Raw genomic sequence first — 144,179 nt, forward strand, 5'->3', positions numbered from 1 at the left:
GGCTTTGCCAAACCAACACAGCTCTAATTGCATCTTTCCACCCCCTTCTCTCCCTGCCTCTCCCTTCTTCCCAATCGTCCTTTGTGTGTACTGAAAAAAAAAAAAGGTTTTATAATACATACTGCATGTACAATGAGTTTCAGAGCATTTAGTAGCCAAAAAAATGTAGATTTTTTTATTAGTAGTAGCTCTCCAGTGGAGATAATATTTATAGAATGGGCCTGCATGTTTGTATTTTCAAAGATAAATAAAATGAATAATATCCAAACATGATAATCAATATGTCAGTTTTCAAGTACATTGGCATTTAGCATGAATGCTTGCTACATACTTATTCTGTAAAGAGTAAAGGATAGGCGTTAGTACCAACTTCCTGGGGAATGGTATTTTCAGCATTATTTCAATATGAACAATCTTCTTTTGTTATAGCAGGTATAATATAACCATAGGAGGAAAACGAAAAATTACAAATGTATGCAAAGTTTTCATCAAGCCCTTTTAGCATGAAAATAGCTTTATACGTTTTGCTGCTGTTATTTCATTCTCTAAGTAATAGAATGTATTTGAAGATGAGTTCTTCAGTGTGTTAGGCTGTTCTTGAATTTCTATAAAAAAATACCTGAGACTGGATAATTTAAAAGAAAAGAGGTTTAATTGGCTCATGGTCCTGCAGGCTGTACAGGAAACATACTGTCAGCATCTGCTTCTGGGGAGGCCTCAAGAAGCTTTTACTCAAAGAGGGAGCAGGCACTTCACGTGACAAAAGCAGGAGCAAGAGAGAGTGGGGAGGTAGTGCCACATACTTTCAAACAACCAGATCTCATGAGAACTGACTCACTGTTGTGAAAACAGCACCAAGCAATGAGGGGTCCATTCCCATGATCCAGTCACCTCCCACCAGGCCCCACTTCCAACATTATGGATTACAATTTGATGTGAGATTTAGGCGGGGACAAATATTCAAATTATATCATTCAGCATTTCCATTGCATTCTCTGGGAGCTTTTTCTATGTGTTTGTTACATCATCTGTTTTGTTTTTTCGTGAGAAGGACACATGATGTCTGCCCCCTCTTGATTTTTTAGGTGCATCTATATGTGTTTGTCTAGATTATCTGAGATAAAATGAGAATTTTAGTTGCTAATTTTCTAAGTTTGGGACTTTGATTAGAGACAACAACCCTGAAGTTCTGTGTGGCATGGTGGAAAAGAGTTCATTATCAAGAAGTCTGCTCTGGTTGAGGATTCAGGCATTGCTACCTTTTAGCCAGATACCCTTCAATATATTAGTATATTATAAATCTTTATATACTTCAATTAATGCATTTGCAAAATGGGATTACTCCTCCTTTTTGGTGAGGTTTGACAGAGCTGACATGAGTGGAGTACAGTTCACAAAGCAAGCTCTCTAGACCCCTCTATTCATCCACCTTTCGTATACATTTGCTGGGAGAAAGCTCAGGTGACCTATTGATGACGCCAGTGTTATTATCAAAGGCAATGCTGAAGGTTTTTTGGTATTTTGTCTCAGGTAAGTCATTGTACAAAGCATATATGCCATGATGCGTTGGTAAGTCTTTAATAAATGGCTTTGTGGAAGAGAGTTGGTGGGGGTTCTGCTTTGGAATGTTTGCTGATATCTGTGGTGTAAATACACCCACCATGGTCTATTTCAAACTATTAATGTGACAACACTGAAGGTCCAGCTGGTAAGAAATGCATCATGATACAGTATTTCTAGTATACAGATAAAAATATGTAAATAGCTTCAAGGGCATGGATAATAGTGGAATGTAGTAAAATTATTAGGAAGTGATGAGTTGTATTTAATATGCTCATTTTTAATATAACATATTTAACTGCATATTTATATAATTTAATTGCTAATAATGATGGTGTTTAAAAAGTGGCTCACCAAATTCCTAAAAATTTAAGTTTCTGCTCTTGCAAGTCAGCACCAGCAGCCTCCTTCATACCTCTGCATATTTATCAGCAAGTCCCTGGTCCTTTGAAGTTAGCAATGTGAAATAGAATTAAAGCCAAACAGCCCTCTAAGGACAGAGTGCACTGACACAAAGGATAAGTAAGTCATTAACAACATGTGCAAACAGTCAAGTAAATGTAAGTGGCATGGTGCTAAGTAGTGAGAGTTTGTGTGTAAATACAATGAGACCTGAGGGAAATCACTACTTCTCAACTAATTAGTGTAGGACAGATCCCAGTGGTCAGAGTGCATCCCCAGAGAACTGGCCTTCTTGCTAAGACCCTTATGGAATATTCTGACCACTCTGCTCTGGAGGAGTTCAGGGCAGCATACATAGCCCATTTATTTAAATTGCTGTGTCCCCCAAGGGGGTGCGTTTCAGGGTAGTGGCTTTTTAAGATGGTGTTTTAATTTGCTGCTTTAATGCATTTAATTTGTCATGTTCTTTGTGGCTCCTAAAATTGTTTTGCTTGTTTGTTTGTTTTGCCTTGATCTCGTGTTTGCATGTATATTTGTCAAAAATAATACACCTGTTTATATAGCAATAAATACAACCCAAATAAGCAAATTATTATTATTATTAGTTTAAATTTTGGGAAAAAATTACATATCAACATAAATAAATATTGTTTGGGTGTCCAAGAAATAATTCCAGGTTCGGGGCATTTAAACAATCCCATTTCTCAGAGAATGGAATGTTGATTTTCACCTTTAATCCTTTGGAGACATTTTCCTAGGGTGTGTATGATAGACGCTCAAGCCACCTGTCTTCCATGATGATGGCGCTTAATCCCACAGAAAGGTAATTTATCTTTTTCTGGGTGTACGTTTCACCTCCCAGGGTTTCAAACTATAGCCAGGCCAAGATAATTGATGACTTTATTACCACTATTTGAGCTCTGCTGGTGGCATGCTGAGACCCATTTCCTTGAGGCAGAAACCTAATGACCCACCCCTTCTATCCTGAACTCCAGTGGAGATTTCACTCTCTTTGTAAATCATAATGAAAAAGAAATAGTTACAAAATGATTTTTGACCAAAAAAAATACATTTTCATATGCCCATTTGCTTGACTGGTAAACTGTGGCAGAGACCACTTGAATAGAATTCCAAAGCTTTATTTTTATACTCTGCTCCAAATATTTATGAAACAGTGCTTTTTTGGTCTGTTTAAAAGAGAACGTGTTCCCCAGTTCTCACATTTCTAAGCTTGATTTGGCTCAATAGCAAGAAAGAATACTTTTCAGTTATATTCTTTGTCTCACTGTGAGACAAAAACAAACTACATTTTCTTTTTACATATTCTGAATTTATTTAAAGTGTGCAGAGCTTCTTTCAATTGAACTTAAAGAACACCTACACCAAATTCCAATTATTTTACTGAATCATTCTGGTCACAACTACGATGATATTTTTACTAAATATATCTACCAGGTTAGAGATTCAGGCTATTTTATATATAGAAGACAGCTTGTTTTTTTCATCTCAAGAAATCTTTGAGATTATCTAGTTTCTTGTTCTCAATGTGTGCAGGGTCCACAAATATTAATTGGTTGATATATTTCATCCTTATTCCATTCATTCAAATTGCTTTTTACCACTGCCTTCCTTTACATTTTTCAAGCCTTCAAATGCGTTCCCTTCATCAGACCTTCACAGGCTTGTTTCTTCTGACTGGAATTCTCCCTCCAAATTCCTTTTCACACTCATATCTTATCTGCAGGACCCTGCTCCATTATTCTACATTGTGTGATTGGTATTTTTCCTTCATAATGCTCCTTGTCATTTTCAGTTCCTTTTCTTTTGTATTTGCTTGCTTAGCTTTTCGCTGTCTCACCACGCCCACTCTAAGTTTCCTGTCAGTTAAGCCAATGCCTGGCTAGTTCATATCCTTATGTCCAAAATCGTGCACAGTACAATAAATGTTGCTGCACAATATGGTGACTATAGTTAATAGCAATGTATTGTATTCTTGAAAATTGTTGAGAGTATATTTTAAGTAGTCTCACTCCAGAAATGCTAAGTATATGAGTTAATGCATACGTTAATTAGCTCAATTTAGACATTCTACAACTTACACATCATTCAAATCATGTGATACATAATATGTACAATGTTTGTCAATTAAAAACTAAATTTAAAAAATAATTGCTAAAACGAAGGACTGAATAAATGAATGAGTAAATAAACAAATATCAACTTTGCCATCAAATTACTGGATAAGAATTAATCGAATATACTCCAATAGAAATAGAAGATGCCTAAGGAAGAGTTTGTTAAATGATTATTTTCAACCTTTCTGACATCAGTCATGTAACTGACTACATTAAAGATGGTAATACCTGGCAAAGGGGTTGCCTCTTTTCTCTTTACACACCAAGGGCAAACATTCCTAAGCTATTCATAAGCGATTTTGTTACTAAACTTAGATTTCAACTAGAGCCCCTGTCAAAGCAGAACACTAGGCAGTCACTTTCAATGAGTCTGAGAAACCTACTTGCCACATTTGTTCTATTGGTTATTACTTCATATTTAGGCTTTAAAAAATTTAGTATGATGCTCAACTGTAATGTAGACATGAGATCTTTTCACCTGAATGTTTTTGATAATAGTACAAATGAAGTATATTTAGATATTTATTTATTTATTTTAATTTAATTTTTTTTTTTTTTTTTTTTTTTTGAGACAGAGTTTTGCTGTTGTCGCCTAGGCTGGAGTGCAGTGGCACGATGTCGGCTTACTACAGCCTCCATTTCCTGAGTTCAAGCAATTCTCCTGCCTCAGCCTCCCGAATAGCTGGGATTACAGGCACGTGCCACCACACCTGGCTAATTTTTGTATTTTTAGTAGAGACGGGGTTTCACCACGTGGGCCAGACTGGTCTCAAACTCCTGACCTCAGGTGATCTGCCCTCCTTGACCTTCCAAAGTACTGGGATTACAGGTGTGAGCTACTGCACCCGGCATCAGATATTTATTGAATGAGTAACAGTGAGTTTCAGAAACACGTAAATTCTTAGCTATTTATTTATTCTATTCATGTGTACTTTCTGTTTTGGGGTGGAAGGACAGTAAACTAATGCAGGCAATTTTAAACTAATTTTAGAATGTTAAAAATTATAGTAACCTGAATCTGCTTATGAAACACATATGGAAATATGCAATCAGACTGAATTATAAATCTACGGTACTTCACTCTAAGACCACTAATTTTTGAATAAGCAAAAATATTGAGGAGATATTTTCCTTTAGGGCCTTTACTTTCCCTTTATAAACAACCAAATATAGTAAGATCTGTGCTTCCTCCTCTTTCCAGATTTCTAGTAGAATCTGAGGGAAGAACTTTCTAGACTCCAGCTTTCTAAGAGTAGTACTGCATTTGTCATGCCATGTTTCCCATTAAAACATTTTCTTCTGGAGTACTGCACTCTTTTCCTGACAGTTTATTGCTTCTTTAAATAATGCTCTTTGGCAGTGTGATCCAATCCTAGTAGATTATTTAATCGGTTTTTAAAGTTTTCTATTTCTACATATTATTTTGTTTCTCGCTGTTAAATATAGCCTATGTACAAAAGATTGTATATAACATTACCCTGCAGTATTTAATATTAATAATATACAATAAGAAATAAATTAGTTCTCACATATTCTGTTCTCAGATTCATAAACACAAAATTACTAAATGTTTGAAAACCCCTATGGGTTCTTGCCTCAGTTCCAGTTACCACTATTCAGTATTTATGCTCATTGATGCTCTGCCTCCTTTATAATTTTACTACATTTGGTTTCGTAAAACAACATAATCCTTAATCAACTTAATCAAGGTACAATTTACAAATAAGAAAAGGATATCAGTTCAATTTTATACTTTGTTGAGTTTTTATTAATACATTAAGTATATTGCTATGTAACTATCAGGAAAATGCAGATGTAGAATTTATCCATAACCAGTTCCTTGGAGTCACATCTGGACTACCATATGCATGGACTAATTTGGTATAGTATCTTCCATGTCTGGCTCCTTTCGCTTTACAAGACACTTCTGAGATTCATCCATGTTGAGTTTGTCAGTAGCTTGTTTTTTTTCTTTTCTCTTTCTTTCTTTTTTTTTTTTTTTTTTGTGACGGAGTCTCGCTCTGTCACCCAGGCTGGAGTGCAGTGGTGCTATCTTGGCTCACTGCCAGCTCCACCTCCCTAATTCACACCATTCTCCTGCCTCAGCCTCCCGAGTAGCTGGGACTACAGGCGCCTGCCACCACACCTGGCTAATTTTTTGTATTTTAGTAGAGACAGGGTTTCACCATGTTGGCCAGGATGGTCTCAATCTCCTGACCTCGTGATCCGCCCGCCTCAGCCTCCCAAAGTGCTGGGATTACAGGTGTGAGCCAACGCGCCCAGTCGGGTAGCTCATTTTTTAAATTGCTCACTAGAATTCCATTGTATGGATATACTACAATTCATTTTTCCATTTTTCCATTGATAAGTTGATAGATACTTTATTTGTTTCAAGTGTTTAGCTAGTACAAATAAAGATGCTATAAACATTTGCATACTTTTTTTGTGTGGACATATATTTTTCTCCCTCTTGGGCAAATACCTGGATTTGCTGAATAATTTGGTAAATATATGATTAAATTCATTGAGAATGGCAAAATTGTTTTCCAAAGTGACTGTATCATTGGCATTCTCACTGTATGTTTCAGTTTCTCCAAATTCTTGCCAACACTTAGTACAGGCTGAGGAGGTAGCTTTGTTTGTTTGTTTTTTTACAATTCTAGTGAGTTTGTGTTGTTTTGTGGTGGTATCTAATTGAGGTTTTAATTTATGTTTTACCAACTGGTAACGCTGTTGAGAATTTTTAATAATAATATTTAGGTAGAATTCATATTTTTTTTAAAATTTCAAATCTTTTGCACATTTTATTGTTAGTTATGTTGTTTGCTTTTTTATTACTGATTTTTAAGAGGTCTTTATATACTCTAGAAACAAGTTTTTATCAGCTATGTGTTCTGTAAATATTTCCCCTTAGTCTTTTTGTATTTAAAATAATACCTTACAGAAAGCAGAAGTTTTTACTTTCAAGAAAGTCTTATTACCTTTTAAAATCTTTTATGGTTAGCGTAGTTTAGCAATATTTGCTTTATTCAAAGTAAAAAGTCCAAAGTCCGAAGATATTAGTTTTATCTTTTTAGAATTCATTGGTATACCCTTCTTAGCCTGGTGAGATTTTGGTTGTTGTTGTTTGTGTGTGTTTGTAGGTGTGTGTGTTGTAGAAAGGTTTATAACAAGAAGTTCATCTCATTAATGGATTTCATATATTATCAAATTGAATGTACAATTTTGTAATACTATTTTCTTAATAATTTTAGAATTTTTGCTGAAGTTGTAGTGATGTCTCCTCTTTCATTCCTGATAGTTTGTTGTCTCTTTTTTTTCCTCTGTCAGTCTGGCTAGAGGTTTATCAATTTCACTGAATCTCCAACATATTCAGCCTTTCGTTTCATTGACTTTTTTGTTCTGTTTTCTGTTTTCAGTTGTGTCAATTTCTGTACTTCATTATTCCCTTTCTTCTGCTTACTTTGGTTTTAATATGCTCTAGTTTGATATTTTCCTAGTTTCTTACAGTGGAAGCCTCCATCGTTGCTTTTAGACAGCTCTCCTTTTTAAATAAAAGAATCATGTTTTGTGCTGAATTGTGTCTCCCTCCTCCCAAAATTCATAGGTTAAAGTCCTAACCCCCAGTATTTCAGAATGTGACTGTATTTGGAGATAGAGCTTTTTAATTGGAAATTAAGGGAAAATGAGGTAATACAGATGATCCCTAATCTCCTGTGACTGGTGTACTAATAAGAAGAGGAAATTAGGACATAGACATGCACAGAGGGAAAATCACGTGAAAATGAAGATGGCCACGTACAAGCAAAGGCAAGAGACCTGAGAACAAACCAGCTCCACTGAAAACCTTAATCTCAGATTTTTAGCCTCCAGAACTGTAAGAAAACATCTGTGATTTAAGCCACCCAATATGTTGTAGTCGTTACAGCAGCCCTAGCAAAGTAATACACATAGTTTTAACTGCCTTTGCCACATTTTCTTCGACTTTTAAGTTTATTTTAAGTTCAGGGGTACATGTGCAGGATATGCAGGTTTGTTACATAAGTAAACTTGTGCCATGGTGGTATGCTGCACAGACCATCCCATCACCCAGGTATGAAGCCCAGCATCCACTAGCCATTCTTCCTGATCCTCTCCCTCCTCCCACCCACACCCCTCCAACAGGCCTCAGTATGTGTTGTTTCCTGCAATGCGTCCATGTGTCCTCGTCATTTAGCTCCCACTTACAGGTACTTAGAGAACATGTGGTATTTGGTTTTCTGTTCCTGCATTACTTTGCTAAGGATAATGGCCTCTAGCTCCATCCATGGCTCTGCAAAGGACATTATCCCTTCTCCTTTTAATGGCTGCATAGTATTCCATGGTGTATATGTACCACATTTTCTTTATCCAGTCTATCATTGCTGGGCATTTAGGTTGATTGCATGTCTTTACTATTGTGAATAGTGCTGCAATGAACATATGTGCACATGTGTCTTTATAATAGAACAGTTTATATTCCTTTGGGTATATACCCATTAATGGTACTTCTGGGTCAACTGGTATAATATCTCTGTTTCCAGGTCTTTGGGGAATTGCCACACTGTCTTCTACAATGGTTGAATTAATTTATATTCCCACCAACAGTGTAAAAGCATTCATTTTTCTCCACAACCTCTCCAGTATGTTATTTTTTGACTTTGTAATAATAGCCATTCTGACTGGTGTGAGATGGTATCTCATTGTGGTTTTGATGTCCATTTCTCTAATGATCAGTAAGGATGAGCTTTTCTTCATAGGTTTGTTGGCTACATGATGTCTTCTTTTGAGAAGTGTCTGTTCATGTCCTTTGCCCACTTTTTATTTTTAGATGGAGTCTTGCTCTGCTGCCCACGCTGGAGTGCAGTGGCATGATCTTGGCTCACTTCAACCTCTGCCTCCCGAGTTCAAGCGAATCTCCTGCCTCAGCCTCCCTAGCAGCTGGGACTACAGGCACACGCCACCACGACCAGTTAGTTTTTGTATTTTGGTAGAGATGGAGTTTCAGCTCTACTTGGCCAGGCTGCTCTTGAACTCCTGACCTGGTGATTCACCCACCTCGGCCTCCCAAAGTGCTGGGATTACAGGTGTGAGCCACCGAGCCTGACTTTTTTTTTTTTTTTCTTGAGACGGAGTCTTGCTCTGTTGCCCAGCCTGGAGTCAATGGCACCATCTCAGCTCACTGCAACCTCCGCCTCCTGGGTTTCAGCAATTCTCCCACCTCAACCTCCCAAGTAGCTGGGACTACAGATGTGCACCACCATGCCTGGCTAATTTTTGTATTTTTAGTAGAGACAGGTTTCACCATATTGGCCCGGCTGGTCTCAAACTCCTGACCTCGTGATCCGCCCTCCTTGGCCTCCCAAAGTGCTTGGATTATAGGCCTGAGCCACCGCATCTGGCCCCTTTACTCACTTTTTAATGGGGTTTTTTTCTTTTTGTAAATTTAAGTTTCTTATAGATACTGGATATTAGACCTTTGTCAGATGCACAGATTACAAACTTTTTCTCCCATTCTGTAGGTTGTCTGTTTACTCTGTTGATAGTTTCTTTTGCTGTGCAGAAGCTCTTTATTTTAATTAGATCCCATTTGTTAATTTTTGCTTTCTCTGCAACATTTTGATATAGTGTGTTTTATTTAAGGTTTTTTCTCTTGTAATTAATTATATTATACATGGTTTCTCGGATTGTTTAATTTTTATAGATTATCATATCTTTCTTCCATTTAAACTTTTCAGTTTTTTGCTTTGTTTTAATTTTAGTTTTTTGTTTGTTTACTTTTGGTGTGATTAAGAAAGACATTTTGGCCGGGCGCCGTGGCTCATGCCTGTAATCCCAGCACTTTGGGAGGCCAAGGTGGGCAGATCACCTGAGGTCAGGAGTTAGAGACCAGCCCAGCCAACATGGTGAAACCCCATCTCTACTAAAAATACAAAAGTTAGCCAGGCATGGTGACCTGCGCCTATAATCCCAACTGCTCAGGAGGCTGAGGCAGGAGAATTGCTTGAACCTGGGAGGCGGAGGTTGCAGTGAGCGGAGATCACACCACTGCACTCCAGCTTCAGCCACAAGAGTGAAATTTGTCTTTAAAAAAAAAAAAAAAAAAAAAAAAGACATCTTATGCCTTGCCTTTTAGTTCAAAATATGATTTATCTTTGTCAATATTTAATGTTTACTTGATATGCTATGTATTCTGCTATTGATAGGTCTGGTGTTCTAAACTGTCAATTAGGTCAAATTGACTAATATTTTATGCAAGTTTTTTCTATCATTATTTAATTTGTGACTATATGTTCTACCATCACTGGGAAAAAAGAATTGAAATCTCAGAGTGTAATTGTTAGTGTATTTCTCTTATTAGTTATTTCAATTTGTTTCATGTTTTTTATTCTGATACTAGGTGCATACACCTGTGAGACAGTTATAACTTTTTGATGAATTGACCTCATTGTCATTTTAATAAGTCCTGCTTTACTTTTGTTAATTTTTATTTTTGCTTGAATCTCACTTCTCTGATATTATTATAGCATTTCCAGCTTTCTTTTGATTTCTTGTTTTATAGTGTATCTTTTCCAGGCTTTCACTTTTAATAAATATTGCCTTTATATTTAAAGCATGTCTTTGTATAAACTTTTATATAGTTTAGTCTTACTTTTTCATCCAATGTAAAACTTGCTGTCTTTTATTTGGAATATCTAGATCTTTTGCACTTAATGAAATTCTTGATATGGTTGTCTTAAAATCTACCATTGTGTTATTTCTTTTCTATTTGTATAATTTTTCTTTCTACCTTTTCCCTCTTTTTCTTCTTTCTTTTGTATCATGTTTTTATCGTTACACTTTATCTCCATTATTCCTTCATTAACTGCACTTCCTTTTATAATTTTAGTCATTGCTTTAGGTTTAACAAGATAAAGTTGTTGCTTATAGTTTATCTCAACCATCATCATATTCCTTCACATAAAATGTAAGCGCTTTCAACAATCTACTTGCATCTGTCATATTCTTTGTGCTTTTTTGTTATATAATTTACTTCTACATGTTATAAAACCCAAAATACATCATTGGCATTTTTTAAACAGTTAAATATATTTCATAGAGATTAAAAGATTTGTGTGTCGTGTGTGTGTGTGTGTGTGTGTGTGTGTGTGTTACAAAATGTGTTTCCAACCTATTTATCATTAGTGGTCCACTTCATTTATTTCTGTGGATTCAAATTTTAATCTGGTATTATTTTCTTTTGTCTGAAGAATTTCCTGTAACATTTCTTGTGGTTTAATTATCTGGTGATGAATTCTCAATTTATAATTTCTGAAAAAGACTTCGTTATGTTGTTACTTTTGAAAGATAGTTTGCAAAGATGGAATTCTAGTCTGACAGTTGTCAACTTCCATCCTTCCCAGAATATTAAAAGATGTTACTCCCTTATCTTTAAGCAAACATGGTTTCTGGCAACAAGTTTTTCTGTTTATCTGTTTGATTGTTTTGTTTTGTTTTCATATGTGTCTCTTTCTTTGGATGGTCTTAAGATTTTTCTCTTTATCATTGGTATGTAGGAATTTGATTTTGATATGCCTTTAGATGATTTTATTTTTTCTTATTCTGTTAGAATTTTTATGAGATTCTTGGATCTGTGGTTTTATAATTTTTATCAAATGTGGAGTAATTTTGGTTGTAATTTCTTCAAATATTTTGCTGTCTCTCATTCCTCCTCGTGGGACTCCAGTTATATATTCACAGACACACACACACACACACACACACACACACACACACACACACACACTTTAGTTTTGTCCCCATGGTGTTCAGAATAATGCCTCCCCATCCCAAGAACACATCTTAGTGCCCAGAACCTGCGACTGACTATGGTATCTTACATGGCATGAGGGACTTTGCAAATATAATTGTAAGGTATGACATCAACTCACTGTTGTTGGCTTAAAAATAGAAGAAAGAAGCCATATGCCAAGGAGAGGGGATAGCCTTTAGAAACTGGAAAAGGCAGGGATTGTACCCTGGAGCCTTCAGAAGGAATGTAGCCTGCCTGAACATTGACCATAGCCCATTGAGTTCTGTGTAGACCTTCTAACCACAGAACTGCAAAATAATAAATTTGTGTTGGTTAATTCACATTTCTGGTAATTTTTACAGTGGCAATAGAAAACTAATACAGTCCCATAGATTACTGATACTCTATTATTTTATAGTGTTTACTTTTCTCTTTGCTTCATTTTGAACACTTTCTATTCCTATGGTAATTTCAAATTTGCTTTTTTTCCTCCTGCCGTATCTAATCACCTGTTAATCCTATTGAATATATTTTCCATGTTGTATATTTATTTTTATCTCTACAAGTTCCAGTGGAGTGTTTTGTACCTTCATTCTCTGTCTTCATTACATCCATGTGGTCCTTTTTATCCTATTCTAAACTTCATGAAAGTTGTTTTAAGATTTTTGTCTTCTAATCCTATCGTCTCCCTAATCTCTATAGCTATTTCTATTAATTATTTTTTCCTACTGATTTGTATGTCTGGGATATTTTTTGCATGCCAGGCATTCTGAAATTTATGTTGCTGAGTGCTGAATTTTGTAATAGTCTCTTAAAGAATGTTAGGCTAGGCCAGGCATGGTGGCTCACACCTGTAATCCCAGCACTTTGGGAGGCCGAGGTGGGCAGATCACAAGGTCAGCAGATCGAGACCATCCTGGATAACACTGTGAAACCCTGTCTGTACTTAAAAAAATACAAAAAATTAGCTGGGCGTGGTGGCGGGCACCTGTAGTCCCAGCTACTTGGGAGGCTGAGGCAGAAGAATGACGTGAACCCGGGAGGCGGAGCTTGCAGAGAGCTGAGATCACACCACTGCACTCCAGCCTGGTCAACAGAGCGAGACTCCATCTCAAAAAAAAAAAAAGAAAAAGAAAAAAAAGAAAAGAATGTTAGGCTATTCTGGCATGCAGGTAAGTAAGTAGGTAGACCAATTTGAATTTTTTGAGGCTTATTTTTGAAATTTGTTAGGGAAAGAGCAATGTAGCATTTATTCTGATGCTAATTTAGCCACTAATAGAAATCCCTTCTGAGAATTCTGACCAAAGTTTTTATTATTACTATTTCAGAGACAAAGTCTTGCTCTATCACCCAGGCTGTAGTGGTGCAATCATAGCTCACTGTAACCTCAGTAACCTCAAATCCTGGGCTCAAGTGATCCTTCTGCCTCAGCCTCTTGAGTAGCTGGGACTACAAACACATGCCACCATTCATGGATAATTTTTTTAATTTTTATTTTTTGTAGAGATGGGATCTTGTTGCATTGCCCAAGCTGGTCCCGAACTCCTGGCTTCAGGCGTTTCTCCCACCTTGGCCTCCCAATGTGCTGGAAGTAGATACACGAGCCACTTTGCCTGGACTGATTATTTATTTATTTATGTTATGAGGTTGCTCTGGTAGCGATAACTTCAACTACTCCTAGCCTTTCATTGATGCTAGGAATCATTATTTCTACCCTCTTCCTGTGGAGTTTGTCTATGAATGACTCCATCAGTGACATGGCCAAAGGCACTCAGTGGGACTCTTCTGAAGATCTTGGGAGTTTTCTTCTCTTTGGTACCATCATTTTCAATATTCTTCTCTACAACTGTCTCAGCTTTCCTGAACTCCTACAAGTTTTCTCACCTCAGTGTAACCTCCAGGCTCTTGTTTTATTTTTTTCTCCCTGGCATGTGGCCTGGAAACTGAATCCTGGTAGTAAACTGGCCAACTGTATGGCTCATCTTGTTTGCTTTCTTTCTCATAGGAATCACAGTTCTGTGCAGCATGTTGTCAAATATCTGTAAACAGTTCCATCTATTTTATGCTGTTTTTACTGTTATTTTTATGATGGAATGGAAATTTCTATTGCAGATAATAATTCATGGACAGAAGTAGAAATCTATTTATATTGTGTCTTTTATTTTGAACTTTAAGTAAATAGAATCATATGTGTTCTGTTATTTCTTTTTGCTCAATATTATATTTAGAGATTCACACATGTTCCTGTATATAACTATTCTTCATTTACTTCCCTACTCTACAGTATTCAACTGTATGAATATATCAACAGTTATTCATTATTCTATTGGTGGGATTTTACCCCCCATATTTTGCTGTTTCAAAAATGCTGCTGTGGACATTCTGAAACATTTCTCCTAGCACTCTAAGCAAGAGTTTCTATATGCATTGTATTAATTCATTCTCACATTATTACAAAGACACACCCGAGACTAGGTAATTTATAAAGAAAAGGATGTTTAGCTCTTAGTTCTGCAAGCTGTATAGGAAGCATGATGCTGGCATCTGCTTAGAGGAGGCCTCAGGAAACTTACAATCATGGCACAAGGCAAAATGGGAGCACCCATGTCATACAGACAGAGTAGGAGCAAGAGAGCAAGGGGGGAGCTGCTACACACTTTTAAATGACCAGATCTCAGAGAGCTCATTCACTCTCAAAGGGGCAGTACCAAGAGGGATGGTGCTAAACCATTCATGAGAACCTGTCCCTATGATCCAATCACCTCCTACCAGGCCCCAGCTCCAACGTTATATGTGTGTGTCTCTATACATGTATGCCAACAGCCAGTAGGAGGGAGGCCAAGTTCAAGAAAGAGAAACTCCTTTCTTTCACATCACTGCTCAAATGCTACACAGACACTTCTGATTATATCTTATTATATATATAAAAAAAAAAACTTGGTTAAGTGTGGCTGGGAAATATTATTTTAATACAGAAAGCCACATGACAACTAAAAATTATACATTCTATTACTAAAGAAGGAAGGGAAAATAGTAGAAAGCCAACAGTTTCTGCCCCTTTATTATTTATTTAATTAAATTACTTAAATGTTGGAGAACTATTACACTTTAGAAATAGCAACAGGCCAGTAACTGCTGGAAACAGGTCTGTAAATGCAAGCTTCCCTTGCTCCATGTCTAGGTAACTGGGCAGCCAGTGAAATCTGCACCAACCCCCAGAGCTCCTCAGCAAAATTAAACAACTTTCTTGATAACACATACCTGAGTGACTGCCTTCTCTTCCCTGTATCGCTTTTTTCCTCTCCTACCTGGGTTTCCTGGGACCATCTCACAAATAAACTGTTCTCTGTCTCTTTATAGGAGAGGAAAAAAGCGATTAAAGGAAATATATGTAATCATTAAAAATATGATATATATGATATATATAATATAAAAAATATATAAATATATATTATGTGTTTGCGTGTGTGTGTGTGTGTGTGTGTGTAGGTACATATGCATCAGCTATTTAGAATATATATATTCAGAGAGACAGAGAATGGCATATAGATTTATATTTACACATATAATTTCTGTAACAGATACATATAAATTAAATATATATTATAAAAATCATATATATGATTTTTATGGAAAAATAATCTTTAAAACTTAATTTTATAAAAATGAAGAGCAAACTTTCAGGATCACTAATAAGTATTCTATATCATATAGCAGACTTAAAGAAATCCTCTTTCTGTACTCTCAGTTCATATCTTTTCAGACAGATTCATTATTATTTTTACATAGGTCAGCTATAGACCCATCTCAGTGGATTCCTAGTGGATATTTAATTTCTTAGTAAAGTACTCAAAACAAAAGGACATTGACATCCAGAGAGTATTTCAGTAATCATGGCCAGAGTGATGCTGGTGTTTTATAGCAAAGAACATTCTGCTTATTAATGTACTTATAGCAAAAAACAACCGTCTCATAACATGGGCATGTTTCGTGGCTCACTGGCTTCTCCTGTGGCTTTGTTAAACACAGGAATCTTAAATGGGCTTATCGACTTTTTCCAATCCACATCAGCATATCTCTCTTCTAAATAGCTGGTAGTAGAGGCTGCTGTATTCCATTGTTAGCAACACTTACTAAAATCAGTAATAGAACAGTGGGAGTAAAATCACAGAGGGGTATAAAAGCTAGCACACTAAAATATTAAAGTCCAACTGTGAAAGCTTTCCATGATATTTTTTCCATATCAAAATGTGTTTTAAACACTTTTTGAGTATTATTATAATTAACTATAGCAGCTTTGTAAGCAGTTCCTTTTGTAAGAGAAAAACCTACCATCACTTAGAGGTTACTAGTTTTTGACATTGAGCTCTTAAGTGGGTAATTATATTTATTGAGAGGTGATGCTCACTTGACCACTTGGTGTTTTGTTTTGGGCCAAGGGGAAACAAGGCAGGTGAAGTGTTTTTATTTACAATGTAACAGATATTGCTATTGTGACTCCATTTCTCAGGCATAGTTGGTTAACTAAATGTTTTTTTTTTTTTCCAGAAACTGAAATGTTCCTCTCTTCCCTGTTCTTGGGAAATTAAAAGCTTCTACCTTAGAGAAATGAGTGATACATTATCCACTCGCTCTAAATTGAACCCATTTGGAGCTATTTGCATCTTGTAGAAACCTACAGCTGAGTGCTCTGCTTAGAGGTGTAATGAGTGGTTGTCACAACACACTGGAGGTGGCCCCATAACAAAATGATCCCCTGTCAATCCCCTCACAGGAAATGCTTTGGCAACCTGTAATTCCGCCTCAGTATTAACATCCTGCCTGGGTTTTGTTAAATGGCACTTTCTAGGAAGTAGATCTGGGGAACTTATGTTTAATAATGTTTTAAGAGGAATATGTGATGGAAGTTTTAGAAAGCATCACATGGGGTTAACAGTGATTTGTCATTTGTTTCTAATTAAAGGACCTAATCTCTTATCATTGAAACAGTCTCTTTTTTTATACTAAAGGCACAGATGTGAATGGAAACATATTAATGAGATGTCATACTACATAGTCATTTAGTGTTTTGTTTAACTTAAACATAGCAGAAAATGTGTGTCTAAGTAGACACATGTAATGACATCCTGATAGAATTATAATTTCCTGCATTTGCATAATCTTCAGTAAAATTCACACTAGGTTCACCTTGCATTGCTAATTTCATTTCCCAAATCTGCATTTTTAGAAAATTAAAGAGAAGTCAGACCCAAAGTATTATGGGAAGAGAAAGGATTTATTGTTAGTTCCTTCACATTAAACCTGGAATCGTAATTTAAATATTTGAGTGCCAGGTGTTCTAAAAAGTGACAGGTGTTCTAAAAAGTGACAGGAAGTGTTCAAACCGACAGAAAGTTTTGCATTTTCTGAAGCTATTTAAAATACTCCAGGCTAAATCATCTTAAGAGCTTGGCAGATCTTTGGTCCTAGACAGAGCAGAACTGTGAGTTGTGGGCCTGAAAAATCATATTTGATCAGGTGCCCTGGTGTGCCAAGTTCTAGGATTCCATGAGATATGACTTGCAAGAGTCAGTCAGGTAATTGGGCAATGAGAGAAGCAGCAGGAGCAGCCCTATTTAACTGCCCCCTGACGTGTGCCACGTGACTCTCCATTAGCCCAGCAAGAGGGCTCTGGATGCAGGTTAAAACCACGTGATCTCCAAATAGTTGGGGGATGTGGAAAGACAAGAAATTAAACGTCTACCTCAGATTATTGGTGTGGTTGCCAGTAGGAAAGCCTAATTATTCCAAGGACTTTTTAAAAGATATTTCAAAAAATATTTTCCAAGCTCTGTCTATGGAATACTGTGTTTCCAAGATCTCATTCATTTAATTAAAAAAAAATTTTTTTTGAACATTACAATGAGCTAGACATTGCTAGGGAGAAACTGATGAGTGTTCCTGCTCTCACACGTGACAAAAACACATTTTTTTTTTTACATGGATAAGTTATTCTGTACTAATACAAATGTTCACAAATCCTATTGTTCCTTGAATTGCCCTTAAGCTCACACCTAAGGTCTAAACATCACAGCAGCTTTAATGGTCTCACCTGGCTACACGCTGGCACTTACCATGCCCAGTTAGACACAAAATAAACTGCTAGATTAAAGGGGGATGGATTTCACAATTTTACAATGCAAGCTATAAAGAAAGTGTTGATTATAGTTGGTTGATTTCATAAACTGTGATAGCCAACAAAGATAATTCAAGTATTCAAATAAACAGTTCTCAAGTTTCTTTATATAGCAATAATACATATTAATAGAACATTTATGTCAATGTATAAACCTTTGGGCCACATCATAAGAGATCCCAATTCAAAAGTTTTGAATCCTGGCTGGAATTCAGCATTTTTCAGTCACCAAAGAGTATTAGGAGTTAGCATGAGATCAACCTTGAAATACTCTGGTTTGGTTGTCAACTTTTGTATTAAGATTCTTTGATGTGGACTCACTGTAAAGTGTATTAATAATTATCAACAAAGATGGCTTATTTATATATACAAGATTTTGAGCTAGAATATTATTTTTTATGTATGTAATAATTCATTAAGGATCACATTTATATCTGTAATTTCCAGAAGGCAAACAACTTTTTGGTGATTTTCTTAGGCATTTGACCATTTTATTTCCTAGTAAGCAAGCCTAGCACACATGCTATTGATATGGGAGTGGGGAAAGGGGAGTGCTTGGAGGAGAAGGGCGGGTCCCTAGCTAGCACTCCACCCCCGGGCCTGTGCCCACGGACCTAGGTGAGGACTCGAACGTTGCATTTTCCAAGACTGCCACGCCCCCATCCTGTGCCTATAAAAACCCAGGGACCCTAGCAGGCGGAAACGCAGGTCGCTGGATGTCAAGAGGAACACAGCAGCGAAAGAACACACAAGCGTCTGGATGTTGAGAGGCACACACCGTGGAAGGACACACGGGCAGACACCAGCAGACGCCACCAGGCCATCGACCGGTGGTACAACATGGAGTTCCACCGAGGGTGGACCAAGGAGACCCCAGCTGCTGAGCGGCCTGACTCCATGTAAAACCACCTTCCCACTCTATCCGTCTTCTGGCTTGGCCCATCCATCTGCTGAGCGTTGCTTCCACTCAAAACCTTGCACTCATTCTCCAAGCCCACGTGTGATCTGATTTTTCTGGTACAGTAAGGCAGGAACCCAGGATACAGGAAAGCCCTCTGTCCTCGCAATAAGTCAGAGGGTCTAATTGGGCTGGTTAACACAAGCCGCCAGTGGAGGGGTAAACTGAAAGCGCACACTGTAACACACGCCCACTGGGGCGTCAGCTGTAAACATTCACCCCTAGATGCTGCTGTGGGGTTGGAGCCCCACGGCCTGCCTCTCCGCATGCGCCCCCTAGAGGTCTGAGCAGCAGGGACACTGAAGCACACCACTTCCCCATGGCAGCCCCGCAAGGGGAATAAGGGAACTTTGCCCGTTTCACTATCTTTATGGGACAAAGGTGCTTTTCAGAAAAGAATTAACTTGAAAAGCAAAAGCAATGTTTTGTGGCTGACAAATGTAGATTTTCTTGATCCCTATGAATTTATTTATTTAGTCTTTAAATTTTTAATAAAAGCCAATGATATCTTAGGTACCCTTGTGGGAACATTATATTTTTAAATTTATTTTTATTATAATTTTTTATTTAAAACTGTTATTGAGATAATTCACAGACAGTGGTACAAAATTACACAGAGAGTTTCTGAATATACTGTATCCAATTTCCCCCAGTGGTAACATCTTACGAAATCATATTAATACAGGGCAACCAGGATGTTTGTGTTGGTATAACCCACTGGTTTTATTCAGATTTCCCCAGTTTCACCTGTATTCATTCTTTTGTGTGTGTCATCGTGTTTTTTATTAGCATCCTATTGTTTTTGTTTTGTTTTTTGCTTTTGATCTTCTCCTACTTTTCTCCCTTCTTTATTAAAATTAGAGAAGAGTATATAAACTAACTTAGCAGAACACATGAGTACCCACTACACAGATCTAATAACAAGGTGAAATTCCCTTCCCCTCAGAAGTATGTAGCATTTAATATTCAACATTTTTAATACTTCACTACATATACAGTTAGAAATAAGAAATATTTGTTAAGATTTTACTGGTATCAAATTCTAAATAAATGGTCTCATAAAGTATATTCACTTTGCACTTTCCTTTTCACTTAACTTTATGTTTGATATTTATCAATTTCAATATCTATAACTTTAAATCATACTTTGTAGCCGCTCTCTAATATTCTGTAGGTAAAAGCATAACTTACTGTATTTGCCTTGGGTTGAACATGGAGGTTATTTCCATGATTACAACTGAGTCTTCAATGGATATTCTTAATGTGAGAAAGTTGCTTTGGGATGTATAACTAGATGTGTACTTGTCAGATAATAAGATAGGCACATCTACAACTTCCCTAAATATTGGCAAATAGTTCTCTATATGGTGTGCATTTACACTCGATAGAAATGTGCTAGAGTTACTATTTGTCCTCATTATTTGCATTGTCTGATTTTTAAATCCTTTGCCAACCTGGTGGGCTCAGTACTTATGTATTAGAAAATGACAATTCCCATATTTATAAAATGAAGAGAATAATAATACCGAACTCACAAGTTGTGGTTAGATTTAAATGTGATAATCCATATGAAAGCACTTAGCATACTATCTGGCACTCAGTAGAAATTCAAGTGTTTCACCACAAAATGTGAAACGTGCAGTGTCCTGATTTTAAATGGGATTGATCAAGATGTCTTCTTAGGTGAAATCATTGATGGTGCTTGATTACAACTCCTGTCATTTGGGGTAGATGGTTTAGCATGACAGCAGGCTCATGAAATATGACACTGACTGTGTTCTCTGATCCTAAGAAAACAGTATTCCTCCTAGCCCCAGTAAATACTATGACGGAGTCCTGTGACCTAGCCCTACCTTGGAAGGCATAAGACATTCAGGATAATGAAAGTGCAAAGACCCTGGGAGCAACTGGAAGGGAGGTGGTGCTCTAATAGGATACAGTAGGCAGATGGTCGGAAAGACCAGTTAAGATGTTATCATGAGATTCCAGAATTTTCCTATTTCCTATGAACAGGCCTAGGACTCAATTTCTGAGGGTACATTAGATTTTACCTACAGCCACATATATAGCTATACAGAATTGGCTTTATCATCCTTAGGAGAGTGGATGTCCATTGAAGAGAGAAACTAACTTTTAGCAGAATGACTGACTGCGAACATGAGGTTGGTGAACAGGGTGTGACTATTTAATTGTGGCTCAAACTATCCAAATGATTAGGAGTCTAGTGTATGTTTTGCTAAAAAAATTAGATGACTTTCTCAGCAAAGGTTTACCTGGAAGTAATGAGCAAAAATGTATGTAGGTGGGTCTGATACCATTGCTGTTAAGAGAAAGCCTTTTAGAATCAGAAGGGCTTGCCATCTGCAACTATGTGATCTTGGAAAAGTTATGTAATCTCCTTTTTCAGTATTTTCACCCCTAAAAGTATAACATGAGTTCATTATAAGGACTAAGTAAAACATCTTATCAAAGCAAAAAAGTTTACCAAACAAATTTTGACATATCTGCTAAAAAATTATCTCCAAAGAGAATGTTTACACTGTACCAGAATTTGGATGAAAAAGTGGTAAATCTATGTTGACATGAAAATGACAAAAACCAGGAGAGAAACCAATTAAACCATAAAAGTTCAGACAAATTTGATTGCATTTGAGAGGCAAAGTATGGCAGAATCGATGAAGTGGAATTTTACGAATTCAGAATTGAAAGACCTCAGAAAAGAATGAGATAGAGGCAGTGTCCTGCCAACTCTCTGCATATCCCCAGGTACACACATCAAGAGGTGATCAGCTGTGTTTCTGGAAGGAAACCAAAAGCACACACCTCTGGGATTCTAAATACACTTTACAGAAGGAGATATTTGTGGAGGTGTGGGTACAGTTGAAGGAATCCACAAGAGGGAACATAAACTGAGGGAGTACTGAAAGACAGAAACCATTACCATTACTAGGTTGGAAACGGCGAAGGAGGGACTAGAGTTTTAAGAGCTTGGGGAGAGCTAAAGCATTGGCCAGGAAAGTCCGACAGGAGCTGTAGCTGCTGTTCCTCCAAATTTCATGTGTATGAAAATCACATTGGGGTATTGTTAAATGGAAGATTCTGATTCTGTTGCTTTGTGGCGGGACCCACATTCTGCAGTTCTAACAAGCCCTCAGGTAATTCCAAAGCTATCTCTCTTTGGACCATCCTGTTAGAAGGAAGGTCATAAAGACACTCAATCACGACCAGGTCCAGGACATCCAAGCAGAGACGCTTCTAGGGAAGAAATACCCGATAGTTTCCTTGTAAATTGCATTCAGAATAGGTGAAATTCAAAGTCCCTTTCCGTTATATACTACTATATCTTAAGACTTATTCAATCAAAACTAAACTTATATTTAGGGAAATAAACAGAACAGAAACCAAAACATGATTTCAAACATGGTCTTAAGAAACATTGCTGATACACAAGTCTCCTGTCTTCAAGTCTCAGTACAATTAGGCTTAGAGCACTTTGGGCGGCCAAGGCGGGCAGATCACCAGGTCAGGAGATCAAGACCATCCTGGCTAACACGGTGAAACCTCGTCTCTACTAAAAATACAAAAAATTAGCTGGGCATGGTGGTGGGCACCTGTAGTCCCAGCTACTCGGGAGTCTGAGGCAGGAGAGTGGCGTGAACCCGGGAGGCCGAACTTGCAGTGAGCCGAGATCATGCCACTGCACTCCAGCCTGGGTGACAGGGTCCGTCTCAAAAAAAAAAAAAAAAAAAAAAAGAAAGAAAAGAATGGAAAATGTGCTCACCAAAATACTGTTGTACCTATTTCTGGATGATAGAACACATGTGATTTTTATTTACTTCTTGTTTATATCTATTTCTTTCATTGTTTTTATAATCAATGTGTAATATAACAAAAACAATAAAAATGTAAAAATGGACAAATACAAAGTACTTGATCATATTTAAATTCCAATGTAGCATTCTGTGTATAGTTCTGTAAATCAATAGATATCTCTAATATTTCAAGAAAATATTTAAAAACATAAATCATTATACCACCCACATGAGAAAAGCCTTCAGTGTGTCATAGTAAAATAAACTTTTGTATCATAAATAAATCATCAAGTTTGAGATTGAAAGCTTCTATATTGCTTCCTAGAGCTGTTGATGAAACAATGCAAAAAAAAAAAAAAAAAAAAAAATGGGTACTTTGGAGACAATGAGCCGCTGGAGAAACAAACAAAATATGTCACTAATTACAGGTGATTCTTTACCTTGTCAGGCAAACGTGGCTATTATATTCATAGGAGGGAGGAGAAAAAATATCATCAACTGTTAAAACAGGCACAAAGAAATAGCCCTTGTCTCCCCAGCTGTGGAATTGTCGTGAGATTCCTCATTTCACTCTCTACTCTTTCCATTCTTTCACTCAAATAAGTCAGCACTTTTTATTGCTTACAGCTGATTTCCAGAACTTCAGCTTCTGCTTTAGCATCACTTCTAAGTTGCCTTACACTTACAAGAACGTTGATACGGTTCTCTTGTTATGCCTACTGTTGAAAAGTAAAGCAGGGAGGGGCAAGGATAATTTTTCATTTCCTCAAAGAATGGTGCAAATATGCCTATTGATTTCCCAGATTTTATATGGGGAAATAAGCATGAGATGAAATCTGAATAATAAGCAAAGATCAGAATGGCATCAGCCTTCTCAATGGAAATCCTTCCCAAGTCCAGAGGGAAAAAAGGTTTTAAACATAGGATCTTATATACAGTCAAACTAGCATTAAATGACAGGGCAAGAAAGAGACATTTCCAGAAATGCAATGGTTTAGAAAACTTCCCTATGCATGCCGTACCAGAAATAAATTCTAAAGGTGATATTCCAGCAATTTAATTCAAAAAAGAAGATATAGAGAAAAAGAGAAAAATTAAGAAAAAACAATAGTAAATACATAGCTATAATTTTTTTGATACACAATGATAAAGTAATACTTTTTTAAAAGTAAAATGCTTTTGAATTAAATATAAGTGATAGTAAATGGGAGAAGACAAATGAAAATATCCTAATGAGATTAAATTTGGGGAAGAAGAGAAATGAAGAAAAGATAGTGAATAATCTAAAGGTTACTCAGTCCTTTGTTACTTCTCTTGAACACTAGATTGGAAGTTCAATTTATGACAATATTAAGAAGAAAAATTAGGACAAGAAAAAGGCAAAGAAAAATGGCACCATCATATTTCTAGGTGATATGATGATTTTCCTAGATAATCTGAGGTAATTAACAGAAAAACAACTAGAAGAAATAAGTCCAAGATACCTGATATGAGATAATATAAAAATTGATAGCTTTCTTATACATCAGGAATGTACACATAGAAAATGTTTAAGAAAAACATGAGTCCATATACAAAGAAATAACAAACCCCAATAGCTAAATATATAAAATATGCAAATTATGTATCAAAATAACTATAAAATACCTTTAAAAATGTAAAAGAAGACTAGAATAAATGAGGAAAATATATTATGTTCCTAGATAAGAAAATTGAGTAGTTTTGTATGTTAATTCTCACTAATATTATTAATCTAAAAAGTGTATATAATACTCCAATTGAAAGTCACAGAATTTTTTGTAGTCTAAAATTTTGACTGAAGTTTCTATAGAAAATACAAAACAATAATAATGACAAAACTATAAATGTGTTTACTAAACACATATGTGGTATGTATTATGTGCCTGGTCTTATTCCAAGTAATTTATGTATGCCAACCCTGTTAATCCTAGTAATAGAATTATGAAGTAAGAATTATTTCCCACTGTATTAGGCATTATAGACACATGGAGGCACATATATGTGAAAACTTTATGACATATTGTAAGAAAAACAATCAAATTCCAATAACATATCTATTTTTAAAAAATAACACCTCCCTATTTATATATGCCCAATATTTGAAAACATAAGCTACATTTGCAAGTTAACAAACACATATATGCATATTATCTTATATCCACTACATATGTAATACAAATACAAACACTGAAGACACACACCTGTATACACACTTTTTTTTGAGACGGAGTTTCGCTTTTGTTGCCCAGGCTGGAGTGCAATGTTGCGTGATTTCGACTCACCTCAACCTCTGCCTCCTGGGTTCAAGCGATTCTCCTGTCTCCTGAGTAGGTGGGATTACAGGCATGTGCCACCATGCCTGGCTAATTTTGTATTTTTAGTAGAGACGCAGTTTCTCCATGTTGATCAGGCTGGTCACGAACTCCTGACCTCAGGTGACCCGCCCGCCTCAGCCTCCCAAAGTGCTGGGAATACAGGTGTGGGCCACCACTCCCGACCCACACTTCTTTTTATGTAAGGTCTGTGCAAAAGTAATTGCGGGTTTTGCCATTCATTACTTGTGCACCAACCTAATATAGGAATGACAGAAAGAGGGAAATTTTGATAGCAAAACTTAAAAATATAAAAATACTATGTCTTCCATTGGACAAAATATTTTGTTTAAATTAAAAATTAGTTTACATCTCCAGATTGGGAAGATTGAGAGTCAATGAATGTACATCCCTTAAGAAAGAATTGAAGGTATATATACCTTCCCAGAGTCTTAAACTACAAACATCATAGGTTTTCAATGAAAACTAAAACCAAAATATGTTTCTATCCTCAGTTTAAATAATCCTAAAATCAAATGTATTTTTCTGTCACTTTTTTGTTTCTATCTTATTGAGATCATAGAAAAACAAATGCTGCTTGTTTCAAGTAATACTTGTCCAGGAGATAGTAATGTGAACCAACTAAACAGCTTGCTTTTCAACATCAACAGTTTGCTCATCAAAACCCATCTCTTAGTGCCTACAATCCAAAGCCCTTAGGTCCATCCTACACAAGCCCTGTCTTCAAGACCTACCTTAATTCATCCAGACTAGGAACTACAACCGTTTAAATACACGTCGTCTGTGTCAAGGTAGTATTCTTTCCTACTGCTCTAGATCTACTAAACTTTGTTCGATCAGCAGGTGTTTCTGGTGGTCTTTGGCAAGTTGATGGTAGGCTCCTAGTCATTGCATCTCCAGGAGGCCTTTGATAGGAGTTAATGCCTACTTGGATTTTATTAGTTATAGAACAGAGCTAACCCATCATTATTGTTTCAATAACAACTGATCTTTTCCCAAATGGAGACATTTTATATGTCTCTACCTCACTTGTCTATTCACTATAATACATTAATAAATAGCATGGTGACACTGCAATTGGTGTTTCTGAAACCAAATTTATCAGTTGACAATGAATTTAGTTTCTCTTATTGAGTTCTATATTTTTTTGCATTTTATCCCCAAATCTCCAGGATCTCAGATGTTTGATGATTGGTTTCTAATTTGTGCTATTTCTAATAACTTCTTCAGAGGAAGGCAGCATTTCTATTGATTATTAGTCAAGAAGAAATTGCAGGCTATGACAACATGGTGTCATAAAAATAGGCTTATTTTTCTTTTCTTTTAAAAAGAAAAAGCTTAGCATTTGTACCTATGGGTATTCCAACTTGAAGTAATAACAGAATGAGAGTTGGAGCCAACCATTGTGTTTCTCTGCCTTTCTCCCCTCCATCCAGTATATAGGAACTCTAGAAGTTCTAATTACCTCTAAATTAATTGGTTGACTTTCCACAGGGAACGTGTATGTACATGCTCTAGGAATTAGCTTTTTCTGCTAGCATGTGGAATGTAATATTTTTGTCTTTTTTCCTCTTTGGACTCATTGTGATATTGCCCCACTAATTGTCAATAACTAAAGAGATTTCACCAGTCCCTACAATGGTTTCTACCTAGGCCTGAAGAAGCCAAATGAAGGTTGCTATTACCTAAGGCCAGAATTGTGCCAATGGTACACGTTTTCTCTAGCCCAAGCCCTGGAGAGATCATTGCAATCACAAGCATGGCTGCAGCAGGCAATGATACTATTGCCCTCACCTCTGTCTCAGTCATTTGCCATTGCCAAACTTGCTTTAGCCTCTGTCACTTCCACCCGTGCTGAGATACTGATTAAGTGTTCTCAGTGTCTATGAAAATTATAGAGTAAAAAGTTTCATTCATTTATTGTACCCTCTCCCTCAAGAACCAGGCCTGAGTTCACAAGAGATCGGCCAGCAGAGATACGTGTGACCCACATCATTGTTGTGCTCTGAATCACTCTTCACTGACAGAGCCATTGTTTTTGAGCTAGCCCTATTCTCTTTCCCTTAAGATGTCCTCTCTCTCCACGCTCACATCTCAGCTTATCCAAATTCACTTTTAATGAGCACGTTTGACCTGGGCTTCAGATAAATGTAGATATCCTTGAATTCTAAAATCATGTTACAGTCAAGCTGAGTTCTCCACTGAAAACAGGGAGAAAAAGAAATTATCAAAATGACTTGTGTTCTGTCTTATATTTCAGAAACTTACCTCAAAATAAGTCCTAACAAAAAAAGAAACACATATACACATACCAGTATCATGCTGCAAGTTTTTTTAAAAAAATGATAATTGTACATACTCCAAGCTTATAGCAAAATTTACAAAATGGCAAGAAGAAAGGAACAAGGCTTTCTGACAGCAGCTGCACAGTGCCGATGTCTGCAGCGCCAGTGGCTCTGTGTAGCAGATACTTGGGAAAGAGAATAGTGGGGTCTAATGTTAGCAGCGGTTGGAGCAGCCCCCTGGGGAAGGCCTATAAGGATAACACAATAATAACTGCAGGGTGTACACCAGAGGTTACGTAGCTGTTAGCTGCATTTGAAAAATCAATTAGATAGGCCACAGTGAAGTTTAAACTGGAAAAAGAGTTGTTTGATATTTTAGTAGATAAACTCACTAGGAAACATGAAGTTGAGGACTTGAAGGAAAATTGCTAGTAAGGATTCTGTGGAGGAACCGAGGCAAATGTTGAGAGAAAGGTATTTATTGTTTATGTAAGAAGGGCTTTAAAAGGAATACTGCTTTAAAAATAGTAAAAATTACGGACTAGGGATTAGATGAAGACACGGAAAGAAACAATTTTCTTTCTCTGAGGGCATTCTCTGGTTTTCAGATGCCCAGTTCTAGAATGATAATTTCTCTCATGTGGGTCTTGAGGGAGGTTGAAGATGTGCTTTTGAGGATAGTTGCCAAACCGTAGCCTTCCTTCTGAGAAGCATGCCCATCGATGGCACTGGAGTCAGGAAATGGGGAATTGACTTATAGCTCTTGTTACTTTGAGTTTCTATTTCTTCCTCTGTAATGAAACGATCATGTAACTTTCAGGTTTGTTTGAGACTAAACAAGACACCTAAAACTACATGAATCGCCTAGCACTGATTTTTATTTGAAAGCAAGCATGCACTAAACACATAATGGATTTTTAATTTTTAATAATTTTATTTTCCCAAGTTATTATTCAAGAAAAATGAAACCCTCAAGGAAGTTGAAAGAATGGTACAACAGATATATGTAAACTCTTCAGCAAGTTCATTTAATTGTTACCATGTTGCCATATCAATGTCCCCTTCAGTCTCTTGCTTCATCCTAAAATACCTGAGCGTGTATTGCCTAAGAACAAGAATATTCGTCTATATAACCACATACACTAAAATATTCAGGAAATTTAACATTGATCCAATTCTGCTATCTCATGTGCATTCCACTCTCAGTTTCCCCCCATTACTGTAATAATGTCCTCTGTAACTTGTTTTGTTGTTTCTTTGTGTTTTCATTTTGCTTTTTTTCAGGATGCAACCAAGGGTCTCATGTGGCATGTATTGGTTCTCCAGTATTTTAAAATTAATAAACTGCCATTGTAAGGCCCCAAGATCTCTCGATTTGGATTCATTAGATTATTTCCTCATGTTTACAGTCTGGTTAAACATTTTTGGCTGAACTACTAGTGAGATGATGTGTTCTCAGTCCATCAATGAAGGGAATCAATGTCAGTTGGTCCCACTATTGGGGAGGTTGAATGACCATTTAATTAAGATGGTATCTGCCTAATTTCCCAATTACAAAGATACCTTTTTCCTTTTGTGAATAATAAGCAATCCATGGTGGTGCTAACATGCTGTTTTATAAAAGATTATCACAGAATTCTTTAAAAGACCATTTTAAAGGCTTGGGATCTCAGATATCTATGTGCAGTTTTTTTTTTTTTTTCTTAACTCTGTAGATGTAGGGTTCTTAAAATACTCCAAACAAGAAGCATGCCAGTTTAAATATAATATCTTTTATGTTCATTGCCATTCCCCTAATGCAATAAACTCAACCCTCTAAACCCAAACTGTGTGCTTTGGTTTCGTTTTGTTTTGTTTCTCTTGACGTGTGTAGGGAACACTCCAGAAATGCCAAAGAAGCCTCTTGCATGGAGGTATTAAAAACTGGAATGAAAGTATCTTCTGCATATTGGGTAAAATTTTCAAGATTTCTCTTTCTAAAAAAATGCATTTGTGGAGTTCTTGAATATTTATTTTCAATGATGATTCAAAGTGCTTGTGGTGGAGATGAAGGAAGCTGGCAGCTGCAGTCCTATGTCAAGTTCCTCTGTGACAGGTAATGCTGTGTTTATGACAGAAACACAACTTTCCCAGCTTCACCTTCTTCAATTACAGGAAACTGGAGCCTGTTTTATATCTCTGTGACTGTGACTGACCAAAGGTTCTACTAATGACAACACTATATCCTCTCAGACACACACACACACACACACACACACACACACACACACACATAATTATTCAAAAATAATAAAGCAATCACATCCTTCCTACATTCTGGTAAACATTTTTTTTTCTTTCTGGTCAATGTCAGCAACCTGCAACTCTGCCTCAATCCTTGTTCAAAAACTCATCTGCAACAAATGCTGCCTGTCGTTAGTGATTTGCCAAATGCTTCCATCTCTCTTTCCTTCTTGTCACTACTCTATCAAGCAAACTAACAGTGACTCAAAAGCACATCCAAAAGAAAATTTTCTGTTAATTTTATATTTGAAATGACAGAATATTTGTTATTCATCAGTGGATTAATGAATAGATAAGTGTTTGCTTTAGAAAATATCTCTCAAATTGATCCAATTCTCTGCAGCTCCAAGGCCAACACTTTTTTTCAAGCTTCCGTAATATCTCACTTGAACTATAGCAGTCTGCTTCTACAGTCTGTTCTCCAATACATTCCCCATAATGCACAAGACTATCTTTTTGAAATCATATCTAAGTGTCTAAAATCCATTTCCCTTTACCCACCTTAAAGCACTTTAATGGAATTCCATTTCTTTTGTGATAAAAATAGAAATGAAACTCTTCAATATGGCCTGAAATTCCCAGCATGCTAGAATCCTGTCTACCCTCCCTAGCCTTATCTCATACTACCTGTCCCATGTACCTGCCCTTCTGTCAGTTTCTTCAGTAGGTCTTGCTGTCTCTACTATGGGGGTTTTACACATGTTGTTTCTTCTTCTGGAATGCATCTCATTCCCTCCTGCCTCCCACTGTTGTCTGAGCAAATGATCTCTAAAGTAGTTTATTTTTTAATCACTACATATCCAAGATTTTAACTAATTAATCAATGAGATAATTAGTAAGATTTATAACTGATTAAAAAGAAATTTCAAAGAAGGCATTAAATATATACAAAGATATATACATACAAATACAATACAAAGGATTCAAAGAATGCATTATATGCATATATACATGTGTGTATTACATGTGGAGAGAGAGAGGACGAATAAGTATCAATGAGGAATGCTGAAATAAATTTACAAATAGATTTGAAACTGATCAATATCCACAGGGTATTGATCAGGTATCTACAGGGCAACAATCAATTGCATTCCACTAGACAAAATGTTTGCATTTTTATGTACAAGAATCATTTGTATTGTTATTTGTTTTCTACAATTCACTAAATTGTAAAATGATTCAGACACAATGGAAGGTCAGGTGGTCTAGAGTGGTGCATTCATCCTGACGTCCAGTGATCTTTTGTGCCTATTTCAAAGTCTTTCACAATTTTCACTGACAAGCTCCCCCTTCATGATCATAAAAATCTCAAAGATTAACCCATGAGGTAATAAACTTAAGATACTGAAATTACTACAGCTATAAATTCTCTCTGGAAGTTTTCAAAATGGCTCTCAGATTAGACTTTTAAAAGCATTCATTCTCCCAACACAAAGAAATGAAGCCCAGGAAACTGCAGGATCTGACCAGCCATAGCTGTAAATGCTGTTTAGGATCCTTAAGTTTTAAGAATTTTGGTCCAGAGACCAAAAAAAATGACAACCATGTCTTTAGGACAAGACTACTCTTTTTACTTGGATAAACAAATAAACAAAAACCCAGCACACACCTATTAAGACTTCCCAGCTCCTGTTTTTCCCAGGAAGGACAACCCCCCCCATCCAAAATCCCCTGGAGGCACGTTCTGGGAGGGGCCGCAGGGACCCTGGGGCGCCCTCCAAATGAGACTCCTGAAATTTCCCAATCCATTTCCACAAGGTGTACTTTCCTTTAAAATAACTCTAAAAAATGTTGATATATTAATTACATAAATAAATAACACACACCATATTACATATCCCGTATGTCAATATTTACACATGCATTATGTAAATAGATTTTTGTCGTATATTTATATAGACGTAAGCATGTATATGTGATGAAAATGTACACATGACATAATGTAAATATTTGATTCCTCATGTTGTTTGGAAGAATTGCCTGTTACTAAAAATGGGACCATAACCGGATCCAAAAAAGTATTTTAACACTTGGAGCTCTTTAGATATAAGAATTACGTTGCTATTTAAATTTCAAACGCGTTTTTTGTTGTGGGGAATGTAACCCGGCAATTAGTAAATACTTCCAAGCATTGAGTACTCAACTCCATGGAGAAACGGGGTGCAGTGAACTGTGAATTGGAGTAGGAAGGACGCTGTGGTTTTCCCGCTGTACTTTTAAGTGTGGATGCTGAGAAGGGAGTGGCTGTGGTCTCGGGTGGATGGTGAGAAGGGAGTGGCTGTGGTCTCGGGTGGATGGTGAGAAGGGAGTGGCTGTGGTCTCGGCGTTACTGGAGACACTGAGGACGGGGCAGTTTCTAAAATATCAATGTTTATAATACATGCAGAATTACATTTCTGCGACCATGTCCTTACATTTTAAATGAAAATACTTGATGTGAACAAGTCAGGAGATAAGAGTGAGGGGGTGGAGAGTTCATGGGAATGGCTTAAAGCCCACCAACATGGAGGTGGTGGGGGCGCCTCCAAGCACAGGTGGCAAATCCTGCAAGACAGGAGCAGCAGTTAAGGGGGTCGCGGGTGAAGTTGGGGGGCGGCTGATTGCGGGGGAGCTTGTGGTGGGTGGGATCCCGCCCTAGCCCAGACCCAGGGTCTCGGGAGGATGAAGGACAGCAGATGTAGGGGGTGGGCCGGTCCCGCAGGTCTGGACAGATTCAGGCTACCAGGGCTGAGTCAGCCAAGGCTATGGGGCCCCCTGTGTTACTGAAACCAAAGACGATTCTACCTCCCCAAGGAAGTTTCCTTTTCTTAGTCACTATTGCTGTTAGGATACTTCAGCCACTTATAATTATTTTTAGTTAAAGGAACCAGCTTCAATTCCTTTTTTTTTGAGATGGAGTTTCACTCTTGTTGCCCAGGCTGGCATGCAATGGCATGATCTTGGCTCACCACCACCTCTGCCTCCTGGGTTCCAGCGATTCTCCTGCCTCAGCCTCCCGAGTAGGTGGGATTACAGGCATGTGCCACCACGCCCAGCTAATTTTGTATTTTTAGTAGAGATAGGGTTTCTCCATGTTGGTGAGGCTGGCCTCGATCTCCCAACCTCAGGTGATTCGCTTGCCTTGACCTCCCAAAGTGCTGGGATTATAGACGTGAGCCACCGTGCCCAGCACTAACTTCGATTTCACAGAGTAATTAGGGCTTGGACACTCAAGAACTGCCTAGTAACTATAGCATGTGAGCAGCCTAGCAGAACTCATGGGTACACACATCATGCCTTTCTGCAGCTGCACACATCTGGCGCTCACCTTCTTAATGTGTCAAATATGAGCAGTTTTATTATCATGACCAAAAACTATGGCCTCTTTATAGCATATAAAATACAAAGCAAAAAAGCATATACACTTAAAATATGCTTAGAGATCAATGTTTCCTTACTCTATCTTACTTGGAAATTATTTGAGTATTTAGGTAATTTAGTTAAAAAAAATAGACTCAGTAAATCTATTTAACTTGATATATATGAACAGAAGTATTTGCAATGCACTGAAAGCAAAGCAATGAAATTATCTGTGTTTATTATGTGTGCAAATGCCATAAACTGAGTCAGAATATCTGATGCAACTTTAAAGCTAATGTCATTGGTTAGATCTTGCTCAAGTTTGACTTCTAGAGAAGAATTGCTTAGGATCATATTCTTGTTTTACCACTTAGCTTAGAGGAAATGCTACCTAGGTTTTCTAATCTATAGTTGGCATTATTAAACTAGTTAATTTTATAAAATTACGTAGAATAATATTTGACCCATAGTAAACGACAGAGTGTGGCTGACTTGGTTGGCTAAGGTAAATTTGGAAAGAATATTTTCAAGGTAGCTTTTTCTAAAAAATAAAAATTCTATATAACGCACATTATCACTGAAAAATATTTGTAAAATGCAATAGTTATATAAAGAAGAAAGTAAGGATAATCTTATCTATAATCTAAGAGTGGCATAACAGCTCTTAATATTCCAGTATTTCTTTTCTTCTAGTCTATGTTATTATTATTGATATAGGCAGGGAAATACCGGGTAGAAGAGGGCGAGGTCCCTGTGAGGGCTCCACCCTCAAGCCTGGACCCATGGCCCAAAGTGAGTACAATCCCTTTTCTCACTCAAATCTTACCTTTTGGCCAACCCCACCCCTATCCTGTGCCCGTAAGAACCCCGAACCCCAGACTCAGTAGACACACACACACGGAAGAGAAAAGCGTGAGAACATCAAGAGGAGAAGCAGCAGCTGGACATTGGGGACTATGATCAGAGAGGTCAGTCGGGCAGCCAGACTCCAGGAGAAGATCATCCCACCACTTTACTCCCTTTCCTGCTCCCATTACTACTGAGAGCCACTTCCACTGCTCAATAAAGTCCTCTACGTTCACCCACTCTTCATTCATTTAACCTGATTCTTCCTAGATGCTAGACAAGAACTCGGATTCCAAGAGGGAAGGGTGTAAAAGGCTGTCATCCTGACCCTCCGCTGAGCTGGTTAACACCTAACTGTCCATAGGTGGCAAATGCTAAAAAGAGCACTGATTATAGCACATGCCCTTTGGGGGTCCAAGAGTCTCAGGCAACTCCTAGATGCTGCCACAGAGCCACGCAGAGTTCTAATCCTGCCCGCGCCCAGGAGCACTTGTTCCGGCCTCTGCAACCGCTCACCTGCATGCTTCCCCTTCTGCAAGGGGTTTGAGAGCTGCTGGCTGAATAAGCGAACCACCCCTTCCTGAGACCCACAGAGGGGTCAAGGGAACTATTCCGTCTCATTATTATTATTATTTTGTTTTTTTATGAAACCATTGTTAGAGAATTCTATTTAATAAAGCAGAGAGTTGGGTATAAGTACTTAGTTATCAGTTAATACTTAATTCTCAGTATTTTCATTAGAGTTTCCAATATTTCCATTGTGAAAAGCTAACTTTGCCTCTTTAGCATTCTTTAGGACTTAAATGCAAACAATCTGTCCTTTAATTTTTGATTTGTTACTTCACTGTTAATAATTACCTTAGCTGTATAGGGTACATACCTCTTTACACTGAACCATACGCCCAACATACATACACACATTTTACTTGCTTCCTTATGTATTTTAGAATTGTTTTGTCAATATCTACAAAATAGGCCTATTAAGATTTTATTTTTTGTGATACTGAACTTATAAATCTCAAGAAGAATTGTGATTTTTTTTTACACATTTAATTTTTTAAGGTTTAGGAAAATCTGGATTCTATGTTCTATGGTATCTACTAAAATATACCTAGTATTTTAGAGAAATTTTAAAAAAATACATTGGCCCTTTACAAACATTTTTAGAGTTATTCTTAGAATAAGTTTGTTTATTCGAAAAGAATTTCTATGGTGGCCACAATTTTTTCCTGCTATTACTACTTCAGTAGTTATTGTTGATGTGGAGAAACATTTTTGAAAAAAATACATTTTGATCATTCTTTGCAGCATTTTTACTTCTTATTTACATCGCATGATGTTTTCCTGTGACCAGAATTCATAAAGCAATGTTTAGAAACTGTACTGATATAATAAACCCATTTAATTTTGCTTTTTGAGTTTCACCAATAAATATGGTATTGACTGTGGATTTCAGACAAAAACAAATTAACCTAGTATTTCATAGTGTTGTTCTTTTTTTAACAAGAATGAGTGTTGAAGTTTATCATATTTTAAGCGTATATTACTGTATTTTCTTTTCCGTGTCTGTTTATGTAGCATGTAATCAGTGATCAATTACTTATTGAAATCCTGTTGTTCTTAGTCTACACTCAGCTTGGTTGTGATGGATGATGAGAAATAAACGCTAGAAAGGAGGAATCCTTGATTGAGAGTTTCATGAGTTAACACTGTTTTTGGGGAGGAGGAAAGCATATCTATTTAATCTGATTGCACAGAAGTAGGATTCTATGCTGGGAGTCTTATTTTCTAACGGCCAGATTCTCTGACTCTTGGGACATAGCCAAATGTGGAAGCCTAATTGCCATAACCACAAAACCCACGAAAATAGATTTTTGGCCAGATAGTGAGGGCTTCGGTGTATGAAGTCAAAGAAAAACATTTATCACTACTTTTTTCATAGAATGCTCTGGAAGCCAAAAATATCAGTACTTGTGACTCGGGAGCAACAAATACATAATTAGTTACATGAAAAGTTTAAAATGCATTTTAAGCTCTTGTTTTTTCTTTATTTCTCTATATGTAATTTTGCAGAAAGGTAGGCTATCAAAATGAAGGATTTAAAAAATAAATGAAGATAATTCATATCAATCTTTCATTTGCCTTTTTAGTCATACCTATATTTATCTATTTGATCTAATGCACTTTAATTCATATTATTTCTCAATCACTGGCAACACCAGAAACAGATTATGTAGCAACTCAGGCAGAATTACAATGAGGGTATTCTAATTAGATTTGGTGGAGAGCAGAATGTTCTAATCTTAATAAATATAGTTTGGGTTATGAAAGTCCTATTACTTTTTTCTTTTGTTCCCCTACTTTGTTCTCCCCAAGGCAAGAACAATATTCCCTACTTTATGCCTAAAAATATGTTTAAAACATACTTTTATAATAACCTACTTCTGTGTTTTAATAAGAGTAATATTTTAAATTTTATAGCAGGAATTGTTTCTGCAGCTTAAAGCATGTAGTATTTTTATATCTACAAGTGGGTTTTCAAAAGACATGCATATGTCTATTTAAGCAGTTTTATAATTTAAGAAATATATTTGATGAATTTAGAGCTAAAAAGTATTATAGATTTCATTCTGCCCAAATTTATCTGTGTTCCCACAGCAGACACACAATCAAAAGTGAGGTTTCCTGCTCTGTGTTTAGGCCTTGTAACCATCTCATTGATCTGTTTTCTGCCAAGTTCTGATGTAGTCCCACTGACAATGAGTAAGGTGATATTATAGACTTGAATTCATTTGATAGTTTCTGAGGCACTATGTAAAGCTGCATGATCACTGGTGATGACCTTTATCATCTAACAATTTTCATGCCTGTCTCTTCTAGGTATTTGAGGAAATGCTCTCCTCTACTTCATCAGTACTAAGATGTACCATTTGATTTGGGAATTGGCATGTAATGTAGGAAGAGTGGATACACTGCCACATTGTGGCATCAACTCGATGATGTGTTTTAATTTCTCAAAACTTTGAGTGTGGTAAAAAAGCAGTATGTTGGAGCTTTTCTACTGTTTGGAGGATACCTTCGGACTTAATCAACTCATGACCTACATTATACTAGTTTCAACCTTCTTATCTAGATGTGTATCTTGCAATTAACCCCATTTTTAAAAAGTTGTGAGGATTATATGACCTAATATATATAAAATGCTAGCTCAAAGAAGGCATTCAATAAAACATAGTTTTTTTCATTGTCCTTTCTAGTTTTATTATTATTTTCACATGAAGTACTAAGTTTTTGATAATATTTCCTCCTTTTTCACCTGAAGAAGGAACAAGAAAAGCTTCCAGGTTTTCCTTTCATATAAAATTTAAAAAGCAAGGTAGATCTTGCTATTTCACCCAATTATTCAAGGGGTTAGGGCATCTCTTAATTGTCATGTTTGAAATGTTTGGTTAATAAGAACCTTTCCGAAGACATAGGGAAGTGAATGTAATATCAGATCTTCAAATATCATAATAGATATGTTTTCATTATTTGGTAAGCTTAATAAAGTATGCCACTGAGAAAGAAACAGTCCCTTTGGCTGAGTTCAACCTGCCAGTTCTTCACAATTCATTATGCCTCTAACTTTAGAACCTTAATTTAAAAAGGCTTCTTTTCCGCCCTTCTCCCACTGTGCTTTATAACATTCAAAGTGAAGATGAGCATGTTTGTATCTATGGTTTACTGCAGGTGTAGAACTAGTCCAATTGTATTGTAAACAATTGCTAAGATTTCATAAAAGTATTCAAACTTTCTGGAATAAACTATGTTTGAATCTTCCAGACAGCTGCAAATTATATTAATTTTTCTCTGATTGTTATATAGTATGAAGTCATATTTTAGTTTAAAATTTAGCTATGTTTTTATTCATGATTAGAGAAAGGAAAGAAGGAAAGAGCTTGAAATATTATGATTACTGTTCTCCCTTTTCCATCTGAAACACATGGTGTTAGTTGACTCAGAATTATTTTTCCAAGTAGAGGTGGTCTATGATTAAAAAGATGTGCATTTCAATTTTTTAAATCAATAAGCATTATTTATACAAGATTTTTCAAATTTCTCATCACTTCTCTCTTTCTCTTAAAATTAAAAAATTACTAGTAACTGGAAATCAGGCAGAGATATCCAGGAAATGTAGTTTGGCAATAAATGCTGTTTTGAAATACACTGCATGGTTTGTGGATAAATATTTCTTTAATGTGTGTAATTACTGGATCAGCAGAATAAATGTGGTCATGTCCTTGTAATTAATACATTGTCAAAAGTTCATTTAAGTATAATAATTTTACTGGGAAAATGCTGTCTATGTGTTTCCCACAATAATTTGTTAAATTAAGTGCAATAAATATAAAATTACCCTCAGGAATATATTTATTTTTTTTCAAGTTCTTTTTCACGAGGTGTCAAATAATGCTTTTAAGAAACCCCTGCACATATCGCCTTTACCCTACCTAGCCCTTACCTCTTCAATTAAAACTCCTCAAGAAAGTATATGGATAGAGACTAAATACAACAATAGACTTTTAATTTTAGTTTTAGATAACTATTACCTAGCATATATTACAGCTTAAGTTGACAAATATTTAGCCAGGAATTATGCAAACTGCCAAGTGTTCTTGCCCTTAATATCAGATAATAGTAAAGCATGGCTCTTTTCTCTGCACTCAGCTGAACATTTATCTGTGGAGGATGGAGTCCTAACAGCACAGAATTCTAGGCTGGAAGGGATCTTAGATATCACCCCATTCAACCCTTTGATTTAGTTTTGTCAAATTGCTCCAAGCTCTCCACAGAAGGATGCTGGGCTCTCCTAAGTGAAACAGCTGTGGGCACTCAAGGAGGACAAGATAAATTAAAGGTGCTTTCTTTATAATGTTATGGCCAAAGGGCTGCAGGGAAATATGGTTTACATTGCCTGACATTTTACCTGTGTTGGGAATGTAGCTAGATGGTCTATAAATAAAGGGCAGCAAGGAAACAACAGTTTCTCAACAGTGTTGGGAATAAAATGCAGTGTGTGGTAGACATGGCTCGAAGTGGTATGAGCTAGGAAAGACCTTTTTCTCCCAGCTTTGCCCAAGTAATTGACTGATAAGGGATAAAATACAAAAATAAATCAGTGTGCTAGAAGGTAAAGCAGGTGAAAGGATGGACAGACGTAAGTCAGCAAGCATGGATTGCTAACTGTTGTCCATTTTGGTAGTATCTGCATGTTCTTTTCACTTTCAGTTCCCTTTTTATAAAAAAAAGATATTCAAAACCAATGGCTCCAGATCAGCATTTCATATATTATACAGCCTCAATCGTTTTTCCCATGCATTTCTATGGTCCCTTGGACCAAATTACCGACCAAAATCTAGCCTGTTTTAAGGAAGGTAGCTACATTGCAACTAAATCCAGATCTTCCTATTTTACTGCTCCATCTTGCCACATAATAGACTGCCCATCCTCTAATCCTTCCAAAGTACTACTAGATCAAATTTGTTGTGTGCAATAGATGTTGACTGAAGACCACTGAACTAGAAAAGAATTATCAGAACTTACTAGTGTGAAACAGATCCTTAAAATTCAATATTAGGCACTGCCATACTTAGAAGTGAATAAGATCTGCTATCCAACACCTTGGAAAAACATATAACTGACCATATTTTTCTGCAGAACTCTGGCCTCTTTCTGTGAAACTTGGGCTCTCCCTTCTCATTCAGACCTTTAAGACATCTTCTGCTTCCTCCCCTCTTACACTGTGTCCTGGGCTGCTTGTAGAAACATTCTTTTCCTATGATTACACAGAATTATTTGTCCTTCTATTTATATTGCCTTCTTCCCTAACATCATATGCAGATGGGCTTATTTTAAACATCTAAAGAGACACTCAGGAAGTTTCCTAAACAAAAAAGTCATATTACCTCATGTAAATTATACTACTGTCTAATTATTCAAAAAGAACACCAATACATTATTGTACTAAATATTTTTGTTCCCTTCCTGCCACTTAGGTCCTATTTGGATAACTCCAAGAAGCATATCAGGAGGGGGCAAAGCCTTCACAATGCATTGGAGGGATTTCAAACCTAGTTGTGAAAAAAATACAGTATATACATAGATGTACATGTGGATACCTAGCTGGGAATCAAAAAATCACCAAGTTTTTAATTACAATCAAATAAGCATGAGCTAATGTAATACAGTCTTATTATATGAATGATCAGAGAGGAAATAATTTAGAATTCAGAAGTTGTGCTGATAGAACTTTAGGGGAAGTTTGGGGGCATGGTCAGTATTTTGACATAGGCCAATATGCTGTGGTCTTTTATAGATCCAGTGAAGTAGGCAGACTAACTTCAAGGCTGATCAGGCTAAGCTTCAGGGTTCTTCAATTGCATGGGTCCCTGGTACTGGTAGTGGCCCTGGCAATGTGTTTGTGTAGTCCCTATTTTTGCATACATGGTCATAAAGTTGCAAAAGTGAAATATTTTAACTATAATTGACTGAAACTCCTGCCTATTTTTCCTTTGATTTCCTCTGCATTGCCCTTATCTGGTCAAGCAGTGTTAGAGTATCCAGATCCCATTTGGGGATTTTGCTCTGAGGAAATTTATTTGGTGATACCTTAAATTCAGTTTAGTGGCTTATATTAAATACTTACATGTTTCACAGATGCTTCTGTATGGTTGACAGATAAAATTCAGGACATCGGTTAAATTTGAATTTTGGATGAAAAATGGATAATTTTTAAGTGTAAGTGTATCCAGAAAATACTGTTTGTTGTTCATCTGAAATTCAAATTTAACTGGGTATCCTGTATTTTTATTTGCCAAATCTTACTACCACATACTCCTGTGTTTGATTTCTGCTAGTCGACCTAATGAAGGATGGCCACCAGGTGTGCTTCGTCACCCTCCGTACCTACTCTACATGCAGCCAGACCCACTCAAAGGTGTTTTCTCAGAGATCACGCTGCAAAATGATCATGGGCTATGGTGCCCTGGCACTGGAAGAATACAGGTAGTAGAAAAGGAACAAGGTTCAGAATTTTCTAAATCAAAAGCTGGTCTGAAGGAAGTTTTCCTCAAATTTACACCATATATATATATGCACACACACAAATATATGTAACAAATATACGCAACATATATGTTTATGTATGTATATATGTATATATGTGTGTGCATGTATATATATGTGTGTGTATTTGTATATACGTGCATGTGTGCTATTTTTTTAAAAAAAGGACTTTGAAAGAAGTTTCCTCACGTTTAACAACAATCCTAAAAGTTCTCATGCTCTTACCAACAGCGAACTGTGAGCCTGACAGTAACTTTCCTAAAGTATCTATTTAAAAAAAAACTAAATATACTAGAGGAAAATTCTAATTACTTCTTCATTGTATAGAAAATGAGAATTATGTAAAAATTATATGGAGAGATGAACAAAGTGTAAAGAAATAAAAAAAAAAGTAAGAAAAAAAAGATACAGTCTAGTGCCCCATAATGACGTTACAATCAGTGATGGACCACACATAGGATCCTGGTCCCATATGATTATAATGGAGCTGATAAATTTCTACCACTTAGTGACATTGTACCATAGTACTGTAGCAGTGCAACACATTACCTTTTCTATGTTTAGATAAGCTTAGATACACAAATGCTATTGTGTTACAATTGCCTACAGTATTCAGTACAGTAACATGCTGTACAGGATTGTAGCCTAGATACAATAGGTTGTACCATATAGCCTAAGTGTGTGGTAGGCTACACAATCTAGGTTTGTCTAAGTACACTCTATGATGGTCCCACAGTGACCAATTTACCTAAAGAAGCATGTCTCAGAACATATCCCCATCATTAAGTGACACATGACTCTATTATTTTTCAAGATTTTGTGTTGGCTACCATCTTCAACTGCTTTTTATGAAAATGGCATTTGGATGTACTTTTTCCACTCTAAATATATATTTACATATTCACAATTTTGTGTTCTTTCTTTAAAGATGAATGTCAAAATTGTAAAAGCAAAACCGTGGGGTGATGGCATGAGAGCCATCCTTAGACTCACAGGGCTATGTTTGTACTGTGTTTGGTTTGTGTTCTAGGTCTTGATTCTTTTCAGTTTGAAGAAAAAAAGCAGCTGTGATTTTGAGTCAATTATCAACTACTGTGGCATGATGGTTAGAATTATCTGTGGTGTCTGATTGCCTGTGTTCAATGCGGGCCCCATTCTCTTTTCACCACTATAACCTGAGACAAATTGCTCAGCTGCCTCAGTGAAGTGAATAAGATGATTGTTAGGACTAAGTGAGATAATAATGTAACAAACTTCGCAGAATACTTGACACAGTGAAAAGGCTCCCTGTTATTATCAGTGTTATCATTAGTCCAACAATTCACCTAATATAATTCAATTAAAACGAATGGTATAAATAAAAGTGTGTTACATTCACAATCTCATGAATCAATTAAAAGTTATTTTGTGAAAATGTCTATGTAAAGATAGTTAGGTTTTAATAATGTAGCTCAAAGAAAAATGTGTGACTTCCTGTCTCTTTCTCTGCAGCATCAAATGAGAACCATCTAGTATTTGGTCTGTCTTCTGAATCTTGGGTTCTTTTTAATTTTAGAAAAAAGAGTTGCTGTGATCTTGAGTCTGTTACCAACTACTTGAGGTCAGCAGACAGAAATTCTGTAAAGGAGTTTTTTTTTTTTTTTTTTTTTTTTTTTTCAATTTAAAGGAGAAAAATAAATCATAGCTTATGATTCCCTCCTTTAGAATGTCAAAACAATTCAAAAACATCATACCATTTACAGACACATTTGCTTAGATTCCACTAAACAGTACCTCTACAGTTGAGCCAGAATCAAATTGCTACTCATCACCACAGGAAAACAATTTGGATGGCTATCAGTTTGGATGATCTTGGGGCAGGTGTGCCTGACTCAATGGGAAATAAAATGTTAACTAAACCTAAAAACTGCTTGCAAACTTCTCTGACATCCATTAATTCAACATAAATATATGGTGATAAGCATTCAACATAGTTTCACATGCATACTTAAAGTGTGGAAAAAGTAATCATTTTGTGTATAATGAAATCATCATTGAAAAAAATGTGATAGGTTTGTCTGAGATAAGGTATGTGTTATGGACTGAATGTTTTGTCCATCCCAAACTGCTATGTTGAAGCCCTAGTTCTCAATATGATGGTATCTTGAGGTAAGGCCTATGGGAGACCATTAGGTGTAGATGAGGTTATGAGAGCCAGGTCCCCATAATGAGATTAGTGTTCTTACAGAAACAGGAGGAGAGACCAAAGTCAATCTGTCTCAGCCATGTGACAACACAGTGAGAAAGCACCATTTGTAAGCCACGAAGCAGCCCCTCAATGGCAAACTAATTGGTCAGCATCTTGATCTTGGTCTTTCCAACCCTCAGAACTATGATAAATACATGTCTGTTGTTTAATTCATCCAGACTATTGTGTTTTGTTGTGTCAGCCAAGCTAACTAAGTTAGTATGCATTGGAATTTATCCTTCAATTATTTTAGGAGAACTTATAGTTGGCTCCATTATACTATTTAATATGACATAATGTCATTCTTTGTGATTGTGACCTATGCTCGGTTTCCCTTTAATGTGCTCACTCCCATCATGTTTCTCCCAACATGCTATTTTCCATAGAATAGCATTTATAAAAGTCACCTGCAATTATGGATTCTGTTTCCCACTGAGTTCTAAGCTCTTCTACAACTCCCTTTCTCTGAACCCCTACTTCCTGCTACTGTGTCTTATACAAAGTCACACTTTAAATAATGTTTAAGGGAAACAATGAAAAGGAGATACATATGTTGTATTTTTTAAAAAATGTCAATAAGCCACTTTCATATCTACTGACTACCAATAATAATTATATAATAATTACAGGAATAATTACATTAGACCCTTCCACCGTATCTAAAACTTTCAGTCCCATTTTGAATAAAACCCCATGCTATGGGTTTTACAGAATTCATATCTAATACATAAGTATGTTCAATAAAAGCCACAATACATATGAGACACAACTAAGAAGCAAACATAGAAGAGAACGATAAAACATTGATCTTCACGTCTCCGAATATAATTCCAAAGCTCCCAGTAGACTTGTGGAGAGTGGAAAGTCACCACAAGAACATATTTCCTCCCAGAGTCTGTGTTTCCTTTTTCCAAGTGTTTAATGCCCTGTTCTACCACTGTTCTCAAATATTAAAGAAGCACGGAGTTCTTTACGGACTTCAAAACATCATCAGCACAAGCACAAATGCTTAGCTAAGGCTCACATATATCATTCTCGTTGGTATATATGGTAATTTTCTCTGAATTGGCTGGTTTTCTAAGGCAACTGTATCATCCTGAGATACTAAGTTTTTAAATTGGCTCTTCCCACCTCTTTTAAAGTTAGATGGCTGATTGCCATCACATAATTTAGTGATCTTGTCCAATCTATACAATGACTGTGTAACATGGGCAAGATAATTGTAGAGGAATTGCGTGCCATTAATCAGTTGGCTTTTTGTTCTTACGTGTTCCATTGCTTATCATTCAAGGAAGAAAATTGTCTTTTGACAGGGGTCCCCTTGCAGCCTTTCTACTGTCCAATAACATCAAGGCTGAGATTTCACAAGATAAATGAGAATGGTATATATATAGGGTGACACTTAGTTAAAAGGCCTATTTTCGTATGAACCGTTTTTGAAAAAAATTAGAAATGTGTCTGTATTGTTGGGGAATGGGTTGCAGAAGATGTGTATTTTAAAACATGGAAGTAGTTTAAGTAAAATAGATGGTCTCATTAGAGATTCACCAATTTATGCAAAAGACTACTACTCTTCATGGTAAAAAGGATAACACCAAAATTCTAGCTCTTGATGAGCATCATCACTTCTTCCACCTTCAGTAAACAATGACTGCATTGACAAAGGAATTTTTTTCTCAAGGGATAGCCTAGGTACTCTACTCATGGCCATTATTCTTCATTCCCTCACAGGTGGGAAGCATGCCTTTTTAATCTTTGTATTTTCATAGTTTAACTCAGTATTTAACATTTATTAGATGCTCAATTAATGTTTCTTAAACCAAACCATTCTTGATCTGGTAAGGCTAACTCTGCAAATGAGTTATTACTAGGGAAATACATTAATGTATGACTTCTGGAGGAAGAGACAACACAGTGAAGAAAATGGTGACCTTTCCAATTGCATGGGAGGAGTGATTAGTAGTTTGAATGTAATGTCTTAACATGCATGGTGGAGTTTTTTGTTTTATTTTATTATATTTAAGTTTTAAGGATAACAACAAAATTGAGATTGAAAAATGCTCTTTTAGCAAACATTATATTTATGTAATTATATTTACATACACACATACATACACCCATAAGTGTAAGTATTCATGCTTTATTTTTTCATCTGTTAACTTTATCTTAAGCTTCATGGGTTAGATTTCTGACTGAACCACTTCTATTAAAAGTAATGCCCAAAAGTGCAATTACTTTTACACTGACCTAACAGTAAATTATTTCTTGAATGTATCTCAGTGCAGGGACAAAAAAAAGGAGATGGACTTTCCTTATATCATAGACAGATCTTCTTGATACTATACCAGATGTTCTTGAATTTATTCTTAGTTCCTCCCTCTCTCTCTCTCTTTTAATGTTTCCACTTGTATCCTCTGGGGTAAAAATGTTTCTATGGGAACGATAGTCAGCAAAGTTTGTTTCTGATAAAGGCAAACTTACTGTTGTGAATAGGGTGATGGGTGCATTTAATAATTGTGGAAGCAAAGTTAAAAATCTAGAGGAAAACATGATTAGGAGGTTATTTCAGCATTAAAATTAAGTAGTATTTCTCTTCAACAGAAAATATTTGAATGAACAGTATCTTACAAACAGCATTTGTTCTTTTAAAGTACAATAGTTTTAGGTAGAAATAACAACAAAAAAGATAAAACGATTTCTCTCAGTCTCTGCTAGCTGCATCTTCACCTATGCAAGTCTGTGCCTATTCATAACTTCTATTGCTTTCTCTCAAAACTTTCATTCTAGTAGAAGCTATAAGATGGCGCCCCTTGATGAAAAGCAGATGTTTTTGTTGTTTTCTTTTTCCTTTTAACCCTGTTTGGATTTTTAAAGTATAATGCATAATGTTAACTCTCTTTAATAAGCAAGAACATAGCCATGGCACTTCAGTGAAAACAGGGCAGAGAGGCTGGCACAGTCATATAAGGAGAGGTTCATCAAACACCAGGACATACGAATGTGTAAGAATGAATGATCAGATATGGGCTTTAAATCAATTTTATCTTCACTGTTTTAACATCAAGAAGAGTTGTTAGTTGTAAACCAATTGTTATGCAACTTAATGAACTAATTAGGAAAATCAGTTGCAATAATAGTATTGGTACAAACTGATCTGAATATAAAAAGTAGAATTAGAATTCTAATAACAAACTTTTCCAACTAGAAAGACTGCATAATAATGCTATTATAAGATCTGTGCTTTGTAGAAATTAATCATAGATTGTTCTTCATTACTGCATTTGATTTCTACAATCCATTCTTTTGTAATTGTGCTACACCACAGTGTTTTACTTGTGATATTTCTGTTGCGTGCATATACGTTTTGAGGTCTGCCAGGATGAGCTAGATAATTTCTCAAATAGTATTGCATGAACTGGCTCTAGCATCGTTTTTTCCCATTCTTTTGCTTTGTTCAATGAATGAATGTCTGTCATCCAGAGATATAAAATAGGAAGACCTCTGCTCGAAGACCACACTTGGGCTAGCAAGAGTACTACAACTGCCTGGTTGAGTCACAGACAGAGCTGGGATATACTAGAACTAATTCACAAATAATAAGAGAAAAGCTGAGTATTGCTTAGACCATTTTTCATGTGGAATTCTCCAAAGATGGAAACACAAACTCCAGAAGATACATGTCAGTTGTCACTCCTATCTTTTGTTCCCTAAGTTGTGCATTTTTAATATGAATGAAATATTTTCCTCAGCGGTGACTGGGTAATTGTTTTGATAGTTACATAATTTTATATCCTAGTGATGAAATATTTATGCATGCAATTCAAGTTATCTGTTATAAAGGGAAACTATTTAACCATAGTGAACTAACAGTACATAGGAAAAAAGGGTGTCAAAATGAAATTTATTATATCTTCCAAGTACTGCTTTCTGTGATAAAATAACTTGTATGATTGTGAAGTAGCATTGTTTATTTTTCCAGTCAAAAAGTCACTGTCAAAAGTATGTCTGGGGAGGGAAAAATAGCCTTAAAACAAATGTATCACAGAGACTATCTAGGTTGTTAAAAAAAAACCTAGGGCAGCATGTTAAAAATGAACATTTCCAATACAATTTGTCACCCATGCATAAATCTTGCTGACATTTTCAGTCACTTTAATAGCCTGCCCATTTTATAAATCAGTATGAACTTGCACAGTTGCAAAAAGTGTGTATTTTGATCATCTCATTTGCATACTTTACCAAAAGCCAATGAGGCAGTGGGAACAGCACTGGTGATCATAATACGTGTTTGGGGAAAGGCAGAGAGATCACTAATGGCTTTGCCTTTAGGGATTTCTGTACTCCATAGGGGACGAAAATGAGAAATATTTTTCAAACAGCAGGGGTAAAGGTTTTAAAACTAGAAACACATGGAGTGATAAAGATGTTAGTGCCACAGGGTGCATAGCAGGAAAAATTTACAATGTAAAAACTGTAATTTCAGCATTAGGAAGTAATAATCGTGTTTCATCATTGTTATTAAAGCATGACCCTTAAAGTCACATAAATTAGATATAAGTTTCAAAAGAAGTTTATTAATCTTTAGCAGGAAAATATTAGGAAAGTTTATTATCAGATAAGATTTTCAGGGAGAGACACATTCTTTTGATTGCACAGATATGTGTGTATGGGTGTGTGTGTGTGTGTGTGTGTGTATGTGTTCCTAAGGAAGTCTGTCATTTCAAAGGGTAAATAAAAACTTTACTCACTATTAGACACTGGGTATAAATAGTGCCTGCAGATACTTCTTATTCTTTTAAATTAGCAATTTGAAGACAGAATGTGGTACACAGAGAACAGGGCTGACCCGTATGTCTTGAATAGTATATTTTTTCCAAGTAGAATAGCAGATAGAAACTAAAGTTAAGCTTTGTTACAGAATTTTGCTCAGATGACAGTCATGGCAAACCAGTGTTGCTAAAATAACCATTAAATTAGTAACAGGTTTGGGGCTTCTTGGATTATTACAAGATATATAACTAAAAGATAAGGTTTTATTACCAATATTAGTAGCTCTGTAGTAAAATCAGTGAAAAATTATAGCTTAGAGAAAGGCACGAGCAAGTAATTATCAGTGAGCATTAATGATAAAGAATAATTTACATAAAGAAGGTAATCTTTTTGGTGGTGAATATGTTGACTTAAAGTCAAACATCGAGTTTATGGGAGAAATATTATTTCTATCAATAATTCTCTCAAAAGTCTGGCTTTAGAATTTGTGAAATCATCCTATATTGTTGCATAATTATTTAGGTAGAACTCAATCTTGGCAAGTTTAGGTAGGAAATCTTTGTTTCTAGAGTAATGGCTCAATTTTATTCTAATAATTTATTTTAACATTTAAGAATGGAATGACTGGTATAAAAAATTATAAAAAATAATTTTATGAGAGCAAACACTCCACAAATACATTATAAACTGAGACAATACAAATTTATATTAGTTCAAAGTCAGAGATATACATTTTCGTATGCAAGTAAAAGCTGTTTGTCATAGAAAAATATAAGAAAATAAGCATAAAAATAACTTTAGTTTCTGTAACAGCAACATAGCCATTTTTAATATTGTTATATTCATTATTCTTCCCAGGAATATATGTATATCTATACACACAAAAAGCATCTTATAATTTTTATTCTAGTCATACTATTATAGAAACATACTTTCAAAAAATGTATGGCAATATTATTATGTTGTGGCACATACAACCAATGAGCTGTAGATCACCAAAGCGTGGCCAAGTAGAAAACATACAGAATCTGATAGAATGAAAAAAATTCAGGATCATTTAAAATTAGATTAATTAAATGCAAAGGACTTCCAATAAGATATTAAGCTTGTGTAATAGACCTCATTTTAATAACGTTTGCTACTGATTTATGTAATAACTCTCATTCATAGATATTGCTTATATCGTTCTGAGTAATTATTTTAAACATTTTGTGATGTACTCAAAATCCTTTCAGATAGACTAAAGTGATATTTATCCTCTTTAAAAAAGCAATAGTCATCCATAGCAGTAAGCTTATTGACAGTCATGTTCCATTGCAGAATTATGAAATAAATAGTTTTCATTGCATTTGTTAATTTGCTGCAAGGAAAACAAAAAGACCCAGTGACAGAAAATTCATAAGAGACAAAATGGAGAAACTATGAAGACTGAGAAAAGAAGCATTCTTAGTGTGCTCAAATCCTTTTTAACTAGAAATAATAAAGACATAGAAACTAAATTGTAGGGAAAAGAAATAGAGTGAGAAAAAGGTGTTAGGTGTTGGCAGAAGAAAAGGTCTTAGTTAAGTCTGTATTATACATACGTAGAATGAGAAAGAGAAGAATCATGAGGGAGTGAGAAAGTCACTGAATTGATACAACTATAATGCTTCAATGCCAAGTCATTGGAAAAATAAATCATAATTAAATCTTCATATATGAAGAACACTGAGAAGGTGTAAATAGCAAGGATAGAGTAAGTTCAGACTTTTCCCTATCTTTAAGGCACATAGAACTGGAAAATAAACATAAATAATTGAAAATGCATTCTATGCTTCAAAAAAGAGTGGAAAGAATTGCTTTTTGTTGAAAAGAAAAAACTTTCATTTTATTGTTCTTTCATTGGCTATAGCCTTTAATGCATATCATAATTAAGCTGTTTCAATGAAATGCTCATTCTGTTTAACAAAGAATGATATCTTAAGACTTGCTTTTTTATGTCCATGGAGAAATTTACACTGCAGAATTTAATATGAAGAAAGCCCCCCTTTAGAATGAGACCTGTTCTAATGTGTTAGTCAGCTTTTGCTAGATTGTGCTGCAGTAACAAATAAGCATTAAATTGAAACATTTATTTCTCACCATATTACATGTTGTGCATTTTCTGTGGCTGTAGCTTAAATTCATCTTGGTTTGGGGCTGAAAAATCACAAAGAAACAATATCGTGGCTCTTAAAGCATTCTGTCAAATCTTCTCACTTTCATTAGCCAGAGAAAGTCTCAGGAAAAGTTTGATCTCTATGTGACAAAGAAGAACCCTCTTTCCACAAGCAGCCTCTGCAAATCACTGCAAAATGCTTTGCAGGGTATAATCTTTTTATAGGAAATAGAGATAACAACACAATTTTGTATGTATGTATATATAGTAATAGAATTTGCCACATTGCTAAGCTTTCAAATACTAGTATCTAATTGCAAGGGTGTGTGTTTGTTTGTTGTTTCTGTTTTTAATTAGATTTTTCTCAACAATTGTAGTCTAATCATGAGGTGGGAGTGGGTGGGAGACACAGTAGAGGCAGGGAGATCAGAGCAGTGTTGATAATGTCATTAACAAAACTATTGGAAAGGGGAAATCAAAAAACATCATCAATAGGGGAGGGAGGTTTTTCAGGCTCTTTGTTCTCTAATGGGAATCTTTGCCATAAAGACAGGAGATATTCAAAAAGCTCATCCACCACAATCAAGTAGGCTTCATTCCCAGGATGCAAGGTTGGTTTAACATATGCAAATCAATAAATGTGATTCATCACATAGACAGAACTAAAGACAAAAACTGCATGAATATCTCAATAGATGCAGAAAAGGCTTTTGATACAATCCAACATCCATTCATGTTAAAAACTCTCAATAAACTAGATTCTGAAGGAATATACCTCACCTATGACAAACCCACAGCCAACATCATACTAAATGCAGAAAAGCTGAAAGCATTCTCTTTGAAAACCTGCATAAGACAAAGATGTCTGCTCTCACCACTCCTATTCAACATAGTATTGGAAATGCTGGCCAGAACAACAAGGTAAGAGAAAAAAAAATAAAGGACATACAAATAGGAAGAGAGGAAGTTAAACTATTCCTGTTTGCAGACAACGTAATTTTACATCTGGAAAATCCTGTAGTCTCAGCCCAAAAGCTCCTTCAGCTGATAAACAATTTCAGCAAAGTTTCAGGATGCAAAATTGATGTACAAAAATTACTATTATAGCATTCCTAAACACAAACAATAGCCAAGGTGAGAGCCAAAATAGGAACACAATTCTATTAACAATTGCCACAAAAAGAATAAAATACCTCACCATAGAGCTAGCCAAGAATGTGAAAGATCCTACAATGAGAATTATAAAATAATGCTCAAATAAATCAGAAGTGACGCAAACAAATGAAGAAACATTCCATGCTAATGGATAGGAAGAATCAGTATTATTAAAATGGCCATACTGCTCAAAGCAATTTACATATTCAACACTATTCCTATGTAACTACAAATGACATTCTTCACAGAATTAGAAAATATTATTTTAAAATTCATATAGAACCAAAAAAAGAGCCCAAATAGCCAAGGAAATCTAAGCAAAAAGAACAAAGCTGGAGGCAATATACTACCTGACTTCAAACTACACTACAGGGATACAGTAACCAAAACAGCATGGTAACTGGTACAAAAACAGACACATAGACTAATAGAACAGAATAGAGAGCCCAAAAATGAGGCCTCACGACTACAACCATCTGACCTTCCACAAAGCTGATAAAAACAAGCAATGAGGAAAGGACTTTCTATTCAATAAATGGTGCCGAGAGAACTGGCTAGCCATATATAGAAGATTGAAACTGGACCTCTTCCTTACACTATATACAAAGATCAACTCAAGATGGATTAAAGACTATATGAAACCTAAAACTATAAAAACACTGAAAGATAACCTAGAAAATACTATTCTGGACATAGGAATGAGCAAAGATTTTTGACAAATATGCCAAAAGCAATTGCAACGAAAGCAAAAATTGACAAATGGGATCTAATTAAACTTCAGAGATCCTGAACAGCCAAATAAACTATCAACAGAGTAAACAGACAACCTACAGAATGGGAGAAAATTTTTACAAACTATGCATCTGACAAAAGTCTAATATTCAGCATCTATAAGGAACTTAAATTTACAAGAAAAAAACAAACAACCCCATTAAAAAATGGACAAAGACATGAACAGACACTTTTCAAAAGAAGACATACACAAGTCCTACAAGCATATGCAAAAAACTCAATATCAGTTATCATTAGAGAAATGCAAGTCAAAAGCATAATAAGATACTATCTCACACCAGTGACAATGGCTATTATTAGAAAGTCAGAAAATAAGAGATGCTGGCAAGGTTGCAGAGAAAACGGAACACTTATACACTGTTTGTGGGAGTGTAAGCTAGTTTGACCATTATGAAAAGCAGTGTGACAATGCCTCAAAGAGCTAACAACAGAATTACCACTACACCCAAAAATCCCATTTCTGAGTATACGCCAAGAAGAATATAAATCATTCTAGCATAAAAACATATACACACAAATATTCATTATAGCACTATTCATAAGAGTGGAATCTTATGATTTCACTCATCTATTACAGAAGAGATAAAGCAAATGTGGTACATATACACCATGGAATACTATGCAGCTATGAAAAAGAATGATATTGTGTCTTTTGCAAGAAAATGGATAGAGCTGGAGGCCATTATCCTTAGCAAACTAATACAGGAACAGAAAACCAAATACTGTATGTTCTCACTTATAAGTAGGAGCTAAATGATGAGAACTCAGGGACACAAAAAGGGGAATAACAGACACTGGGACCTACTTGGGGGTGAAGGGTGGGATGAGGAGAAAGAGCAGAAAAAGTAACTATTGGGTACTAGGCTTAGTACCTGGATGATGAAATAATCTGTACAATATACCCCCATGACACAAGTTTACCTATATAACAAGTCTGCACATGTATCCTTGAAATAAAAGTTCAAAAAAAGATAGAGGAGACATTAGAATCTGTGATGCAGCCTGCTAGTTGTCCAGGATAATCTGTGATCTTTTTCTACCATGACAATTGAGTTGTATCTGAGATGTAAGTGCCCAGCCAGACAGCTCAATTTCCAGCCTCCTCTTCAGTCTGGCTACATGACTAAGCTCTCTCTTCAGTGGAGTGTGTGTGGATGTGATATTTGCCACATTCCTATTTCCATAAAAATTCCCATGTGTATTCCTTCTTGCTTGTCCCCTGCCCCAAACCCTTCCCTTGAGGTAGAAAGTGATGATTATTCTGCCACTGGAAGCCAAATATTGATGACAGAAGAGCTGCTATCAGCCTGTGTCTCTGAATGTGGTAGAGCCACCCCCACTTCCCAGTTTTCTCAGGAACACCTGCCCTGCACTGTAACATGAAAAGGAGAGAAAATTCCACAGTGTTTGAGGCAGTCTATTATAGAACATGTTATTAAAGAGCCTTACTGATTCTAACACTCTTCTTCCAATAAATTTTCTTTTAGTCATCAGAGAGAGATTTTCTGCAAAACATGCCTTTTCCAGCTCAAATAAGATTTAAACTATTTAGTGCACCTTTTAAAGCCCATATCGAATATTCTACATTCCTGCCTCTTCCCTGCTACATGCTCTATAAAGAACAAATATTTGCTTCTTTTCTCTAATACTATGCATTTTTCAGCTTCTATGACTTTGATTTTTCCATTGTTCCTTCCAATAAATCACCTTTTTTTGAAAACTATTGATTCTTGAACTCTGCCACATGCTGCATATTTTGTTCTCACAATCCAAACAGAATTATTTGCAGCAACAATAGAATTTTTTAAGAAACACTAAGGATGTATGCGAACAAATGTACATATAAATTTTTCTGCACTAGGCCACCACTCTCCAAAAAGAGAGACTGTTTTTTCTTCAACTGAGTGTTCTCAGCCGAGTATCTGGCTTTCAACAAGTAATTGTAACTTTATTTGTTTGTAAAGACTGTCTTGAAAGTTGACCAGGAAGTTGATAAAAATTGATAGGTGCATTTTAGATAATCTATCAGTGATACTTTGGCCTTAGATATTCAGTTAAAGCTCCAAGTCATATAATTAGACAGAATTAATTCATGTTATTTATAAACTTTGGTAAGTAAAGATGGCCATTTTACATCGTATGATGAATTAGAGTACCATCTTGAATTTTTAAAGACTATGCTTTGCTGGAATGAGGTATTGGAGGCATTGCTTTTGGACAATTACACGTCTTTTGTTGTCAAGAATTTCCTTCAGTTTTCAAGCTACCCTGTTTGGAGGCAAAAGGGAGTATGTCAATACTGAGACTGGAGGATTACATAAATTAAAGGCAGAACATATGTGTTAAATATTGGTCTCAGCCGGGGGCGGTGGCTCACGCCTGTAATCCCAGCACTTTGGGAGGCTGAGCCAAATGGATCGAGAGGTCAAGAGATCAAGACCATCCTAGCCAACATGATGAAATCCCATCTCTACTAAAAATACAAAAATTAGTTGGGTGTGGTTGCGTGCACCTGTAGTCCCAGCTACTCAGGAGGCTGAGGCAGGAGAATTGCTTGAACCTGGGAGGTGGAGTTTGCAGTGAACTGAGTGCGTGCCACCGCACTTCAGCCTAGTGACAGAGCGAGACTCCATCTCAAAAAAAAAAAAAAAAATTGGTCTCTATGCTGCCATATAAATTTCACTTTTCTCAGCTCAGGTCAAATATCTCAATGCTCAATGACTGTCAGTTCATCTGTGGTCATGAAAGATTTGGACCAAAGAATTTATCTAGGATTTTTTTCAAAGTGATCCAAACCATCTTATAATTAGTTAAGAATGTTAAATTTCTTTGTAAAATAATTCAAGAAATTATTTTATAATCTCTTTGGGCTTTTAGTATCTCACTTTCACTTGCAGATATTTTTAAGTATTCAAAATTTTACATTTAATGAAGGATAAAGGAGACAATGAAATATTTTAGAAGTGATGGCATCATTGATTTTTTTCTATGTACGTTTGTGTCTCATGGTTATAGAGAGCTCTGACAAAAGAATGAGATGAAATTCAACCAGACACCACTGCCACAAGTCCACCAAGGCGGATGGTGTTAAACCATGAAAAATCACCTCCGTAATCCAATCACCCCGCACCAGGCCCCACCTCCAACACTGAGGATTACAGTCGACATGAGGTGGGTAGGGACACAGATCCAAACCATATCAGGCCTGAATTTTGTTGATCATCTAAGAATTCATAAGTGATCCTCTTGAGGTCAAGTACATTCATTGGCTATCTACAGGTGATTATTTTTAGGAGGAAAAGCTATATTGTGGATTCATGATTAGCACATACCCTATACTGGTTTTTATGGAAACATTATATAATTCAATTCTGGATTAATTGATTGATTAATGAAATCACAGAGACAAGAGCAATACAGTGTTATCAATATCAAGATGTCAATAGGTGTCCCAGCCTATGGCCCTGCTTTTCCTTTGTTCCTCTAAAGTTGCAGGAACAGGAGCCCCAATTTATCTTTGAATTGGTTTAGAATTGCCCTATGCCCAGGTAAAAATTATGAGACAGTGTCACAGGAACATCAGCATAAGTGATGTATTTATTTATTATTATTATAATATTATTATTATTATTATTGAGACAGAGTTTTGCTATTGTTGCCCAGGCTGGAGTGCAGTGGCATGATCTCAGTTCACTGCAACCTCCACCTCCGGGATTCAAGTGATTCTTCTTCCTCAATCTCCCAAGTAGCTGGGATAACAGTTGCGCGCCACCAAACCCAGCTAATTTTGTATTTTTAGTAGTGATGGGGTTTCACCATGTTGGCCAGGCTGGTCTGGAACTCCTGACCTCAGATAATCCACCCACCTCGGCCTCCCAAAGTGCTGGGATTACAGGCATGAACCACCGTGCCTGGCCTGTAGGTATTTATTTAAAGATGTGTGTTACCATGAAATGCTACGCAGCCATAAAAAAGAACAAAATTATGCTCTTTGCAGCAACATGCATGCAGCCAGAGGCCATTATCCAAAGTGAATTAATGAAGAAACAAAAAACCAAATACTGCATGTTCTCACTTATAAGTGGTAACTGAACGTTAGGTACATACGGACATAAAGATGGAACAACAGACACTGAGAACTATAAGAATGGGAAGGGGGTATGGGGTAAGGTTTGAAAAACTACCTATTTGGTACTGTGCTCACTACCGGGGTGATGGGTTCAATCACACCCCACACCTCAGTATTATCTAATATACCCTTAAATCTACACATGTACCCCCTGAATCTAAAATAAAACTTGCAAATAAAAAATAAAAAATAAGATATTGGTTGCAACAGCAAGTCAGACTTCTTGGTCTCATTCCTTCTCTTTCTATAGTGTTTATTCAGAAACAGTTTTTTCCTTTGTCATATGAGGAGAATTGGTTGAGGCCACATTTTAACTTTGGGATCTTTAGAGTACTGTTATTTTTATTATGATTTTTGTTTTTGAAGATCCGGGTAGTGTGAACACTATCTCTATTGGTCATACTCCTGCTTCCAATCTCCTAAATCTGGAATTGCCATAAAAATACAAACTTTGTCAGATGGCAAAGTTTAAAATGATCAGAAAGTACTTGGAAAAGATGAAGCCTGATTTTTCCTCTCAGCCCTGCTTATGTGAAAATATTCTATAAAACTCCAGTGTCAGCATCCAGCATCCAAACATTATAAAGGATGCCATCGTGCATTCATAAAACCCCTTACATTATACTATGGGATCATTTTCAATTGTTGCCACTGTGCTACAAAGGACAGCTTAATAACTCTGGTCTAAACTCCATGATTACATACACTTGGATGCTAATTTGATATAATTAGGTGTGCTCTTTTGTTGGATTCTACATTCAATTTATGTTCAGAACTGTGAAGACTATATTTAGTAGTGGTTATCAAGGGTAGAATAAGCCCCACAGGTGCTCCCAACAGAATCATGCATCTAAGTCACCTTTTCCATTAGCTGCTAACATTGTTAATGGCTCAGGCAGCTGGTGCAGGAATGAGAATTCTGCAGTTCCTTTACTAGAAACAAGATTCGTTTAATCCAGATCTAAATGTCCTTCTATTTCTATGAAACATCTGTCAGGTGGCACAATGTATGCCCTTTTTAACATCTAAAACACTTTCGTTTTTGTAAGATTATCTGTAAAAAGGTCTCTGATCAATGCTTAGACTACTATATGTATTATTTAATTTCCAAATCCTCACAGATAAGAGTCAGATATAATTTGTCACCAAATCTGGACAGTTTGGGTTTTGAATTTTATGCTAATTATGGATGCTTATATATTTTTTCTTTGTCTTGAGAGTTACACCAGCTCAACTACACATTTGTCTGCAATTTTGCTATCCTAACATGAAGTAGCAATAAAACTGAAGATATTATAAGTACTATAATTATGCATAAGACCCTGAACTTAAGTCTAATGTCATGATCGATTGAGACTTTTTGAGGTGTCTTATTTGGGGAAAGACGTGTTTATTATGTGTACAGGTAGAAAGCAAAGGTACTTAAGTGACCAAGAGGGTAAGATATGATAAATTTGTATTATTGTTTTTAGTCATTCACTTCCATTCAGTAGTTGAATCATACGTATCTTCTGTATTAGTCAGAGTTCTCCATGGAAACAGAATATATATATTTAAAAATAGATTTATTATGAGAATTGTCTTGCATGATTACAGAGGCCAGAGAAATTCCCCTCTCTGCTGTTGGCAAGCTGAAGAATGAGGAAAGCTGAATAATTCAACTGTGATGTAACTAAGGTGTAGGAAGGGGCAGAACCGTAGAAATTCAGTCAGAGTCTAAAGGCCTAAGAACTGGGAAGCCACTGGTATATATCCCAGAGTTCAAAGTCCCCAGATCCAGGAGCTGTGATGTCCCAAACCAGGAGAAGATGGGTATCCCGGCTCAAGAAGAAAGAGAGATAATGTGTCCTTCCTTCACTTTTTGTTCCATTCAGGCCCTCAGTGGATTGTATCATGCCTGCCCACCTTGATGAAGGTGACCTTCCCTACTCAATCTACCAATTCAAAGGCTAATTTCTTCTAAAACACCCTTACAAGCACACCCGGAAATAATGTTTTACCAGGTATCTGGGCATCCCTTAGCCCAGCCAAGTTGATGCATTAAATTAATCATCACACCTTCCTATTGCTGGGTGAGTGAAGGTGACTCCCTCTGGGTGGCATTAACTTATGCACCCCATTTCTATGAGGCATACCCATGAAATCTAGTATGTCCTAAAAAGGAGCTGCTCCTTCAGCCTGGATCCTGTAATGAAGAAGACATGAGAAACAAAGAAAAGCAACACCTGACACACCAGAAGTAAGGAGTAAACTTTGGTTACTAAAAGATACTGAGCTTTGAAAGGAGCATCTAGGAAAAAACTATTACAGGAATATTTAATCTAAACTCTTTTTTCCTTTTTTTTTTTTTTTTTTTTTTTCCTTTCCTTAGTAAGGATATAAAAGGACAGCAAATACATTTCCCAGTGAAATGTAAGGCCAAACAGGCATTACCTACGGTAGTTTAGATGCACAACAGACCAACTAATGAAAAAAAGAGAAGTCAAAATAAAGATTTGGCCCATGGTTTCTTAATTTCAAGTGTTAGACACATGAGAGGTTGTGTATGTGAAGCTCTAAAATGAAAGTTTCATTCTTTCAGCTGCTCCATCACTCACTGCCATCAGCATTGATGAAAATACCTATTAGTATATTGGATTGCAACCATTTTTCTAAATAATGTGAGATATTACTTCACTTTTCATCTGCTTTCTTCAAAACAGCCTTAGCTCATGTTAAAATTCCCTTGTTTTATGAGTTGTCCACCAAGTTTATCTGTGGCATTTCAATAGCTCATGCATTTTGCAAGGCGGCCTTCTAACTATTCCCACCTTTTGATAGTGTGGTTTGTAATGAGGTTAGTTCATCCTCCATACCACTCTTGACCCAAAGAAAACTGGGATAAAATATGGGTCTTCAAAACTAAAGATCCAAGTTGTGCTATTGCAACATTACCCAAGAATGTACATTAGGGAAAACTGTCAGAGGCTTTTAAGGTGTCAGAAAGGGCAGGATCTGCATGGATAAATTATGAGAATTTCCCTTTTCTTTTTCTTCTGTTATGCCCCAAAACATAACCACTAGTCTGCATTCTGTATTGTTGAGCCTGAGGCTTTGAAATAAGAAATCCTAAAACTTTCTGAATATTTATCTATTTATATTGGTTTTACTTTTATACTTCCTTCATTTTTGATTCTCAGTTTGTCTTAATTTATTCAAGTTTCCATCTCAGGTATCAATGTGTTATCACGCCAGATGTGTGCTTGACTAATTATTCTTCATGTACGTTTATAACATTTTAATTGAAATTTAATTTCAATATAAATAGTATGTCTTTGCAGTGAGATTTGTTAAGAGAAACACTGAAAATTGTGATAACATTATTCAGAAGCAATAGTTATCAGTAGTTAGTAGTTTTAGTGTTTATAGGAAAATAATTTTCAAAATATATTACCAAAATTTGGGGACAGGGGTCATATGAAGGAGTAATAATTAAGATGTCAGTGTTAATACATGATTTATTATTTCTACCTGAAATAGTAATATCAAGTATTTTTTGGAACCTGTACTATACGCCAGGTATAATTCTAAGCTTTTTATATATGATAATCATTTAACCTTAGAAAGATCCCAAGAAGTTGCTACTATTAATATACTATTAATATGTCTAATTTAAAAATGAGCAAACTTAGGCCCAGATATATTAAGAAACTTGCCCATGCACATACAGCTAATAAGTGGTGCATTTGTCAAACCCAGATAATCTGATCCAAAGTCCCTTTTAAAACAGAAGATTCGAAAATATCAGTGTTAGAATTTTGATTACTTACTATGCAGATATTCTCAGTCTTCTACTAATGCACCGGAAACCACAAAGCTTTAGAGTCTTTATAGGGAAAAGATTGATAGTTGGATTTAGTATCTAATCTAAACTCTATCACTTTTGGTAGAGATGTCCAGAAAAATTCATGTTTACTTTCCATACAATACAGTTGTATTTGCTGTCATAAGTTATTTTAAGTTACTGGGTATCTTTTTTTATGGATCTTACTCCCTAAGTGAGGAAACTCTAAAAGGCAGGGAGGGTGATTCATTTATCCTGCTGACTCTACATCATCAGTGCCTTCTTTGCAGCTTCTTGTAAGTAAAAGACACTGACACATTACTTATGTAGGCTCGTTTTTCTCTAATTTCTGAGTCAGCCTTAGCATCTGGCATAATGGGATGGGTTTTTGTGTGTGTATCTGTGTGTCTTTCCATAAATGGGCCAATCATACAGAATCACAATGCAATCATCGAGCATCTCAGGGGAATCCCTTCTGAAACATTCAAACTGTCTTACCATTCAAACAAGATATATACAGGAATTACTACTTCGTCAGACCCAGTCTCGGTTATCCAGTTCCTCTCTTTTATTCTGGAAAGAAACTTCTCCTTAGACTTGTGAAAAACACAAGGCACTATATATTCTATTTTCCTGCATCACCCCTACAACTATTTTGTTTATTGTCCACTCAGTGTCTTCCTTACCCATGCCCTACATTTAAGATTTCTTTTGCCTAAGTACTGATGGAATCTGCAGAGGTCTCAGAATGCTTCACACATAGAATGCTGTACACACGTATTAATGCAGGCATGCAAAAAGCATTCAAAACATGTTTGTAGAATTGAGTTGAGATGTCCAAACAAGATTATCCTATGAAGGAATGCACTTATCTAAACTCATCTGAAAGGGGTAGGGTTAGATTAATTGTAGAATTAGCCAAGCACGGGGGCTCACACCTGTAATCCCAGCACTTTAGGAGGCCGAGGCAGGCAGATCATCTGAGGTCAGGAGTTCGAGACCAACCTGGCCAACATGGAGAAAACCCATTTCTACTAAAAATACAAAAATTAGGCAAGGGTGGTGATGCATGACTGTAATCCCAGCTACTCGGGAGGCTGAGGCATGAGAACCGCTTGAACCCAAGAGGCAGAGGTTGCAGTGAGCCAAGATCGTGCCACTGCACTCCGGTCCGGGGGATACAGCGAGACTCTGTCTCAAAAAAAAAAAAAAAAGAGAAAGAAAAGCATTAATTGGATTAATTTTAGAATGATATGAGTTAAATAACATTGTTTAGCAAGTTTAGCAAGAGAATAATGTTCAATCTTTTATTATCAATGCGTTAAAGAATTTGAGTGATGTGTTTTAAATATTCATGGTGTAAAAATATATTTCATTACAAAATAACTTGACCAAATTATCTTGAAATAGAAACAAACATTTTTAAATAGGGTGTTTATATTTTCTTTAACTGCAAGAAATGAACACTTGTAGTAGACTGAAAGATTGAGATTCATGTAAATAAATTATTTTAAAATACAACATCATGTGGTTAATTTTATTGATGATTGTACTAGTCAGTGTTCTCTAGAGAGAAAGGACTAATAGGATAGATGTATATATGAAAGGGAGTTTCTTAAGGAATACTGACTCACACTATCACTAGGTGAAGGTCCACAATAGGCCATCTGCAAAATGAGGAGCAAGGAAGCCAGTCTGAGTCTTAAAAACTCAAAAGTAGGGAAGCTGACAGTGCAGATTTCAGTCTGTGACTGAAGACCTGAAAGCCCCTGGCAAACCACTGGTGTAGGTCCAAGAGTCCAAAAGCTGAAAACTTAGAGTCCAGTGTTTGGGAGTAAGAAATATCCAACAGGGGAGAATGATGGAGGCCAGAAGACTTAGGCAGTCTACTACTATCACGTTCTTCTGTCTGCTTTTATTCTAGCCACATTGGCAGCTGATTAGATTGTGCCCACCCAGATTGCCAGTGGGTCTACCTTTCCCAGTCCACTGACTCAAATGTTAATCTCCTTTGGCAACACCCTTCCAGACACACCTAGGAACAATACTTTGTATCTTTCAATCCAATCAAGTTGACACTCAATAGTAACCATCACAATGATCAAAGAAGTATCAATTTTCATGTAAGTTCTTGAATTCCAAACCAGTGCCAACAATAAATAGACTTTTGTTGCAGTGATTAATGCATGTAAAATAATTAGCAAGGATGTGATTTACAACCAATTCTCGGCAATTTAAGAAAATAGAATTAAAAAACACAAAAACACAGAAGAGAGAGGTACAAAGTAGATTGTCATTGTTTAGCCCATGGAATAGATGTCTAAGCTAGTTACAGAAGGATGGGCATGAGAAGGAACTCATAGGGCCAGAGCCTGGAGTTCTTCTTTTCCAGATTTTATATACAGATAGTGTGAGAAAGTCTATGGTGTAGGCAGTGTTTGGAAATATATGACTATATTCTAGGATTGCTGTTAATTTCAGGAATAATGATAACTTTAGTTCCTGATAGACAAGAAAAGTAAGGCAAAGGGAAATCGTAAGAAAGGTAGTACTTGAAGTTCAGGCTTGCTTTCTGGGCTCTCTGCAAAGTAATGAGGCTCTAATTTAGCATTATGATTCAAGTGCAGGAATTCAGTCTCTAAAAGGGAAACATACATGGAAATAACTGAGGTATGTACCTAGCAGGTCATGAACAATTATTCTTAATATTGCGGCCTATTAGAATCACCTGGCAGGACTTAAAAATATCTAGATGTCAGTACCTACCCCCAGACCAATTATATGGGACTGGAACATTATAAATATTTTTGCTGTTTTTTGTTGTTTGTTTTATGCTTTAAGTTTCTAGTAATTCTAGTGGACAATCAGGATTTACAGCCCCTGTTCTACAGCAGTTGCAGGGCACCTAGGGATTTTATGGAAATGCATACAGTAGGCCCCCTGTGCATCTGTGCGTTCTACATCTATGGATTCAACCAATTCATGATCAAAAATATTTGGAAAAAAAATTGCATCTATACTGATGACGTACAAGCTTTTTTTCTTTTTTGTAATTTCCTAAACAAGACAGTATAACAACTATTTACATAGCATTCACATTGTATTAGATATTATAAGTAATCTGGAGATGATATAAAATATTCAGGAGGATGTGTGTAGGTTACATGCAAATACGGTAATCCTTAAACTACATGAGTTTGAACTCTGCAGGTCCAATTACATGTGGATTTTCTTCTGCCTCTGCCACCATTGAGACAGCAAGACCAACCCCTCCTTTTTCCTCTTCTCCTCAACCTACTTAAGTTGAAGACAATAAAGATGAATACCTTTATGATGATCCATTTTCACTTAACTAATATTAAATATATTTTCTCTTTTTATGATTTTCTTAATAACATTTTCTTTTCTCTAGCTTACTTTTTTAAAAGAATACAGTAGATAACACATATAACATACAAAATATATTTGAATGGACTGTTTGCATTATCAGTAAGGCTTTTGGTCAATGGTAGGCTATTAGTAGTTAAGTTTTGAGGGAGTCAAAACTTATAGGTAAATTTTTTACTATATAGGAGGCTGGTTTCCCTAACCTCTTCTTAGAAAATCAGCTCTACTATACCATTTCATATAAAGGACATGAACACCTGTGGATTTCAGTATTCATTAGAGGTCCTGGAAACAATGCCCCTTGGATACCTAGGAACTGCTGTATTTTGATTCAGTAGGGTGAAGGCAGGGCACAAGATTCTTTATTTCTACTCAGCTTCCAAGTACTGTAGGTTCACATACCATACTGCGGGTCATAAAGTTCTACCTTACTTATTTAGGCACAGGGTAAGAAAGACCCCCTTATTAGAACCAGATAAGTCATTTTGATAAGCTCACTTTTCAGAATTAAGATAACAAAGAGGAAGGTTATATGGCTTCCTCTTAGATTATCAGTCTGCTCTGTCCTAGAGAAAATTGTAATGTCCAGCTTCAAATTAGTGTTTGTCATTCTTTTAAAAAATTCTGATCTTCATGCAGTATGCCATTTTCTCACTCCTGCATAGTCTCAACATACAGGAATATTTTGTCAAGCTTTATTCTCTGAAGTGTGTATTATGAGTTTATAATTTCTTTAAAAACTATATTTTCTTGGAAATGCTAATATTCTACCTCTTGCCTCATATCCTGCCCCTTATGCTTTGTACTATTAGAATATAATTTGTTTCCCATCTTTTTAAAAAATACTTGAAGATTTTCTGACTATATTTTACCACACTTGATGTTGGAATTGTGAATTAAGTGATTTTATCATTGACAGCTACTAGATCTATTTTGAAAGAATCACACTATCCATCTAACTTTCTTATTTTTAGAAATCACATTAAGGAAGAATTAATCATCACAAAAATATAATACAGCTGATGACTTCTAGAGAAACTTCATAATAAAAATTAGAGAGCAAGATGTCAAAAAAGTAGTTTGCTTTTTGCACATTGCTGCAATAGTTCTAGGGAATCCTTTAGGGGCATAAGATGTCAATTAAATGTGTAATACAATCACTATTTTCACAGACACTTTTAAAAATATACTACAGTAAGCAATGACCTTCTTCTAACTTATGATATTTTAATGAACATTCATTTTAATATGTAAATTAAGTGCTGGTAAGCATGCTGGAAAGCTATATCAATAATCTCAGTCCACCTAGTTACCTGTTAGGGATAATTGCGCAAAATAATTCTTTATTAAATGTTCTATGTGTGTCAAATCTATTTTCATGAATTTCTATCATGTATTTTATATATACACTATTGGGATTTGAGAATATATGAGTGTATTTTAAAATAGATTTGATCTCATGCAAGGTTGTTGCCAGGGTTCCTTTGCTTGAAGTTGTAGGATGGAAGCTCTCAGCTCCAAGGAGCTGCACACTATTCTCTGTTTTGTGACTGTCTCTGAAACATGGATATTTTCTTCTTCAAAGCCAAGAAGAGAGCATCTCTGCTGCTTGGAATCTCTCTGACTTCTTTTGAGTGTGACCATTTGTCTTAGTCCAATTGGGCTGCTGTATCAAAAGACCCTAAGATGAGTGATTTCTATAAACGTTGGAAATGTATTTATCATAGTTCTGAGGGCTTGGAAGTCCAAGATCAAGGTCCAAGCAGATTTGGTACCTGGTGAGGGCACACTTCTTGATCTATAGATGACTGTCTTCTCACTCTAACTTCACATGGCAGAAGGAGCCAGTGGGCTCTCCAGAGTCTCTTTCACAAGAGCACTAATCCCAATCATAAGGGCTCCACCCTCATGACCTAATCACTTCCCAAAAGCCCCACCTCCTAATACCATCACCTTGGGGGGTAGAATTTCAACATGTGAATTTAAGGCAAGTATAAATAGTCAGACCGTAGCACCACTACACCTTATTTTAAAGGGCTGTTCTGATTAGATCAGGCCCAGACATCATAATCTCACTTTTTATGAACTTAAACTGGAGATCTTAATTATGTCTAAAAAGTTCCCTCACTTTTGCCATATAACATAATCTAATCTAATCACAGAAATGATATCCCATCAGAGTCACAAAACCACAGAGGGCCGCTGTTTAGGGCTCTGGGGGCCAAGCTGCCACCCCAGTGAGTCTGGAAGGTGGAGAACCTAACCATAGAGGATTATTCTCAAGCCTTAAGATCTCATGAAGTTTGTCTTACTGGGTTTTGCACTTGCTTGCAACCTGTTACTTCTTTCTTTCTTATTTCTCCTGGTTGAAATGGGAATGTCTATCCTATGCTTGTTCCACCACTGTATTTTGCAACATATAACTTGTCTGGTTTCAGAGGTTCATAGCTGAAGAGAAATTTTGTCTCACGATAAGTCATAACTGAAGTCTCATTCATATCTGATTTAGGTCATATTTAGATAAGACTTTCAACTTCGTACATTAGAGTTTATGCTGGAATTAGAATTTTGGGGCCTGTTGGAATGGAATACATGTATTTTTCACGTGAGAAGGACATGTATTTTAGAAGGCCACAAGTGGAATGTTATGAACCGAATATTGGTGTCACCCCCAAATTCATATGCTGAAGCTCTAAATTCCAGGGTGGCTATAGTTGGCTATTTGGAGTTGGGACTTCTAAGGATGTAATTAAGGTTAAATGAGGTCATAAAGGTAGGACCCTGATCTGCTAGAATTAGTGTCCTTATAAGAAAAAAAAATAACAGAGGTTGTTCTCTTTGTTAAAGTGCATGCTCCCAGGAAAGGTCAAGTGAACACAGAGCCAAGAAGACATCCATCTGCAACTCAATGGGAGAACCCTCATTGCAGATCACCCTGCTGGAACTGTGATCTTGAACTTTGAGTCTTCAGAACTGTGAGAAGATATGTTTCTGTTGTCAGGCCACTGAATCGTTATTTTGTGAGGGGAGACCAAGACAACCTAATGTCGTAGTTCATACAGTGTATATGGCTAGCTGAAATAGATAATGTCAAACTGTTAACACAAATTCTATGAATAAATGTTTCTACCAGTGGTTAATCAGAATTTTCACATGGCCTACATCCTTGCCAACACTTTGTGTTTTCTGACTGTTTAATTTTAGTCATGCCAGCAGGTAGGTAGTGGTCCATTACTATGGTTTTATTTTGCATTTCCATGATAGCTAATGAAATTGAACATGTTTTCTTACTTTTACTGGCTATGTGGATATTTCTTCTTAAGTGTTCAAAGTGTCCAAGTCTGTAGAAAATTTTTTAAATGGGCTGTTTTATTATTTTTGGCTACTAATAGTTTATATATTCTGCATTTAATTTAATCATCTATTGTCAGAAGAAGGTTTTGCAAATATATTCTCTAAATCTATGTGTCAGGCCTCTGAGCCCAAGCTAAGCCATCATATCCCCTGTGAGTTGCACATACACATCCAGATGCCTGGTTCCTGCCTTAACTGATGACATTCCACCACAAAAGAAGTGAAAATGGCCTGTTCCTGCCTTAACTGATGACATTGCCTTGTGAAATTCCTTCTCCTGGCTCATCTTGGCTCAAAAGCTCCCCTACTGAGCACCTTGTGACCCCCACTCTGCCCGCCAGAGAACAACCCCCCTTTGACTGTAATTTTCCTTTACCTACCCAAATCCTATAAAACACCCCCACCCCTATCTCCCTTCTCTGACTATCTTTTCGGACTCAGCCCACCTGCACCCAGGTGATTAAAAGCTTTATTGCTCACACAAAGCCTGTTTGGTGGTCTCTTTGAGAGGTGACAGTATGCTGGCAGTCCTTACAGCCCTCGCTTGCTCTCGGTGCCTCCTCTACCTGGGCTCCCACTTAGGTGGTAATTGAGGAGCCCTTCAGCCCACCGCTGCACTGTGGGAGCCCCCTTCTGGGCTGACCAAGGCAGGAGCTGTCTCCCTCAGCTTGCAGGGAGGTGTGGAGGGAGAGGCGCGAGCAGGAATCAGGGCTGCATGAGGCACTTGTGGGCCAGCTGGAGTTCCGGGTGGGCATGGGCTTGGTGGGCCCCCCACTCGGAGCAGCCGGCTGGCCCTGCTGGCCCCGGGCAATGAGGGACTTAGCACCCGGGCCAGCAGCTGCGGAGGGTGTACTGGGTCCCCCAGCAGTGCTGACCCACCGGCACTGTGCTCGATTTCTCACTGGATCTTAGCTGCCTTCCTGTGGGGCAGGGCTCAGGACCTGCAGCCCGCCATGCCTGAGCCTCCCACCCCCTCCATGGGCTCCTGTGCGGCCCCAGCCTCCCCAACGAGTGCCACCCCCTGCTCCACCGCGCCCAGTCCCATCGACCACCCAAGGGCTGAGGAGTGTGAGTGCACGGCGCGGGACTGGCAGGCAGCTCCACCTGCAGCCCTGGTGCAGGATCCACTAGGTGAAGGCAGCTGGGCTCCTGAGTCTGGTGGAGATGTGGAGAACCTTTATGTCTAGCTGAGGGATTGTAAATACACCAATCAGCACCCTGTGTCTAGCTCAAGGTTTGTGAATACACCAATCCGCACTCTGTATCTAGCTCAAGGTTTGTAAACACACCAATCAGCACCCTGTGTCTAGCTCGAGGTTTGTGGATGCACCAATCCACACTCTGTATCAGGCTGCTCTGGTGGGGCCTTGGAGAACCTTTATGTCTATACTCTGTATCTAACTGATCTGATGGCGATGTGGAGAACCTTTATGTCTAGCTCAGGGATGGTAAACGCACCAATCAGCACCCTGTCAAAACAGACCACTTGGCTCTACCAATCAGCAGGACGTGGGTGGGGCCAGATAAGAGAATAAAAGCAGGCTGCCCGCGCCACCAGTGGCAACCCGCTCGGGTCCTCTTCCACACTGTGGAAGCTTTGTTCTTTTGCTCTTTGCAATAAATCTTGCTACTGCTCACCCTTTGGGTCCACACTGCTTTTATGAGCTGTAACACTCACCACGAAGGTCTGCAGCTTCACTCCTGAAGCCAGCGAGACCACGAGCCCACTGGGAGGAACGAACAACTCCAGACTCGCCTCCTTAACAGCTGTAACACTCACCGTGAAGGTCTGCAGCTTCACTCCTGAGCCAGTGAGACCATGAACCCACCAGAAGGAAGAAACTCCGAACACATCCGAACATCAGAAGGAACAAACTCCAGACACTCCACCTTAAGAGCTGTAACACTCACTGCGAGGGTCCGCGACTTCATTCTTGAAGTTAGTGAGACCAAGAACCCACCAATTCCGGACACATCTTCACATGGACGCTCATGAAATTTGGTGCCGTGACTCAGATCGGGGGACCTCCCTTGGGAGATCAATCCCCTGTCCTCCTGCTCTTTGCTCCAGGAGAAAGATCCACCTATGACCTCAGGTCCTCAGACCGACCAGCCCAAGAAACATCTCAACAATTTCAAATCCAGTAAGTGGCCTCTTTTTACTCTCTTCTCCAACTTCCCTCATATTCCTCAACCTCTTTCTCCTTTCAATCTTGGCCCCACACTTCAATCTCTCCCTTCTCTTAATTTCAATTCCCTTCATTTTCTGGTAGAGACAAAGGAGACACGTTTTATCCATGGACCCAAAACTCCAGCGCCAGTCACAGACTGGGATGGCAGCCTTCCCTTCATGTTTAATCATTGCAGGGATGCCTCTCTGATTATTCACCCACGTTTCAGAGGTGTCAGACCACGCAGGGACACTTGCCTTGGTCCTTCACCCTTAGCAGCAAGTCCCGCTTTCCTGGGACAGGGTCAAGTACCCCAACCCCTTCTTTCCATGTCTCTACCCCTTCTCTGCTTTCCTGGGGCAGGGGAAAGTACCCCTCAACCCCTTCTCCTTCACCCTGAAAGTCCTGCTTTTCTAGGGGGCAAGAACACCCAATCGCTTATTTCTGAACACCGACCTCTTATCTCTGCACTCCGATCTCTTATTTCCGTGCCCCAACCTCATAACTCTGTGCCCCAATCCCTTATTTCCGTGCCCCAACCCCTTTCCCGCTTTCCTGGAAGGTAAGAACCTCTGAACCCCTTCCCTCCGTGTCTCTACGCTCTCTTCTGTCTAGGTTTGCCTCCTTCACTATGGGCAACCTTCCACCCTCCATTCCTCCTTCTTCTCCCTTAGCCTGTGTTTTCAAGAACTTAAAACCTCTTCAACTCATGCCTGACCTAAAACTAAACACCTTATTTTCTTCTGCAACACTGCTTGGCCCCAATACAAACTTGACAATAGCTCTAAATGGCCAGAAAACGGCACTTTCGATTTCTCCATCCTACAAGACCTAAATAATTTTTGTTGAAAAATGGGCAAATGGTCCGAGGTGCCTTACGTCCAGGCATTTTTCACACTTCGTTCCTAGTCTCTGTTCCCAATGGGATTCCTCCCAGATACTCCTCCTTTCCCTCCCGCCTGTCCCCTCAGTCCCAAACCTAAGCGTCGCTGAGTCTTTTCAGTCTTCCTTTTCTACAGACCCCCTGACCTCTCCCCTCCTCCCCAGGCTGCTCCTCGCCAGGCCGAGCTAAGTCCCAGTTCTTCCTCAGCCTCCACTCCTCCACCCTATAATCCTTCTATCACCTCCCCTCCTCACACCTGGTCCCGCTTACGGTTTAGCTCCATGACTAGCCCTCCCCCACCTGCCCAGCAATTTCCTCTTAAAAAGGTGGCTAGAGCTAAAGGCATAGTCAAGATTAATGCTCCTTTTTCTTTATCCCAACTCAGATAGCGTTTAGGCTCTTTTTCATCAAACATAAAAAACCCAGCCCAGTTCATGGCTCGTTCAGCAGCAACCCTGAGACGCTTTACAGCCCTAGACCCTAAAAGGTCAAAAGGCCGTCTTATTCTCAATATACATTTTATTACCCAATCTGCTCCCGACATTAAATAAACTCCAAAAATTAAATTCTCAAACCCCACAACAGGATTTGATTAACCTCGCCTTCAAGGTGTACAATAATAGAAAAAAGTTGCAATTCCTTGCCTCCACTGTGAGACAAACCCCAGCCACATCTCCAGCACACAAGAACTTCCAAACGCCTGAACCGCAGCAGCCAGGGGTTCCTCCAGAACCTCCTCCCCCAGGAGCTTGCTACACATGCTGGAAACCTGGCCACTGGGCCAAGGAATGCCCGCAGCCCAGGATTCCTCCTAAGCCGCGTCCCATCTGTGTGGGACCCCACTGAAAATTGGACTGTTCAACTCACCTGGTAGCCACTTCCAGAGCCCCTGGAACTCTCTGACTCCTTCCCAGATTTTCTCGGCTTAGCGGCTGAAGACTGACGCTGCCCAATCGCCTTGGAAGCTTCCTAGACCATCACAGATGCCGAGAGCTTCGGGTAACTCACAGTGGAGGGTAAGTCCGTCCCCTTCTTAATCAACACGGAAGCTACCCACTCCACATTACCTTCGTTTCAAGGGTCTGTTTCCCTTGCCTCCGTAATTGCTGTGGGTATTAATGGCCAGGCTTCTAAACCTCTTAAAACTCCCCAACTCTGGTGCCAACTTAGACAATACTTTTTTTTTTTTGAGATGGAGTCTCACTCTATCACTCAGGCTGGAGTGCAGTGGCGCGATCTCGGCTCACTGCAAGCTCTGCCTCCTGGGTTCACGCCATTCTCCTGCCTCAGTCTTTCCAAGTAGCTGGGACTACAGGCGCCCGCCACCACGCCCGGCTAATTTTTTGTATTTTTAGTAGAGACGGGGTTTCACCGTGGTCTCAATCTCCTGATCTCATGATCCGCCCGCCTCGGCCTCCCAAAGTGCTGGGATTACAAGCGTGAGCCACCGCCTTCGGCCTGACAATACTCTTTTAAGCACTCCTTTTTAGTTATCCCCACCTGCCTGGTTCCCTTATTAGGCTGAGACACTTTAACTAAATTATCTGCTTCCCTGACTATTCCTGGACTACAGCTGCATCTCATTGCTGCCCTTCTTCCCAATCCAAAGCCTCCTTTGCATCCTCCTCTTGTATTCCCCCACCTTAACCCACAACTATAAGATACCTCTACTCCCTCCTTGGTGACCGATCATGCACCCCTTACCATCTCATTAAAACCTAATCACCCTTACCCCGCTCAATGTCAATATCCCATCCCACAGCACGCTTTAGAAGGATTAAAACCTGTTATCACTCGCCTGCTACAGCATAGGCTTCTAAAACCTATAACTCTGCTTACAATTCCCCCATTTTACCTGTCCAAAAACTGGACAAGTCTTACAGATTAGTTCAGGATCTGTGCCTTATCAACCAAATTGTTTTGCCTATCCATCCTGTAGTGCCCAACCCGTACACTCTTCTGTCTTCAATACCTTCCTCCACAACTCATTATTCCTTTCTCAATCTTAAAGATGCTTTTTTCACTATTCCCCTGCACCCCTAGTCCCAGCCTCTTTTTGCTTTCACTTAGACTGACCCTGAACCCCATTAGGCTCAGCAAATTACCTGGGCTGTACTGCTGCAAGGCTTCACAGACAGCTCCCATTACTTCAGTCAGGCCCAAATTTCATCCTCATCTGTTACCTATCTCGGCATAATTCTCATAAAAACACAGGTGCTCTCTCTGCTGATCATGTCCAATTAAGCTCCCAAACCTCAATCCCTTACAAAACAACAACTCCTTTCCTTCCTAGGCATGGTTAGTGCAGTCAGAATTCTCACACAAGAGCCAGGACGGCACCCTGTAGCCTTTCTGTCCAAACAACTTGACCTTACTGTTTTAGCCTAGCCCTCATGTCTGTATACGGCGACTGCCGCTGCTTTAATACTTTTACAGGCCCTAAAAATCACAAACTATGCTCAACTCACTCTCTACAGCTCTCAGAATTTCCAAAATCTATTTTCTTCCTCATACCTGACACATACTTTCTGCTTCCTGGCTCCTTCAGCTGTACTCACTCTTCGTTAAGTCCCACAATTACCATTGTTCCTGCCCCGGACTTCAATCCGGCCTCCCATATTATTCCTGATACCACACCTGACCCCCATGATTGTAGCTCTCTGATCCACCTGACATTCACCGCATTTCCCCACATTTCCTTCTTTCCTGTTCCTTACCCTGATCATGCTTGATTTATTGATGGCAGTTCCACCAGGCCTAATCGCCACCCACCAGCAGAGGCAGGCTATGCTATGGTACAAGCCACTAGCCCGCCTCTTAGGACCTCTCATTTCCTTTCCATCATGGAAAGCTATCCTCAAGGAAATAACTTTTCATTGTTCCATCTGCTATTCTACTACTCCTCAGGGATTATTCAGGCCCCCTTCCTTCCCTACACATCAGGCTTGAAGATTTGCCCCCACCCAGGACTGGCAAATTAGCTTTACTCAACATGCCCCAAGTCAGATAACTAAAATACCTCTTAGTCTAAGTAGACACTTTCACTAGATAAGTACAGGCCTTTCCTACGGGGTCTGAGAAGGCCACTGCAGTCATCTCTTCCCTTCTGTCAGACATAATTCCTCAGTTTAGCCTTCCCACCTCTATACAGTCTGATAACACACCAGCCTTTATTAGTCAAATCAGCCAAGCAGTTTTTCAGGCTCTTAGTATTCAGTGAAACCTTTATATCCCTTACGGTCCTCTGTCTTCAGGAAAAGTAGAACGGACTAAAGGTCTTTTAAAAACACACCTCACCAAGCTCAGCCACCAACTTAAAGAGGACTGGACAATACTTTTACCACTTTCGCTTCTCAGAATTGAGGCCTGTCCTCAGAATGCTACAAGGTACAGCCCATTTGAGCTCCTTTTTTATTAGGCCCAAGTCTCGTTGCAGACACTGGACAAACTTAGACTATGCCCCCAAAAAACTTCTCATCCCTACTATTTTCTGTCTAGTCATACTCCTATTCACCATTCTCATACATGCCCTGCTCTTGTTTACACTGCCGGTTTACACCGTTTCTCTAAGCCAGCACAGCTGATATCTCCTGGTGCTATCCCCAAACTGCCACTCTTAACTCTTGAAGTAAATAAATAATCTTTGCTGGCAGGACTATGCTGAGTCTCCTTAGGCACTCTCTAATCAGATGTCCTGGGTCCTCCCAATTCTTAGACCTTTTATACCTGTTTTTCTCCTTCTCTTATTCCATTTAGTTTTTCAATTCATACAAAACTGTATCCAGGCCACCACCAATAATTCCAAATGACAAATGTTTCTTCTAACAACCCCACAATATCACCCCTTACCACAAAATCTTCCTTCAGCTTAATCTCTCCCACTCTCCTGCCCCTAATCCCGCTCGAAGCAGCCCTGAGAAACATCGCCCATTCTCTCTCCATACCACCCGCAAAAATTTTCACTGTCCCAACACTTTACCACTATTTCATTGTACTTTTCTTATTAATATAAGAAGACAGGAATGTCAGGCCTCTGAGCCCAAGCTAAGCCATCATATCCCCTGTGACCTGCACGTACACATCCAGATGGCCGGTTCCTGCCTTAACTGATGACACTATCTTGTGAAATTCCTTCTCCTGGCTCCTCATCCTATCTCAAAAGCTCCCCTACTGAGCACCTTGTGACCCCCACTCTGCCTGCCAGAGAACAACCCCCCTTTGACTGTAATTTTCCTTTATCTACCCAAATCCTATAAAACGGCCCCACCCCTATCTCCCTTTTCTGACTCTCTTTTCGGACTCAGCCCACCTGCACCCAGGTGATTAAAAGCTTTATTGCTCACACAAAGCCCGTTTGGTGGTCTCTTCACACGGACGCGAATGAAACTATGTAGTATCTTTTACCCACTAATATTTTTATTAAGAAAATTATTAATTATTTTCCAACTATTTAGTATATGGTTAGCACTTTTGAGTCCTGCTAAAAATTCTGTTTGCTACAAAGTTATGATGGTGTTCTATATTTTCTTAAAACATAATTGCTTTACATTCACATTAAGATTAGCAATCTATATATACTATCTTTGTATGTTTGCTGTATGGAAGGGTTTTAAATTTATTTTTTTCCAGCTGGTTGTGGTGGTGGGTGCCTGTAGTCCCAGCTACTGAGGAGGCTGAGGCAGGAGAAGGGCATGAACCCGGGAGGCGGAGCTTGCAGTGAGCTGAGACTGCGCCACTGCACTCCAGCCTGGGTGACAGAGCGAGACTCCGTCTCAAACAAAACAAGACAAAAAACCATTTTTTTCCTATATGATAACTAATTGTCTCAGCTCCGTTTACCGAAAACATTATGCTTGCTCCACTAAGCTGCATGTCATCATTGTTATAAATCGTATGATGAGACAGGTACTCCTCTGTTACTCAGCTTCTCATTCTGTTCCATTGGCCAGTTTTTTGTTTTTGTGCCAAACTGTTTTTTAATTAGTATTAGTTACTACAGCTTTATTTATTTATTTATTTATTTTATTTTATTTTTTTTTGAGACGGAGTCTCGCTCTGTTGCCCAGGCTGGAGTGCAGTGGCGCAATCTCGGCTCACTGCAAGCTCCGGCTCACTGCAAGCTCCGCCTCCTGGGTTCACGCCATTCTCCCGCCTCAGCCTCTTCGAGTAGCTGGGGCTACAGACACCCGCCACCATGCCCGGCTAATTTTTTTTTATATTTTTAGTAGAGACTGGGTTTCACCGTGGTCTCGATCTCCTGACCTCGTGATCCGCCCACCTCGGCCTCCCAAAGTGCTGGGATTACAAGCGTGAGCCACCGCTCCCGGCCACTACAGCTTTATATTAAGACTTGATAGCTGGTGAGTGTTATTCATCTTCTGTATCATTGCCTTTCTAACTTGGCCTTTTTAATTTTCATATAAATTTTATAATCACCTTGTGAATTTACACAAAAATACTCAATTATATTTTAATTGGAATTGGGTTGAAACCATAGATTAATTTGACCAAAAGAAAGACATTTTAACATACTGAATCTTCCATTCCAGTCTATATTCATAATATAGTGCTCCGTTTAACTCAAATTCTTTTAAAAATTCTCTAAATAATATTTTGTAGCTTTAAGTGTGGAGAAATGGAACACAATTTTAGTAGGATGTGATGATTTTGATGCTAATGTAATTGCTATCTTTTCACAGAATTTCATTTTCCATTTGCTTCTTGGTACATGAAAATGCAATTTATTTTATTTATTGGTCTTGTGTCCATAAACCTTATGAAATTCACACACTTATTCTAAAGAGTTTTCTGTAAATTCTTTTAAATTCTGAGGTATAAAACCATTTTATCCCGGTGTTATGAGTTTTTATTTCTTCCTTTCCAATTATTATGTTCTCTTTTCTTCTTTTTCTTTCTTTTTCTCTCTCTCTCTGTCTCTCTCTCTCTGTGTGTGCATGTGTGCCATTTTTCACTAGCTAAGACATGCAGTAAAATATTTATTAGAAGGGGTGATAACAGATATGCTTTTTGTAGTTACCCCGTGGAAGCAGATGGACACTTTATCCAATATTTGGTTTGGATGTTGAGACTAATGGTACCACATGCATACTCAGTAGGTATGAAAAGGTTTATTATTGGCTTTCTAGAGAAAGAAGGGCAGGCTTCAAAGTAGGGCTGAACATGGCTTGAGAGAAAGCTGGGAGAGGTGACTAGTTTAAGATTTTATATTGGTTTGGGGGTGGTACTAGGGTGAGCCTCCTCTCATGCAGGCTGATTCTGGGGTCATTTGAATACCCCATCAGAAAGAGAGAGAAAGAGAGAACCAGGATTTCTTATCAGCTTGACCAAATATGATGCAGAAGGTGAAGGAGGAGCAAGCAGTGGGGTTTGAAATCTTTCAGCAGTCAAACATCGCATATCAAAAATGGAAATTAGATTCTTTATTACTTTGTTTTATTCCCAAGCTTTGAGGTAAAATTTCAGATATTTTGCCAGTGAATTTAAGATTTATTTCCTTAGATTAACTAAATTTTATATCCAAATCTGGTATATTACTTTTCACAATATTTGAAAATTTCTTTATCTGAAAGTGGAGGGTTAAACTCTCTCATTATTGTAGATTTGTCTGTTTCTCATTTTCCTTCTGTAAATTTTCACTTTATATGTTTTAACTGTTTTTGAGTGCATACAAATTTAGGATCACTAAATAGTGAATTAACTCTTTTATAATGAAATAACCATGTTTTATTTCTAGTAATACCTTCAGCCTAAGGGCTATTTGTCTAATATTAATATAGCTATGCAAATGTTCCATTAGTCAGTGTTTGTATGCTCATTAATCTTGTATTTTCAAACTTTCTGTCTTTCTACATATTATGAGCAGATTACATGTAAGTGTGTATTCTAAATATTTTTGAAAATTTCAGACATTTATTTGGGTAATTAGTCTATTTACATTTAAATTAATTCTGATATATTTGTATATTTATTTACAACCAGACTATTAATTTTGTATTTGGCCACTTTTTATTTTACTTTAATAATTGTTCTCCTGCCATCTTTTTGATTGACCAACTTTTTTCTTATTCCATAGTTTCTTCAATTATACCATTTTAATTATTTAATTATACTCATAGTGATTACTGTAGAAGACAGCATTTATTATTTTACTTTTTATTAAAAATTGTTACTTTTACTGTTTCTGACATATTGCCAGATCAGACCATTTACATTCTACCTCCCCCAAATCCCTAAGTTTGTACAACATTATGTTCATACATTTTAGTTTTATTTATAACTTAAATCACATAAAGCTGCACAATTATTGTTTTGTGTAATCACTATATGCTTGTATTTTATGATATATTCATCCTTTTGTTACCTTTTTGCATTCTCTGATTTTCTTGTTTTCATCTGGAACAGTTTTTCTTTTGCCTGAAGAATTTGATTTTGCTTTTCTTTTGGTGAAGACCTGATGATCATACATTTCCTCAGTTTGTTGTCCACCTTTCCTTTTGGAAAGATATTTTGCTAGCTTTCTAGGTTAGCAGTTATCTCCTGTCAACAGTAAGATGCCAATTCCCTTGTTTTATGCTTTTCATAATTTCTGTTTATAAATCATCTTTATGTCTTTTTGTTGTACCTTTAAAGATCATGTATCCACTTTTCTCTAACTGCTTTTAAGATTCTTTTTTAGAATGTCTTTTTGCAGTTGTCTTGGTGTGGTTTTCCTAATATTTATCCTTAGATTTTTCTGAGCTTCATAAATCTGTGAGTTGACATCTTTCAAAAGGTTTATAAATGTATTTCCATTATTTCTGCAAATTTTATGTCCTAGTCTCTTTCTCCTGTTCCTATCTGATGCTCATTACAGATATTTTGAACATTTTTAAACTTGTTGTACATTATTGCTGTATTTTTTCTTTTCTCTTTTTTTCCTTGCTCCGTTTCAGTTTTTATATTTTCTACGGAATTATCTTCCAGTTTACAAATCTTATGTTTTTCTGTTTGCAGTCTTCTGTTGAACCCATCCATTGAATTCTAAAATTCAGATATCTTATTTTTCAGTTCTAGGATGTTTTGTTTGTTTTTATATCTTCTGATATTTGGTTGAGATCATCTCCCTTTCACCTACGTTTTCCATATTTGTTCTCTATTTTCTTGAACGTAGTAATCATGGATAATTGATGTCTTTGCTTGCTAACACCAATGTCTTTGTAATATGTTGGTAAATTTCTTTTGCATGTTTTTTTCTTGATTGTGCATAACTCCCTGTCTCTAATTAGATCTAGAATATAATATTTTTCATTACATGTCAAATATTAAGTAAAAAGGAAACAGAAGTTTACAGTATTATTATTATTCTCCACCTGAGAGTGTTCGCCTTCTCTCAGACAGAAAGACAAAGGGCTGAAACTTCTATAAAATTATGATTGACTTGTTGCAGAACTTTGATGGTTTCACTAAGTTTCCTTGTATCTTTTGTTGGCCTTGTTTCCTGGGCATCACTCTTTCACTGGAAGCCTGGTTGTTCTCTGACTCTATCTTTTTGAAATTAGAGGAAACTGAGTTTAACTTCTAGAGTTTCCCAACTCAGCTTTCAAACTGTTAAACCAATGCAGCATTAAAGTATGGCAAATGTCTTGAAGGAGAAACCAGACCAGTGTTTGAACCAATCTCTTCCTCTACCAGGCCTTTGTTTCCCAATATCCACGACACTCTGCTAGATTTTGTGCTGGCTTTTGGAAACTTTCACATTAACTGTGAATCCTTCTGCACAGTCTTGAAGTTCTATAACATTCTCTAGGAAACACTAGCATAATGATGAGGTTTTCTCAAATTCCCAGACTGTAACTCCTGTACTGCTAGAACATTAAACGTTTAGCTGGTTTATCTCATCAAACTATGTAAACTTAGATAATTTGAACATCAACCAAGTACTGAAAAATGACTCTAATTTGGCAAATTCTCCTAGAGGGAAAAATATCTGGGAGACATGAAGTTTCCTTGGAAAAGTTTTCTCTGGAATGTCGTTCATAAGATCTTTGCTTTAAAAAAAAAAAAAAAAAAATTCATGTTGGCTGGGTGCGGTGGCTCACAACTGTAATCCTAGCACTTTGGGAGGCCAAAGTAGGTGGATCACGAGGTCAGGAGATTGAGACCATCCTGGCTATCACGGTGAAACCCCATCTCTACTAAAAATACAAAACAATTAGCCGGGCATGGTGGCAAGTGCCTGTAGTCCCAGCTGCTCGAGAGGCTGAGGCAGGAGAATCGTTTGAATCTGGAAGGTGGAGGTTGCAGTGAGCCGAGATCACGCCACTGCACTCCAGACTGAGCGACAGAGTGAGACTGTCTCTCAAAAAAAAAAATTCATGTCTATAAAAATGATTTTTGAAATATATTCAGCTTTTTCTAATTGTTGCAGTGACACCTGTTACACCCTTCTCATAGTGGGAGTTCTCAGTGTAGTTTTGTTCGTTTAATAAGGTATATTGGATGTACAAATTAAATGCAGTAAAATTTACTCTTAATTTAAGTATATCATTCAATGAACTTAGACAAATGTATACATCCATATAACCACCACCACATTCTTAATATAGCGTATTTTCATTATCTTCAAACTTTCTCTGTGCACCTTTCCATCAATGACTTCTTTCCGCTGCTAGCCCAGGGAAGCGATTGATTTTTCTTCCTATAGTTTTGACTAATCCAAAATCAAAATACAATATAAATGGGTTCATACAGTATGTAATCTGTTGTGTCTTTTTTCACTTAGCCTAAGACTTGTAGAGTCATCCTTATTATTGCATATATCAGTAGTTTATTCATTAATATTGCTGAATATTATTTTATTGGCCACTAGTTGTTGGATATTTGTGATTCTTGGTTTGGCATTATGAATAAAGTTCATATATGAGGCATACATTTTTATACCTTAAGGATTGGGTTAAAGGACACTGGGGTTATTTCCAGCTGTTAGCTATTATAAATAAAGCTGCTATAAATATTTGCACACAGGTATTTGGATGGGTCTGTTTTAGTTCCCAGGAATAAATAACTAGGAATAGAAATAGTGAGTTATATATTTTACTCCATAAGAAACTGATGAACTATTTTCCAGTAGGACGGTGTTACATTGTTCCCCATGCTAGCAATACATGCAAGTTCCACTTGTTCCACATCTTCACTAACACTCAATATTTTCAGTCTTTAATTTTAACCATTCTAGTTGTCATATAGTGCTTTTAATTAGCATTCTCTAATGTCTAACAATGTTGAGAATAATTTCATGTGCTTATTTGCCATCCATGTCTTTTTCAGTGAAGTGGCTGTTCAACTTTTGTCCCCGTATTTTTCATTGGGTTTTTGACTTTTTTTTTTCATTGTGGAAATATTTTCTATGTTCTGAAGTTCTGAATATATGCCCTTTATTAGATATATACATTGTAAAGATCTTCTTTCTACTTGTCTTTGCCTTTTCTTAAGAATGTCCTTTAAGTATTAAAGCTTGTAACTATGATAAAGTTCAATACCTATGTGTTTGAGTGTGTGTAATATATATGTACATGTTACTATATATATTATATTTATATATATACACACTAACATATAGATATAGAAATATAAATGCAAATATATGTAACTAAGCTATTTTTGCCTCCCAAAGGGACATTAAGATTTTCTACTATGTTTTCTTCTGAAATGGCTACAATTTTATTGATTTCATTTATGTTGATGATCTACCTCAAGCTAATTGTTATATATAGTACAAGGCAAAGACAAGAGTAGGCATTTTTTTTCTGTTAATATATTAATGGCCATTTATAGCAGTTATCCTGTTCCTGTCCCACCATTATATATGAAGTATTTGAGGGCAGATAACTTTTATCATTAATTATACAGGTATAGTGTTTGAGTGGAACTAGAGTCTAGGAGCTCCACTTAAGAATCTGTACCTGGACAGATTCTGGACCTGGACCTGAGGGAAATGATGGGGTTCCATACTTTAAGCTACTACTGTAAGGGGATAAGACTTACAAATTTGGGGAAAGGGTGAATGTATGGTGTACATAAAGGGACATAAAACATTGGGACAAGAGGGTAGACTGCCTGCTTCTAAAATGTCTCCAATAATCTCTGTTTTCTGATTGTTATGTGGGCTGGACCTAGTAACTTGTCGCTAATGAATAAAAAATAAAAAAAGGGATAGGATGTCACTTCTATGATTAGGATTTAAGGACTATAACTTCCTTTTTTCTTTCTCCATCTCACTCTATGTTGTGAGCTTCCTTAATGAAGAAGACCCAGATAAAATGGAACTGTGCAACAGCCCATGAGGGACTAAATTCTGTCCAAAGCTGTGAAAGTCAGTTTGAAAAAAATCCTTTCCCATTGGGTCCTTGAAATAACAACAGCCACAGCTGACACCTTGTTCACAGTGTATGAGAGACCTCAAATCAGAGGAACTCACCTAAATTTAACAATGATTCCTAATCCATAGAAATAGTGAGATACTATTATTTTAAAAGCCATTATGTTTGGGGTAATTTGTTATGCAGCAGTTAATAATTAATGTGCCAATTATACCACGAACATTTGTTGAAAAGATTATTATTTTCACCATTGTGTTACCTCAACATTTTGGGTGAAAGTCGGTTACCCATAAATGTGTGCGTATCTTTGTGAACTCTCTTTATTTCGTTAATCTATGTGTCTTTCCTTTCACTAATGCCATGATATTTTGATAACTGTAGCTTTACACTAATTCTCGAAGATCAGTTAGATTACTTTGATTTAGCTGGATCCACTTAAGACTTGCTTTTTAAGGTTTGTTATGGCTGCTCTAGAGCAAACTTTAAATTAGGACTAACCTAACCCCACCATTAAAGGGATGTCTTTTGGAATTTTTATCTGATATCCCATGTATTGCAAGGTTTTTAAAAAATATTGACTATTAAGGCTGAGGATTATTTTTCATTCCTGCAGAAGCTCCAGAATTTTTTCTGTCATTCCTTTATTCTGTTGCTCTTCCTATCCCCAGCCTTAAGTATTTTTTTCTCTCACACACACGCAGAATGTCAGCACTCAGTCAAAGATGTTAGAGTATCCTATTTGCAGATTTCTAGAACTCTCTCCCCATGCACCACTTTCCTCTCTCCTACTCTGCTTTAAAAATTTCTAGTTGTCTAAGCCTCCCAAAAGACTAATTGCTCTCTCTTCAACTCAGATGACAAAGATTTCTGAGCTTCATTTGGATTCCACCTCTGTACACTTGGCCTGGAAAAAGCCTTCAGGCAATAAATTTAGGCAATTGTGGGGCTAATCTTATTTATTTCCTTCTTTCAAGAATCAGAGTCCTATGTTGCACGTTGTCCAATGTCTGAAAAGAAAATATTTTTTAAAAATTGTATTTTTGGCCGGGCGCGGTGGCTCACGCTTGTAATCCCAGCACTTTGGGAGGCTGAGGTGGGCGGATCACGAGGTCAGGAGATCGAGACCACGGTGAAACCCCGTCTCTACTAAAAAAATACAAAAAAATCAGCCGGGCGTGGTGGCGGGCGCCTGTAGTCCCAGCTACTCAGAGAGGCTGAGGCAGGAGAATGGCGTGAACCCGGGAGGCGGAGCTTGCAGTGAGCCGAGATTGCGCCACTGGACTCCAGCCTGGGCGACAGAGCGAGACTCCGTCTCAAGAAAAAAAAAAAAAAAAATTGTATTTTTTCTATTGGCTTAAGATGGGATGATAAGTATTGTTTCTGTTACTCCATTTTACCTAAAATTAGAAGTCTGAAATGATAAAGTTTTGCTCTCCATTTTATTTGTTCATATAAATTTTGCATGGTTGTCGGGTTTTTATTTTTATGTAAACTCGTGTCAAAGATTTTTGCAGTAGCAATACTAGGAAAATCTGTAGACATTGTAAAGGTTTAGGAACTTAGTATTCGTTCTTAAGAGAACATTCTACTCTGCTCTAGAATATTCCATACTCACCTAGGAATTCTGTCATTCCTGTTCCTCTTGCCACTATGTCTGAGAAGGAGGCATAGCTAAGGATCTCTTTCAGGAATCAATACCAATAACTCACTCTTTTTCTTTCCTCCCGTCTCTATCTCAGCATCCCTCATTCATACAGCCAGTGGTCTTTCTTTCATTTCTGAAGGTGGAAGAGGGATAAGTTGGGCAAATATTATTTCAGAGCTATTGTCTTTTTTTATAGATTTACCAAGATTACATTACAATAGTGATTCTCAAACTTGAGCATGCCTCAGAGTCACCTGGAATGCTTTTTAAAGCACAGATTTCTGGGTCTCATCTCAGAATTCCTGACTTACTGTGTCTGGGGTAGGACCAATAAATTTGCATTTCTACCAAGTTCCTATATGCTGTTGATGCTGCTGTTCCATACTTTACACTTTGAGAGTCACTGCTTTAAATAATAAAGTCTAGGTGTATTTATTGCTATTTGCTACCTTACTCAGATTTCCCCAATAGGCATAAGTTTCTGCAGCTAACTACTAATATTCATGAGCTTCTCAAAAGACTTTGTCTAGTTTAGTGAGAACCTACCTCACAGAGGGTATGTAGAATGTTACACGACCTTTCCAACTGCACCAATGGGAACTCATATGAGCCACAAACACCTGAGATCCCTTTGACCCAATGTGGGACAACCATCAGGAGAACCTTATCACTATGGTAAGAGCCCAAGGCTTAATTTCACCACAGACTCATCCCTGCCTGGACTACTCCCTGTTCTCTTCTTTATGTTACACTTCTCTCTTCCTTACAGGTTTTTCCTGATAAACACACTCTCAAAGCATTGTGTACAGTTAAATTCCTATCTGAAGCTCTGCATTTAGGAAACCCAACTGAAGACAAGAATTTCACTCACGCACATTTAATTCATTCTTAAGGTACTTTTGTCTAAATAGTGGAGGAAGAATAATACATTCATAAAAATTTTGTAGCACAGAAGTCATAGAATACTATCTCCAAACTTTATCCAGCAAGATCCAATTTACTGTAAGTTCTGTATTCAGGTAAAATTTAAGAAATAGATTAAGTAAATGGTGATTCTCATGAAAAAATGAAAAAAAAAAACTTATTTGCCATTTTGATTTCCTCAAACCCAATTAACTAAACACATTAATGGAGATGTTGTAGATTTTGAATTATGGCCTAGCTTGAGAGGCCATAGAAATAATCATTCCCTCCATAACCACTTTCACTTTCGAAATTCGGTTGGAAGACTCAAAATTTAACTTTCTAATCTTTGTTGGATGCCTGCATATGCATCCTTCAACAAAAGTAAAAAAAGCACATTAAATGTCAAGGTGACTAGGAATGTCTTAATGGGGAGACAAATTATCCAGATAATTTATCAATTGTTTTGGAAGTTCATCTGTGGACATCACATAAGACAGAGATTTCACCGGTTTAGCTGTGAAGTGGTTGATTGAATATCTGTCACAATTGAAAATCCCATACCTCTAAGCCATCAGATTAGCTCTCATACTGAGATACCAACTGTGGAAAATAATAACCATTATTCAAAAAACACCACTGAATCAGGGCAAAATAACTAAGCATGATTTAAAAATGGTACTTTTTTATGGTTAAATATATTCTTTGATTTACAAGCCAAAGAATTTTCTAGTAAAATTCATGAAAAGTTGGTGTTTAAACTATTCCATAAGGTGTATTTAAAGAATTTTTTTGCTAAAATGCAAACAATACATTAAGATAATTGCAATATTCTAATTAGTCTTTCTCTTAAAAATGGCTTGTCTACTAGAGAATTAATAAAGAATTTTAAAGGGGTTGTAGAGAAAGTGTTACTGTAATCATAGATTGAAAAAGTGCTGAAGGTATCACAGAGCCTCAGAATTAAACTGAAACTTATGGCTCAACTAAATTTAAGCATCATCATGTATGAAAGAAACATCAGTGAGAACCAAGAGACTAATAAAAAGAAGTGCCAGTGATGTTGATAGGCAAAGTTGAGAGATAATATAGATTGGACCAATCATTGAAGATAGAGTCAGGAAAAATGTGAATATTATTAGAAATTAGAATTGAATCCTTTTCCTAATAAGCTGATGATATTCTTGACATAGAAGGGCTATCCACTGCTTCAAATATACCAATTCATGTTTAAATTAAACACCATAAATTATTTTGGTTTGGAAGGATGGGAGTTTTGAGGCTACAAAAAGTCATGCATATATATATATATATATATGTATATATATATGTGTGTGTGTGTATATATGTGTATATATATATGTACTTTGGTAAAAGGAAAGCAGGTGACATCTATGACATCCAAGCCATTCATCATCTGATTCACTATTGTAAAATTCACATATAAAACGACTAAGTCGATCCAAAGGAGGGCCGTTTTAATATTCAGTATTCATAAAATAAAAAAAAATTTAGGAAACATATTAGATTAAATATTTACTTTAAAAGAGATTATGATATAATTATAAGCATTCTTATTTAAAGAGATAACAGCATGCAAAAAAGAAACTTATAATTTATCCCAAATATATATATTTACATTTAACTACAAATGTAACTATATTTTGTCATTATATATATATCCCACATATATAATTATGTAATGTGTATATATATATCTTCTGTCTATTTTTATCTATTTTCTATATGTATATCTAATCTTATCTATCGATGTATGTCAGTGATTACGAGATTTCCGGATAAGAAAGTTTGATACCTCTAGATTTTGATTGCCTCATGTCCAAAATATGTCCTACATGATTTTCAAAGTATCTTCTTCTCTTTAAAACTCTTTAACTCTGGCACTATCTATCAGACAGTTTCTATTGCAACAACTTTTCATGGTAGTGTAGTTCTTACACATGAATTATATTTGATCATAGGAAGGAATTATATTGCTTAAACAAAGTGTTTTTGGACATAGTCAATCAACACCCATTTTATCATCTTGTTTTAATCACTACCCAGCACCTTGTTTTTGGTATAACATGTTATAAAATTAGATCGACATCATGAAAATGTACCTCTTGTCTGAATTTCTAATCTTTCATGTAACACATACTAATTTCAAGATGTGCGGTCATTTCTACCTCTGTACTGAAATATTTTTCTCAATACTTCTTCTGTCTTGGATACTGCTTGTGTATGTGTGTGAGACATCCCACCTAAGTTTTCCACCTTTCTCCTAGTGCTACTAATACAACACTCCCTGTTGAGTAAACTGGAGTCAGAATGCCCCAGCCCTTGGCTCTGCTCTGTTCTTCCTACACAGGGGAATCCTTTTTGCTTCATTCCTCTTGTAGGCTCTCTATTCCTCCTCACAAAGACAGATGTCTTCATCTTTTTGGAGAGCCTCCTTCTGTTACAGACATTTGTGCTAATTTACTGCTATACAAATTGAGAGAGGCTCTAGAAAGAATATAACAAAGTAAACAAAGTGTACAAATTCGATTTGGAGAAGGAACGTTAGTTAAATATCAGAATTATCATCCTAGAAAGGTGCTAAGTCTGATGTAATGAGCATTTACCCCGATCAATTGGTCACATATTATATTATAATTACAGCAATGCTTGATTTTATTTAGCTTTCTGCTTCTTCATGCTTTCAATTTTCCTTCATTTTCTCTTTTCCTGTATCCCTCCCTCACTTCCAACTTCATTTATTCTTTCTTTTAATTTCCTGTAAACCTGACATAAATTCAAAGAATTAATGTTATAATGGACTCTAGAGAAATAATATATCGTATCACTTCAAATTTACTACATTTGACAATACATTCACATTATGTGTAGTGTATGATAAATTTTCCTTGGCACATGTCTGCTTTTATTTTACTTCTAACCTGAATAGACTTGTAGTTTTAGATGTAAGTTAGCTCAGCAAATTTTGTATTGTTTTGTCAGTTATCCATCTTATGGCTGAAGTTTATTCAGGTAGAAAAATGTGGCTTCCTACAACTGGTAATTAATTATAAATACATGCATTTGGAAATTTATTTGTATCTCATGACTAAAGTTAAATCTTGGTTAGTTTTGGCTTCAATCTCATATTTCACTTTGATTAAGTAGCCTAGAAGTTACTCTTTTTTGGATAAAAGAAACATTTTAGAACAACAAAGGCCAGTCATGGTTTTTGGTTTTGAGAATGGCATAGGTTTAGATTTTTATTCTAACAATATTATTGCTACTGATCAGAAAGGACATCCAAGTCTTGGGACCTAAGCATCATGTTAACTCTCACTGCTTACACTTGCAGATTTCTTCATGAGTTTGCTTTGTTTTTCATCTTAAAAATCTCAAAATATTTTACTGAGGTGCAATGAAAAGTAAAAATAACTAAAATTATGAAAATAAAATAAATTAACAAAAAGTCTTTCAAAAGGCAAGGTTGAGGTTGAAGGGCACCATACGGCTCTGAAGTGGTCTGGAAATAGAAGGGAGAGATGGATGGTCATGCTTATTTTATCATGTTGGGATTGCAGTGAAAATATACAGAGCACAGTTCTCACATATTCACAATGAAAACTAATATTGTTTTATGCTAAAATCTTTCAGATTTTGCCAAAGACAAATGTCAACATTTCAAAATATGCTGGCAATATACTAAGGTGCTACTTTTTATTCTAGGTATATTAGAAATATATGTTATATATACACATTCTTTTTCTATATAAATTTCAAGAATATTAACACCTAAGTGCCTAAAAGTTAGTTGTATTACAAATACATTATATACATTATAAATTATACAAATAAATATTACACATATAATTTGTAAAATATTTTAAAATAATTTGTCATTATGTTATACTAAAGGAAATACATGATATTAAGGTTATTTTGAATCCTAATTTTTTATATATTTGTATTTTTTCTCAAAATTGGAAGATTTAAATTACCTGAAAATTTTGGAAGATCAACTTACATTAATTTTCAAAATAAGTTCCCCAAAATATAACACTCTTCAAATATATTTTTTCAGTTTCAGAAAGAAGTGACTTACTTTTTATTTCTCCACTGTTGATATCATTAAAATATACATACAGTAATGCTGAGAGCTCATAATAAAGAATGTACTACCAATAGTAAGAATCATCTCCTAGATATTTTTATAAAACTTTTTTCCTTATTACAATCTGATTTTTTAAATATCTAGCTTTTTTTGGTTAATCCCACCAATGTTCATATGAAATATTATGGATATTTTAATTTAGATATCTTGTTAAAGGTTTTAGCACTGATTTATTTGAAGCTATTAATACATCTATTTGGATAATCAATATAGTCTCCCCTTTCCCCCCTTTTATACCTCCTCTCCATCAGAAGATGAAATTTTATCAATATTAAAACATCATTTATCTTATTTATCTAAGGGAAATGTGATAGGGAAAGCAACCACAGCAAATGTGAAACAGTTTGCCAGAATAAGTGATTTTCTTATTCCATGCTGTATCTTATAGACTTAATATGTTTGATAAGCTTTCATAAATTGATGACATTTTAATGATAGGTAGATGGATTATAATTTTTATTTTTCAAATAAAAAATTCAGACATGGTTATTTTTAACAAAGATTTGATCAATTTGATTAAATTAACAAACTATAAGCATTGGTTTATAATGCCATTCTTTTTGTTATTAAATTCTTACCTGAGCCCTAAAAATACTCTGTTTTTCCTGTGTCAATTGCCCTACTAATTTCTCAGCTGTATGGCGGGAAACATGTTGAGAGAAAGTATTAAAATATATTAAAGCCACATGGGATTATTAAAAACTGGAATGAATCCTCTAAATCTTTGAGACAACTGTTCATCAGTTGCTTTTTTAAAAAAAGAAAAAAAAACCTCTATACTTTACTGGAAACCTATAATTCACAGCTGTTAGTTCAAGCAGTGTTCCTGGAGAATGGTCAGAGGAATATACTGGAACAGTGGAAGGGGAAGAAATTAGCCAAATTCATCATTTCCTTTTAATTTTGCATTCATTCAATTAATTCCCCTTACTTGTCTAGCAAGACTGAACTCATCTTAAAAGTCTTAATTCCTTTTGGCTCAATGTAAATTATGATGCCTGAGAGTCTTTCCCAGGACTATGAATAATGAGGCCTATTTGGGGGAGCCGCTAACTATTATTTTTGGATGGGAACAACAAAAGCGTTCATGAACTCAAAAGGTAGTGAGTGTTGAAAATAATCAATGACTTGTCTTTTATTTGCTCTAAATGACAAGCTTAACTATTGTCACAGAACTCACCAGTGGATTGTGGAAATCTCATTCTGTTATCATAAAGTCCTGACTATGGCAACATCTGTCTAAGGCTGGACAGAGCCCCACCGACCCTGTGCTAACATTGGATCCCTGGTGGTCAGAAAGCAAGAAAGAAAGATAAAAGTAAAAAAACATGTAAACGACTTAAATGACAGAAAAGTACTCTCAGAAGGAAGCCTTTGTTCTTTCTTTCTTTTTGTTCATAGTGGTCAGAGGTAATTCTCTGGATACATCTTTGCTTTCATCAAGAAGAAATCAAAATAGAATTTATATATTATACAAATAAAATTAGTGATAAACTCAACTTGTTAAAAACAGTTTACCCCATGTTTTTTGTTTTGTATTTGTTACTATTCTTCCCAACGGTCCCCCAACTGTGATATGTGGCACAATTTATTTTCTGTTTTATTGAGTTTACACTATAGATTTGACAACATTATAACGCAAGGCAATAACATATTGTTGAGGAAAACTGGGAATAAAGAGTGGACATTCTTCTTGCCTCATTTAAAGCCAATGCTAAGAGATTTTATTTTCCCTCAGTGCCATATGGGGTTGGTGTTGATATGTCACCAGGTTCTTTCATATCAAAGAAAGTGCCATCTCACCCAGCTCAGAAATATAAATCCTTGCCATCATACATCCTTCCCAGGAACAGTATTAAATGTACAGATGTACTGGATTTGTCTGATTTATTTTCTATAAAATATACATGAATAGATAACAGATACACAGATAGATCATACATAAATATTAATGGAGAGATAGCTTTTTTTTCTTCCTTGGACATTGAAGTCTCATATTGCAGTACAGCTATTTCAATGAAACAAGACATTACAAAAGAGAATGCAGAAAAAGTGTTACTTTCTCTACTTTAAATTCTCAAGTTGTACATTATCTATTCTCGTTTGTCTCTGGATGAATGAAGATGCCTTTGTCAGGGTGCGGACAGTAGGATAATAAGTAAGTTGTAAAGTCCAGTACACTTCTCTCGGCACTCAAGCAAATCAATCCCCTGAAGTACACTGAAGACAATGGATGATCATTAAGATTTTCAGACAGGGTTTAAACCCATTAAAATGTGAAAAACAATTTTTTTTTGCAAAACTATGGGAAATGTACGTTACAAATACACATCAATTTGTGTAACATATTTACAAATTCTCAGACATCTAATTTTTTAGCTTCACAAATTTTAGAATGAGCAAAAATCTCTTACAAGCCTTTACTATCCTTTGAATGATTTTTTCAATCTGCCTAAAAATATTCAGGAAAGTTCAAAAACCTTACATACGCAAGTTTTTAGTTCTACCCCTTCTGCCTCAAGTGCACAAAAACAAAGCAGTAATCTATCTAGTTTATTTCTTCGAAAATGGTGTTCTTAAAGTACATCTTGCAGATAGATTATCTATCCCTCACAGCAAAGCTTCACAATGGGAGTCTAATAATTGCTCCTTTTCTAATTTCACTAAATGAGTTATAATTATTTTATGTCTGTTTTATGGTTACTGAATAGTATTAACCTAAACTCTAATTATAATATAGCTTTCAAAGAAATGTATGGACAGCAAATTGATGAACAGCCAGCATATGTAGGAACATCCCATAAGGCAGATACACAGCTAATAGTTTTAGGAATAGCATGTTAAAATTCAGAAGCACAATTCATTTGTGAATGAAGCAGGGTATAAATTCGTTGAGTTGATATATTCTAAGATTAGATAGACAGGAATATGTGATTGTGATTAATACAAATCAAATAAATTTACAGTTAAGCACAAAATTGCTATTTTCTAATATGTTTGTAACCAATGATAGATACTTCAGTTCTATAATATCCTTAAAATGGGAATATATAGTGCCCGTGGAGTCTCTTGGTCTTATAGCAATCTTCCCAAGGCAGATACTATATAAATAAAGCAGATTGTATTGTGAAGACAATTTGCCTAGAATGTTTTAATAGCTACTTTTTATTTTTAAATTCTCTGATAATATTTTAATGAAAGAAAATTGATTAATCAATGAATTTATCATAAAGAGGGGAGAGCAGTGGTTGCTTTCAATTAAAAAAATCCTTTAAATCTAATTGCTGAAAATGCATTTTTGAATATTCTCATAAGTTATACATTACAGAATATTCACACACAGATTAAGTGGATTCCTTATAAAAAAGTGCTTATTAATCAGAAATAATTTTTAAATTAAAATAAATGGCAATTGAAAACAATCATCCTTTACCGGTGAAATTCTTCTTGTTTGCCTTATAAATATAGACTCAGATGAACATGCTTAATCCAATATATCCTTCATCTTATTTCTCTAAATTTTGACTGGAAAATACTCACACCTTTAGAATCTATTTTCAATATTGAGAATAGCATATAAAGTTTTTCAAATGTTAAAATGTTCAAAATTTCCAAAACATCCAAGAAAAGTTATTGAAGAAGCTAAACAAGTACTGGACACTTTATGTTTGCAGGAAAAGGAGGTATATATACACTCTGAAAGAAACAAACTGGGAGACGACCCCTGAAAGTAAAACTTTTAATAAAAAGTTACAAGACACATTATAGTTATATTTATTTTGGTTAAACATGTTAAAATGACTTCATTAGCCATCTTGAATGTTTGCCTGGTACTATCTGTAGATTCCTAATTTTACTTATCTTACTACAACCTGTGGAAAACTCACCACCAATTTTGCCAACAATGATAATATTAACAAGAGTGGCTATTATAATAGTAGTTTACAATGAGTCAGTTAAGGGCATTTTAATGATTATATTATAAGGAACATAGTATGCTAAATATTACCAATATCATTTATATGAATGAAAAACCTGGGGCTCAGAGAGGTTAAATAGCTTTGATATAATAGCTTAAGTGTTGGTGCTTAATATGAATTCTAGTGTATTGTCTCCACTGTCAGCAGTTGAAATGTTTTCATACACATGACTACAAAGTCACATCAGCTTTAATGTGTTCGTAATACCTTTAGTACTTTATATACTGTTAATTGTTTCCCAAAGGACTATTCTGAACTTAAATACAATCTGTCAAATATTTATCAAAGGCCTGGAGTATGCCAAGACATAATTCCTCACCCTCACAATGTTGTCGGGCTAGTTCTAATGACTGACGTAAACATTTAATTTTCACATAATGTAAAAGTGCTGTGAAGAAGGTTTATAAAATGTGAATATATAGCACAATCTGTGGAGTCCAGAAAATATTATCTGTAAGATATAATGTCTGAACTAAAATAAAGGGTTTAGTTCTTAATGATTGAAGACGACTTGTTCAAATTAAGAAAGATAAGAGGGTGGTTACAAGCAGAGGGAATTTTAGGATAAAACTTCAGAATCTCTAGCTTGTCAAACGTGAATAGAGATAAAGAATGGTGGCGTCTTTGTGTTGGCCTGTGTTTTTCTCCATTGGTTGGGAAAAGAAAACTAAGAAGTAGGCAGGTGAAGTATGAGAAGCCTAAAGAGCCAAAGATCTGATTCCTTCACATTTACAACCCTAGGCAACCTTGAAAATAGGCTCTCAATTTCCAGACTATGCAAATTTCCAGATTCTTTGTTGAATCAATTAATTTATTATAATGACTGTGATGTCTGAATAATTGCTAAAACATAATGTATGGCTATGGTAGCTGCCAACCTCATATCTAACAGCATAGCCAGACACGCCTGGTGTTATTGCTGATGTACAAGTTGAATTTTAACTCATTTTCTCTATTTCTTAAAGGCTAGACAAACTGATTTAGTCTGTGACCTGTGAAACTCTTCTGCGGATTTCAACAAGAGAAACACATGCAGTTAAGTAGCACTATAAATGTTGGGTACTGGTTTGAAGACATAATTTGTTTTTGGCATAACCTTTTGACCTTTTTCAAGTTCACAAGGATTATCAAAGTGAGCTTATTTGTATGGCAAATAATTTGCTTACCTAATAAATGCCCATTTCTCCCATCATATATTTTGTTAATAAGTAACTCATTTATATATAGTTAGGTTGCTAAATAGCCTATTATTTTATAGAGAAATAATTTGATGAAGAATTCTATAATATCAGCCCTTTAAACTTCTTGATTTTTTTCTAAGTTACAAAATAAGCCGGTTTATTTTCTCTTCACTAAATTGGCTATAAAACAACATCTGGGTCTCTTGAGTTTATCATTTTTGCTCACTTTACATCAGTTGGGCATCTTTATAAATTCAAAATGGGCTTCCATCTGCTAAAAGCTTTTTAACGTGTTTATTTTTTATTTTTACTCTGAATTCCAGTCCATAATGCACTCTTTTTTATTATTGTTGTTTTAACAAAGCTGGATATACAGTGTGAGAAACCATACTGTAGTTAAGCATTTGCTCAGCTGTAGTTCAAGAGATAAGCACTCTTGTCAAACGCGCTGTGACCTCTCAAAGAGAGGAGGTGTCATCCAGCTGAGTCCTTGTTTCATCTACAGCAATGCATTGGGACAGAATTCATTTTTTTGGCTCCATGTCCTAAAACTTGACAGGGCAAAAATATTATATGACTATTTGGTGTTTAATACTGCAGTTACACGGAGGACTACAAGGAAGAGAAATCACATGAACCTGAAACGAGTGGATATGCCACTATCTCATTATAAAACATGCTGCTATATAAATTTCCCCTCCATTCTCTAAATATGGTCTTCATGTTTTGGTATTTTCATGAGGAGAATCAACAACTTTGTACAACACTGCCATCTAAAAATGGCAAACATGAACTAGAAACATTATCTAAAATGCAAATTTACCTAGAAAATAGAATTACAAGGAGCAATTCTAAAAGGAGGCAGATATTTTCTGAATGGGAATTATATCCCATTCCAACTCAAGACTCCTACCAAATGGAGCTATCCATGCATCCTGACAACACTGACTGACCTCTTTTCCCAAGATTAATATCCTTCTATAGCCAGGGAGATAGAAATTTCCCACCTGTAGATGACAAAGTTTGCTCATGTATTTTAGAATGCAGCCTGAGTTTAAACTTAGCGTTGAATAAGGTATAGTATTCACTCAATTACCCAAAGATCCTACAATTAGCCCAAGAACATGGGTAGAGGCAGACATATTTTTTACTACTGCTTAAGAATCTGAAATCACCTCATATTTATTTAGGGGATCAAGTTTTCAGTCTACAAAAAAAAAAATAAAAAAACTAGAAGAGGAAACATGGTTTAATAAACTGAGCAGAGCTTCAGATATCTAAGATGTACTGCTTAGCTTAGCCTGGTGATGCTCAATCTTTATTAATCAATTATGAATATTTTCCAGTATAGAAAATAGATAATTCTTTCTCTTTTTCTTCATATATTAAAGCTTGTAAGGAAGTTTAAAGGATATAGTTGTTAACGATTTGAAGATTCAACTCAATCACACTTGTGGAATCTTATAATCATATAAGAGGGAAGCTATTTATATAAACCACACATAATCTGTATGTTCACATAGTTACTAAAATTGATGGTCACTTTTTGCCATTTTATGTATCCCAATTTTTTAGAAAAGGTTTATCTTAATATTTGTTCATATATTTCTTTTCTCTAAAGGCTCTGTTTTCTTCCTACTACTGAGTATAGAACAATCTGTTTGTTTAAGTATAATTATGGTCAGGATGATATAATAGTTAAGCCAAAAGTAATCTTAAGCCAACCCCACCTCTCCCATTGAGTCTGTCTGTAGGAGTGCGGATAAATTAAACCATAATTTCTCACCAATAAAGTTAGAGGGATACTATTTCATAGCACACATGATTGTTTCTGGCATTAAACAATGTAACAGATGTAGTCTGGATCATTGTGCTTAGCATATAGTAGGTGCTCATTAGGCATTAACTAAAATTATTATCATAATTGCCCAGAGGCTTCTAAACACCTGTTTCTTTAAAATCTTGAATCACATCCTATGTAGTTGAGGAAACTACCTCTGTCAATCATTGTGAAATCAGTAGTATCTTGAAACAATAGATTTTAGTTGAGATCTGAATTATTGTTTTTGGTGGTCCTTGTAAAAACCTAATACCTGAGGTTTTAAATGTCTTCATTCTCACCATTTTCATCCATTATGACTTTTCTGTCTATATCGTTTTCTGTCTATTCTCACCAATGTTAGGGTCTTAGGATGCTAAATGAATATTCATAATTATGAGCTCTACTCTTCCTTGTGCTAATAATTAACTCATAAGAATTTATTATGTTTCTCTAGGCCTTAGGATTCGACTCCATTATGGCAGGAATCTTTATTCATTTTGTTCACTGACATGCTTCAAGCCCCTAGTTCAGTGCATAATCATAGTAGCCACTCCAAAATAAAAACTTGTTCAATAAATAAATGAAGAAACAAATGAGTTATTCCAATATTGAATGATTAGGCAGCATCTGTAGTCTCCCTAAATCTAAAATTCTGAAGAATTCTTACTATTTGAAATCTCAGTGATTTCTACATTTCTAACTTGATCAATGACTCATTTATAGAATTGTATTTTGTCCTGTTCACGATATTCATGTCATTACTCTTTTCTGCTGTCAGCCTGATACTTTGGTTATTGATTTATATCTCAGACTCACTTCCCTTCCCTTACTTCTATTAATGGGTTATTGGTGGTGTCCCTTGTTTGTGTTTTGTTTTGTTTTTGTTTTTTGATATGCCTATGGCTTTACAATTTAGCTTTACCTGGAGTCCATCATTTAATTCAAGATATTATAAATCAGCCCTGTTCTTTCACTTACTGGGTTCCAGGGTTGGTCAATCATTGCCAAAAAAACAATTCTCTACTTTTTTACAGTCTTCTTGTCTTCTTCAAAATGCATATCTTTTAATTTACACTTTCCTCTTCCTTTACATGTCTCTTAGATGTTTGAATGCAGTTATTTCATCTTCAACTTATCTAATCCCATATTATTCAAAGTAGAATACTTTGACAACCTCATTTAATATCATATCGACTGGGTACACTGGTTTAAAAATACACATTGAAGGACTCTTCTTGAAAACTATTTACTCAGTAGCTTGTGGGAGAGATTATCAAAAATCTTGACTCCCCACACACCCAGATGATCTTCAGCCCTACTCAAGTGTAAGCATTACTTTACATTTGTCACATTAATTCACCAATTACAATTTTTAATGGTAATCCTTTACCTGAATTTCTGTGTGCTTTATTTTTTAAAATAAAGCCCCATTTCAGCAGACTAAGCATTTCTCTCACAATTCAATATATATAAATACATACTAGTGGGGACAAGCATGATGGCTTACACCTGTAATCCCAGCACTTTGACAGGCCAAGGTGGATGGATCACTTGAGACCAGCCTGGCAAACATGGCAAAACCCTGTCTCTACTAATAATACAAAATAGCCAGGCTTGATGGTGCGCTACTGTCATCTCAGCTACTCAGGAGGCTGAGGCATGAGAATCACTTGAAACTGGGGGATGGAGGTTGCAGTGAGCTGAGATCATGCCACTGCACTCCAGCCTGGGTGACAGAGTGAAACTGTATCTCAAAACAAACAAACAAACAAACAAAAAAACCCAAAACAACATACTAATGGGAAGATGACTCCAGAATGGTAGTGTGAAGAGCTCTGTGGACTCTCTCTCTAATGAAATCATGAAAATTAGTTTAAAAACCAACCTAACCACTTAAAGTTTCTAGAAATGGTACTGAAAACATAAAACAAATGAAGAAATATTTATTCAAGAAAATCTACTCAATCTCTGAAAGAACAGTAAGAGCTTATAGCAGTAACACTACTAATAGCTCCCTCCCTCTCTCTTCTCAGTTCAGCATGATGGAAACTCTATTCTAGGCAGGTACATCCAAGAACATAAAGCACCCTTTCCAAGTTTCCAATCAAGAGCTACAGTATAGCTCTGGGAGGTAGGACACCAGCATTTCTTATCCTTCCAGCTCCGTGTGGCAGAAGGTTTTTATAAGCCAAGAACAGCTGAGAGGTTGCAAGGTCTCTTTCTCCACCAGCACCAGCTTAAAGGACAGAAACTCTACCCTAGGTGTAACAGGCTGAAAATACTATGGCTGTAATTGCCCTTACTCCACTTGCTTGTGGAGCAGAGTTTTCATGCTGGCAGAAGAAAGTTGAGAAGTGAATTAAGGCTATTCTCTTGTCCCAACCCCAGGACAATGTCCTGTGCATGCAGCCAGGGTGTTACTCCAACTGAAGTGGGTCGCTTTCCATGCCCCCAAATCCAGAGTATTGGTGCAGATGTTTTGTGCAGGGGAAGAGGTAAGGTAAGAAAAGAGAGCTTTGAATCTCTACTCAAAACAACCGACTATTTTAAGAAGAGTGTGGAAAAGTTCAAGCTTACATACGCTGTTGAAAATAATGGCAAATATGGAAATTAAGGGAAATTAATTCCCTTAATCCCTTAGGAAATTAAGGGAAGGCTGTTAGTTTCATCAGAATAACAAGGCAAACCATAAACCAGTTAAAAGTTTACCAGAGACAACCAGGGGAAAAAATAACTAAGAGTCTTTCGTGGATTGGAATTCACTTGAAAGCCTGGTCTCAAAGATAATCTCTGTAAAGGGGCCCAAATTTATATGGATCAGACTGTAAAACAATTATGTCTTAGGGCAGTATTGGAAACAATGCAGCAATTAATTAGCTAAGGCTAACACCTGAGTGTAGAACTAAAAGGAGTCAAACAACTTAAAAGAGAGACAGGGAACAAGGCAGTCTAAGAGTCCTTTAAAACCGCTGTTATCCTTAGGTGACTATGCACATGCCCAAGGCTTCACCCTCTGAAGAAAATTTTGGAGGCTACACATTGAGGTGGAAAATAGACTTCACTAAAATAGTCCAGCCAAGTCACTAAACAAATAAAGAAGCAAACAACAATAAAGGCTGGTTGTGGGGGTAGGGAATCAATATCCAGAGTTGCTGAGACAGGTTATCTAAATTTCTCACTTTTCAACAAAAATTTAAAAACATGTAAAGAAACAGGAAAGTGTAACACCTTTGCAGAAAAAATAGCAGGCATCAGAAACTGTCTTTGAGAAGCTACAAATGTCATACTTAGAGGACAAAAATTCCAAAGCCATTATCCTAAGCAAATTAATGCTGGAACAGAAAACCAAATTCATGTTCCCACTAATATGTGGAAGCTAAACACTGAATATGCATGAGCATAAAGATGTGAACAATAGACACTGGGGTCTACTAGGAGGAAAAGGTGGGTTGAAAAACTACCTATTGGTTAATTTGCTCGTACAACAAACCTCATCAACATGCAATTTATCAATGTAACAAACCTGCATATATTGCCCCCTGAAACTAAAGTTTTAAAAAATTTAAAGCAACTGTTTAAAATATGTTAAAAAAAACTTAAGGAAACTATGATCAAAGAGGTAAAGGAAAGCATGATCACAATATCATAATATCTCATCAAATAGAGACTATTAGCAATAACAAGACAAAATATTCAGAAGAAGAAGACAAAATATTAAAAAGAAGGAGGAGGAGGAGGAAGAATAAGAATAAGAAGAACAAGAAGAAGGAGAAGATGGTAGAGGAGGAGGTGGAAGAGGAGGAGGAGGAGGAACAGGAGGAAGTATAAGAATAAGAAGAAGAAGAACAAGAAGAAGGAGAAGATGGTAGAGGAGGAGGTGGAAGAGGAGGAGGAAGAGGAGGAGGAGGAGAAGGAGGAGGAGGAGAAAATACCAAAGATTAGTAGTACAAGAACCAAAATGAAAGATTCACCAAAAAGTTCAACAACAGATCTGATCTAACATAAAAAAAAAAAAATCAGCAACTTTGAAGATAAATTGATATAGATGAATGGGGGAAAAAGAATAAAGGAAAATAATCAAAGCCCCAGAGAAGTGTGGGACACCAGTAACACACCAACATATGCATAATATAGAACTGGAAAGAGAGGAAAAAATGAAAAGAACAAATAAATATTTGAAGAAATAATGGCTGAAAACTTTAAAAATAAGATAAAAACATTAATTTACGCATCCCCAAACTCAACAAACTCTATGTAGGAAAAATGCAGAAGACCACACTCTAGAACATCCTAGTAAGAGTGTTTAAAGATAACGACAAATAGTTGTAGATGTGTGATATTATTCATGAGGGCTCTGTTCTGTTCCGTTGGTCTATATCTCTGTTTTGGTACCAGTACCATGCTGTTTTGGTTACTATAGCCTTGTAGTATAGTTTGAAGTCAGGTGGCATGATGCCTCCAGCTTTGTTCTTTTGGCTTAGGTTTGACTTGGCAATGAGGGCTCTTTTTTGGTTCCATATGAACTTTAAAGTAGTTTTTTCCAATTCTGTGGAGAAAGTCATTGGTACCTTGATGGGGAGGGCATTGAATCTATAAATTACCTTGGGCAGTATGGCCATTTTCACGATATTGATTCTTCCTATCCATGAGCATGGAATGTTCTTCCATTTGTCTGATCTTTGACAAACCTGACAAAAACAAGAAATGGGGAAAGGATTCCCTATTTAATAAATGGTGCTGGGAAAACTGGCTAGCCATATGGAGAAAGCTGAAACTGGATCCCTTCCTTACACCTTATACAAAAATTAATTCAAGATGGATTAAAGACTTAAATGTTAGACCTAAAACCATAAAAACCCTAGAAGAAAACCTAGGCAATACCATTCAGTTCATAGGCATGAGCAAGGACTTCATGTCTAAAACACCAAAAGCAATGGCAACAAAAGCCAAAATTGACAAATGGGATCTAATTAAACTAAAGAGCACAGCAAAAGAAACTACCATCATAGTGAACAGGCAACCTACAGAATGGGAAAAAATTTTTGCAATCTACTCATCTGACAAAGGGCTAATATCCAGAATCTACAAAGAACTCAAACAAATTTACAAGAAAAAAAACAACCCCATCAACAAGTGGGAGAAGGATATGAACAGACACTTCTCAAAAGAAGACATTTATGCAGCCAAAAGACACACGAAAAAATGCTCATCATCACTGGCTATCAGAGAAATACAAATCCAAACCACAATGAGATACGATCTCACACCAGTTAGAATGGTGATCATTAAAAAGTCAGGAAACAACAGATGCTGGAGAGGATGTGGAGAAATAGGAACACTTTTACACTGTTGGTGGGACTGTAAACTAGTTCAACCATTGTGGAAGACAGTGTGGCGATTCCTCAAGGATCTAGAACTAGAAATGCCATTTGACCCAGCCATCCCATTACTGGGTATATACCCAAAGGAATATATGTCATGCTAGTATAAAGACACATGCACACATATGTTTATTGTGGCACTACTCACAATAGCAAAGACTTGGAACCAACCCAAATGTCCAACAATGATAGACTGGATTAAGAAAATGTGGCACATATACACCATGGAATACTATGCGGCCATAAAAAATGATGAGCTCATGTCCTTTGTAGGGACATGGATGAAGCTGGAAACCATCATTCTCATCAAACTGTCACAAGGACAGAAAACCAGACACCATGTTTTCTCACTCATAGGTGGGAATTGAACAATGAGAATATTTGGACACAGGAAGGGGAACATCACACACTGTGGCCTGTTGTAGGGTGGGGGAAAGGGGGAAGGATAGCATTAGGAGATATACCTAATGTAAATGATGAGTTAATGGGTGCAGCACACCAACATGGCACATGTATATATATGTAAGAAACCTGCACATTGTGCACACGTAACCTAGAACTTAGAGTAAATATAAATAAATAAATACATAAAGGTAAAATAAAACCATTCCCAAATAAACAAAAACAGAGAGAATTTGTTGCTAGCTGACTTGTCTTAGCAGAAAGACTAAAATAAGTTCTTCAGGCGGAAAGCAAGTAACCCCAGATAGTTGTCCAAATGCATGCACATACACCCAAAACAAGATAAAAGAAGAAGAAAGAGAGGTAGAAAGAAGGAGAACCAAAAAGGTAATATTTAATTTTAAAGAGAATATAACTTACATGTCCTCTTTTGTTCTCTTAACTAATTTAAAAGCAGCTGTAGAAAGCAATATGTATAGAATTATATTTTTTATTTTACCAGATAGAGAAATTTTTAGTATTTGATAAAATACAACAAAGCAGACTTGGGGGCAAAACTATATTGGAATAAAGCAGTAAAGCTAAATGGTAAATTGACTTCACAGGAACAAAGGAAAAATAATAATTGGATACCTCAATACTACACTTCCGATATAGATCCTACAACAAGCCAGAAGTTAGACAAGGAAATAAAAGACTTCAACACAAGTCTTAAAAATTAATAAACTTTAATGAATATTTGTAGAACATTTCATCCAGTGACAGCAGAATACATATTTTTTTGAAGGGTATATGAAACTATTCCAAGAAAGACCATATTTCTAGGCCATAAAACAAACAATGAGGCTTGATTTTAAAATGATTGAAAGTTAAAAGGAGTGCATAATTAAAAGAATTAAAATTATAAAAAGTATGTTATTTGTATATAATGAAAAATAGAATTCAATCAATAATAGAAGAAAATGTGGAAATTGACAAATGTGAGAAAATTAAGCAACATACTCCTAAATAATAATTGAGTCAAAGAAGACATCACAAGAGTAATTAAGGGAGATGAGTAACATTGAAGACACAATGTATAAAAACTTAAGGGATGCAACTAAATTGTTGCTTAGAAATTTATAGCTGTAAATGTCTATATTAAAAAGTAAAGTAAAAACAAGATGATGAAGGAACTGAAGTTGATACTCTAATTTGTCGTTTTAATACAATGGAAAAAAATAAAGCAAAAGGAATGAAATATTGAAATAATGGATCTTTGAAAACATCCATAAAGTTGGCAAATATTTAGCTAGATGGACCAGAGAGAGAGAAAAATAGAATTCAAATTACTGAGACTCATATTACTAAAATCAGGAATGAGAAAGGAGGTATCACTTATGTTAACTTAAAAGGATATATTTATAGAAAGACAAACTGCTGAAACAGGACCCAGAATAAATAAAAAACCACAATAGGCCTATAACCAGTGAAGACAATGAATTAGTAACTTAAACACTTCACACAATGAAAATCCTAGTTATAGATGCCTTTACTGGTGAATTCTACCCGATATTTAAAGAATAATTAATATCATTTATTATTTTATTCATTTTGCTTTCTTTAGTTTTTTTTCCCTTTTTCCATTGTATTAAAACGACAGATTAGATTATTGACTTCAGTTCCTTCATCATCTTCTTTTTACAAGGATGTTGTTTGTTCTATTGACACTTATTTAATATTGTACTAGTGGTTCTAGAATTAGGCAGTAAAATGAAATTAAAATATCCAGATTGAAAAAAGGAAGTAAAAATATTTGCATATGATGGAAACTTTGTGTATAGAAAATCCTCAGGAATCCACTAAAAACTATTAGAGCTAATAAACATGTTTGGCCAAGGTTGCAGAGTACAAGATGAACAAGATGAACATATACATTTAATTAGATAAGCTCATAAAGTACAATCCAAACATTAAATTAAGGGAATAATCTGACTTGTAATAGTATCAAAAAGAAAAAAATAGAAATAATTTTAACCAAAGAAGTGCAAAATTTATACTTCTAAAAGTATAAAATATCATTAAGGAAAGTCAAATAGTGAATAAATTGAAACACATCCCATGTTCATGGATTTGAATAGTTAATATTGATAAGATGGCAGTATATCCCAAATCAATCAAAAGACTCATGCAACGCCTATCTAAATTCCAGCTGTTTCAATTCTTTGCAAAATTGGTGAGCTGATCTTAAAATTCATGTCAACATTCAGTGCATCCAGCAAAGTCAAAATAATCTTGAAAAATAGAAACAATGTTGAAGGATTCACATTTCAAAACTTGCTACAAATTATAGTAATAGTCTGGTAGTGGCATAAGGATAGACAAAAAAGAAAAAAAAAAACAGCAATGGAACTGATAATAATCCAGAAAATAACCCTTCTATTTATAGTCAAATAGTTTTCAAAAATGATTTCAAGACAATTCAGTGTAAGGGTGGGGATAATATTATCAACATGTGATGCTGAGACAACCAGATATTAACATGCAGAAGAATGATGTCGAAATCTTTTGCTCGTATCGTACAAAAATAGCCCCCAATAGATCAGAGACCTAAAAGTAAGAGCTGAAACTATAAAACCCTTAGAAGCGAACAGGTGTAGGTCTTTTTGACCTTGGATTGGTGATGGTTTCTTCAAAATGAAGCACGTTGTGCTTCAGAAGCACAATGAAAGAGAAAAGAGATAAGCTGTTGCTCTGCAAAATTAAAAACTCTTGCTCATCAAAGGACACTATTAGAAAGCGAAAAGGTAACACATAGAATGGAAGAAAATATCTGTAAATCATATATCTAATAGATGTCCAGTATCCAGAACATATAAATTCAAGAATATAAAGAAAAATTCTAAATGAGCAAAATATTTCAATAGACATTATTTCAAAGAAAATATATAAATGGCCATTAAGCACATGAAAAGCTGTTAAATTTCATTAGTAATTAAGGAAATGCAAATCAAAACCACAATGATATACTACTTCACACTCACTAGAATGCTTATTACAAAAAAAGTTATAAAATGAGTGTTGACAAGGAGAAGTTTGAATCCTCATACACTGCTCACGGGAATGTAATATTGTGTAAATGCTGTGAAAATAATTTGGCAGTTTCCTAAAATGATAAACATAGATTTGTCTTATGACCCAAGAACTCCATCCCTACGTACATGTGCAGGAAAAATGAAAACACATGTTCACACAAAAATTTACATTTGAATGTTCAAAGAAGTATCTTTTTAATAGCCAAAAGTAGAAAAAACCCAAACATTAATTAATTGATGAGTAGATAAACAAAATGTAATATATTAATATAATGGAATATTGCTCAACAATAAAAAGGAATGTAGGATTGATAAAATGCTACAGCATGGATGAACCTTGAAAATATCTGCTAAATGAAAGAAGCAAATCCCTCCTAAATAGCACATATTGTGTGATTCTGTTTATATGAAATGCCTATAATTGTCAAATCTGTCATGATAGACTGTCGATTGGTAATTGCCTAGAACTAGGGGAAGATGGATTTGGGAAAAATAGGAGTGAAGCTAATGAGTAGAAGGTTTCTTTTGGGGATGATGAAAGTGTTCTAAAATTAGTTTGTACTGATGGTTATCCAAGTCTTTCTGTGAATAAACTAAAAACCACTGGATTGTAAAATTTAAGTGACAGCTCATTTAGTTTGAGATTATTTATTGTGTTTCAAAAAGGTTGATTAAGAATCTTAAAGGAAGAAAATTTTGGCCATAGCTGAATACTGAGTTTCTATCCTGAATAAATAAAATCCTGGCTAGCTGCTGGGCTATAATTACCATCACCATCAATATTTACCTATGCTTTTGAGTTTTTCCTTTCTATTCTGGCCATATTTTCTTCCCTTTTTGTGATCATAGTGTTAATTATATGGATATCTTTTCCCCATGTCTTGAGTGAGACTTTTCACCAAATCTTATCCATACTGAATTATTTTGTTGTAGAGAAACACAGTTGGCTTTCATTTTACCTTCTCTTTCACTTGTGCCAAAAGTCTTCAACTCCTATAGATACAGTTTTTAGTCTTAAGCATTTGACTAGTAACGGTGGTAGTGACAGTGACAATAAATAATGGCTGACATTTATTTAATGCTTACTATGTGCCAGTCACTTTTTATGTACTACAAATGCATTAATCATCCAGAAAGGATAATAGTATCTTTATATGAGCAAAAGATACTCTCCACTTTTCCATATCCATTTAATTAGGAAATACAAATTTCATTGTTTTCACTGTATTTAAATGTGCTACTCATTTCTGTCCCATAATGCATCCTCCCAAGTAAACAACTCCACACTAATATAGTTCAGTCGCTAACTGAACCTTGATATTTCTTCGTCATCAGAATCATGCATAAATATCTTTTGTTGACATAGGTGTATGTGTTTAAAGGTGGGGTCAACGTGTTGTGATACATCATTTTCTTTCCATAATTGAAGGGTAAAGATGAAGAATGAAGGTTCACCCACTTTTATGCCCTAAGCTATTTAAGTTCAAAACTTTTCCATCATCTTCTCCTTATTTTTCACCGAGTTTGAATATCTCAGTCTTCATGTTTTAACTTTGAATTTTTCCTCATTGAATAGTTGAGGATCCTTACGTATCTGCTCTGAAATCATCCTCTGCTCAGTAAGTCCAATCCTCTAGTCACCTGTGTATATATTTGTTTCAAAAGCGACTGCATGCAGTTTTTCTCTAATAGCCTTGAACCCCACTCTGTCCACATGCTGGCTGCTAGCCATCAAAAACATAGCTAGAGGTGGGGGAAGACTGAGCTGCCATGTTAAATCGCCTCTTTCCCTCCCTCTGGGAAAGGACCTTAACCTCAAGCACTTTCAGTCAATCACAGTCCAAGAGAACCTTGAAAATGTTCTGCAACACTGATTGGTTCCAGAAAATATGCTGGCTGTATGCAGAAGTTGAGTTTCTTTTAGCTTATTTCATAATAAAGGGCAATGCATGTGCTGTATTCATAGTAATTCAAATCTGACACAAATAATACAGCAAATAATTACAGTGACCTTTAACTCACCTCAAATTTAAACAAAGGTTAAGCTGCCCTTTACTAAAGTAAATATTTTCTGTAGTCAAATAAATGCAGACACCTTTTGAGAGTAGAATGCACTGCCAAACTAAAAGAATCTGAAAGTGGTTACAACAGAATAATTTCAAAACATAAAGAATGCAGGACTCTTCAGCATAAACAACATCCAGACATGCTGGCATCTGCCATTATTAATTTACCTTACAGTATTTCCAATGGGCTTCCCCATATGTTTGCTGGGAACTGTTGCTTGAAATTTCTGTCCAGAAGGGCAGATTTCAAAAAGAAATATTAAAAGTAAGAGAATTTAGATCTCCTATCCATACCCTGATTCAGTAAACAATTTATATTTTATTCCATAAAGCTTAAAAAAGCCTTAAATGTCTAAGTGATTACCATGCATACCCTACGTCTTAAAAAATAAACTCAGAAGACAATGCTAACTGAGCAAAGAAAGCAGCTGATAAGTTTATGTAGTTTTTATACCAAGGTTTAGCTGTTGGTTAGATAAGGACCAGGTGTGTTTTTGCACATTTAATTTGTTTAGTCTATGCCTATTTCAAATAGCACTTAAAGAAAAAAGAAAGAAAGAAAAAGAAAGAAAGAAAAAAAGAAAAAAAGAAAGAAAACAGAAAGAAACCCATGGGTAGACTATATTATGTGTACCTAGTCTTTAATTGTAAAAGTTTATTTAAAAAAATAATTACTCTCTTTCTGGGGTCCCAATGCTAATGATATGTTGACTGTGAAAAACAAGTCATCAGCTTGTTACTGCAATTGGTATTGCCTCCAAATTCTCCCTTCCTTAAAATAAGGCCACCTGATTTAATTAGAAGTATTCAGAATGCCTATAATATTTTTGGTCACAATTTAAATTACATGTCTCAAATAGGGATTAAATTTACATTTAATAAGACAATAATTGTATGTTAAAAGAAAAACTAAGTTTATTTCTTATTGTTTCTCTCACAGCAGCTTTGCCAACTCTGTTATTAAGACCAAAGATGTTCTTAGAGACTTAAATTAATGGGTTTATTTTTAACCATTAAAAAAAATAAATGCAAACCCCAGGTCAATAAAACCCTCCTCCATGTCTCTCCTAACTCTCTGAATCAGCAATTTTTTTTTTTTTCTATTCCTCACCCTCTTTTTGAAACTATTGGAGCAATAGCACCGAGATATCTACTTCCTCACCAACAGGGTGCAAATTTAGGATCCGAGGCTGATCTACTAACAGACACAGGGAGTAGCTGTTTGTTATCTGAATGACTTTAGTTCTTCCTGGGTTCTTCCTGTATACTGAAATAGCTGGCATTGCCCTTGACAGAAATAAATTATTTTGAAATTGGAGTGAAAATGAATTACTAGCAAAAGCAAATTAGCTGTGGAAGTATATTGGTCTCTTTTCTGTTGCTTGAATTTCTTCACATTCTGCACTCTTTTACGTTCAACCTTTGGCAAAGAATCTTCTTCCTCTATACTTTAAAGGTCATATAATCTCCTGCAGTTCCTATCTCTTTGAATCTCCTTTTTCTAATCCCTTCTTTTGATGAAGGAGAAATTGCTGTTTGTCCTCCTGATGTTTATGAGAACCTTCCTCTTCTTTGGGACCATTCTTCTTCTTGGAAACTTTTTTCAGGGGAAAGTTATATTGTGCTCTAAGGGATAGCCAGAAACAATGAATAAGGAATGAAAATCTAAGTCAAGAGATGCAACATTTTATAACTTAAGTGTGTACTGTCCTTTACTCAACTATGGTGCTTCTATGTCAACTTGTTGATTTAGGGAAAGATACTGCTGTGAAGTGTAGACCCCTTACGCTCTCTAAATTAAGGCACACCAGCTGATCAGAGGTAATGTTTCTTCCAGTCTAAAAACACCTACCTGTGAGATCCTCTGCATCTTATTAAAAGCAGAACTCATAACCAATTTAGAGTGCAAACCATGTTGGCTCCTCAAAGTGGGAGGTTTACGACTGAATTTGTGTCTTTAGAACTGTCTTTTTATTTTCTTCTCAACATTTATGAACTTTCTTAGACATTGAATTTAATTATCTATCTGGTCTTCTGATATTTGGTTGCTTTTCTTTTCTGATGCCTTTGCCCCTCCTTGAATTTCAATATATATGAAAGAGAATCTGACACTTGTAGATAACCACAGAAGTATCTCTGATGCTCTTTTGCTAAATCTGTTTTCCTTGTCTTAGGATGTAGAGTTAAAATATAATTGAGTTCTATACTTTAAGTGTCTTGTCTTTCTAATCAAGAGTATTTTATTTCATTAGCAGAATTTCTACTGTAGAGGTAAGAGGTAAGAATGGGAAGACCAGGTATATTAAAGCAATAGATAGAATACATCAGTATTCCCTTGGAAAACCATGGTTGTTTGGTTAAACAGCTGTAATAATCTGAGAAATTGATGCAATGTTTCCTGAAGAGGAGTTAGATCTATCACACTGGGCAAAGTGAGAGGATTTTCAAAGAAGTAATGGGATTTGTCATGAAGTTATGGGCAAAGAGAGGTTGTTTAGCCATAGAGAAGGAATGGAAGAATTAGTAAGAAAAAAATAATACCCAAAGACTAAAGATGTAGGAAGAGAGCTAACTATGGTCAGTGAGTCTGATTAAAGCAGCCAGCATATCTGAATAGTGAGGCACCAGTGAATCAATGTTTATAAGCATTCTTAGTTCCATAGGTATTGTGCAAGTTCCAGGGTAAGCGTGGCTGCCACATATGCCATGTAACTTAAAGTCGTAAAGGATAGAGTAGGGAAACCAGAATAGAAAATACCAATTTTCTTGGAGCTATGTATATGCCAGAGGGATGATAGCTAATTGGAATGAATAGAATTCTGACATGGGCAGCAGGAGTGAGTTATATAGAGGCAAGGGAAATAATAAAAGGGAACCATCAGAATTGTTTAATGGAATGATGTGAACGTAATTAAGAATGAGATGGGTGCTACCAAGAGGGATTGATAGAAAGTATTTTTTCATTTATCAATAAGTCCCTTATCTTTCCCAAAAGACACCTGCAAACTTCTAATCATCATTTAATATAAGTTCCTGAGTATCTTGTATATACTCTTGGGAGCTTTTTCTTCTCTCTCTAAGAGAGAAATAATCATGCTCTTCTCTCTGTTACCTCTGTGCTTTGTATACATTTTAAAGGTGACCTAGCATACCATCTTGTCATTATTTGAGAATCTTTTTGTTTCCTTTACTAGAAAGGAAGCTCATTAAAAGCAGGTTACTTTTTTTCTTCTTTACTTCTCCTTGTAAATTGCCAAGCACTTAACACCATACTTGACTTTTTGTAGGTGTTAAATGAATATTAAACGGAATTTAATTTTGACAACTGTCCTGGTTTTAATTAAAGTTCTGGCCACAAAGTTTACTGATAGTAGGGATGGGTGAATCCACGGTGGGGGCAGGAGAAGTTTCCCTTTTTAGGTATCTGTTTGGGCAGGAAGGAGAAAATAATATTATTTGACAAAGTCTCCTGAAAATAGTGTGTAAATATGGTGCTTCTAGTATAGGCAGTGATTTCACTGACCTCAGTTACTAGAGATAAGACTACCAGATCATTTGTATGGGAGAAAAGTTATTCTATTGCTGAAAAAAAATGGACCTTTAGCATAAGTCACTCTGTGACCTTAGTGGTTTGCAAAGCTATGTTTCTCCTGATTACCTAGTGTGTTTTACCTCACACATGATGTAAATAAATCTTATAACAGATGTTTTTCCACTTTTTGCTTTGGCTGCTATGAAGCTCAATGACGTGCTATCATCTCATCTTAAGTAACTTAATTGTACTTTATGTCTTTTATTTCTTTATATTATCTCTCCCCAGGACTCTACTTATGATTTTAATCCTTTTTCCCTTCACCTCAATACTCTATTATATTAGTGTATGATTTTTTTAATAAACTATCTCAAATACATCTGGGAACAAGGCAGGATATAAAGTAATTAATAAGTAAAATAAATCCAGGCACGTTAACTCCGCATACTACCTGCCTGCCAATACCACATAATACAAACCACATTGCACTGTTTAGAATGAGTGAAAGCAAAGGTCTGGAGTTGGTGGCTAACAGGCAGAATCCTGCCCACTGACATGTTTTGTTTGGCCCACACAATGTGTTTAAAGTATGAATTACTTGCTAACCTTTAAGAATCAGAAAATTTTACACAAAAATCCCAGTTTTTCTTAAAGGAGCCTCCATTCCATGATAGCAACACTTGAGCAGTAGCTGCTCTTTCCAAGTTCATTCAGTCTATGACACTTGATTTTATTTCTGCTGTACTTCACTTGGCTCCATTGCATTCATTTACTTGACCTGCTAGACACTATAAAGATTTTGCTTGGGGCTCCTGCATTAATAAGATGACCAATATACATTAACTTACTTACAATTATTTTAATTACAATTAACTTATTTACAGTCAATTTAATTACACACATTTGCTGGATTTTTTTCTATTAGTAGAATAATGAAATACTTTTTTTGTTGTTGCTTTTGCTTCTTTCTAGCATAAATGAATTAGCTGATATTTTATAGTGTAAACCAGAAAAATAATATGTTTGTGATACTTACATCCGTATATTGTAATTTCATGTATCTGGGGATTATTAGTTTAGCCACCTCAACCCTTCAAATCCTAATTCTGAATCTGGAAATAAAGCCTTACAATAGTTATCAGAAACCTGTCTTAGAATCTTTTGATCTCAGTGAGGGTTCTAGTAACTCTTACTTAACATAGTATTCTAACAAGCTTGATTATCTTTTCATCAGCCCAGAGCAGAGTAGATATATTGTTAAATGCAACACAATTATAAATGACAGGGTAACAAAACACATTTTGATGCTTGAAGATGTCTAAGCCAAAAAAAAAAAAAAAAAAAGCTAAAAGTTTAGAATTACTGCTTGATGAAATTAAGCATTTTCATAAAGGCTCAATTACCTTTGTAACTTTTATGTAAGAAAGTGGTGAGCTGACTACCATGTTTCCCAACACCGGTAGTGTCCAGGAACTAGTCATACTGGTTCATGACAGCCCGTGTTGTGTATCTTTTCCAAACTCTGAACTCACTTACATCATGTTGCTGTTTTTGTTTATTTCCAGAGAGCCAGTTGTTAAATATTTACCAACACATCACTAAATCACTTCCACCTGAAGCCTGCCGTGCTTCTTCTCCATGGCTTTGTACCTTAGCATGTGTTGTCATCTGTGTCTCCACCCTGAAACACTTGCCTTCTGCTTCCTCCATTTGGAGAACTCTTAATTTTCCATTAAAGCCCTTTTTGTGTGTAAGCTCCTCTGTGAATTCTTCTCCAATTTTAGACAGGAATAATTATTAATTATTTATATAAAAATCCCTCCCATCATTTGGGACTTACCTTTTTACACTTTGCCTCTTCTTCTATAGAGTGATTTATTTCCAGGAGGGCGAGAACACAACATTTTCCTTCTCCTGATTATTTAGCCTTATATGATTCTTTTCATCCAGGGCCATGGCGGTTACCCACTCTGGAAGGAATGTAAGTGCTGCTGAGCCTAAATTCAGTTGGTTTCCTGGTAAATGAATGAAGTGGACAATTTTTCATTCTTGGCTCTGTACTAACATTTAATGAAAGGCAATGAAAACGCAAAGGCATAAGATAGGAACATAAAGAAACAGGTTCTCCAATCCGTCAGAGGGAAAAGGCACTTTTATTAAAGACCGAAAGTGTATTATCTTTCCCTGTCTTCGTAAGGGCAACCTGGCAAGATCTGGGCAAGTATATGAAAATGTCTAATATATAAGAGTTATTTTAAGGAAAAAAATCATTAGATAAGTTGATCCTTAGGAGCATTGAATGCTTATCAATGTTCTCTTACTTTTGCATAGAAATTTCTCAAAATATGACAACTTCAACTTTCTGTGCACTCCATACAAATTGTGTGTGACAGGTCAGTTATTTAATATTAACTAATAGTCACCATGTCTTACAATCCGTTTCATTTAAGCCCTCCAATGTCAGTAACTAAAAACTAAATTTGCATCCAAATCATTATTTTTCCCCAAAAGTTAAATGTTATTCTGGCAAAAACATAGCTCTTATATTATTTGGTGCTTTTCTTATTAAATAATTATGCTCAAGGAGCTTCATTGCTTGTTATAAGCTTTGGATGTGAGGAAAATTCCACAGCAAAGACTGCAACAGTTTGTGAACATTTCTGTGTCATCGCCAAGTTGTTTTTTTTCTTTGAATGTTCTTTGATTCTCCCTCCGAAGAAAGAAAATCCATTCAGTAGCATCGAAGTGTGGATGTTGTCCATAGCAATCTGGATGGGAATCAGTAGCAGGGGGCTTGCCTCACTGTCTATGGTTCAAGGGAGGATGTCACTCTTCAGAGACAGTGTGAGCAATAGGGAAGCAGGGGAAGTTTCTGAATGACCTCACAGCATGAGACGAGCGGTCAGTACTGTAATAATGGTTTACATTGGCAGGACTCCACTTCTGGGGTGGTCTGCAGTGACATTGTCAAGAATCTCTTTCATAGTACTGTGAGTACTACAGGGACACATTGGTTGAAAGGTGAAAAGTTGGAAACACTGCTGTTTTTCATGGCTGGGGATAAGGAGAGTCCATTTAGGAGCTTATAAGAAGCTGTTTTCGAAAGAAAACAAAACGCCACTACAATTTTTCATGAGTTCTCAAATGCAGTGTGGTGCAGTCTCTCTTGATTAACAAACTGCTCTCTCTGTCCTTTTGGAAATGTGGCTTCCTTTCGGTAGTGTGGTTTTTGCTAGGAAACCTCAATTTGCTAAGGTTGAGAGGTTAATGGTTTAGGCTACAGGTAGCAGCAATTATCTGAACTGGAGAGCAGATAGTATAAAAGAACTAATGTGTATTTTATGAAGTCTCTATTGATTAAGTTTGTGTTTTGTCTATGCATAGAAGAGAAGATTTGTTTTATATGATGTAACTACCAGTGAAAACCTGGTATATTACTCACACTCTTCCTTTTAAGTCCTTTAACATGTCAACAACATGGTGATCTAGATTTAATAACTTATTTGTTGCAAGTGTACACGTTACTGTTCTACATATATTCGATTTAGAGAAAATATAGGAATAATTGAGAAGTTGAACAAGCATGATCTAGAGCAATTTAAAACTACTAAAGCACTTCACATTTTAGGAGTAATTTATATTCAATGTGAAGTCAGTTCTACCAAGTCTTGAAAAAGAAAGATCTAAAATTATCTGCCTCTTATATCCATAAGCACATCTTTCCAAACATGATTGACTGAGATTTTACTAGTGCAAAATTTAATGGTATGGGATAGTTAAAAGTAATATAGAGGGTGAGCAGGGTGGCTCATGCCTGTAATCCCAGCATGCTGGGAGACCAAGGTGGGCGGATCACTTGAGGTCAGGAGTTTGAGACCAGCCTGGCCAACATGATGAAACCTCGTCCCTACTAAAAAAAAAAAAAAGTACAAAAATTAGCCAGGCATAGTGGTGGGCACGTCCCAGCTACTTGGGAGGCTGAGGCAGGAGAATTGCTTGAACCAGGAGGTGGAGGCTGCAGTGAGCTGAGATCACGCCACTGCACTGTAGGCTGGGTGATAGAGCCAGACTCTGTCACAAAAATAAATAAATAAATAAAAGTAATATAGAACAATATCACAAATAAAATATTTCATCTTAGCATTACATTTAAGGTATTAATGAATATGTGGTTCATTATTTAATTTTTTTACTTTTACATTTCATCTGAAGTTAGATTTTAATTCATAAATCCATTTGGCTTGTTTATAGAAAATTTCATTTTAATTAAAATTTGTATTTTTGCATTTATGAAATAATATGGTTATGTTAATTAGTTTGAAAAATAATGAAAAACAGTAAGATACACGTAGACATCTTCTGTAACATTTTGTTGTTCTATGTTTTCAGGCTTATGGCTATGAGTTTTAATTTTTCTACCCATAAATATGTATTTTTATTACAAAATAGATACTTGGCAAACAATTCAAATATTACAGTAACTTATGCTAAAATATAAACATTTCTCAACATATGATTCATATAATTAGTAAATTTCAATAGCTTGTATAGTTTGCAGGTTTTTCTTATGAATTAAAAACATATAATGAGATTTAAAATGTAATAGCAAGTTATATTTAAGTATTTTTAAAGAAGTGGGTTTATTTTATGTGTACTCTTTTGAAATATTTTTTTTCCCTGAAAGACAAATAAAAATATAGACTTCTAGGTGAGCATATTTTATGTATATTTTTGATATATAGAATTATGGTTAGTTATTATTTTGTGTATATTTTTATCATGATAAACATAATAATTTCTCATTATATAGTATTTTATAATCTTTAAAAAAAACTTTATAACAGACCATTGTACTATTTAGAAATAAACATTTCCATAATTTTGATGTCAATTTAATCAATGCTTTGTCCTGTAAGTAAGGAATAAATATCTGTGCCTTTTTCTGTGTTGTTGTTCTTGTTCATGTTGAATCTTATTAATGGGAAATATTTAACGAAAAAATACACAAATTTTCAGGTTCATGTTTTCTATTGAATAATTAAACAATGCAATCCATGTTTATACCTACAGTTAAAGAGAGTACTTGTTACCCTGAAATTTCCTACTTCAATGGTCCCACTGATAAGCTTAGTTTTTATATTTTGTGCTAAATGATAGAAAAAATATTCTTACTAGCATTCTCATATTATTGAGTGATTTAGTATGGAGAAAAAGCATGGCAGCTTGAAAAATGAATGGAGAGATATTATTCCCAGATTAGTATTTCAGTTACTGAGAATTTAATTATATGAAGTTAAAATTGTAACAATTATATGAAGAAATTTAGAATGTTTGTTAAAATAATTGCTGCAGTGTAAAAAATGTGAATGGCAGCATTACAACTAACACTATGTCAAAATGTAACCAAAGGTGGCTCTTAGGAGGTAATGCTCTGAAAGGAAAACCTATGAAGGATGCTGTGAAATGGATTCTCTAATGATCTGGAAGTTGGCTCAGATAATGTCTCTGATTTAGTGAGGTCCTCCACGGGGTTACTTCAGGTAGATGTAGAATTGAGGAAGGGGGAATCTTTATCCTCATTGTCATGTCAAAATTATCTGGATATTGCTGATGGCAGAAAAATTCCATGATCTTTAAATCGTCATGATATTAAAGATAAAGAATCTCAGTGATAAATGAAACAAAATATGAATCTAAGGTCAAACATATACATAAGAATTCCTGGTAGTGCATGGATTTTTGAGAAAAGAAAGTGAGTTCCCACTTTCACTAAGTATTCCTCTGCATTTCTTTTGGATGCAGATTTTATAGTAGAACTGAACCGAGAAGATCTGTTCAATTTTGTAGATACTACATGAGGACATGCTACATGGCAAACTCCTGGAAGACGGGGAGCCATGGATGATTCATCATTATATGCCATCACACATATAGTTGGCACTCACAACATGCTTGTTTCAAACAACAAGTAAATGAGTGTGTGGACTAAAAGAATAAATGAATGCTATTAGCTAAGGCAAGATCTAGAGTGTGGAGCTGTTCTGAGGTTTCTTTATTGGTCTGATACCTTCTGGAAGTTCCTGACCAGATTGTCTCATCAGTATGTTAAAAACCAAGGGGTTTGCGTGAGGCATTGTGCAATTATGTCACTTTACTTTGCAATAACTGAATACTGCCGTGAGGTAGTCATTGGGTCAGCCTTAGTCACAGTTATAAAGAAGAAATCAAGGTTTACTTTTGTACTTCCTGTACTGTATCCTATTATTCTGCTTCCTATGTTTTGAATTTCGGTGTCCAGTTTCCTCATGCTTTCTCCCTCCCATCCAAACTTGCTCTGAAGAAAGAATCTGGAAATTTCATTTTCATGAAGGTGTAAATGACTGATATGACTAAAGTTCTGCCCCTCCCACAACCATTTTTTACATTAACAGATAAAAATAGCCCTCTACTCCTTTCTTGTTTGTCTTTTGCCCGAAAAATAAGATCCTATGTGAAAATATAGGTATCTATGCCTCAGAAGTGAAGATCTGCTGGGGTTCAGAGATTCAACTGATGTAATTGTTTGATCTTTTGTCTGACCGCTCTTGGTTTGGACCTGGTTTAGATCTTGTATCTCTCTCAGGTGCATTGGGGAGTTTAACTCTGCCCCATGCTACTTTGGTCATGCACTCCATCCTCTTTGGACTTTCTCAAATCATATCACTGCTATGGGGTTTTGTCACTCCAAAAAAGCATGACAATTTCCCTGATTTTATTTTCACTTCCATGAGATTTCATGGAGGGCTGGTGCTCTACATTTTATTATTAATATTAACGTTACCTAAAATTGAATTTTTATACGAGTATAAGGCAGACCTAAGGTGAAGGCTTACTATGACTTTCTAGACTTTGTTGGTATGAAACTTGTTATTTTGAAGGAAGTATCTGAGATGTACAGGCGTAAGAATCTTTTGAAATCATAGAACTTTAGGAGTGATCTTAGAAATTATCTTGTCATTATTATTATTTATTGTAAAGATGATCAACAATATAAATCAACAAACCATTGAGGCACAATGGACTGTATCAGATACTAAGTGTAAGAACAGAAACGTTGAGTGATTCTTCTGGCCATGCTTAAATATGTTATGGTAGAGGAGTTACAACTTTTATGAAATAACTAGTGAAAATAACTCCATCCTATTTATAAATGTTGGCTGAATTGGTGATTTTTTTTTTCTATTTTTTTCTTTCCTCTTGAATATAAAACATACTGAGAAACACATAGAAGACAATCATTATTAAGAGTATTATAAAGCCCAATATATATTTTCCAGGTTTTATAATCAAAGGTGAAATATACCTGTAATCCTTCAATAGAATTGCATTGTTAGATTCACAGGCTATCATGTGTTAACCTGATCAATGTGCTTGTACTGCTACAGTTTTTCTTTTCTTTCATTGATTCTGTAAGTATACAGATTATAGAGTAATATTTGTTCTGTCATGCTAGTGCATTTATCTTATAAAATACATAAATTTAAAGAGAAGACTTTATGCATCGTCCAGAAAACAAAGATGCTGAGACAAATATAACTCAGCTGGCTGCTGCTGAGTTTGGACTTCCTGTTTTGTTCTGTGTACATCAAAGACAATCCATGTCACTACTGTTTTCTAGGTGACTAGTGAGTTTTCCACAACAATGTTCTTTTTTTCATTGAAGTACTATCTCAAATATTTCTCCTTCAGAAATGTCTGTGATATAAATATATAAATACCAAATATAGTATATATATCACACTGTATATATGTATATTTGATATATGAAATTATATATATATATCACTGGATTTGAGTTTCCAGCATTTCAGAAGGAGCTGTTTGATGTCTTGATATTTGTTAATGCAAATTATGATGCAATTATCAATTTCTGGACACTAAAAGACAATCTAATTCTAAAAAAAAAAGAATGGAAGAGAAAGAAAGAAAGAAAGAAAGAGAGAAAGAAAAGAAAGAAAGAAAAGAGAAGAAAAACAGAAGGAAAGAATTGATTGAGTTGTCCTCTTTAGTTTGTATGACAGCATTCCATGAGTCTCTGGTCCCCAACCAAGGTAAACTGAAATAAGGATTAACTGACTATTGCAAAGCCTAATTCACAGAAACCACATGAGTAGTTCCTGAGCACAGCCAAGATAACAAAAATATTATCCACATTGTTTACAGTGGAGTTAGTCAGTTTATTAGTTGGAGTGCTTCATTATGTATAAAAGATGCCAATGATAGTCTCCTAGTCAAAATAAACAGGCATAAAGTGTTCCGCATATACAATTTGTGGGGAATAGTTACTTTGCTATTTATTTAATAATTGACCATAAATGGAGTCAAAGTGCAAAGGGAAAAACTAAAAAAGCAGCCCACTAAGGGCTTTTTGAAAGATTGATAAATAATGTGGAATCTCAATTAGGCTGTAGAAGGAATGCAGATATTAAAAATTTGGTCAAGAATCTAATTAGCTGGAGGTAATTAAACAGTCTCACACGGGGTCATTAATCTTTTCCACAGACCTTTGATGTTTTGCACACTGTCTTCTAGTCATTAATAAAATTCATAACACTCCACTTTGTGCTGTTTTATCATCATGTTTTTTCTCTGTAAGAGCATAGAGCAAGTGTCATTGTATCACAAGGGCCTTACTTTAGTTAATTTCTTTTCCTTCCCCCCATGCTTGTTAGGATTAACCATTTAACGATCCAAATGAAAAGCAGAAGGCACATTTAAATTTGTCCTTAGCTTTAGTAAATAATACAATTTTACAACTTTGTCATCCTTTTTTTAAAAAAATGAGGTCTGTATTGTTACCATGAAAATGTTTCTGGAAATGGTAAATAACAGTGGAACTACATTTAGTTATCTGAAGATTTACACAGTCACATATTAAAGTTGTAATTTCTCAAAGAGAAGAATAATTATTTAATTTAGGAAAAGAGGCTAAATGGAAATTATTGAACACAAACTGTACATTGAGCAACAAAGGAGCAGAATGCCATTGCAACAGTGCATTATTTTGATAAGTTTCAAAGTAACGCCACACTCAGAACTGGCTGGGTTATAAAAGGCAAAGAAAATGCAAAGACTGCATTTGGAAAATATGATTTTTGTGATTGAGAGAAAATATTTTATTAATTTTCATAAATGCAATGTTTGTGTATGCGTTATTTTATTTTAGCCTTTTAACCACATACATTTCTGAAAAAATGAAGCCTGTTGTTCCACAGAATTGATTGTATTTGTAATAGAGCCTGCTACTCCAAAAGCCATTCTACCTGTCCCCTGGTAGACTATATTGAATTAGCAGAGATTGCTAAAAAAGGTCCAGTAGTTCTAAACATTTGACTTCAGGAATAATGCTCTCACAATGATGGCATAAGAGAATGTATAGGAAATGGGTTATTCATCTGAAAACACCTGAAAGGCTTCAAAAGCATTCATTAAAGTAATACACTGTAATGACTTCTGCAGAATATAAAACACAGAGAATGTTATTTTATATTAACTGATTGTTTCTGAAAGAAGAATTGTTAAACCAAGAAGAAAAGTAAACTCATAAGCACATTTAATTAAATGAATCTTACTGAAAAAATCACTTGCTTTTTGAATTTTTGAGACTGTTAGATATCATCATCTTAGATTCTGATACGGTATTTTATGTAGGCAAAATCACAGCGTATTTTCTTTTCACTTAATTTTATCTTCCAAATAATTAGCATTACTCTTTTAAAATAAATAATAACACTTTTCCCCTTAAAATCACCCCAAATATTTGCATGAAACCAAATTCTGTTTGTTAAAATACTGTTCTAACAAACTGTCACATTTTAATATCTATAAACATCTTTATTTATTTAAACAGTAAGAGAAATAAATTCAGCAGAGAAAAATATGTCATTAATGTCATGAAAAGAAAGATCATATTAAAGAAAAATGTCTTTGACTATTCACTAATAGTGCATTATATGAGATTGAGATGGAATCCATTAGGCATAATGTGAAGAGAGGAAACATATCAACTTCATGTACAAAAAGGAGTCTCTCAGACAATCTATGTGGATTCCCCAATCAAAAATAGAAACACCCACTCACATTGATTAAAATTTAATAGTGATTTAACTAATCAGGATGTTTATTCTAAGCAATTACATAGTAAGGCTAATTGTTAAATTTGTACAGCTTTGTTACTCTCGATCCTCCAGTGACATAAATTTAAAACGGGTTGAAGTTAATGACTAAGGGAATATAAACAAAATAGTGAAGTATTTAAAAATATTAAAAGGCTTAATAACATGCTGGAGTAACACAAAAAGGTTTATTTTACACTGAAAATCGGACTTCCTGTGATGGATTTTGCACTTTCTGTTTGTAGAGCTATAAATTGTCTTAGGAAGGTCCTGAATTGGAGATGTATTTTTAAAGATATAAAGTAACTTTAAATAAAAGAAAAAGTATAAATGGAATTATTAACATTGTATTTGAGTAAAATTTTAAATGAAGTAGTTTGCATTTTATGCTTATATATTCTTGTGCTTATGTGTTTGTGTGAGTTTTAGGCACGTTGTTTTTAATTGAGTATTTTTCACCCAGGAGATATTGTCTATTGTAGAAAAAAAAATGAACAATGGACCAGATATTAATGTAATTTATCATTATATGACATGTAAAAACACATCTTAAAAAGCAGTTTTAAAACATAGTGATTTAACTGTGAATAAAAAGACTAGGTTTTCAATAATAAATAGCATCAAAGTTTTATTTCCATGAGAAAATAGTTAAACTCCATAAATATTAAAGCATTAGAAGTTTTTTATTTTAATATTTAGGTGATTTATATGCTATGTTTGTGTTAGCTAACTGGATATTAATATATGCTTTAAATAGTCTGCTCAAAAATGTAGAAATATATATAAATTATAAGAAGAATAAATATTTACTCAGCTAAATTTATTTTTATCTCTTTCAGTTCCAGAGTTTGAATCTATTTCTTTACATGAAGAGAACCTAGGGATGAAAAAGTGAGTTCAGTTGTGTAAGTATTTGTGATTCAATACCTCCTCCCAATTTCCTGGTTAACTGTAAGGTCATTCCCCAAACAGCAGGGCATAGGGGAAATATACAATTTTGGAATCATTATATCATTTCCTGTCCTATTTCCTGTCAACTGTTTCTGTCAGAAATGGCTAATCATGACCTATTTTCACCAAGCAAGAAAAGAAGCTAAGTCAGAATTATGCCGTTGAATTAAATCTTTTTCCTAAATGTAGTTATAAAATCTGGACTAAAGAGGGCAGGAGATACTCTATAAAAAAACTACAGAAGCCCAAGAAGAAATCTCTATGAGAAAATCATCCTCACATTTGAGCATATGATAAAGTGATTTATTTTCAATAAACTCTATAAATGCTTTAGTTACTTTGATGCAGTGATTAATGGGAGTTTCAATGATATTTGTAGGTGTGAGATTCCCTCTACACTCAATGTTCAGCCTACTTCATTGCGTTTGTACTGGCTATGAATGTTTCGAAGCATTCTTCTAAATTTCCAGCAGTTTCCTTCTCAATACGAGAGCAAGGAAATTAATAGCGGCCTGTCACTACAAAACATGTCATTCATTTAGTGTAAAATACGAGGTCTTTCTAATCTTTACTCCACCCTCAAACTTATTTTTAAAAACACTTGACAACATATGTCATAAATGGATCTTTCTCTAGATCAATGTGGATTTCTATGTATATACCAGCTGAAGGGACGTTTAATCTCTTCAGTAAAAGTCCATGACCTCCTTTTCCCTTTTTTGAAAACTTTTACAAATATATAGAACAAAACTGAGAATCTGAAACCAGACTGCATGCTGGGAAATAAATGAATCATCATGATCATCATGTGGAGGCAGGTATTCAAGGAAAATTGCTGAATAGGGACCAGGCACTACAACTCCTTCCTTCTTTACTTTCCAGTGGCACAATTTTATTTTAGTCTATAGACTTATAGTTAATCTGAAATCTTCATAAACATTTATAGATATGAGGTACTTAAGTAGAAAGAAGAAATAGTTTTGAAAAGAAATATATATTTCATGTAGATATTATGTTTTAATTAAATTAAAATACCACATATTATTTTTTCTTTGTATGTATTTAGTCAAGTTTTTACAATTATTATGATATCTTAATTATCCTAATTTAGTTTACTTCAAAATAAAATTTAACTTCTAACTGAGGAGTTTATATGAAATAATTATTATACTTATTATAATGGATCTGTATGTTATTTCATTGACTGAGTAAATTTAAGCTTGAGCAGGCAAAAATAAATGTCAAAGTGCTTAACCTTTATTAATAGGATGAAATTTCAGGTAGCTGAAGATAGTCATATATAAAGAGTTTACCACTGAGTATAAATGTCTGGAAAATTTAAATTGCTTTTATTTGGGCAGGTTTTATAATTTCTCACCTCTCAGCACATCAGAAGTAAATATTGGCCCTGCACACTTGACCCCTTCTAAGCAGTGGACGCTTCTGTCAGGCTGAGACTAAGGTAAATAGTGGCTGATTTTCAGAGGCTAACCTTCAGCTGTTAGATGAATGAGAGACATTGTCACCCACAAAATCACAAGTACATGGGCTCTAGGCTATTTTTGTCAATGGCTGTAAATGCCTCTTTTTCTTAAATTGAAGTCAAAGAATCTAAGGCACCTCCCTAATGTCTGTCATTTGTTTTATTTTTCTGTCTTACAGAGATGAAACTTTTGGTTATTTGGAGAATTGGAGAAAAAGAGGCCCTTTCTGCTGTAATGGAAAATAACTTACAGGTAACAGCAATAATCTCAATGATTTTATGACTTCATGTACATAGATAAGTATCACTTTGCATCCTATATAATACATTTCACGTTTCCAACAGTGAAAAGGATTTTTAAAGAAAAGTTTTTTCCCAACTATCTTTGGACTGAATATGAAGCCCAGGAAATTTCCAAAATGAGGTATTCTGAACATTTTATATAGTTAAATAAAAACATTCCGCGACCTTTATTGATCATAAAGTCTTAGGAATCTATGACTCTTAGATTCTTGATAGCATCTGGGTTGTTCTGGGTTTGCTGATGTTCAACTTGTCTCTGAATTACATGTGTGCTGAGAATGACACCCTCTTGGACTTGAACTTGGAAAATTAGTAGCAAACTTAACTGTTATCCTCATATCTAGATGAAGGTTCTGCAATAGTTACAGTGATTGCTTTAAGGCTACATAAGGTACTTCATTATATGCAGTGGCCTTGTGAAATTTACAGGATTTTTTCACTTGCTGAAACATATCATGTTGAAGTTTAATTCCCTTCAGGCCAGTAAATATTTATTGAGGGCCCACTCAGAATATTTGAAGATGGTAAACCAATCTGTCAGAATATGTAAACATATATTCCTGTAACTGAATTTTTTTCTGAAATACATCAATATAATCCCAATACCAACTGTTTTATAAGACAGAGGGAGAAGAGAGAAGGGGATGATATGGAAAACTGCTATTTAAAATTTTTTTTTAAATCAGAAATTTAGATGATGCTCTCAGAATTGCTTTCATGATAGTCTAAGGCTTATGGTGAGCAGAGACAATATTGGAAATTGTCCACAGAAATTAGTTAATAATGTTATTTAAAAATTAGACTTGTTTTGTTCTTGAATAAAAAATACTGACCTATGCAACCAGCCTGGGCAATATAGTGTGACCTCCATCTCAAGAAAAAGAAATTAAAAATAATAATCAAAAAATATATGTATACACATACATGCACACACACACACACACACACACACACATACACACACATACATATATATGAACCTAAATTTTAAACACATGGTTTACTGTGTGTGGAGAAAATTGTAATGTTATTTGGTTTTGAGGATTTTATTTTGTTTTGAAATTACGGGGATTTGTTATCTTTCATTTGCAGATACAGTAAAAATGTATTATTCCTGTCAAGTTGATCCTTGAATAGGTGTGACTATAAAGAAGCGATACTGATTTTTTAAAGATAAACAAACTGCACAAAGTTAAAACAGGATTGACCTTTAATATAGTTATTTCAAGTATAGTGAGTACAATCATGGGTTACAAAAAACACTTAAAACTTCATTTGGAAATATCTTCTGATGTCATGTATAACATTTTCTCTTGCTCTTTCTCTCTGTCACAGAGTTCAGTGTTGTCTCCAGTGTTTACTAAGTCTTATAGAGTGAAAAAATCAAAGGGTTTAACCTCTGGGTGTCTCAGTTTCTTTTTCCAAAAAAAAAAAAAAATAGTACCCATTATGATAATCACTTAGACCGCAGTTTATGGCATTAATTCTGTCTCAGGTATAAGTCAATTCCTTAAGAAGGTACTGGCATATTTGATCAATAGCAAAGTGATTGGAAAGAAATGAGATGCATAACCTCACTTTTTAAGAAGGCAACATACATGTGGATGTGTAAATCTGAATTATTATTTAAAATCAGACTTAATGATTCAGAGCCATACCTCTAAGTTCTCTAATGTCCTTTGTTCTGAATGTTGGCGTTCCCCCCAAAATCATATGTTGGAACCTAATACCCAATGTGACATGGGATTTGTGGAGGTGATTTGGCCTTCATGAATTGGATTAGAGCCCTTACAAAAGAGGCATGAGGGAGATTTTTTTAAATTTTTTTTTAATTTTTTATTGTACTTAAAGTTTTAGGGTACATGTGCACAACGTGCAGGTTTGTTACATATGTATGCATGTGCCATGTTGGTGTGCTGCACCCATTAACTCATCATTTAATATTAGGTATATCTCCTAATGCTATCCTTCCCCCTCCCCCCACCCCACAACAGGCCCCTGTGTGTGATGTTCTCCTTCCTGTGTCCATGTGTTCTCATTGTTCAATTCCCACCTATAAGTGAGAACATGCGGTGTTTGGTTTTCTGTCCTTGCAATAGTTTGCTGAGAATGATGGTTTCCAGCTGCATCCATGTCCCTACAAAGGACATGAACTCATCATTTTTTATGGCTTCATAGTATTCCATGGTGTATATGTGCCACATTTTCTTAATCCAGTCTATCATTGTTGGACATTTGGGTTGGTTCCAAGTCTTTGCTATTGTGAATCGTGCCGCAATAAACATACGTGTGCATGTGTCTTTATAGCAGCATGATTTATAATCCTTTGGGTATGTACCCAGTAATGGGATGGCTGGGTCAAACGGTATTTCTAGTTCTAGATCCTTGAGGAATCGCCACACTGACTTCCACAATGGTTGAACTAGTTTACAGTCCCACCAACAGTGTAAAAGTGTTCCTATTACTCCACATCCTCTCCAGCACCTGTTGTTTCCTGACTTTTTAATGATTGCCATTCTAACTTGTGTGAGATGGTATCTCATTGTGGTTTTGATTTGCATTTCTCTGATGGCCAGTGATGATGAGCATTTTTTCATGTGTCTGTTGGCTACAAAAATGTCTTCTTTTGAGACTTGTCTGTTCATATCCATCACCCACTTTTTGATGGGGTTGTTTTTTTTTTTTCTTGTAAATTTCTTTGAGTTCATTGTAGGTTCTGGATATTAGCCCTTTGTCAGATGAGTAGATTGCAAAAATTTTCTCCCATTCTGTAGGTTGCCTGTTCACTCTGATGGTAGTTTCTTTTGCTGTGCAGAAGCTCTTTAGTTTAATTAGATCCCATTTGTCAATTTTGGCTTTCATTGCCATTGCTTTTGGTGTTTTAGACATGAAGTCCTTGCCCATGCCTATGTCCTGAATGGTATTGCCTAGGTTTTCTTCTAGGGTTTTTATGGTTTTAGGTCTTACATTTAAGTCTTTAATCCATCTTGAATTAATTTTTGTATAAGGTGTAAGGAAGGGATCCAGTTTCAGCTTTCTCCATATGGCTAGCCAGTTTTCCCAGCACCATTTATTAAATAGGGAATCCTTTCCCCATTGCTTGTTTTTGTCAAGTTTGTCAAAGATCAGATAGTTGTAGATATGTGGCATTATTTCTGAGGGCTCTGTTCTGTTCCATTGGTCTATATCTCTGTTTTGGTACCAGTACCATGCTGTTTTGGTTACTGTAGCCTTGTAGTATTGTTTGAAGTCAGGTAGCATGATGCCTCCAGCTTTGTTCTTTTGGCTTAGGATTGACTTGGCCATGTGGGCTCTTTTTTGGTTCCACATGAACTTAAGTAGTTTTTTCCAATTCTGTGAAGAAAGTCATTGGTAGCTTGATGGGGATGGCACTTTTTTCCTTCTCTCACCTGAGTTTGCAGCAACAAGGCACCAGTCATGAAGCAGTGAGCAGGCGCTTGTCAGACATCAAATTTGCTAGTGCCTTAATGTTGGATTTCCTAGCCTCCAGAACTATGAGAATCAAATGTCTGTTGTTTATAAATTATCCAGTATAAAGTACGTTTTATAGCAGCCTGAACTGACTAAGACATCCTGACTCTGTACACAAGTTGGAACAAGTGAACTCCAACACAAGGTTGCATTCAGCACTAAACTCAGGGCATGGTCTTTTGCTCTTTCCTTGAGTAGTCAAGATTTACCATTAATATACAGCCAAGAAGAGGAACTGGTGTCAACTCAGGAGAAAAATCAATAAAATTATTTCTAGTTAAGAAGCATAAAGTTGTGCATATACCTAATTTTACAATTTAAAATGTAACTTATAAGTTTACATTTTCCAAAACCTGTGTATTTTTCTATGGAGAAAATACTTAAACAAAAATTATAGTGCTTTATTTTCATTCTATATATTTTTTTAAACTAAAAAAGTGGTCAGTTCATTCCCCAATTGAATAAACACTTTAAAATTACGTTTAAAGTGTTATTAGGAAGAGGTGACTGTTCACGACTAAACCACACCATTACCAAACATGAGAAGATAATTGAATGAAAATAATAGCTTTTGAAATTTGTTGATGCAAGTTCCATCAATATGCTTGCCATGGGGAACAGTGGCAAATTACCTTCTCGTTTTCTTTTGTTTTTGTAGGTTTTTGGCCTAGTTCTAAGTGAATGCAATATATTTCAGAACATCCTTTCCTTTTTGACTTTTCTATTTTGTCTTCCCCTATTCATCCTTCTCTTGGTGGCTTTTTAATTTTTCCCAGACTTTGTTCCTTTTCTGAACTTTTACCCTACCATTTACACTTCAACTATCTAAGAAGATTCCTTAACTTTATAATTGGCATATGAATACAAGAAATGTTGCTTTTAAGGATTTGTTCTAATTTCTTTTAACCTCTTCAAGACATTGTGCTTGAAATACATCTGGTTAACCAATAAAAGTGGAATGTAGTTGCTCGCAGCATTTTTATTTATCATAGAACTTTGAGGGAAGAATTATATATATTGTAGATATCTTTAGCACTTGAGGAAAACATGAATTCAGACTTTGATAAGACGTTTCTGGGTTTTAGTAGATTTGTTTCTACAGGGTGATCTGGTTTTACTTCATTTATTGACAGTTGTTAAAAGAAATGTTAAGTGAGGTCCTTTTAAAGAACAGTTGGATTTAAAGCAATTCATTGTAATGGCATTTTAAATGGTTGCACAAATATAATAGAAAAGCTTGAAAAATTAGTTTATAAACTCTTTTGTAGGCATGGATTCATGTTCAACAAATCAATTTCCTGCTCCTCTTTTATTATCAAGTAACAGATTCAATAAGTAAAAATATTCTGTAAATTTAAGATCATTTCCTATTATACATGCACACAGTTTTAAAGTACCTTGTTTCAGCAGGGCACGGTGGCTCACACCTGTAATCCCAGCACTATGGGAGGCTGAGGTGGACAGATCACGAGGTCAGGAAGACGAGACCAGCCTGGACAACATTGTGAAACCCCGTCCCTACTAAAAATACAAAAAAATTTAGCTAGGCATGGTGGTGGATGCCTGTAATCCCAGCTACTTGGGAGGTTGAGGCAGGAGAATTGCTTGAACCCAGGAGGAAGAGGTTGCAGTGAGCCAAGATTGCGCCACTGGGGAACAAGAGCAAGACTCCGTCTCAAAAAAAAAAAACAAAACCCTGTTTCTCTACACATTTTAGCCAGAATGCTTAAGACAGTGTCATATTTGTCAGTAGTAGAAGGATCGGACCAGGAAAAGGTGAATATATATATATGTACAAACACACACATATACAAACACACACACACACATATGTATGTACATATATACACAAACAAAACAAAAAAATCCAATAAGATTACACCTGTCATATCATGCTCTAGAACAAATGGACTTCATAGATGGGAAGCCTACATAAGATATGCTTTGCAAGATTATAAATTTAGCATTAAAAAACAAGCATCCTTTGCCCTCAAATTCCATCTTATGCTTGAGGGTTGGTAACTTAGATGACTGGATATTCATTTGGTCTAAAAGAGCCAACTTGAAGGTAGTTAAAGAGTTTACTTTAAATCAGCATGCTTAACCAGTTCTGAGGCAGGTGTAGAAATATCACAATGTTGTGAAACTTTAATTTGAAAGGTTTACTCATCCTGAACATGGAGTTTTAAATGTTATTTTCTTTGTTAGGTCTTAAAATGTTGGAATCAAGTCAGTTCTTAGTTCATTTTACGTACATTTCTTCCTCTTCTCATACAAATATGTTGTGCCTTGAGAAGTCCTCTTAAACTGCAATTACTTTGGGGTATTTTCTTTTTAATTCAAGAAATAGAAGCAGAAAATCAGACTTGGATTCCTGGCTCCATACCAACAACTCACAGTTCTCTTCAGCTCTTTTCTGTTCTGGTTCTGTAACTGGATAGATGATGGTTACTTTTAATGGCTGCTTTGGGGCTTCAGGGGGGTGGTGGCGGAATTTTTTACATACACACTCACAGGAAAAGACAGCTATTATGGACAGGAGATTGTTGAAAGCTTTACTGACTTTCATGCTGTGAAAAGAAGACAGGGAGATACCTTATGCTTTTGATGCCTGTGGGCCACTAACCAAAAAGGGAAGAAGAAAAACACATTGACATATTGTGGCTCTGATTCAAAATTCTTTTCCTTTTTTCCATCTATGGGTGCCCAAATGGGGGCAAAAAGTCAGCACCTCAATTTTTTTTGTTGTTGAAAGGGTAACAAATGTCTCAACTTTCATCACATATTCCCAGCAAAGTGAAAACTAAGTAAATTGAGCTTTAAGTCACTAATGTTTTCTTCCTGTTACAACCATAGCCTCATGGTGAACTTTAGAAAAAGGTTCGAATTTTTCATAATAATTTTCTCTTGACATAAGTGCTTGATAATTAAACAAAATTCTTCCCCTTGAGTCAGATTTTTTTCTTCAGAGGGATAAGTCAGATAGGTTTGAAATCTGATCCAAAGTTCAATCAAATGTTATCTCTTCTTTAAAAAAAATGGTATCCAAGTCAGTCATTATATATATTGCTTACATTTAGGAGAAACTATGAGCTCATGTTATGACCAATGCTATCGTCCTGTGAAACCTCAAGTGTGCCTTGATTTTTTTTTTTTAGTTTTAAGAAAGTGAAAACAATTATCTCAATGCACCTCATGAAACCTTTATTTCACATCACTGTTGAAAATCTGGGATGAAATGGGAGTGGGATAAGTCAGAATAGCTACTAATGGACAATTGCCAAATATCAAATCAAGTCATACAAAATATATAAAGTCTGCACACTCTAACTTGGATTTGTAAGAATAATGTGTCTTTTAGATGGGAAAAAGCAAACACACACACCACACACACAAGTCTCGTGGGATAGATTTAGATTTTAAGTCTTGTTGGGATTAAATACAATGGCAACAATTATAAGTAGAGAAAAAAATTAACTAATTATTTCCATAACTTATTGGGGTACAGGTGGTATTTGGTTACATGAGTAAGTTCTTTACTAGTGATTTGTGAGATTTTGGTTCACCCATAACCCAAGTAGTATACACTGCACCATATTTGTTGTCTTTTATCCATTGGTCCCTCCCACTCTTCCCTCCAAGTCACCAAAGTCCATTGTATCATTTATGCCTTTGGGTCCTCATAGCTTAGCTCCCACATATCAGTGAGAACATACGATGTTTGGTTTTCCATTCCTGTGTTACTTCACTTAAAATAATAGTCTCCAATTTCATCCAGGTCACTGCAAATTAACATCTTAATTCATTCCTTTTTATGGCTGTGTAGTATTCTATCATATATGTATATATTATATATATGATATATATCTGTTTTGTATCATACATGATATATATCATATATATGTATCATACATATCATAGATGCGATATATGTATCATATGTATCATATATGTGATATATATGTATCATATGTATCATATATGTGATATATATCATATATGTGATATATGATATATATCATATGATGTATATCACATATATGATATATGTCATATATATGTGATATATATATTTGTATCATATCTATATATTATATATATTATATATATATTATATCTATCTATATATATATAATATATATATACACACACATATCTCACAGTTTCTTTATCCACTCATTGATTGTTGGGCATTTGGGTCGGTTCCACAATTTTGCTATTGTGAATTGTGCCACTATAAACAAGTGTGTGCAAGTATCTTTTCCGAATAATGACTTCTTTTCCTCTGGGTAGATACTCAGTAGTGGCATTGCTGGATCAAATGGTATTTCTACTTTTAGTTCTTTAAGGAATCTCCACACTGTTTTCCATAGTGGCTGTACTAGTTTGCAGTCCCACCATAAGTGTAGAAGTATTCCCTGTTCACCACATCCATGCCAACATCTACCATTTTTTGATTTTTTGATTATGGCCATTCTTGCAGGAGTAAGGTGGTACTGCATTGTGGTTTTGATTTGCATTTCCCTGATCATTAGTGATGTTGAGCATTTTTTCATATGTTTGTTGGCCATTTGTATGTCTTCTTTTGAGAATTGTCTATTCATGTCCTTAGCCCACTTTTTGATGGGAGTGTTTGTTTTTTCCTTACTGATATGTTTGAGTCTGTTGTAGATTCTGGATATTTGTTGTCTGTTTATTCTGCTGACTGTTCCTTTTGCCATGCAAAAGCTCTTTAGTTTAATTAGGTCCCAGCTATCTATCTTTGTGTTTATTGCATTTGCTTTGGGGCTCTTCATCATGAAATCTTTGCCTAAGCCAATGTCTAGAAGGGCTTTTCCAATGTTATCTTCTAGAATTTTTATAGTTTCAGGTATTAAGTTTAAGTCCTTAATCCATCTTGAGTTGATTTTTGTATACGGTGAGAGATGAGAATCCAGTTTCTTTCTCCTACATGTGGCTAGCCAATTATCCCAGCATGATTTGTTGAAAAGGGTGTCCTTTCCCCACTTTATAGTTTTTGTTTGCTTTGTTGAAGATCAGTTGGCTGTAAGTATTTAGGATTATTTCTGAGTTCTCTATTCTGTTCCATTGGTCTATTTGCCTATTTCTATATAAGTACCATGCTGTTTTGGTTACTATGCCCTTATAATATAGTTTGAAATCAAGTTGTGTGATGCCTCCAGAGTTGTTCTGTTTGCTTAGTCTTGCCTTGACTATACAGGCTCTTTTTTGTTTCCATATGAATTTTAAATTGTTTTTTTCTAATTCTGTGAGGAATGATTGTGGTATTTTGATAGGGATTGCATTGAATTTGTAGATTGCTTTTGGCAGTATGGTCACTTTCACAATGTTGATTCTACCTATCCATGAGCATGGGATGTGTTTCATTTGTTTGTGTCATCTATGATTTCTTTCAGCAATGTTTTGTTGTTTTCCCTGTAGAGGTCTTTTGACTCCTTGGTTAGGTATATTCTTAAGTATTTTACTTTATTCTTAAGTATTTTACTTTTTTTGCAGCTATTGTAAAAGGAATTGGTTTCTTGATTTGATACTCTGCTTGGTCGCTGTTCACGCATAGAAGAGCTAACTAATTTGTCTACATTAATCTTGCATCTGGAAACTTTGCTGAATTCTTTTATCAGTTCTGGGAGCTTTCTAGAGGAGTCCTTATGGTTTTCAAGGTAAACGATCATATCATCATCAAACAGTGACAGTTTGACTTCCTCTTTACCAATTTTCATGCCCTTTATCTTATCTGATTGCTCTGGCTAGGACTTCTAGTACAGTGTTGAAGAGGAGTGGTGAAGGTGGGCATCGTTGTCTTGTTCTAGTTCTCAGAGTTACGTAATGCTTTCGACTTTTCTCTATTCAGTATTCTGTTGGCTGTGGGTTTGTCATAGATGGCTTTTATTACATTAAGGCGTGTCCCTTAAATCTTGATTTTCCTGAGAGTTTTAATCATGAAGGGATGCTGGATTTTGTCAAATGCTTTTTCTGCATCTACTGAGATGATCATGTGACTTTTGTTTTTAATTCTATTTATGTAGTGTACCACATTTATTGACTTGCATATGTTAAACCTTCCCTGCATCCCTGGTATGAAACCCACTTGATCATGGTGGATTATCTTTTTGATTATAGTTGGATTATGTTAGCTAATATTTTGTTAATGATTTTAGCATCAATGTTCATCAAGGATATTGATCTGTAATTTACTTTTTTGGTTACATCCTTTCCTGGTTTTGGTTTCGGGATGATGCTGGCTTCATAAAATGAATTAGCAGGGTTCCTTCTTTCTCCATCTTGTGGAATAATTTTGAAAGGATTGGTACCAATTCTTCTTTGAATGTCTGGTAGAATTCTGCTGTGAATCTCTCTGGTCTTGGACTTTTTCTCTTGGAAATTTTTAAATTACCATTTCAATGGTCTGTTCAGGGTGTCTAATTCTTCCTGATTTAAGCTAGGAGGCTTGTATTTTTCCTGGAATTTATCCATCTCTTCCAGGTTTTCTAATTTATGTGCGTAAAGGTGTTCATAGTAGCCATGAGTGATCTTTTATATTTCAGTGGTGTCAGCTGTAGTATCTCCTGTTTCATTTCTGGTAAGGTTATTTGGATTTTCTCTCTTCTTGGTTTATCTTGCTAATGATCTATCAATTTTATTTATGTTTTTAAAGAACTAGCTTTTGGTTTCATTTATCTTTTGTATTTTTCATTTCATTTAGTTCTGCTCTGATCTTGGTAATTTCCTTTCTTCTCCTAAGTTTGGGTTTGGTTTGTTCCTGTTTCTCTAGCTCCTTAAAGTGTGACCTCAGAATGTCAGTTTGTGCACTTTCAGTCTTTTTGATGTACGTACTTAGGACTATGAACTTTCCTCTTAGCACCACCTTTGCTTTATCCCAGAGGTTTTGATAGGTTTTGTCATTATTGCTATTCAGTTTGAAGAATTTTCTAATTTCCATCTTGATTTTGTTTTTGGCCCAGTGCTCATTCAGGAGCAGGTTATTTAATTTCCATATATTTGCATGGTTCTGAAGGTTACTTTAGAAGTTGATTTCCAATTTTATTCCACTGTGGTCTGAGAGAGCACTTGATATAATTTCAATTTTCTTATATTTATTGAGGCTCATTTTATGGCCTATCATATGGCCTTCCTTGGAGAAAGTTCCATGCACTGTTGAATAGAATGTTTATTCTGCTGTTGTTGGATGAAATGTTCTGTATACACCTGTTAAGTTCATTTGTTTCAATGTATTGTTTAAATCCATTGTTTGTTGATTTTCTGTCTTGATAGCCTGTCTAGTGTTGTCAGTGGCATATTGAAGTCCCCCACTATTATTGGGTTGCTGTCTATTTCATTTCATAGATCTGTTAGTAATTGTTTTACAAATTCAGGAGCTCCAATATTAGGTTCGTATATGCTTAGGATTGTGACATTTTCATGTTGGACAAGACCTTTTATCATTATATAACATCCCTCTTTGTTGCTTTTAACTGCTAATGCCTTTAAATGTGTTTTGTCTTATATAAGAATAGCTACCCCTGCTAGCTTTTGGTATTCATTTGCATGAGATGGCGTTTTCCATCCCTTTACTTTAAATTTATGTGAGTTCTTAAGTGTTAGGTGAGTCTCCTGAAGGCAGCAGATAATTGGTTGGTGAGTTCTTATCCATTCTGCAGTTCTGTATCTTTTAAGTGGAGCATTTAGGCCATTTACATTCAATGTTAGTATTGAAATGTGAGGTATGGTTGCATTCATCATGCTTTTTGTTGCCTGTGTACTTTGGTTTTTTGTTTTTGCTTTTTAACAAATATTTTTGTTTTATAGGTCCTGTGTGATTTATGCTTTAAAGATGTACTGTTTTGATTTGTTTCCAGGATTTGTTTCAAGATTTAGAGCTCCTTTTAGCAGTTCTTGTAGCGATGGCTCAGTAATGGTGAATTCCCTCAGCATTTGTTTGTCTAAGAATGACTATATTTTTCTTTCCTTCACTTATGATACTTAGTTTCGCTGGATACAAAATTCTTGGCTGTTAACTGTTTTGTTTGAAGAGGCTGAATATAGGGACCCATTCCCTTCTAGCCTGTAGGGTTTCTGCTGAGAAATCTGCTGTTAATCTGAAAGGTTTTCCTTTATAGGTGAGTTGGTGCTTCTGTCTCACAGCTCTTAAGGTTCTTTTCTTCATCTTAACTTTGGATAACCTGATGACAATATGCCTAGGTGAAGATCTTTTTGCAATTAATATTCCAGGTGTTCTTTGTGCTTCTTGTATTTGGATGTCAAGGTCTCTAGCAAGGTTAGGGAAGTTTTCCTCAATTATTCCCCTGAAAATGTTTTCCAAGCTTTTAGAATTCTCTTCTTCCTCAGGAACAATACCAATTATTCTAAAGTTTGGTCATTAAACATAATCGCAGACTTCTTGGAGACTTTGTTCATATTTTCTTTGTCTTTGTTGGATTGGGTTAATTCAAAGACCTTACCTTTGAGCTCTGAATTCCTTTCTTCTACTTGTTCAATTCTATTTCTGAGACTTTCCAGGGCATTTTGCATTTCTAAAAGCGTGTCCAAAGTTTCCTGAATTTTTAATTTTTTTTTTTTTTCTTTAAGCTGTCTATTTCCTTGAATATTTCTCCCTTCACTTCTTGTATCATTTTTTTTGGATTTCCTTGCAGTGGGCTTCACCTTTCTCTGGTCCCTCCCTGATCAGCTTAACAACTAACCTCCTGAATTCTTTTTCAAGTAAATCAGGGATTTATTCTTGGTTTGGATCCATTGCTGGTGAACTAGTGTGATTCTTTGGGGATGTTGAAGAGCCTTGTTTTGTCATATTACCAGGGTTGGTTTTCTGGTTTTCTGGTTTCTTCTCATTTGGGCAGGCTCTGTCAGAGGGAAGGTTTAGTGCCAAAGGCTGTTGTTCAGATTCTTTTGTCCCACAGGGTGTTCCCTTGATGTAGTATTCTCCTCCTTTCTCTATGGATGAGGCTTCCTTAAGCTGAACTGCAGTGATTGTCATCTCTCTTCTGTGTCTAGCCACCCAGTGAGTCTACCCAGCTCTGGGCTGGTACTGGGGGCTGTCTGCACAGAGTCCTGTGATATGAACCATCTACCCATCTCTCAGCCATGGATATCCGCGTCTGTTCCAGTGGAGGTGGCAGAGGGTGCAATGGACTCTGTGAGGGTTCTTAGCTTTGGTGGTTTAATGCTCTATTTTTGTGCTTGTTGGTCTCCTGCCAGGAGGTGGTGCTTTCCAGAAAGTATCAGCTGTAGTAGTATGGAGAGGAACCAGTGGTGGATAAGCCCTAGAACTCCCAAGATTATATGTCCTTTGTCTTCTGCTACCATGGTGAATAGGGAAGAATCATCAGGTGGGGGTGGGGCTAGGTGTATCTGAGCTCAGACTGTCTTTGGGCAGGTCTTGCTGCAGCTGCTGTTGGTGATGGGGGTGAGATTCCCAGGTCACTGGAGTAGTGTACCTAGGAGAATTATGTCTGCCTCTGCTGAGTCATGCAGGTTGTCAGGGAAGTGGAGGAAAGCGAGCAGCCACAGGCCTCGCCCAGCTCCATGCAAACCAAAGGGCTGGTCTCACTCCCACCATGCCCCACCAACAGTTCCGAGTCTGTTTTTAGATAGAGAGTATGACAGCCTTTAAAAATTGTCCCAGGCTACCCACCTCCCAGCTACAAGAGAAAAGGGCTTGGTTCGTTCCCTGCCTGTGGAGTCTGTGCACCAGATTTGCACCCTCCCCTGAGTTCTGGCCAGGAGGCTACTCACCCCATTCAAATTGCTAAAAATTTCACCTAGACATTTCCTTCTCCCAGTGAAGTTTTACCACCTGCCTCTCTGGTCCCCCACCTGATGGATCCCTGTGGTGCCAGGCAGCAATGGCCTGCTAGGGGACACAGAGAGTTCCCAGGGCCTCTCTGCTGCTTTCTCTAGCCCTGCATTTTGCTTGGCTCTCTAATTGGCTCAGCTCCAGGTAAGGTTGGAAACTTCTCTCACAGACAGACCTTCAGCTTCTCCAGTGTGGGTGTGTGTTTGGGAGAAGAGGGTCTCTCTTTTCCACTTCTGCAGTCGGGGCACTCAGAGTATTTGGGGTGTCTCCCAGGTCCTGCAGAAACAGTCTTCTTCTTTCAGAGGGTCTGTGGGTCCTCTTGGGACTGCTGGTTTATTCTTGCATTAGATCTGGAGCTAACATTCACAATGCGAGCTTCTGCAAGCTGCTTTGTCCAGAGCTGCAAGCTAGTCTTGCCTCCCATCCATCATGATGATCCTCTTCTCAAGGTAGAGAAATTATCACAAATTCTTAGTAAGTTGTCGTTGGTTAAAATTTGGGAAATATACATTCATGTTGCTTCTAAATTTACATCTATCATTGAGTCCATACAATCAAAAATTTCCTGATATTCAAAAATATATATTTGAAGAATATTTTAACATTTCCTCCTATGGAACGTTACAGTTCCATATACATGATTGTATGACCCATGGCTGGTATTTATTATGGACCTGTTTATGCATCATTGTGCCATTCAACTGAAAAAGACGTAAATTTATTTCACAAAAAATTATAATCATGATATCCAAAATGAAAGTCAAAAAAAGCAACAGCACTACCAACAAAATCCAAAATTTCTAGGTTATTTTGCTCCTTTTGGGTGTGTGTATGTGTGTGTGTGTGTGTCTGTGTGTGTGTGTTTTAAGCTTTTTCCACAGCTCTGTTTCCTTTGGACTGAGAAACAGGTTATTATGTGTTTATCTCACCACCGAAATTAGAAGTCTCTAATTTCTCTCAAGTTAGTGCTCCTCTAACCAGGTATTCAGTTTTCTAAAAGAAAGCAAACATCTGATTACTGAAATATATTAACTATATAATAGCATACTTTTTCCAAGCAGGTTTTGTATGTTGTCTTGTTTTATCCTTCTTTTATTACAGAGATATGTGGAAAATGCTATGCTCAGTTTGAAAGGAAGGGAGTTTACTAAAATCACAGAACTAATTGATAATTAATTCTTATTTTCATTCCATACAAAGTAAAATATTAAGGAGAGTAATTGCCCTGGTTATTTCATCCCTATTTCAAGGTTGGTTCTATCTTTACAGTTGAGGAAACTGAAGTCTAGAATTAATTAACTTGCCCATTTTTATGCAACTAGTAAGTGACAATCTGAGGTTCTAATCTTACTAGGGCTGACTTTAAAGGCCAGTCTTTTCAAATTGTATAGCTTCTTAGATTGTCTAGTTTTGTATTCTAAATGATACTTACAAGTCATACCTTCCCTTATAACTTTTTTTGGTGGAGATTAGGACTGCCAATTAACTGAAAAATATTTACTTCACTCAGAATAAGTATTTGTAGAGAAATAGCAAAATTTACTTCACTCAGAATAAGTATTTGTAGAGAAACAGCAATTGTGTAATTCTTTCGTAGATGGTTAAAATATACTGTTATTTTTATATTCTACTGTCAAGTTGAAAAAAATCTGAGTGGTCTTGGTAAGAATACTGTGTCTGTTCATGATACATGTTTATTATTGCTGAAAGAAGGAATAAAACTAATCAGAATAAAATTTTAAACTAAGTTAGCAGTTTTTATCTTATTAAATATAAACCATGTGTACATAATATTCACAAAAAATGGACACAAAAACATAATGATACAATAGCACTCTTTTTTATTTTATTATTATTATACTTTAAGTTTTAGGGTACATGTACACAATGTGCAGGTTTGTTACATATATATCCATGTGCCATGTTGGTGTGCTGCACCCATTAGCTCGTCATTTAGCATTAGGTATATCTCCTAATGCTATCCCTCCCCCCTCCCCCCACCCCACAACAGTCCCCGGAGTGTGATGTTCCCCTTCCTGTGTCCATGTGTTCTCATTGTTCAATTCCCACCTATAATTGAGAACATGTGGTGTTTGGTTTTTTGTCCTTGCGATAGTTTACTGAGAATGATGATTTCCAGTTTCATCCATGTCCCTACAAAGGACATGAACTCATCCTTTTTTATGGCTGCATAGTATTCCATGGTGTATATGTGCCACATTTTCTTAATCCAGTCTATCGTTGTTGGACATTTGGGTTGGTTCCAAGTCTTTGCTTACAATAGCACTCTTTTAACAACTAACCTGCTTAGGAAATTACATATTACGCATATTATTGATATTTCTGGGTTTCTTGCTGTAATTTATTCTCCGCCTTCCTTCTGCAAATGTAAGCCACAATCTTGTATGTACTGTTAATACTTCTCAATATATATGGCTATATACTTCAAAATTTATGTATGTTTCAATATATAATATTTAGTTTTATATTGTATATTTCAAATATAAAACCACACTTTTGAGGCATAAACACATAAGACTGAGGCTGAACCAGGACAACATATAAAATATCTGCTCCTGCCCATCAGCTGAGTAACCATCTAGTAACAAGCAAGAGCAGCAGAGCACTAGAGGAGGGGCAAGCAAGAGGACAGAAACCACATCTGTGACAAAGGCATGTATGTAAGGTTGAAAGCTGAGTATGGGGCAAGAAAAAGGAGAAGATCCTTTTGACTCTGCAGCCCCTACTCTAAGCTTAGGCAGTAGAATTTCACTACTGAAAAGACTTGAAGACTGTTGTGTCTTGAACATACTCTTAGCAAAACATACCAAGGAACCAGCCAATACCTCATACTAAGAGCCTGACAAGTTGATTATTTTCAGGCATGTTACTCTTTCTTTTAGTCACAACTGCTTTATACATTGTGACCAACATTTAATCAAAATTATAAGGAAAAAAATAGAAACAAATACCCATAATAAAGAAAGAAAGTTATGAAAAATACAGACATATATATAAAATCTAGATTTTTAAAGGTTGGATTAAATTTTCAAATAACTCTAATTAATAGGTTAAAAGATTTCATAGAAAAGATATACACCATGAAGGACAAATAGGGCATTTCAGCAGAGATGAAAACTAGAACAAAGATTTAACTTAAAATAATAGAAAAGAAAAGGTAATAGCAGTGAAAAATTTACTTAAATGGCCAACCCACAAAACAGCTAAGGAAAAGTAAACAAAATTGAAAATTTGACAATAAAATTATTTAAATATAATCACAAAAAAGAAAAAGAAGAAAACAAAGTTTCTAAAAGCTGTAATGAAATAAAAACAGAAAGCATCTATAGCTGTAATACAACACCAAATATTCTAATGTACATGTAATTAGAACCCCTGAAGGAAAACAGAGAAAGAATATGGCAGAAGAAAAGTTTGAGAGAGAATAGCTAAGAAATTTCCAACAATAATGAAAGATATGAAAACACAGAGCCAAGAAGCTTGAGTTTCTTTTAGGAAAGCACACACATGCATGTGCATGTACAAATAGATACAAACATACACTCTTAGATAAAATATTCACATTCCTAAAAACAAAACAGAAAATAAAGGGAACATCTTGTAAGAAGCCAGAAAGAAAGGGAAATGATATGCACATGAAGAAATATAAGAAATACTGCTGACTTCTCCTGAGAAACTATGCAAACCTGAAGACAATTGTTTTCTTTACAGTACCAAAATTTAAAAATAAAGCCAATTCAAAATCCCTTACTTAATAAAAATATTATCCAAAATAAAGGCCAAATATAAAGTAGTATGTACATGTTATTTTGCTTTACATTTTTTATGTTACTTATATATATAGGGACCAAGTGCTATGTTTTTGAGGGTTCTCTGTTGATGCACATAACTAGTTCATCTATTTTATTGATTGTAGGGTGTTTTATTGTATCTGTAACATCAATTTTAAAATCCATTTCTTGCTGATAGATTTTTCTCTATGGTATAAGATTTGGGGCGTAATTTTCAGTCAAACAGTATGTATTATAAATGTTTATTTTAATAGATATTGACATATAGCTTTGCAAAGTGTTTAAAAAATTTACACTCGGCCAGGCGCAGTTGCTCATGCCTGTAATCCCAGCACTCCGGGATTGAACACTGCGACGATCATGGCTAATACCGTGAAACTCTGTCTGTACTAAAAATGCAAAAAAATTAGCTGGGTGTGGTTGCACACACCTGTAGTCCCAGCTACTTGGAAGGCTGTGGCAGGAGAATCACTTGAACCCGGGAGGTGGAAGTTGCAGTGAGCCAAGATTGCACCACTGCACTCCAGCCTAGGTGAGAGAGCGAGACTCCATCTCAAAAAACAACAACAACAACAACAAAAAACAAAAGCAAACAAGCAAACAAAAACAGAAAAAAGAAAATTACAGTCCTACTAGAAGTATATAATAATGTTAGTTATAGTTATCCTGTATGCTTCCTATAATATCAAGATTTTTAACTTTTTGACAAACTTATTGAAATATAATTGGAATCTTACTGTGATTTTTAAATTACGGCTTTTTATTACTAGTAAGATTGAGAATCATTTATATATCTATTGGACATTTAATTTCTATAACGAATCAGCTATTTTCATATTTCATCAGTTTTAGTAATAAGTATAATGAGTTGTCTTTCTGTTATCAGTTAGGAAGGAGTTGCTATATTCTACGTTTATTAATTCTCTGCATTGTAAATAGTTTTTTGCAGTCTTTTTTCACATTTTTTTTGAAGCCTTTTCATGTATGGGATATTTTAGTTTCAATCTAACTAAATTTTTCAGTCCCTCACTTTTGTGGTTTCATTTTCAGGTCCTATTTAAAAATTGCTCTCTACTTTACAGTTCTAAAGATACCTTCTTGATGTTTCAAATTTTATACTTCAAACTTGGTAAATATTTTTGTATGAAATGTAAAGTATTCTTCATTTGCCTATAGCAAGATGTCCCCACATCATCAGATTATTTGTCATTTTTTCTCCACTGATTTTTGTTTTAAAATTTATCAATAAAATATAATAAAATGTGCATAAATTGTATAAAGGGACAAGTTTTTACATATTATTGCATATGTATTAATAAAATCATAATTAAAATCAAGAAAATAAACTTATCAGTTATCCCCAAGTTCTTTACTTCCTTTTGTGAAGAACAATTTCCCATTCTCTGCCCACTCTACTCTGCCCACTCTGCCCATATGCAAACACTTTATATATATATAGATGCAAACACATTTATAAGTGCAAAAACACATATAAATGCAAAAAACAAAATGTCTGCCCATATGCAAACACTTTATATATATATGTATACATTCTCCTTCAGGGAAGCCAATATCCTGTATATTATGCTGCTTGAAATTTCCACACAGCTCACTGATGATCTGCTCACTTACTTTTAGTATTTATTTTGTGTGTTTTATTTTGGATGCTTATTATTGCTGTGTCTTCAGGTTCACCAATCTTTCAGCTCACAAGTCTAATCTGTTGTTAATCTCAATCTGTGTGTGTTTTATTTATCCCAGTTAGTTTATTTTTCATTTCTAGAAACTTGTTTCAGTATATTTTCTATATCTTTCATGTCTATATAAAACATGATCCATATACCTTCTTGAACCTTTGGAATATATGTTTTATATAATTTGTTTTTATATCCTTCAATACTAATTAATTTCTGTGAATAACTTTCCTTATTACTATGGATCATGCTTTTCTGCTTTTTTGCATACCTGGAAATTTTTATGTGGTGCCAGACCTTATGAATTTGAGTGATGGATACTTTTGTATTTCTGCAAATAAGTTTAAGCTTATTATTGGTGTGCACATAAGTGGCTTGAAAACAGTTTATTCCTTTCAAGTTCTGCATTTAAATTTGCTGTAAGGATGAGGATCAGAGCAGTCTTTAGTCTAGAATTAAATTTGACTCACTGTTAAGGCACACACTTCTAAGCATACTCCCTGAATTTTCATGAATTAGAAACTTTTGGCCAGGCATGGGGCTTATGCCTGTAATCCCAGCACTTTGGGAGGCCAAGGCTGGTGGATCACTTGAGGTCAGGAGTTCAAGAACTGCCTGGCCAACATGGTGAAACCCCATTTCTACTAATCATACAAAAAATTAGCCAGGTGTGGTGCTGGATTCCTGTAATCCCAGCTACTCAGGAGGCTGAGACAGGAGAATCGCTTTAACCTGGAAGGCAGAGTTTGCAGTGATCTGAGATGGCACCACTGCCCTCCAGCCTGGGTGGCAGAGTGAGACTCCATCTCAAAAAAAGGAAAATTAATCACAAGCTTTCTCCAGTCTGGTTGATGGAAACACAAACTGCTCGTGGTTCCTTGTCAACTTCAGGAATTATTTTCTCTAATTTTCTCAGGTGAATGTTTCCTGAGCCTCAGGAAATTTCTGACTAAGTGAGGACAGAAGCTCAGAACTCTGCCTTTTTGTAGTTTTTGCCGTTTTCTCCTTACTGGTCCTCTGATCTGTGAATTCTAGCTACTAACCCTCCCAACTCACTTCCTGGACTCACAGCTTTATCTCTTCACCTCAAGGAGACTGCTAGATTCTACCAGGTCCTCCCCTTCCTTGCTTTTTTCAAGGCTTAGATATATTTTTCTGGGCACTAATCTTGGGCAATCACAAGCTCCCTTTGTTTGTTTCCCTTCTCTCAGGGATGACCGTCCTGCATTGCCTAGTATCTGATGACTGAAAATGATTTTCTCACATATTTTTCAGTTTTTTAGTGGTGTTAGGCTCAGAGGGCAAATACAGTCCTTGTTACCATTTTTTTCACTAGAAGTGAAAGGTCTTTTGTCTTTTTTTTTTTTTTTTATGGAGTCTCATTCTGTTACCAGGCTGGACTGCAGTGGCACAATCTTGGCTCACTGCAACCTCCGCCTCCCAGGTTCAAGCTATTCTCCTGCCTCAGCCTCCCAGGTAGCTGGGATTACAGGGGTGCACCACCACGCCTGGCTAATTTTTGTATTTTTTAGTAGTGACGGGGTTTCACCATGTTGGCCAGGATGGTATCCATCTCTTGACCTCGTGATCCACCCGCCTTGGTCTTGCAAAGTGCTGGGATTATAGGCATGAGCCACCCCACCTGGCCGATCTTCTATCATTTTTTAAATTTCCATATGTGTGGCTTTCTGTTCTGAACTATTCATCTACTTTATCTGTCTCTATACAAATTCTACAGTCTGTTCATTCTATAGACTTATAAACACATTTTATGTTTTAATAGAGCAATTGCATTTTCAAGTTTATTCTTCTTTAAAAGTTGTTTTATTGATTCATAACCCTATTTTTAATATAAAATTTAAAGTTAGCTTGCTTAAATTGATAAAAAATTCTGTTGTGATGTTGATTGAAATTACATTGAATTTAGAAATTAACTTGAAGAACTTAAAAATATTAAACATTCCCATTCATGAGCATAATTTTTATCTCTATTTTTTAAAGTAGTCATAAGAATTTATAAATGTTTAAAATAAATTTCTTATGTGTTTTTTTAATATTTATTTTATTTTTATTCTTAATTACTTTGAAATTTTATGCATTTAAATGGCAATTTCTGACTAGTTTTAATTACAGGAACAAATTTAATTTTTGATTATGTCTAATAAATATTATTAAATTTTCTTATTATTTCAATAGTCTATTCAGACAGTCTTATCCTCTATGAATAATAGCATAATGGTCAGTCCTTCCCATACATAGGTGGATATATATGGAATTATACACATTCATTTATTTTTCTAGTCTTACGGTATTTTTTATGCTAAGCAATAATGCTAGGAATGTTGTCCTTGTTTCTTTAATTATTAATTTAATTAGATATGTTAATAGAGTATATATACTTGAATAGCTTCATAAAACCCAACCTTATCAATTTTTAAAATAAATAGCTAAACTTGAGTTGATACCTTATACTGTGTGTCTGCCATGAGACTGCCTGTAGACCTCCAACCACCATGGAGTAGTTGAACTCCAGAATCCATTGCTTCATCTGCAGTAAGGCCATGCTTCCCAAGGCCACAGCTTTCTAACAGCAAATGATTAAGCATACCAGGGATATAACAATAGCATGAAACTAATCCTGGAAAGAGTAGACTCCTCTGATGGTAGACTTTGGCTCAAACTCTCTCTGAAATTCTTTTTACAGCATTCTTAAACTTCATGACATTATTTGATGCTTCTACTAAGTCTTCATTCCTCCTTTTCTTCACTCAGGACCAGAATTACATTCTGGTATACTGGATCTCCCAGCCTTTTCTTGCTTCTTCTCCATTTTCTCTCACAGGCATGTCCCCTAATATAATTCTGGTATGGCTCATCTAATGTTGATATCTGCTTCTTGGAATAACTGGACTAACACAAGCGATACCACAACTGGAGTAGTCTGAGTAAACAGGTTACAAGACTGAAATTTGGAACTTACTCACTCACTGCCCAACAAACAGGATGGCATCTTGGTTGGTATATAGGGCATA

This window comes from Hylobates moloch, unplaced genomic scaffold, assembly GCF_009828535.3.
Source record: "Hylobates moloch isolate HMO894 unplaced genomic scaffold, HMol_V3 SCAFFOLD_24, whole genome shotgun sequence".
Classification (NCBI taxonomy): Eukaryota; Metazoa; Chordata; class Mammalia; order Primates; family Hylobatidae; genus Hylobates; species Hylobates moloch.